Consider the following 143,957-nt stretch of genomic DNA (forward strand, 5'->3'; position numbering starts at 1 on the left):
GCTGAACAAGAAGAGTTCCCAGCTGGTACAGTGGACACATGTGTGACTGCTGTGATTAAAGCATCTTTCTTTCAGCTTAATGAGTGTAGGAACCATAATTAAATGTATTGAATTTTTTGATGATCACTGGGGTTTCATTTGTTTGGTTGCTATGGTGATGTGTAATGGGAGTCACGTGGGTGCTAGCGGTGACATTAAGAGGGCGTTGTCAGTCTGTCATTCACTGGTTTTGATTTTGACAGAGAGGAGGGCTGGGTAGGCTAGTTTTTGTTGACCGCTGCACAACATGTTTCGTCTTGTTACATTAGAGCCTGTGACGTTGTAAGAGTCCAAATCTCGAGATGACATTACTCTGTAAACACGTTAATAAACAAGCAAACAATTCCACCTCTCGCATTATTGCTAAAGTTGACAGCGCGTCAGGCAAATAGGCGGGCTCCATCCCCGGGCTCTAGCGACTGTGGAAGTCGCTACAATGAGTGAACCGTCAGCTCGTTCAAACACACGTTAAAGTCCGTTTGGCTCAACACCACCGAACAGAGGCAGCAATATAACATAGCTAACATTAACAGTGCAGTGAATCCTGCTGGTGCCGTGATATTCAGGACTGCAAACCGAGCAGCATCACTGACTTTCAGCCTGTTGTGTTTGTGGATATATGACTGACTTTAATTATCCACAAAATCATCGGATTCTCTGTAAGATTAAGGTCGACTATCTAACGGCGTATAAAGTAAAGACTTTAAAACAAAGTAAACGCTGAAAGTACAAACATCGCTAATGTCTTATAACTTTGCCGGCATGTGGCCAACAGTAATGTTTTAATGTTCCACGTTATTAAACATTTGCACATAAATAAGTGACATAATATTCAGAACTTACTTTTGAAAGTTTACTCTTTGGCCGCTCTGCTTCCACTTCGTTGAAGTGTCTCCCAGTCCCAGTGCACTTGTTAGCATGTTTTGGTCAACTGGTCCGTCCGGTTATTGTCTCCCCAGAAACATTTCAGTTGTGTTTTTTCCTATTTCCGTTGTGTTGTGTGTGCTTTTGCAGCGCTTTTCTTTTTGCAGCGCTTTTCTTTTTGCAGCGCTTTTCTTTTTGCAAGTGTTTTTCTTTTTGCAGCATTTTTCTTTTTGCAAGTGTTTTTTGTTTTTGCAGCATTTTTCTTTTTGCAGCATTTTTCTTTTTGCAGCATTTTTCTTTTTGCAAGTGTTTTCTGAAGTTGCAGTCCGTTTGGCCTCTCAGGGCCACCGTAGGGTATGGCCGTAAGCGAAAGCAAAGCTCAGAAACAGCATTTTTATACATGCTGTAGCGACACACGCACACGTTTTCTCTTCTGTAGAGAAGTTAAAGTCTCCAAACGACAAAAATGTTTGAATTACAAAACACACGGTTCTATAATAATCTAACAAATGTTATTATGGAGATGTTACTGTGGGAAAAGCATTTTTGCAGCTCAGTGTTGAAGCTGCAGTTAACAACGAATAGCTGCATGCTTTCGCTGTAACATATAAAGCTTGGCACAATAACATATATCAAACTGTGAGACATTTGCCACCTATAAAATGCCCTTTATATAGCAAAACTCTCGCTTACGGCCATACCACCCTGAACACGCCCGATCTCGTCTGATCTCGGAAGCTAAGCAGGGTCGGGCCTGGTCAGTACTTGGATGGGAGACCGCCTGGGAATACCAGGTGCTGTAAGCTTTTGCACTTCCACACACAAACTGCAGAGGGCGCTGCTGCTCATGTTTATGCTCAAAGGCATGAAAAGTTAGATTTCTGGGTAATAAAATCTTTTTTCTATCTTTTTAACATGAGAATATTATATTTCCATCTTGTCTTAAACAGTAATCAGATTAATGATGAGACAAAAGTAGAACAAGGAAAGAATAGGCCATGTATCTCACGTTTAAGCAAAATTGATGATTTTCTGAAAAATCTCACACAGATAAACATTTACAGGAAATTACTTTTCCTTCAAAACAAACATCAAAGAGTCTGTGGTTTTCTTTATTGATTGTACTTGAGTAGAAGCTGTAAAGGAACATTTCTATTATTCTCATTTAAAGTGTTTAAGTTCTTAAGCATATGCTTAGTTCTGACACTATAATAGACTGTTCAGTGGAAGTTTCTAAACTAGATGAACTTATTTCAGCCCCAGTAGTTGGAGAAGACAACTCCCTATTGCATGAATAATATACCACTGAAATTTACAAAACAGCTTTCACAAACAAGTTTGAATTTATTTTGGATTTTCTCAAATGCACACAGTGCCAAAAGCACACACAGTCAAATCTTTTCATATGAGGCGCTGAAGGTTCTGCACCTCATAACTCAACGAGCCCTATTAACTTCTCATTAGTGATCATGGCTGACTACAAGTGTTAGTTTCTCTTCGAAGCGTAAAAAGGATTCACTTAAAAGCACTTGTTGAATTGACCAATATTTAGAACAACAGAAAGTCCAAGGAACTCACCGTAAACCATTTTAAGCCATTTTTATACACTTACAGATTTGGTTCAAACAATCGTTTGTAATTACAAGTTGTTTTAATATGTTACCACTTTGCAAAGGACTGGAAGAAGACCAAAGAGTCCCCCTTAGATCAGAGGGAATTTCTTATTACTGTGAACTGAGGATCCCAACCACTTCTGGAAAGACAGCTTTATGGGCAGACTTGACAATGACTGAGCTATATGGCCACAATGACAACAGTATGTTTGTTGTATCAAAGGTGATCCTTTGAAATCTGAGAACACTGTACCAGATGTTAAGCATGGTGGTGGTAGGATCATGCTCCGGGGCTGATTTGCTGGATGGAATAATAAAGAAGGAGGACTAGTAAAGTGAGTTTACAATCAACCATTGAAACTGATCATCAGAGATAGAAAACTTCTATTCAGTGCTTCTCCAAATCCTCATCCTCGACTTATTAGTAAAAGAAAACAAATTTCATAATATAATATGTTCTGATGACATTCAGTTGGATCTGATTTACACATCGGGTCGTGTTTTCGTAGCGTAAACGCTGGGCGTCCTCTCAGAGCCTACGCTCTATCTGCTATTCGTGAACAGAGATACGCAAGTTTCTCCGTGACTGCAGCTGTCAGTCAAAGCTGTTATGATGACGTTTCACCAAAATTTAACATCACCGCGGTAGGAATTAGAATCAAACTTATGGGAAAGGAGACCCCTTGGACATCAATCAGCGTGATGAGAACTATTGAAAACAAAAGAAAGAATCTTTGGAAAGAGAGAAGAGGCAGTCGTTCCATATATCGGTTGTTAAGCTTAACGTGGGAATGCTTTACAAACATTCAGAGATGAACTTACACACTTGCTTTACTTCTCTCTGGGATAACTTTCTCGAAGATGAAATGCCGGTTTGGTAGCGAGGCTCCAACTGCTCAACCAGACCGCCGACAGGTCTCGCACGCCACAGCCACTCTATCACGTGACACATACTGCTCCAACGTGTTACGGTTATGAGCTGAGTTATGCCGTGTCGCAAGTTTTGTGAGATGCTTTCGTGATATTTAATGGATCGGATTACATTTTTTATTTCTCTCTGATATCTGATCCAGTAATTTACGTCAGTATCGGACCGATACGTAATATCAGATCGGTTCATCTCTAATTAATAAACTAATACAAGTAACCACTGGTTGCACTGATGTGATTAGACTCTTGTGAGTCATCAATCTCTCAAATGTCCTTCTCTCTCCTCCAGGGAAACATCTTACCGACCAGAGCTGCAAGCCACTTCCTCCAAATATGATGAAGATGTGAGATTTTCAGCAACAGGGACGCTTTCCCGAGTTTCAGGAAATGATTTGTGGTTAAAGTAGCAGGACTGTCGAGCACATTTTTATATTTCAAGGTGCCGTTTTTTTAAAAAGGAAAATATGACAGCCAAAAACAACAACAACAAAAAAACTCCATAACATACAAACTTCAGTATGAATACTAAGATGAGAGGACAGGGATGAGGTAAAGCTTGCTCATTGGTCCAGTGTTGGCCGTATGCCACATACATGATCTGCTGAGACGGTCATTCAGGCTCCATGCAGATGAACTCAACACTTCCTTTGCTTTGTACCCTGTGCAAGTCTGTCAGATCGGTGCATTTATATGAATATGACACAGTGTTTTATCTTTTTCTGTAAACTATAAACCAAAACTGTGTTTCTGTTTTTTATAATTATATCAAATTCAACATGTCACATCTTGTTGTTGTTTTTCTCTAACTTACTTCATGTCTCCATGTTATACTCTGCAATATTAATGTGATTTGTTCATTTAATCTATTATTGACAGTGAGGTGCTGCTTTAGGTTTTATAGTAGTTACTGTCAAAAGGAAATATTCCTTAAATATTCCTTGATTAGCATCTAGGAAATGATCAGCGAGGCGCTTTTGTGCTTCAGGGAAAGCAGGAGGAGACTAGAGACTACAGGAAGGAGTAGTGACAGTTTTAACGCCCTCTGCAGTTTGTGTGTGGAAGTGCAAAAGCTTACAGCACCTGGTATTCCCAGGCGGTCTCCCATCCAAGTACTGACCAGGCCCGACCCTGCTTAGCTTCCAAGATCAGACGAGATCGGCCGTGTTCAGGGTGGTATGGCCGTAAGCGAGAGCAAAGCTCAGAAACAGCATTTTTAAACATGCTGTAGCGACACACGCGCACGTTTTCTCTTCTATATAGAAGTTAAAGTCTCCAAACGACAAAAACGTTTGAATTACAAAACACACGGTTCTATAATGATCTAACAAATGTTATTATGGAGATGTTACTGTGGGAAAAGCATTTTTGCAGCTCAGTGTTGAAGCTGCAGTTAACAACGAATAGCTGCATGCTTTCGCTGTAACATATGGAATTCAACACAATACTATATTTGAAAGTGTGTGACATTTGCCAAGTATAAAAGGTGTTTTCTAGCGGGCTTCCCTCGCTTACGGCCATACCACCCTGAACACGCCCGATCTTGTCTGATCTCGGAAGCTAAGCAGGGTCGGGCCTGGTCAGTACTTGGATGGGAGACCGCCTGGGAATACCAGGTGCTGTAAGCTTTTGCACTTCCACACACAAACTGCAGAGGGCGCTGCTGCTCATGTTTATGCTCAAAGGCATGAAAAGTTAGATTTCTGGGTAATAAAATATTTTTTCTATCTTTTTAACATGAGAATATTATATTTCCATTTTGTCTTCCACAGTAATCAGATTAATGATGAGACAAAAGTAGAACAAGGAAAGAATAGGCCATGTATCTCACGTTTAAACAAAATTGATGTTTTCTGAAAAATCTCACACAGATAAACATTTACAGGAAATTACTTTTCCTTCAAAACAAACATCAAAGAGTCTGTGGTTTTCTTTATTGATTGTACTTGAGTAGAAGTTGTAAAGGAAAATTTCTATTATTCTCATTTAAGGTGTTTTTGTTCTTAAGCATATGCTTAGTTTCTCTTCGAAGCGTAAAAAGGATTAGCTTAAAAGCACTTGTTGGATTGACCAATATTTAGAACAACAGAAAGTCCAAGGAACTCACCGTAAACCATTTAAGCCATTTTTATGCACTTACAGATTCGGTTCAAACAATCGTTTGTAATTACAAGTTGTTTTAATGTGTTACCACTTTGCCAAGGACTGGAAGAAGACCAAAGAGTCCCCCTTAGATCAGAGGGCCAGAGGTTGCACATAACATTGACTTCTTCTCAGCAGCTGCCCCCAAAATTGCTCTAGATGAACGATTTACGATTGATGCCAGCTGTGCGTTGCCATGTAAATAGTTTGCATTTCATGTGTACCTGCACATGTACTTGCTAAGTACATGTGAACAGATCTTGAATAAAAAAAACAAAACAAAACATACTTTTAATTTCTGTTTTATTGAAACCACTTTACAGAAAGTACAATTATTTACAATGAACTGTACATGCAACACAGCAGTTTTATGAATATTCAACAAGAGCAAGTTTCATTTGGCCCTGGTTTGACAACCACAGTGGGGCACATGTTCACCAAAACAAAGCACACCTTAACATTCCTATCAAGCAGTGTTGTGTCTTCACCCTCACATGATATGAGTAACTCCTGTCCACAGCCTCCGTGACATGGTGATTTTGTTGTTGGTCTTCTGTCAGATCTTCATCTATCCGGTCGTTAAGTGATGACGTGACGAATCCTACTTCCGGGCCTAAAGTAGTCTGCGTTTAATATGGCTTTTGTGTTGTTAACATGTTTAATATTATGTATTTTCTTCTATTTAATCTCAAAAAGCTCCTAAAACAGTCAGTGATCACTGTTGATCTCCCTCGGCTTTTATTACCGCTAATTATTTATTTAAGCTCAGTTTTTAAAACCTTAGGATGTAACTACAGCCCATGCAGCAGTATGTGAATAACTAACTTCGTATTGTGGATGGATTATCTCAGTCGTTCTCCTGGCTGAAGTTTGGTCCTTTTACAGCATCCTGCCATGCGATTACATTTGTTCCTGACCACCGAGAACACTCATGTTAACTTTTATCGAGTGGGAAAAAAGTTAGCTTGTTTATATTATGCTCACATAGCTGTGTCGCTAGCGGTCACGTAGCACATCATATACCAGCTAGCCAAACTTCAGTAACCCTACAAACGTCACTGCTGTTTAGTTTTCTGTCTTCATTTATGTTGGAAGTGATAACAGAGCTGTACGTTTTAATTTGTTTCCAAAACCCCACAGTCAGGACATGCTATATTGTATTTAGATAGAAGCTAGCGAGCTAACTTCCTGCTAACTTCTAACTCCGTTAAATAAATAAATTCCGTTTTCATGGATGCCTGGATGTTAAACTCAATTGTTACACCTGGTAGAGCAGAACGCTGATCATTTTATTAAAGATGAAAGAATTTAGACAGTTTTTCAACTCTCAGTAATGCCATAGTGATCGTTTGATATATGGACCTGCAGCGGAGTTTAGGCCCAGAACGGCTAGTGACGTCAGACTTAACGACGGGATTACTTCTGCACGGGGCACACCTTCAGACTCTGCAGCTGCATAACGAAAGCCTGTAAGATAAAATTAGTGTGTACACATAAGGTAAATGTATACCAGTATTCCAGGTGCGTGATTCATCTGAAAGTTATGTGCAGATTAGCGTACAATGAGCGCAATTTTGTATGTTTTTGGGTGCTATTTTTCGCTTTCGTTGCACTCGCCTTGTCCGAGTCTCACCGTTGCAATCCAAGCCTGACGTCTTCGTTTAGTAATATCGGATACATGAGATCCCTCCCGTTGCCTCCAGGAGAGGAAACGATGAAATGAGAGCCCATTTTCCAGCTTCTTGCCTTCCCTATTGTGTGATCTAACGTTGCAACCGACAACACAGTACGTACAACCATAGCTGACGTTTCCGTGTGCTTTGTTTGGCCTACTGGCATGGTGGGAGGGGGCGTGGCTCCAAAGCCCTGATGTCTGGCTCCGCCTCTGCTCAGTCGGCTAGTGCCTGATAGTGATGTGTGATACCACTGATTTCCTTTACCAAGTAATACCAAGTAATATTCAGGGTGGTATCGACGATACTGATCCGATACCGATACTTTGTACAAAAACTTATTTTATTTATTGTATCTCAAATTATAGCATCATAATGATTACAGGACATCAGATTACTTGTTCTTATCACTTAATAATGCAGAGTTCATCTTATAGAAATAAAAAAACTGAAGTTGTGCGCTATTTGAACACCTTGCCTGCCTGCAGCACTAAAGGACTCCGTGAGAGAGTAAATTAAATTTAACTTTATTAATCCCTCGGGAGGGTTCCTCCGGGGTTTTCACACAGCTGAATAAACAGAAAATGATTAAACAAAGTGTGAGACGGTCGAGAGTTTACGTCAGCGCCCGGTTATATTTTAGATAGCAAGGAGCAGACGGCAGTTTCACTCCACCGAGGGAGCTCGTGACGTATACCCGGCTTTCTTTAGACCGCGAAGGCCGGGTCCTCAGGTGGAAGCAGCCTCTGAATTTGGACACTCCCGCTGTTTCCGGGCCGGCCAATAATAATGGTGACATTTAATGTATTTTATCCGATAAATAAACCCTGTAAAATGTATTTACCCCCCACAGCCCTTTTCAATGTGGCCACAACACCTCACTCTTGGAGCACTTTTTTGCCACATGTATCGCAAACCACGTCTCAGCTGTTTGTGGAGGTAAAATACGTCCGCACATGACTCCAATTACGCTCAGCCATTGTTGTGAGTGCGCACGCCCGTGGCTGCGAGACATTTATACAGCCTTCCTTCCTTCCTAGTTCCTTTGAATGTAGACAATCCGAATGTTATAGTTTCTTTCCACTGTGTTCCTGTTAATGATAAACTACAAATTTACTCTAAATTACTAAAATATCAATATTTTAATGTGAGAATCGATTCTAGAACATAAATGATTGGTATCAGAGGAATCGATATTTCAGGATCGATCCGCACATCACTAGTGCCTGAGCTCGGATCATAGCGAAATTAGGGGGAATTTAGGACTGTGCGCTATGTGCTTCAAATATTGTGTGTCGTTTTCGTTTTATACAGTTGTCAGTCAGGCATCTAACTATGAAACAAATTACACTCCAAAAGACCCCGGGCTTCTGAAACAACAACCCGGGCTTAAGCCCAGTAAGCCACCTCCCGCTCCGCTGATGTCGTGAACACAGCAGAACTGAGGCAAGTGAACTAAGAGGTTATTTATTATTAATGACTGAACAGGGACGGCCAGTTTTCTCCCTAATATTATAATGCTAATGTATATCAGAGAGCTGTTAATAGAATTTAAAGCACATTAAAAACAAAAATGTATCTTTGTGGGAGTCATTTCAAATTAAGAGACATGGCCATCATTAACATCACAGGGTGCTTGTGCATAGAAACACATCAACAATCAACAGAAAGGTAACCACGTCTTTGCGTGCTAGCTCCTTGGAGGGAGCCCAAGGGGGGTCTTCTTTAATAGTGGCTCAGATTTGGGATCTATTTGGCAAGGCGCAAATAGATCTTTTTGCTTCCAGGATAAATACTCACTGCCCCCTGTTCTTCTCCATAATCGACCACGATGCACCCTTGGGCTTGGACGCACTAGCGCACCAATGGCCAGACGTGCTCCTGTATGCATTTCCCCCAGTGGAAATGATATCTCCAGTTCTAGAGAGAGTGCGTTGGCAGTTCCTCTCTCTGATTCTAGTGGACCCTTGGTGGCCCACAAGGCCGTGGTATGCAGAGATAATCAGCCTGCTAGCAGCGGGTCCTTGGCAGCTTCCTCTCCGCAGGGACTTCCTCTCTCAGGCGGGAGGAGAAGTGGTTCACCTGGATCTGTGGCACCTTCATGATTACCTGCTGAGAGGTTAAACTTGATTGCTAAGGGTTTGCCACCTAGTGTGATAGCGACAATTCAGAGCGCTAGGGCCTCATCTACTAGAGGCTTGTACGCTTACAAATGGCAAGCCTTCGAGCAATGGTGCCAGGACTGCCACACTCTCCCATTTCAGTGCTCTATTGTGGATATGTCTGTGAAGGTTCTCAGTCATCCAGGTCATCGTAGTCAAGAAGCTTCTTCAGTTCTGAAGAACCTCTCCGGATGAGAGGTGAAACATCTTCAAGCAATCTAAAGAAGTCCAGACGCTTTTCTTCCCAAGCTTCTTAGACCTCTATTGTGGATGTTTTGACAGGAGCTGTGGGAAAAGGGCCTTTCATCTACGACAATTAAGATTTATTTAGCAGCTATATCTGCTTGTCATATTAGCTTTGACGGGGTGACACCAGGTGCAAATTCCCTTGCCTTACGTTTTCTGAAAGGGGTTCGCCGGCTGAGACCTGTGCTTAAGTCCAGTGTCCTTGCTTGGGACTTGTCTTTGGTGCTGGAGGCCCTTTGTAGCCCCCCGTTTGAACCCAATGAGTCTGTGGATATGAAATTTCTTTCATATAAGACTGCATTACTTCTCGCTTTGGCTTCGGTAAAGCGAGTGGGTGACCTTCATGCGCTGTCTGTGCATCCGTCCTGCACACAGTTCTCTCCTGATGGCCACAAGGTCGTATTACATCCAGATGCTGCCTATTTTCCCAAGATCATGCCGGTATCTTATAGCTCAATGGAGTTTGAGTTGCTGAGCTTTTTCTCCCCTCCTTTTGCATCTGAGGAGCAGAGAAGTGATGTGTTGGTCGCGAACAAAATGGCTCTTAGAGCCGGATCTTTGACGTGAACGACGCGAGCCGGCTCCTTATCGCGAGCTGTGTTTTTTTTTTCTTTCTCTCACCCTCTCTCCCACTTTTTTCCCGCTTCACTCCGCACGCGAGCCTTGTGCTTTGCGCTGGGCAGAGGGGGGAGGGGCGGTAGTTACACTCTCAGTAGCACAGGAACAGAGCGGGAGGGAGAGAGAGAGAAAGAGAGCCAGAGACAACAACTTCACATTAGAAAGGTATAGTAATCATCCACAACTATATTCAGTTGTGGATGATAAAGGATTCAGAAAGTTTATTCATGCAGGCCCATATGACAGAGAATATGCATGTTCTTTTTGTTTTCATATTTTAATTTATATTTAATTGTGTTGTGGTTTGCAGTGTTTTGTGTTGTTTCACTTTAAATTAGTTTAAAAGAAAAAAGCTGAAAATTTAAACAGTTAAAAATTGAAATGTGAATAGTTGATTTTTGTATAAATTATTTATTTATTATATTTTATGTGGAGTGAATAAATAAAAGTATATTTACGGTGACCCCTACAGACAAAGTACGTACAAAAGACAACAGAAGTGCTCCAGGATGCTAGGGGGCAGTGTTGAGCTTTTGTTACCTCGTGGCTACACAAGCCAGCAAGTACCAACGACCAGATTTGGTGTGTGGTAGTAACAGGTAAATGAACTTTTTTTTTAAATTATTTGAATATATATGAGTGCTTGTGTATAAATACACAAACAATACACATATGCTTTCAATTGTGTAATTTAAGTGATTTAGGTAGCTCTGTTTTGGAAGTTCAGTTCATGCTAGCAATGTGTTTTGGAATTTGTACATGTTTTGTCTCTAGGGGCCACCACATATATTTATATATAAATAAATATAAATAAAACGCTTTTTTTTACATTAGTAATTCCTTTTGTGTATAATTTTATATTATTCTTAATAATAAATTAATTAAAACAACAAAACAACCTGAAGAGCCGGCTCACTGAAAAGAGCCGGCTCTTTTCAGTGAGCCGAACCGAAAGAGCCGGATCTCTAAAAAGAGACGGAAATCCCATCACTATAGCAGAGGAGGATGCATTCTCTTTGTCCAGTGCGTGTGCTACGCACCTACATTGAGCGCACTCAGAATGTGCGTTTATATGACCAGCTGTTTGTCTGCTTCGCTAATCCAAACAGAGGCTGTCCCTCTGGATTATAGAAGCTATCTCACTGCATACGGCACCAAAGGTCTTGCTTTGCCCCACGGGGTGAGAACTCATTCAACCAGGGAGATTTTTAAATGTTTTCTTTTTACCAACCAGCTCCTCTTTGATAGCTGCCGCGTCCATCTTGTGCTGCCTGCAGGTGAAGTGATGGGGGAGGGGGAGTTGTGTTCAGTGAAGGAGAAAGGCGAGGCCAAGTAACGTTGCGTAGAGACAAAAGTGTATGAAAGAGAAGCAAAATTGGGGCTCCACAAGTATAATTATAATGTAACATAGACAATATTGATGTAAACGATATTGTCACATATATATCGATATATTTAAAAGCTCGATATATATCGCCCAGCCCTACTGCTGAAAGTTCTTTGTTAGTTGTCTCTGCTTATTCCCACACATGGAGCAGATAGAAATCCAATGCAGTCCAGATGAACTCCAGCACTAACTCAGACCTCAGCACTAAGACAAAATCTGTAGCCCCTCTCTTCATCAATGATTTTAAAACCAGCGAGTGTTTGTGGTTTTACAAGAGCTTTGTTTTAAGTATAAAAAATTCTCTGGAGCAGCAACTTGTTTTTTTGTAGATTATTTATTGAATGCTGAAAGACAAGTGATGTCTGTGATCTGAGAGAACAGGATGAACAGCCAGTTAGAAAAAATGTCAGAATGTAATGTTTACTTATGCAAGTGAGACAAGAAAGTCAAAAGTTGTTTCCATAACTCTTGTGATTGTGATATTTTTCCACATTCACTTACAAACAATTCTTCCATATTTCCTTAATAATAATATTCCCATTATTATTTATGCAAACTTTACAAAGTCTTAAGAATTCCAAATCTGAAGAAATCCAAAGCAACATCATGAAACAATGATAGAAAGATCACAGTGAGTACAGAGCAGCTCTCAAATCAACAGCAGCATTCGAAGTGTACAGGTTGAAGAACACCGTCGATTTTCACACATGCAATTTCAATATGCTTCTTTATCATTTCACCTTTGTAGTTTTTTTTGTCATGTTGCAGTTTGCAGTACAAAAGCTCCATCTCTTCAGAGCTTCTATAAAGATTGTCATTTTTATAAACACGTTGTTTTCCTGTACAAATAGCTTTAACTTTGTCAAAAGTGCTAAAGATGAAGGTGTTTCTTTCTTTATCTTTACCATTAACATCTTTGATCTTCCTCTTGCGTATTAGTTTATCACATGACTCTTCTGTTTCGATGATATGCTGGTTTTTGAAGTTGTCAACACGTTCGTCATCACTTTCTTGTGCTGATCTGCTAGAAGAAACGAACGACATTTTTGTGTCTGGTTCGATGATACGCTGGTTTTTGACCTTCTTAACATGTTCGTAATCCACACAGAGCACAGTGACAGAGAGCACCACCAGCAAGAAAATGGAGAGCTTCATATTTCTATTTTGAAGACAAAAAAAGAACACTGACAAGAGTAAGTAAAGTAGTCGGTTTGTTTGTTTATTTCTGAAACGTTTTACCATTTGAACATGCTCACACATTAAAACACATTTAAAATACACATTTAATACGACAAACTGGATGATCCCAGTTGGATGAACCAAAACAACAACTGGTAAAGATGTATTAGTTTTACCTCTTTCTTCAGTTAGCAGAGTGATTTGTTGTGCAGTGCAGTGTTTGGTGGGAGTCGGCTCTCTGACGCAGGGATCAATGAAGATCTTCAGGGAAGGAAATTCTCTGAAATGTCAGATTAATTGCTATAAGTTAATAAACTAAATGGGTGAATGAACAGCAGCTGCATGTAAGATCAGTTTGAATGAAGATGAATATTTGTTTAAACAGATATTATGTAAAGTTGACTGTATATGATACATGCAAGTAAAATATGAAAAATAGGCATGTTAGGAAAGTAAAAAGTCAACATGCATCTAAAAGCTGACATGTTTTTTTTGGAACAAACGAAGTGAAGCAGCCAAATACTTGTGAGCAATTAGGAGGATCAGCCCACCTGCTGCACCTGAACCAGTTGACTAGCACTCTAATTTCTTAGCTCCAGGTTTTACTTCCACTGCATCATTCTATCTGATGTGTTTCTGCCATGTCTGCCACATCTATTGGAGCTCACAATAGAAACGTCAAACATTTAGGTGTTGAGGTCAGTTGGCCTGTTTACAATGTTGACAACAGCAAATAGAACTTTTTTAAAACTTTGTTTTTCTCTACTTGTGTTACAAAATATTACAAGATAACATATTATATTCATTATAATTATAATTTAAGTTTAAATAAAGTTTTAATTTCTTTATATTTTTTATTATATTAGTAATGAGGTTTGTTTAGCTTTGCACCAAAATAGATTGTAGAAATAGGCTTTAAAATGCACTCAAGTACATTTTAGAGATTTTATTTTCCTCACTTTTGAGTAAAGAAGTTGAATCAGTTTAATCTCAAAGTTTACTACACTAATTTTAACCCAAGCACATGTACTTGTACTTAAATGATAAAAAATATGTTGTTTTTTTTTTTTTTTTTTTACCACATCTGCACTCATGAGAAATTATACAAACTAACATCTTTTTAAATATAAACATTGTTTTAAATACTCGGATGAAAAAGTTAATCGTGACCTGAAGTTTTATTACACTCAAGTAAAAGATTATGCAAAAGTAAAGAGACATAAAATCAAAGTTAAAATATAACAAGTCTAAAGACCGACCTGTGTCGAGCTGAGGATCACTCAAAAAGGACCATTAAAGAAAGCCAAGGGACAAAAGTAAAAAAGATCAGTGATTTTCATGTCAGCCCTTTTTATACTTCACAACTGCCTTAGCCATAAATAGATTCAGCGCACATAGCAGCAGCTTAGCAACCACATTTCCTGTCAGCTTCGTGTCTTTGAGCCCATATATGGCATATATACATCAACATGCAGCGCTACACAAACATGACTGCAAAAAAATAACTTAAAGCAACTTAAACAATTTATAAGCAGTTTGTCTGCATGGCCAAATATGTAAAGATATTAGTCTCTGTCTGTGTACAGTTTTACACATGTTTGGTTTAATACTTAATAGCAAAAGCTCGTGAATTTTTAATTAATGCACCAAACATAATAAATATAACATGAAGTTGATTAATAAAAATGTTCCTTGTAATTATGTTAAAAAGTGCTCTGATGTTTTTGGAGATGTTGCAAGCTCAGCTAACAGTCAGCTGACAGAGTGTACCGAGCTCACAGCTCCAGTGTTCCAGCTAAAATGTTAACCAGTTAGATTTGTGTGTTCCACATGTTGCATTTAAGAGTTTTGTGACATTTAGCGTGTTTGGAGTCTATAGTTAGTGTGTAGTGTAGTTGTTGTTTTGTTTTGTTTGTCAGTTATACTGATGAATGTTACAGTTGCACAGTTGGGGTGTGTTTGGCAAGAATCTGGCGATACAATATGTATCACAATACAGGGGAGACGATACGATATACCGCGATACTAAAAGCCAGATGATATTTGTGTTTGTGTTAATTGTAGGAAAACTCGCAGTAAACAGTCTAAACTCTTAAATGTTTGACATGAGCAATCTCAACTAAAATAGAGGGATACAGTTGACTAGAGAAAACAAGTTATTTGGATGTGTTACCACTTTGCCAAGGTCTGCAAGAAGACCCGAAGTGTCCCCCTTAAGCTGTGCATATACTGTGCGATTTTTTTCAGTCGCGTTATTCAGCTCCTGCTCAACCCTGTATGATTGAATCGAAGGGGTTAGAACAGGGTTGGGCAACTCCAGGCCTCAAGGGCCGGTGTCCCTGCAGGTTTTAGATGTGTCCTTGAACCAACACAGCTGATTTAAATGGATAAATTAGCTCCTCAACATGTCCTGAAGTTCTCCAGAGGCCTGGTAACGAACTAATCATGTGATTCAGGTGTGTTGACCCAAGGTGAGATCTAAAACCTGCAGGACACCGGCCCTCGTGGACTGAGATTGCCCACCCCTGGGTTAGAAGGTCGTAGGTCACGATGCATGGTCTCACAATATGTGGCCCGATGCTCTGATGCGACCTGAGTGCTCACACTGTGCGTCTATAACGTGAAGCTTATAACACAAAATCTGTCTCTCCCTCTCTATCTTTAACACACACACACACACACCACCATCAACTTTGCAAACTTGCTAATGAAAAACATTGACCAGACAGCTGCAATTGAGCAGCAGTGTCCATCCAACTCTTTTCACGATTGTTGCAGTCGTGATAATTTTGTGAGGCCACATCGAAAAGGCTCGGATGAGCTTCCCAACGTTCTACAAGTTGGGCTTCCATCGCTTGTGTCCAGATCACACACTGCACTGCCATGCTACTTCGTCTTTTTCATTTCCATTTCTGTGTTTGTGCGTGCAGTGTGACAGGTTGTGTTAAACTGGCTCGTGGCACCGCTTCAACGGTGCGATACCCTCACGAGGGGCGACCAGAATTTCTAACAGGTTTGAAATTCTGGCCGCAATTATATGATTGCTGATCGGGAGCTGGTCATGAGGTGTTACTTGCTTCTCGTTACCCCAACCTACATGATGCATGACACACGACTAAGGTGAAACTTGGGCCGATTCCCAAAACGGTTGCACGACTGAAAATTCATCTTAAATTGGGCCAAAAAATTTGTTTTTACTGTGAACTGAGAGGATCCCAACCACAAAAAAACAATTTGCTTCTGGAAAGAAAGCTTTCTGGGCAGACTAGACTATGAGCTATATGGCCACAATGACAACAGTATGTTTGATGTATTAAAGATGATCCTTTAAAATCTGAGAACACTGCACCAGATGTTAAGCATGGTGGTGGAAGGATCATGCTCCGGGGCCAATTTGCTACCAGTGGTACTGATCAATTGCACAAAATGGATGGAAGAATGAAGGAGGAGGACTACTAAAGTGAGTTTACAATCCATGATTGCAACTGACCTTCAGAGATAGAAAACTTCTATATTCAATGTTTCTCCAAATCCTCATCCTCGACTTATTAGTAAAAGAAAACAAATTTCATTATATAATATGTTCTGATGACATTCAGTTGGATCTGATTTACACATCAGAGGTTTGGTCAAGTAAATGAACATTAAAGAAAGAGCAGAAAACACTGCATGAGAAAATATTCAATACGTGACTTTCAGCAAAGCCATGCTGTCACACTGTGGCTAGACTGAGGGTTTGTCAACCGTCAGATGACACTGCATCAGAGAATTTTTGCTAACCACTTTGTTCTTTTCATGACCACAACTCAACACCTTGTGAGTGTTTGCAGCCTGGTAATGCACCGTGTCCCGAAACTGTGAACAACTGAATCTGTTCTGAGAGCAGAAGAAACTTCTATGAATGCAATAACTCTAGATGTTATCATGCTAACTAGATACGTGATAATGCAATCTTTGTGTACCAAATGCCACACGCTGATATATATTTTTTTCCCAATAGGAAAAGGGAGTCATGTTTTATTTTAAAGTTTTGTTGTTTTTTTGTTTTTTTTTCTTGCATCCTTATTTCTTCCTGGTCACAGTCCACACCTTAACCTAAAATTCAGTGCAGGGAACTTGAGAGAGCTGTACTGAAATAAATACCACAAACCTCAATGATCTGAAGAAACAATGTAAAGAAGAGTGAGCCAAACGTCTTTGTGAAACACTGATAGTCATACAGAAACAATTTGGTGATGCTATTGCTGCTGAAAGGTGGCTCTATAAATGACTGAATCATGGAGTGTTCTTAGTTTTTCAGAGTATGCTATAGATTCCTATGAAAACACACTTTTCCACATGACTGTATGTTTGTTTGTTTTCTTGTGACTGTGCTATGAGGATTAAGCTATGATTTTCTTAACAGTGCAGTAGCAGCTTGAGAATGTTGCCTGATTAACAGGAAGTTTTAAAAGACCTGATCAAATGTCATACAGGAAATTGTTGTCAGTTAGCTCAGTGTAGGTTTCCCCAACCTGTGTTTGAATTCAGACTTTACATGTTGTCCGGTTTCAGCCAAGGGAACTGAAAAGTGTGCTGAGGATAAATGATCAATTAGGCAGATGTAAATGAGCAACAGCTACAGGCTGGAGGCTCTGACATCACATCTGATGGAGACCCTGGAGAGCTGGTCTTCGGCCCCAGGTGAGCTCACTGCTGAACCCCTTTCAGTTCACCTACTACACCAACATTAGGGTAGATGATGCTGTCATCCACCTCTGACATCAATCCCTCGCCTGGAAAGTGTTTGGGGCTCTATGACAATCATGTCCTTTGATCTATCCAGTGCTTTCAACACCATTATACCGACAATCCCGAAGGACCAGCTGGATTACACAGGTGTGGACCATCACCACATGGATCCTGGTGAGTCTTACCAACCACCCTCAGTACACAAGTGCCCATAATTATGTGTCTGAATGGGAATTTTGCAGTATAGGTACGTCACAGGGAACAGTTCTGACTCCATTTCTATTCACAATATGACTTCTCCTACACTTTTGATAAATGATTCCTGCAAAAGTTCTCTGATCATTCAGTAATTACTGGTAAATGGGGACGACAGGAAGTACAGAAGACTGACTGAGGACTTTGATGACTGGTGCCAGCAGCTCCGCCTCCAGATTAGCACTGGGAAAACCAAGAAGCTGGTAGGACAAACATTCTCCACCTAAGAAAAGTGAACAGGGAATAAACATTAAGATTGAAGCAGAAGCAGTGTGTTCATCTGACCAATAACCAGTAGCAGACACATCTCTACATCAACTGTTCAGAGGAGACTGTGTGAATCAGGCCTTTAAGGCCAAATAGCTAAGAAAACACTACTATGGAAGATCAACAAGCAGAAGAGATTTGTTTCGACCAAGAAACACAAGGAATGGACATTAGACCGGTAGACATCCATGCTTTGGTCTGATGGGTCCAAATTTGAGATCTTTGATTCCACCTGCCATGTCTTTGACTGATACAGAGAAGGTGAACTGATGGTCTCTACATGCATGGTTCCCACCATGAAGCATGGAGGGGGAGGTGTGATGGTGTGGGGGTGCTTTGCTGGTGACACTGTTGTGGATTTATTCAAAACTGAAGGCACACTGAACCAGCATGGCTACCACAGCATCCTGCAGCGACATGCCATCCCAACCAGTTTGCGTTTAGTTGGACCACCATCTTTTTTTTTTTTCAACAGGACAATGACCCCAAAGACACCGCCAGGCTGTGTAGGAGCTATCTGACCAAGAAGGAGAGTGATGGAGTGCTGAGGCAGATGGCCCGGCCTCCACAGTCCCCTGACCTAAACCATATCGAGATGGTTTGGGATGAGATGGACCACAGAGTGAAAGCAATAGAGTCAGCAAGTGCTCAGCACCTCTGGGAACTCCATCAAGACTCTTGGAAAACCATTTCAGGTGACCTCATGAAGATCAAGAGTGTGCAAAGCAATAATCACAACAAAGGGTGGCTGTTTTTAACATTTTGGTTTGCTACATCGTTCCATATATGTGTCATTCATAGTTCTGATCCCTTCAGTGAGAGTCTACAATGTAAATAGTCACAAAAAATGAAGCACAGTTTTGTCTTAACCAGGTAACTTTAGGGTTAGCTCTGGGTTTTATGTCCTACAAAGATGATTTGCTTTTTACTGGGCTATATTGCCAAGGTAACTTGTGCTTTAGACCCAATCTGTCCCAGACTGGAGTCATATCTGAATTCTCTTTTTATATTCTGTCTTTACTCTTAAACTTTGCACCATTCCACCGAATGAAGCACAGACTGCATCTGGAGACAAACTAAAGTGATTCTACGTCTCTTCTGTTAGTCTGTGAGAGAGTAAGCTTTAACATTTGAATGTGTCCAATCTGACGTTTCAGAGCTTTAATGTGTAGCAACTGCCTTATAAATAATTAACTCAATTTAAACTGTTTAATCATCTCTATGTGCTAAATGCTCATTTTAATGCAGCGTTAATCTCATTGTTTTAACAGTGCTGCATTTTACATTGTCTCTGATTGGAGCAGGCGGCACTCATCATGTTGTGTGGAAGAAGACTTCAGCTGAACAACAACAGTTCAGTTCAGTTCATTTTTATTTCAAACATTTCAAACATGAGCCTTCACAATCATTACAATATATTATTCCATTATTTGTTTGAAAAGGAGTAGGTAGAAGTATTTACTTATTTGTCCCTCAAGTTTTACCTCTCATTCATTTAAATTTTTTTTTTAGTCTTAAATTAAACAAACAACATATGAAACAAAAGTAAAGCAAAACAAAACAAAACATACATAAATCAAAAACAAGAAATTAGCAAGCCCCAGCACAGTATAGTTTCTTTCATATGAAAAATACAGAAGGTGTATATTTGCAGATACACAAATTATGGAAAAACAAACAAACAACCAAAACAAAACAAAACCCCCAAAAAAGAACCACAACACCATTACCAGTAACATTACCGTCCTGGGTTAACCCCGTTTTCTTCATTGTTATACTTATTTAAAATCAGGTTTTTATATTTTACTTTAAACTGTTTTATGTTTTTACTGTCTTTTATTTCTTCTGTTAGACTGTTCCATAATTTAACTCCTGCAATTGAGACAGACATCGTTCTTAAAGTTGTTCTAGCACTTTGTATTTTTAAATTCCATTTCCCTCTTAAGTTATACCCACCTTCTCTTTCTATGAACAATTTACAGATTTCTTTTGGAAGCAATTTATTTCTTACTTTATACATTATTTGCGCTGTTTTAAGCTTCACCAAGTCTTGGAATTTAATAGCTTTCATTTTGACAAAGAGTGCAAACACATGACATATTACACCCAAGTTAACAAAAACTAAGCCAAATGCATTTTCGGTATTTTAAAAAAAATATTCTGATTGTTTACCTATTTTTAGACACATTTGTTTTATTTACATAAAAATAATTTCAAGTAGCTGCCTGCAAATATGCCTCTTTACCATTAAGCCAGGTGTGAATGACAACCTGCAGCTTGTTGAATTCTCCCAGTTCTTTGAATCTTTGGGCTGAAGGAAGGACAATACTCGGTGTATAAATGCTCAATCAACAATCCTTTATTTCCATACAATTTTCACACAATGAGCATAAAAACCATCATGATGGGGAGAGGTGCATGAGAGGGTCACAGCAAGTCTCAAAATGGCGATGTGTTACACAGCTTTTTATACTTTCCTCTGGCCCCCACCTGGTCGTAAACCTAAACATTCACACTCTCTTATCTGTCGTGGCGCCTAAGTTATGACCTCGGGCTCCCTGTCTTTCTACCTCCTACAAGGGTGGGGGCACAGAATGTTGTCTGCTTTTGCTATTACTGGACCAAGGTCCTTCGCACGCAACCTTCTCAGAAAATGATTTAAGCAGTCTGCTGTTGTGGTCATTGGTGTCACATTAGGTTTTGAACCACAAACAGAGAAGTTTCTTAGAACTGCTGGGCTAGTGATGTAGGTATTGATGTAAATGATAGCTTAAGGCGGCGCTACAGCAATGTATAAAAACTGAAGCTTCCAGAGCCAAATGTTATTTGTTCTTCTGTGACTGAGGTGAACTATAACCTGCTCAGGTAGAATTTAATAACAGCGAGTCTGAACTGCACTTGACTTGATCTCTGCTCATCTCCAGGCTTCACTTCTCATTCGGTAAGAACTCGTTGGCTTTTGCATACTTCCAAGAAAGAAACTCACTCTGCTGCCACACTTATACTCACATTCACTATCCAGACATGGGCTTCAAAACATGCTGGCATCATCTGGGTTCTGTGAGGATGCAAATAATGCATAAGTATTGCAATTACTGCATGTCGAGACAGAGGCCTGTCTTCATTGATTCATTTTCAAATCAAGTTTAACTTTAATTCCACTTTCAGGGCATTTGATTCACTGAAGTCATCTTCACCACCTGCTCTTCCAGACGACGGACTCGTGCCTGAACACCTGCAGTTAACTAACTGACCACTGATCAGTGAGGTCAAAAATAAAGTATATATCCTCATTTGAAAAAGTGTGAATTCAATCTTGATAAATTTCTAATATATAATTACATTTAGCAAAAGTGTTGTCTATTTATGACCAAATCTATTATAAATATCAGTGCTAACACAGCTCTGACATGTATGAAGATAATATTTTGCTGTGACAGCTTAGACACAGGTACTATTACCTAACTGCAGTCAGCCATTTACCTATGTACGGTTCAATGTGTGGTTGTAAGTAGAGAACTCTTAATGCCTTTAGGTCCACATCATAAATTCATCTATAAAAAAACCCAAACAAATACCAACAACAACATAAACAAACAAACAAAAAAACCTACCAAGGTTATTTAAAAGGCTTTAAATAAAAAAAAACACTCCACTCCAAACTTTTATCAAGTAACCAGAAACCTTTTTGATGATTTTCATGTTTTGTAAAAGCTAAAGTGATAAACAACATATGAACCTTTATGAGGCATATTTTATTTATTTATTGCTAAGATTATACCAAGTTCTGATCAGCAAACTTTATCTATCATGGCTTTGTGAAAAGTCAACTGGTTTAACCTGGTGATTGTTTGGCACATAATACCCATAATAATGTCTGCATGTGAGCATTTGTATGTAAATAATTAAGTATTGCCTTTAATAAATGCAGTAATATTGTTAAAAATTTCGACAATATTATTGTTCAAAAAGTTGTTTCCTGCAGTAAGTAGAAGCAGAAGTAGATGCACACACCGTTTTCAAGAGTAGGTAGCGGGACTGAAGTACATATGACAATATTAGACTAAAGGTGTGTTTCACAGACACAGACACTAACCTGCGGTCTTTACAGTGAAGATGCACAAACATCAACCCGACTGGAACATCACAGTATGATCTGTAAATATATGATCTGTATTTGTCTTAGCTTCATAGTTACACTGTTTGAACTCAAATATTAAACCAAACAGGGGTAATTACCTGTCCAGCAGAGCTGTGTGTAGCCGTCAGTTAGAAAAATAATCAGGTCCTGATCTCCTCTCAAAAGTCGCTCTGCTGACTCTTGTTTTATTTCCAGCTCAGGTTAACTTTGCTTCTGTCGTTTCCTTTCTTGCATGTTCTGCATCTTCTGCTCAAGTCAGCCACCTCCGGCGGACATGCAGAGGGGGGTCTGCGCTGCGTGTGCACCTCGGGTGTGCAGAAGCATGCTTTCGCTTTTCAGGGTGTTTCAGTTTCAAAATAGAAGTTTTGAGAGCTGCGAAAAATTACGTGATGGTCGTAAATCAGTGAAAAGTGGCTCTTAAAATGTAGGAAGCAAGAGAGAAGAGAAAAACGGAGTCGTGCATTTGGTCTCAGTATGTGACTTTAAAGGGTGAACCGAACATGTTTACATATTTTGTCTGGCCAAGAGATGGTCATAAGAAAACGTACTCACATCTCTTGGTTTACAGATTTTAGGCCACTCCTCTTTACAGAAGTGTGCAAGAATTCTGGTTTGGTTATAGGGGATCAAATACTTAGTTCAATCAATAACATGCAAATCAATTAAAAACCTTCATGTAATGTTTTTTTGTCCTGGATTTTGGTTGTTCTCCATTAAACTCAAACTACCATACATTTTAGAGACTGTTCACTTCTTTGTAAGGGAGCAAAATTACAAATTAAGCAGGAGATCAAATGATTATTTCGACCAGTGACAATATTTTTGCTGCTTTAAATTCTTAATCTGGAAAATGTTCCTGTATTTCTTTCTCCAGGAAACAATGAGGATCCTGTTTGCCTGTTTGCTGCTTGTGCTGCTCTTTGCCACTGGACGCTCAAAACTAGCTAATCGCCAACTCAAATGGCCGCAGCAAGAAACCCGTTATGAAGAGTTTATACGAAAACATGTAGATGCTAATATGAGTGTGGGAAAATGTGATACAGAAATGAAAAAAAAGGGGATCTACGATGTTAACCACGGTTGTAAGGACACAAACACGTTCATCATTAGTAATAACAAACAGGTCAAAGCCATTTGTAATGGTCAAGGATCACCTTATAATACTATCTTTACAAAGAGTAAAGCAAAGTTTAGTATTGTTATATGTAAACTAAAGAATAGAGCCAGGAAACCAAATTGTCAGTATAATAATGGCACACTTCACAGTAACGTGAGTGTTGTAGTCCGATGTGAAGGAAGGTTACCTGTGCACTATGAAAAGGACATACAGACTTTTGAATCCAATAATGCAACTACAGGAAACATGGACTCTACTTCTGTACCCACAAATATAAATTTCTGAGATAACAAAAGAGCAACATTTAGCATCAGCTCTAACTAGAAGTGACTGGAAACATCTTCCATATCATAAGTTTTTACTTGAGCCTATCTTTTAAGTGCATACATGTTTTGCAAGTGTTCAACTTGTATTTCCACTCATATTGTATGAAAAACAGTTAAACGATTTTTACTACAAATGCAGGTAGAAAAAAACTATTAAATGTTACTGATAAGAAAAAAAACAAAGGAGTAAAAAAACATGTAATTTTGTTATTTGGTTCTTTTATCATCGATACTGATATATTAATAGCAATGACTGCAGAATACAGATGTACAGTTATGTATTAAAATAATGTGAAAGGTGATTTTGGTAACTCTGGGATCCAGCTTGCTTCTAATAAATGATTTATTGTCTGATCACAGAGTAAATGTGTAAAAAAAATGATCTTTGAACACTTCAAACATCAAGACTCACAAGTTGACCTGTCTTTGCTCAGTGCCCTGTGTGTTTTTATATTTTATATGATTTTTTGTTGTATTGACAAATTGCAGTTTCAATGGTTCTTGTATAATTAGAATCCACTATGTACTTATTTTGTCCTCAATTACAATAAACAAACACAGCACAAAAAAAGCAAACACAATAAAAACTATTTGCTGCTTCTGAACCATTTGTTCTAGTATTTTGTTGCTGATGAATAAAACTCAGGCTCAGGAGGTAGAGCGGGTCGTTTACAAATCAGAAGGTTGCTGCTTCACTTCCTGGCTCCTCCACTCTGTATGTCAGAGTACTGTATGTTCTGCATTACACTCTAAAAATCCTTTAATTTTCTCAAAAATCAATAGTGCGCCTTATGTATGAATTCTGATTGTGGTTACTGACCTCAAACTGATTTTATGTGATACACAGCGCTCAAAAATCTGTCAAAAAATGTTGCACTACGACTTTGGTAAGCTACGATGTCTGGATTGGATGGATTGTCGGAGCATTAGGTTATCGTAGTCATGAGCCTCACAGAGTAATCTGGGTCCAAAACTCGGTCGCTGCAGGTCCCAAAGTCAAACAAACACTGCAGCATCACTGAGAGTTAAAAACTGTCTAAATTCTTTCATCTTTAATAAAATGATCAGCGTTGCTGCTCTACCAGGTGTTACAATTAAGTTTAACATCCAGACATCCATGAAAACGGAATTTATTAAATTTAATGGAGTTAGAAGTTAGCAGGAAGTTAGCTCGCTAGTTTCCACCTAAACATAAGCATTATGTGACTGAGAGATTTCTGAAAAAATTCAAACGTACAGCTCTGCTATCACTTCCAACATAAACAAAGACAGAAAACAAAACACCAGTGACTCTTGGTACTGAAGTTGGGCTAGCTAGTATCAGCACGTTCTCACTCCCAAAGCGTAACATTTTACGCTAGGTGACAAATCGTCAACATATTACGTTTTCGGCTACCCACCACGTTCCTATATGAGAACCGTATGGACTCTATCTACACATGTTCGCTCTTTTTCTTCAAATCGCTTAGAAACACGCTATTTAACGTCATTAAAGTCCTGGTTAAGCTCAGGAAAAAGGTTATGGTTAGGGCTAGGGATAAGGTTAGGTTTAGGGCTGGAATACAGGGCTGGAACGTCTATTACCGCGGGAGCGTCATTGCACTGGATTTCGGCCATAACCCGCCGCGTACCATAAGAACGCCGAAGGTCTCCTTTTGCGTTCCTCAGGAACGCCGCGGGACGTGACAAAACGTCGGCATGTTACGCCTCGGGAGTGAGAACGGGCTGCTGGTATATAATGATGTGCTACCTGATCGCTAGTGACACAACTATGTTAGCATAACATTAGCACAGTGAAGCTGGAGGCTAAATGCTAACTTTTTTCCACTTGATAAAAGTTAACGTGAGGGTTCCCGATGGTTAGGGACAAATGTAATCACATGGCCGGATGCTGTAAACAGACCAAACTTACAATACGAGGATAGTCATTAATATACTGCAACAACATGCGAATAGAGCAGCTGCGAGAGAATTAAACATTAATGAATCATTGGTACGGAAATGGAAGAAGCAAGAAGAATGAGTTAAGTAAAGTTTGACTTATCTGACTGTTTTGTTTCGCTTTATGCACCTTATGGTTCGAAAAATAGAGTATCCTTGAGCAAGAATCACAAATGAAGTGACACTAAATTATTATTTTTTGTTTAAAAACCAGGTGTGATGAATATGAGTACAAATTTGCAGCAAATCCTGTACATACAGCTCCTCATATTCTTAAGAACAGATGATCTGTTTAACTGAACCTTACTTTCAGTAAGTCACTCGGTGTTGCATGTAAATTAAATTCAGACTGCTGACTCATCATCCACGTGCCCTAATCAGGTAACAGTCCAAATGGCTGTTTTGTTGAGTCCCACACATTTGGCGTTTTTATATATGTGTCATATTCTTAATCTGTCGCAGCAGTCACGATGCTGCTTATAAGTTATATTCAGACTGATGAGTCTTCACTGATGTCCCCAAAAGAAGTAAAGCTCCAAATGTTTATGCTGTTGTTTCTTCAGTTATTACGTATAAATGTTTTGAAATGCAGGCATTTGATGTTCCAGTTATGTAGCCTAATGTAATGCAACCATTGCTCTCACTGCCACTGCTGCAGAGATCAGGGTCAAAAACAGTGTGGCCTCCACTCCTGAATGAATGAACCCTTCCTGTATAAACGCAGTCCCTTGAGACGTGACTGCCCCTCAGCATCTGTTTATTGCACCAAAGCAAGTTTGAGAACAAAAAGTATAAATGGCTCTCTGTTGATTGTTGCTGTGTTTCTATGCACAAGCACCCTGTGACATTAATAATGACCATGCCTTTCAATTTGAAATGACTCCCACAAAGTTACATTTTTGTCCTTAATGTGCTTTTAATTCCATTAACAGACTGCTGACTGTAGCTCTCTGATATACATTAGCGTTATAATATTAGTGAGAAAACTGGCCGCCTGTGTTCAGTCATTAATAATAAATAACCTCTTAGTTCACTTCCTTCAGTCCTGCTGTGTGAAAGTTGAAAAAATATGAGGTCTGAATTCAACAACAGGTCACGTGATATGTTTTCTGTTGATCACACCGAACACTGAGCTGCTACCCAATGATTTCTCTAATAGAGTAAAAAGATGTTTTAATGGATCAACACTGTGTTCACAATAATCACAACAGTAATGCAGACTTGTCTGTTGTTTATAAAGAGCTCTGTTAGCTCTTTATACACAGGAAACATGTTTATGTGAGTACTAACGAGGCTGAGCTTCTATGAGCACTGCAGCATCACTATATGACTGAGTTCCTGGAGAACAGGGATGTCACTGACCACTTCTAGATCTCCCCTCTCTCACAGTCAGCTGATGTCAGTTCATGTGGTGATAGCAGAGACTCTCTAATGCACAAATCTTTCTTTTTTTGATCTTTATTGGCACAAAGGACAGGAGTGAAATGATAAAGTGCAAACTGCACCCAGGACAGAAAAATCTGCATTATCGAGCACAAAATGTAAATGCTGGTAATTGATATTTGACGATGATGATGATGAAGAAATCCACCATTCTGTCAAATATCCTTTATAACTGCTGACAGCTACTATTGCATTTATACTCTTACATAACTCCAGTAGTTGGATGTTTATCATCATGTTTTCTAAATGTTGTTTTTGTTACACTCACTAATAAAGATGTCAGGCTTACATTTGCCTGCTGTCTTTGAGTAAATAGTAAACAACCCTCTTCCTATTGAAAAAACAAAAGTTGTATCCAAGATGGCCGACTTCTAAATGGTCACCACCCATCTTGAGGAGTTTGCCCCCTCACATATACTAATGTGCCACAAACAGGACTTTAGTATCACCAACCATTCCCATGTTATTACGGTGTATCCATATAAATGGCCCACCCTGTATAATAGACCTCTCTGTATTGAGTCATAAGTGTTATTAATTTCTGGCTCTCTTCCAAAGCATGTCTTTTATCCCATCTTCCTCTTTTCACCCCACTGGTCAGCTAATAAAAGAAAACAGAGAAAACAACAAAAATCATATGACCCTGTGTGAGAAAGTGCTATGGCAACAGAAATCTTCTATTCACTTACCTTCTCACTGTGTAATCATTATTGCTGGGCAACCGCCCAGGTCGCCCATATCAAAAAGCGCTACTGACCGCAGGTTAACCAACCAACCACTCATCAGTAAGTTTCATAATTTGGAAATTTTTAAAATAGAAGTCACACTCATATAGCTGATATTGTTACCAAGTGCAAGAGGGCTTTGCTGAAAGTTCACTGTGTCTGCGTAATAGTTTTGTGTTAGGACAAATCTGATTTCACTGCAGGTGTAAACTTTGCATGTGACAAATAAAGGCTTGATTGATTGATTGACTGATTGATCGAGAAGAATTTTAATAGTTGCCTGCTTTCTACTCGACCTTAGCTAGGATTGTACTCCCTGATCTGGGAAGGGTAGGAAAAAAGAATTCAGTTAACAAGTGGAAGAGATTAATTAAACCTCCCTCCACTGAGTGAGCAGCGCCCTCTGCAGTCTGTGTGTGGAAGTGCAAAAGCTTACAGCACCTGGTATTCCCAGGCGGTCTCCCATCCAAGTACTGACCAGGCCCGACCCTGCTTAGCTTCCGAGATCAGACGAGATCGGGCGTGTTCAGGGTGGTATGGCCGTAAGGGACAGATGGAACTCATAAAAGGCCTTTTATAGATGATTACAGATTTAGATTTGCTGCATTACAGATAGATTACACCAGGGGTGTCAAACTCATTTTATATTGCGGACCATATACAGCCCACTTTGATCTTAAGCCGTCTGGACCAGTGAAAGTCTCCTTTCTGTCAGTGTCACTTATTTAACAGTTTTTCTACGTGTTAAAGAAAAGCTGTTCTGACAAAGAAAGAAATCTGTCAGTACGATTTTTGGACTTAAATTGTAAGAAATAAATGTGTAAAATCCCAGACAACATTCTGGTAGCTTTTTGCCCAGATTGCCCATTTTCTGTTGTTGTGGTTCTTGTTGTTTTTTAATTGTAGTCATACAAAATGAGATTTCTGTGGTTGAAAGTAAAAAAAACCAAACTTTTTAACAAAGTTACAAAAGATTTACTGGAGACATAGCTAAGTATTTTCAGTGTGCAATAAATCGTGAAAGCTGAAGTTTCTTTGATACTGAAAAGCACAAATTAGGCTTTATTGTCAGATGTCATTTTTTGGGAAAAAAAACAGTGTGGTATTACTTTGTAAAAAGTGTGTTGCTGCCTAATGTAGTTGTATAATCATAATGTTTTATCTATAACATATCAAATGAATGTTAAAAAGTGTAACTGATCATTTACTGCAGGGCAGTGCGACGGAGAACAGTAAACTAAGACCAATAGTTATAGATGATGAATGTTTCCACATCATCTATAAAAAGCCTTTTGAACGTCTCCTCTCTCGCTTACGGCCACACCACCCTGAACACGCCCGATCTCGTCTGATCTCGGAAGCTAAGCAGGGTCGGGCCTGGTCAGTACTTGGATGGGAGACCGCCTGGGAATACCAGGTGCTGTAAGCTTTTGCACTTCCACACACAAACTGCAGAAGGCGCTGCTGCTCACTCACAGAAAACAGAATCAGAAAAAACAGTCATTAAAATGCTTATAAAAATAAGGCATTTCGCTTTTGTGCAAAACTTGATAATCATCTCACTGTATCTACTTTTCTGGTGTGTATTTTCCAGCAGAGGTTTGGCTCTGTGTCATGTGTCTGACATTTTGTGGATGTCAGAGAGCATCATTATTATTTACTAACTTTAGGTTTCAAAACAGGAGGAAGACTGATATTTACTCACAGTAAATATCAGTCTTCCTCCTGTTTTCTATTTTGCAGAGCCTTACTGATGAGCCACAGCTGTTATTTTATTTTCTCCCCCTGATATCTGTAACTTTATCATTTAAACTGTTGATATGGCTCCAAGCAGCCCCATTAACTTTATAATTGACTTTTGTTTCCTCCTTTCTCCTCTCTATTATTTACTGCCGATATATTGTGAGTTTATATCAGTAGCATTTGAGCAAAACCTGGTGAGGACTTAGAAGAGCCTCAACATCCCATTATAATGTTAGTATCGCACAGACAACATAAATTACAACCTAATCCAATCTGAAGACACAATTGAAGCTTCAGACATTCATCTATTGACAGTGAAACACTGCCCTCTGCTGGACTCCAATAAAACAGATCATACTTTAAAATGAGGCAGCATCAACAAGCTGTCTGCAAAAAAAAAAATAGAAGAAAAAAAGAACAAAATTTGCATGAAATACAGAACTTATTGATTCTATGAATCAAAGAAAGCACTCTGTAGTATTCTACAGAAAGAGGAATTTCTCGGCACAGTACTGAGTAACTTGTCAACCATGGAGAAGGCACAGTGTCCACCTAAAGCCCATATTTACAAAAAACAGAGCAAACAGTTTTCTCGCATTGCTCAAGGTGAAGGTAATGCTGTCATTTTCATATGACTTATTATGGGCTTCAATCTCATGGTGAAAAATTAAAAAGTATATACACACATTAAAATCTTTTAATATGAAGTTGTACAATGTCTTAAATTGATATGGCTAATGCCTGTTAACTTCTCATCAGTGATCATGGATGGAATAATGAAAGAGGAGAACTACTAAAGTGAGTTTACAATCCAACATAGAAACTGACCCCCTGAGAGGGAAAACTTGTATATTCAATGATACTCCAAATCCTCATTCTCAACTTATTACCAAAAGAAAAAAAATGTTATTATATGTTCTGATAACATTCAGTTGGATCTGATTTACACATCAGAGGATTGTTCAAGTAAATGTATTCAAGTAGAGTGAAATAAAGAGCAGAAAACACTTCATGAGAAGTAATGCAAAACGTGACTTTCAGCAAAGCCGTGCTGTCACACTGTGGCTAGACTGAGGGTTTGTCAACAGTCTGATGACACTGCATCAGAGACTTGTGTTTAAACACTTTGTTCTTTTCATGACCACAATTCAACACCTTGTGAGTGTTTGCAGCCTGGTAATGCACCGTGTCCCAAAACTGTGAACAACTGAATCTGTTCTGAGAGCAGAAGAAACTTCTACAATTGCAATAACTCTAGATGTTAACACACTAACTACACATGTTATAATGTAACACTTTGTGTCATGTAAAACTCTGAAGTCAAGGTTATAAATGGTTATAAACTTTTAAGTTTACCTTCATATATTTCACTTTAAAAAAACTGCTCATCTTGCCCTGTTTGGTGTCATTCTTTCCAGCACAACAGCACATATAAGAATTTACAGTTATTTCATTTTGACTGCATTAACACTTAAAATCTCACAAAACGAAAAAAAGATCTAAGCAGGAATGTTTTTTTATCTGTAAAAAAACAACTTTTAATCAATCAATTTTAATGTGAAACAAAAAATATAAATTGTATATTTCAAAACTATGTTTAAGTTGCTCCTGCTTTGTAACTGGACTTGGAGTATACACAGACAACAAACTAGACTGGGTTAAAAACACCACGGTCCTCTACAGGAAGGGCCAGAGTCGTCTCTATTTTCTGAGGCAGCTGAGTTCCTTCAACATCTGTCAGACAATGCTCAGGATTTTTTAAGAGTCTGTTGTGGCCAGTGCCATCCTCTATGCTGTTGCATGCTGGGGCAGCAGGTTGAGGGACACAGGTGCCACCGGACTCAATAAACTGATCCGCAAGGCCAGTAATGAGTGGGGATGGAGATGGACTCATTTAGGGTGTCTGAGAGGCAGATGTTGTCCAAAATAAGGAGCACATTCAGTGAGAGACTGAGATTACCAAAATGCACCACTGAACAACACAGGAAATTATTCCTGTCTGTGGCCATCTCCCTGTACAATCTAATACACAGTACACAGTGCAATAGTTATACCCTTTCAACGTTATTGTTAAATGTCAATCATATATATTTCACCTCTGTAATATTCTTGATATTTATAATTGAGCAATTTATATTAGTGCTATGTCTTATATTTGTAAACGCTGTAATATATTGTATTATTTAATTAGTTTAATCTGTTACTGTTATTGTCTTGGAGAATCTGTAACCCACGTAATTTCCTTAGGGATGATTAAAGTAATCTGATTCTGATTATTCACTTTAAATATGAATATCACACCAGACAGCTCATATTATTCAGAAAGCACCTTTATTGCTTCAGTGCAAATTAGAAGGTAAGTAGCAGCCAGATGCTGCTAATCCACTGCATTTGAATAATTGCTCATCAGCATATGTGAGCAGCTCTATAAAAGCATGAGTTTTGTCAGTTTGCTGGTCTGGAGTATTCAGGTGTTTGTTAACACAATGTCATAATCTTCCCAGGAATGGATGTCCCAGAAAATTCACCCCAGGGTCAAACTGTGCAGTGGTCCAAGAGCTACATACCAGACTCTACAAACCTCTGTTAGCATGTTAAATGTTAAAGTACATGACAGTCAAGTTATAAAAGAGTTGAATAAGTGTGGCTTGTTTGGAAGGGTTGCAAGGAGAAAGTCTCTTCTCTCTAAAAACAGCATGACGGCATGGCTGCAAGTTTGTTAGCAAAGTTGCAAAGCATACTGCACGAACGCCTCATACCATCTGTCAGCACAGTGGTTAAGGGGTGAAGACTTGAGCTTGTTTTGCAACTACAGAACCTGGGCCCCTTGCAGTCATTGAGTTTTCTATGAACTCCCCTGTATACCAAGTACTCTAGAGTCAAAAGTGAGTTTGGGTCATGATCCCAAGCACATCAGCAAAGCTACAACAGAATTACTGAAAAAAAGAATCAAGTTGTTGTAATGGCCCGGTCACAGTCCACACCTCAACCTGAAAAACAGTGCTGGGAACTTAAGAGAGCTGTACATAAACAAATACCACAAACCTCAATGAACTGACGAAACAATGTAAAGAAACGTCAGCCAAAAGTCCTGCACAACCGTGTGACAGACTAAGAGTCATACAGAAACAATTTGGTGACACTACTGCTGCTAAAAGGTGGCTCTACAAGCTACTCACTCATGTACTACTACATACTACTTTTCAGAGTACTCTATAGATTCCTATGAAAACACTCTTTTCCACATGACTGTATGTCAGATAAAACAGATCTGATCTGTGAAGAGGATTCTGAGAAGAGAAAACATCTGGGGACCTGTACCGAAAAGTTAATTTTGTTCATCAGGACGTAGCGTCTTCAGTAGGAGGAACGCTCTGTCACTCATCCAAGTGACTTCTTCAGTCTCAGCTCAGTGCAGGTTTCCCCAACCTGTGTTTGAATTCAGACTTTACATGTTGTCCAGTTTCAGGCAAGAGAACATAAACACACTTTTCAAAGTGTGCTGAGGATAAATGATCAATTAGGCAGATCTAAATGAACAACAGCTACAGGCCGATGGATCTGACATCACACCTGATGGAGACCCTGGACGGCTGGTCCTTGCTCATCTTCGGCCCCAGGTGAGCTCAGTTCGCCTATCAGCCCAACATTGGGGGAGATGATGCTGTCATCCAGCTCCTACATCAATCCCTTGCTCACCCGGAAAGTATGTGGAGCACTGTGAGAATCATGTGCTTTGATTTCTCCAATGCTTTCAACACGATTATACCCACAATCCTGAAGGACAAGGTGGATTACACAGGTGTGGACCATCACCTCACCACACGGATCCTGGACTATCTATCTCTACAGTACATAAATACCCAAAATTATGCGTCTTAACCCTCTGGGTTTGTTCAAAATCACTACCCTTTCAGCTTGTTCGTGGCCTGTCATTTTTATTATTTTTTTGTCTTTTTGCCATTTTTTCTGCATTAAGCTTTTAATCAACTTCAGTTCTTTTCATAAATATAAAATAATTATTACTTTTTAAACTTTTAACCCTTTAAACACCAGTTGGTTTGTCCACTGCACTAGCTGGAAGACAACCTCAAATCTCGCAATTTTCTATAATTGCATTGCTACTGAAATTTCTTGTATTATTAATAGTAGAGTCTGGGGCATGTAATTGATTCACATCAACATTGATTATAATGCATTGTTATTTTTGTGCAGGGAGAGCAAAAACATAAAAACTCCCTCTCAGCTTGTTCGTGGCCAAAAATGGCCACCCCCTGTTTACATTTACAAAATGCTATAAAATTCATATATATTAAGAAAAATTTCTAAATAATACATGCAAATTTTAACCATGATGGAGGTTAGATGTATAGAAATAATTAAAAGTATCAATGAGTTTTATGCATCTTTGTTTTTTTGTGCAGTGACAGAAAAACAAAAAAACTCCCTCTCAGCTTGTTCGTGGCCAAAAATGGCCACCCCCTGTTTACGTTTACAAAATGCTATAAAATTAATATATATTAAAACATTTTTCTACTTCCATTGACTTCATTTTTGAAATTAGCACCGGTCCTAGCACCAAAATATAATTCAAATTCAGAAATTATACCCTTTGAATACCAGTCAGATCATGTATTATTACTACACTTTTGGGGGAAAATAGCAATAAAGTTCACATTTTTTAGCATATTAATGATGATCTTTTTAAATCATCATTGCAGGTCAGTACCAGTAACGGTAACAATGATTTATTTTTACTTTATTTTATTATTTTATTTGGGGGGGGGAGTGAATGGCCAAAAAGAAAATCACACATGGTGTGTTAGTGACCAGAAAGGCAATTTAATGACCAAATAACCACTAAAATGATCAAAATTTATATTCCAGTCTGTGCTTCTGTGTGCATCCTCATTAGCAGCAAGATGTGCTAACCACATTAGGCTGGTTTTTGTAGGCACACTTTCTACACCTGATGCAAGGGGCTGCTGTTCCAATCCTGGAGGTGCGCCTTTTGCACCTTCTTCTCATTTTGTTGGTGGGGTGTGGGTCACACTCTGGTTCAGACTACTGTATCTTGAGATCAATGGCAGAAGTGGCTTAGAATCAGGGACAAGGGTGTCTTGCAGTTGTTGAGGTCACCAGCATGTGCCCCAGCTCTTCATTTGTAGGTTGTAGAGGACTCCCCCACTTCAGTGAAGTTGTTTCTGGCAGGACAAAGACATCGTATCCCAAGACATCCAGGAGATTGGAGAAAAGAGCCATCAGCGATCCGTTAGTTTTCCTTCTACAACTCGAGGTGCCAACATCCTCTCTAAGTTATCCAAGCAACATTTGTGCCTATTGTAGTCCAGGATTGCTTCTTGCTTTCACGCATCCTTTATTCCCCATCACTGACTGCTGGTTCCTTGTGTGTTGATGTCAAAAGAAGCACATTCCTCTGTTGCTTTGGCATGTGGGATATCGCCGTGGTAGTTTTGGTGAAGCCAAGGACAGACAACAAAATCTTTCACTGCTGCAACTGGAGGAGCTGGGGAGAAAGTTCTGGGTTGTTTCCCCTGTGCCAGTTTTCATCTGAGGGGTTCCTCTGCCAAGGTGACCGAATGGAAAGTCGTTGTCCTCGGAGCTCCTCCGTCAGTTGGAGTCTGAACCCCTTTCCCTTTTTAACTTCCTGATACTTCCAGTGTTGTTATCCAACATGCTATGTATTGCTTTATCCTGGTGTAGGCTAACATCTCCAATCCTCACACCTCAACATCAGTGGTGATGCAGTCAGCCTCTTTGGAGATTGTCCCCTCATTTTCTGGAGAGGAAGTTTCTTCATCTTGGGCAGATGTCTTTTCTTCAAGGGCAGAGGACTGCTGCTGTCCTTGCTCTCTGACCAGATCATATAGGCAGTGCTTGAAGCAGTGATGACTTTATTGCCATATTGCCTGAATAAATGATCTGGAGGCTCTTAGGCTTACTTACAGCAGTAGCACCGTCTGCACCTGCATAAACTCCAGGACACGTTTACAAACACTGTTAGTTGTTTTTTGAGCTGCAGCTGCAGCTGCAGGTTTGAACTCTGCAAAATGGCCTGTGATTGGGTTTCGGGTTTTTTTTAGAGTTAATATTTTGGGTGTGGTATCTCTTTATGAAAAATAGAAGAGTAAAAGTGCTTTTAGCATGTGCTTCAAAGCTAAGTTTGACTGGGAACCTCAAAGCTCAATAGCCTGCATCCACAGAAATTCACTGCAGCCTATGTAATGTTTGATGCGTCATTATTTATTCCAGTCTATCTTGCAAATACATGTTTGTGCTGCAATGTCATGCACAAACACAAACTATTAGATCCTTAAGATCAAACCTATGTCAAAATTGTTTCATTATTTTGGTCCATTGGAGTGTGGTAAGCCATCAAAGGCCGCTACTAGAAACTCGGAATATTACATGATTGGCCCAGAAATAACAGAGCAGCTGTATCTGCTACAGAGATTCAATTATTTTGGGGCAGCAAGATCTCCACTGAGGACAGAAAAAAAACTGAGCAGACTGATCTTGTAGACCTGTGTTATGGTTGAGGCAGCAGAAGTATAAAGTGACTGGAAAAATGGTGGCTAAGCTGTCATTGCTCTTGCATACCACCTCCCACTGTGTCTTTATGTTTTTCTGCGTGTCACAAATGGGTAGGTGAGAGTGAGTGAGCAAAGAATTTGTGTTTGTGGGCCTTGCTGTGGCTTGGCCCTGGACACACTCCAGCACTCCTGGCTGGACGCTTCTCCCCACCTTCTGGATGCCAGGTGGTTCTTGGGCACCGGGGACCATGTTCTCGACTTGTACCAGGATGGTTGGCCTCTATTGCATGTTTGTTTTTGTCTTGCAGGTGCAGCAGTTGGCAATACATTGTGCATTTTTCAATCCTTTTATTCAACCCTCACCTCCACTTGTTTCTTTTTTTTCTCTTGCCTGAAATAACACAAATAGAAATGAATACATAAACAGATTACAGATTAACATGAACAAAAGGAGACTATAGACATTCTATGTCACTGTTGTTATGGAAGTTTTAACAATAACTTACAACACACCCAGTGAGCTTGATTTGAAGTGTGTTTAATAAACACATTGCAATGTGGAGAGAAACATCCCAGCCAAAACTCTTACATGTTGGCCAAACTCATGGGGGGGGGAGGGGGGGGGGGCTATACCATGAGCCCCATCCTGAAACTCTTCTCCCTCACAGTTTGTTTTCTGCTTGGCCGTCACCTAAAGATTTAGATCCCTGATAAGCAGAAGGTGTCTCACTATCTGTTTAACGTCTCCTATGAACTTACAATGGCCTCACATTGTGCGCATATATGTGTGATAGAGCATAAGGCCCGTTTGTAATGCACATGCATACAACTAAGTGAGAAAGTGATCTTACTTACTACCAATGTGATATGATTAAAATATCACATCTGATTTAAAAAAAAAAAAAAATCACATAAAATATCACATATGACTTAAATAATACATAAGAAAAGAAATCTGCCACCACAATGTTTCGCAAAAGCAAAATGTGTCGGGCGCCACAGTGCATTCAGATCACAATTCTGATTGCAAAGGCTGGCAGAAAGGTCAGGATATTAAAAATAAAACAAAAAACATATTACACAGTACCATTATTTACTTACAAAAACTAAGCCAAAATGCAGTTTCTGTACTTGTCTTTTCACAAATATCCATATTTTATTAATTTATTTTTGATACATTTGGTTTATTGAATTGAAAAAAATAGTTGCAAAATAGCTGCAATTGCAAATGCTGTTGTGGTCACTGGTCCTCACATCATGTTTGCAGCATGTTTTCTGAACCACAAACAGAGCAGTGCTAAAGTTTCTTGGAACTGGTGGGCTAGTGATGTAGACACTGATGCTAGTGATTATTTAAGGTGGGGCTGCTGAAATGTTTAAAAGCTGAAGTCCCCAAAGTGTTATTTGTTGCTCTGTGACACAAATGAGCTCCAACCTGCTCAGGTAGAATTTAAAAACAGCTGAGCTGCACTAGATCTGGTCTCTGCTCATCTTGACTCCTCGTTTGGTAAGAACTTTTTATTTGCATATTTAAAATTTTTTTTATAGACAACATGCTTATTTTGAATAACTCGATCTCCTGCCACACTTATACTCACATTCACTAACCAGATATGGGCTTCAAAACATGCATCATGTGGGTTCCGTGACCATGAATATTGTGCATAAGAAATGTGCATGCACAGGCAGAGGACTATCTTTTTTTTTAATTTATGCTCAAATAATGTTCAATTTTAATTCCCCTTTAGAGCATTTCATTTACTGAAGACATCTTCACCACCTGCTGTTCCAGACGACTGACTCGTGCCTGAACTCCTGCAGGTTAATCAACCAACCACTGATCAGTAAAGCAAAAAGTACGGTAAGTGTCCTCAGTTGGAAAAGTTTGCTTAAAAGTTTCATAACTTTCTAATATAAATAATTATATTTAACAAGAATGTTGTCATGACTGAGTGCAATGACCGTTTCCCTCTGTAAGGTTCAATGTGTGGATGCAAGTAGAGAAGTTGCCTTTAGATACACCTCATGAACTCTTCAACTGAGAGTTAAAAAAACATCAAATTTATTTAAATGACTTTACATAAAAACTTCTGTCATATGGTAAATGGCCTGTATTTGTATAGCGCTTTTACTAGTCCCCCCTAGGGACCCCAAAGCACTTTACACACCCAGTCATCCACACACTGGTGGAGGCAGCTACAGTTGTAGCCACAGCTGCCCTGGGGCAGACTGACAGAAGCGAGGCTGCCATATCGCGCCATCGGCCCTTCTGGCCATCACCAGTAGGCGGTGGGTAAAGTGTCTTGCCCAAGGACACAACGACCGAGACTGTCCGAGCCAGGGCTCGAACCGGCAACCTTCCGATTACAAGGCGAACTCCCAACTCTTGAGAAACGATCGCCCCAAATGAACTGCTATGCAGGCATATTCAAATATTTCTACGATTATAAGGTCTTACCAGCAAACTCCACAATATTATTTGTGTCTTTGTGAAAAAAGTCAAGTTTAATCTTGTGAATGTAACTTTAAAAAAAATAAAATAAATTAGGTAACGCAGCCCCTTCATAATGTCTACATGCTACCAAATGTTTGTAAATGAAAAAAAAGTAATACTTTTAAAAATTACACAATATTATTGTTCTACATGTCCTCCGTGCCTCTCCTAAAAGTTTCAAAATATTTACTGAAGTAAAAATTAGACTGGTTTTGATATTGAATTTTTGGAAGCTGTTATATTGATATTGATTTTTTTTTATTTTTTTATTTTATATTATTTTATTTTATCATTTAATGATTTTAAAAGTCATCATTAAAAGGAATAAGAAAGTAATGACATATGTTTTTAGTTAGTTTCATTTAAGTAAAGTGAAGTAAGTAAGTAAAACTTTATTTATGTAGCACCTTTCAAGATAAAAATCACAAAGTGCTCCACAGAAGCTAAAACCTAAAAATAAAAATCAGCCAAAAGCAAGTTTAAAACTTTAATTATTATTTTTTAAATGATCCTTGGCGCATATTTTCCTTTCAGGCACTCTCCAATAACCTGAGGTCTTTACAGTGAGGACACACAAACATCAACCTGGAACATAACTGTATGAAAATATATGATCCGTATTCGTCTTAGCTTCATAGTTACACTGTTTAAAATAGAATATTAAACAAAACAGCGGTAATTACCTGTCCAGCAGAGATTCGCTAGCTCTTGTTTCATTTCAAGCTCAGTTAAATTCTTTCTTTCTGCTTTTCCTCATCAGCGATCTTCCGTCTTTCCTTTTCGACTTGTCTCTCAGTCCGCGCTTCCTGCTCAAGTAAGTCAGCCCCCTCCTCTGGCGCGCATGCTCTGCAGCGCATACCCGACAGGGTCTGCGCAGCACGTGCACCACAGATGTGGAGAAGTACTGATCAGTGCTCCAGTTTCAAAATAATCGCTTCCAGAAAGCGAAACATGCTCCTTTTCAGACTAAAATATCAACGTTTCAAACCATATTCCAGGGTTTTTAGTTCGCCATTTATGAGGTTTAACAAGAAAATAAAAGACAAATCTGAATGTTTGAAAATGTTTTGGAAAAATTCTGTAAAGAATGGATCAGAAATACTAAAATTATCCTTTTACTTAAATTTAGTTGCTTTAGTCATTTGTTACATAAGTTAAACAAACTTTTGTGGGTTTCTATATAAGTCAATAAAGAAACAACAAGTAATTAAAATGAAAAGTAAACAGACTTAGAGGTTCTGGGAGCGTGGAGTTCAGTTTGCAAATTTATCTAATGCAAAAAACATCTATGAATAAAACTTTGTTGGCCAGCAGCTTTTCAAAAGACAAAAAAGAAAAAACATGGTCATAAAAAGAAGCTATTATCTGGGGGGAAATAATCATTTGATCACTTGTTCACTTATATTAAATGATCAGTCTCTAATTTTTATTTTGATGTAATGAGACAGAATATCAACCAAAATTGAATAAAAAATGTATTTGCTAAAATAAATGAATTGATTTATATTTCACTGAGTGAAGTAAGTATTTGATCTCAAACACAACTTAGTACTTGGTGGAGAAACCCTTATTGCCTAGCACTGCGGTAATATGTTTCTTGTAGTTGGTCACTGGGTTTGCTCACATCTCAGGAGGGATTTTTTTCCACTCCTCCTTCCACAAACTCTCTAAATTCTTTCGATTTCTTTGCTGCTGTTTGGTAACTTTAAGCTTCAGCTCCCTCCACAGATTTTCTTCAGGACTGAGGTTTGGAGACTGCCTTAGCCCCACTCCATGTCCTTGTGCTTCTTCTTTAGCAACACCTTTGTTGCATCAGTGGTATGTTTTAGGCCACTGTCATGCTGGAAGACCCATCGATGACACATCTTCAGTCTTCTGCCTGAGAGAAAGTGGTTCTTGTCCAAGATTTTGCAGTACATGGCTCCATCTACTGGCCGCCTCAATGTGGCGAAGTCGTCTTGTATCCTTGGCAGAAAAACAGCCCCACAGTATAATGTTTCTACTTCTGTGCTTGACAGTGGGGATGGTGTTCTGTGGGTTACACTCAGCATTTCTCTTCCTCCAAACACAGTGGGCTCAGTTCATGCCACAAAGTTTTTGATTTCAAATGACCACAGCATTTCCCCCCAAACCTTCTCTCAATCATTTAGATGTTTACTGGCAAACTTAAGACTGGCCTGTAGTTTTGGGCTGATCCAACACCTTTCTCATGATTATCCTCACCCCATGAGCCAAGATATTACATGGAGCTAGATAAGAGGTCTTTGGTCTTGACCATGACTTTTCTTGTCCCCGAGGTCCCTTGCCCGAGTAGACCTCAGTAACTGATCCTTTTACACTTCTTCAATCTTGCCCATGGTGGTGGAGATGGAGTTGGAATGGAAGAATTTGGTACTGTGGACAGGTGTGCTTTATACACATAATAAACTGAGATTGGGAGTATCTGTAATGGACTGATTGATTGATTGTAATCCAGTCTGTGGGAACCAGAACTCTTGTTGGGTTGTCGAGGATCAAAAACTTACTTCACTCAATTATATGCAAATCAGTGAAAAGAAATCATGTATTGTGTTTTTTTTTCTGTTGGTGTTCTTGTCTCTCTCCAGTAAAATAAAACATCCACAAAAATTAGAGACTGTTTATTTCTTTATAAGGGAACAAATTTACAAATTCAGCAGGGGATCAAATACTTACTTCTGCCACTACAGTGATGACGCTTTTGTTGCATTAATTTCTTGATCTGGAAAATGTTCCTGTTTTTCTCTCTCCAGGAAACAATGAGGATCATGTTTACCTGTTTGCTGCTTGTGCTGCCCTTTGTTACTGGACTCTCAAAACCAGCCAATCTTCAACCCAACCGAATTGAGAAGCGACTGAATGAAACAAATTATGAAAAGTTTAGACGACAGCATGTAGATGCCAAGATGAGCGTGAAAAAATGTGATACAGAAATGAAAAAAAAGAAAATATATGCTGATCGAAACAAATGTAAGGATGTTAACACATTCATCCTCAGTGATTACAAACAGGTCAAAGCCATTTGTAATGGTCAAGGAAGATATGATCAGAAGAATGGCACGACAAAGAGTGTAGCAAAGTTTCGCATTGTTAGATGTGACCTAAAGAACAATGGAGCCAGGAAACCCAAATGTCAGTATAAAGGCAAACTTCTCACTAACAGAATAGTTGTGGTCAAATGTGAAGGAAAGTTACCTGTGCACTATTATGGTGATGAAATGACCTTTGAATCCAATAATGCAACTATAGGAAAAATCCCCATGCGCTCTACTTCTGTACCCACAAATATACATTTCTGAGATAACAAAAGAGCAACATTTATCATCAGCTCTAACTAAACGTCGCTGGAAACGTCTTCTTCATTATAAGTTTTTATTTGAGTGTGTCTTAGCAATAAGTATATACATTTTTTAACATGTGATCAACCTCTATTTCTTCACACGTTACATGAAATAACATAAAACTATTATTTCCTTCTGATTAGGGAATTTTATATTCATCCCACCAATACCGACGTATTAATTGTACTGACTGTAGGATGCTGTGTAGAAATAATCTCTTAGATCCAGCTTGCTTCTAATAAAATATTTTTTATCTGATCACAGAATAAGCATATAATAAATGTCACTTTTTGGTGTTTGTTGGTTTTTATATATTTATTTTTTAACATTTGGAGCATCACCAGTTACAAGACTCACAAGCTGACAAGTTCTTATTCAGCGCCCTGTCTCTTGTTTCTTTTGTTTTTAATGTCATCCAATTTTTTTGTTTTCATTTTGGCATGCGATTCATTTCTAAGACTTTTCTAAATGTCCAAAAGACAAAAGTCTAAACGTCGTTGCCATAACGGAGGGGGCTTGAGCATTTGCCCCTTTCCTCTTGGACGTCCCAAGAGCCCTGTTCTTGAGACATGACTATTTTTTAATCTGTGTACATGTGCTGTCTGTGCCCCTCAACAATAACATTTAACTATTAATCCCAATTTTGCTAAATAAAAGGATCTGGCTTCCACTAGTCACATGATGCCCATTAACTAATTCTCGACTTTGACAGCAGAGGGCATTGGTTACGAGATCACAAAGAACATGCACATTTTTTGCCGCCTGGGTGGTGCGGAGCTGTAAGCGAAACACACAAAGTAATTGGGAGATGCAGACTGGTGCAACAAAAACCAGTAAGTAGGTGTAGAGCGTACACTGTAGTCTATAGCAGCGGTCCCCAACCCCCGGGCCACGGACCGGTACCAGGCCTTGAGTCGTTTGGTACCGGGTCAAGAGAGTTGAGGCTCATACCGCACAGAAAAAATAAATAACTTACATTATTTCCGTTTTATTTATTATCCGACTCTGAACAGTGTTTTATTTTGAAAAAGACTGAATTCTCCCAGTCTTGGGGTCTTTTGGAGTGTAATTTTTTCATAGTTAGATGCCTGGCTGACAACTGTATAAAACAAAAACCACTCACAATATTCGAAGCACATAGTGCACACTGTGGGAATTTACGACTGTGAGTAAATCCCCCCTAATATTGGTATGATCCGAGCTCAGGCACTGAGCGAGGGGGCGGGGCAGCTGCTGCCTACGAGTGCGCTGTTGGAGAAGCGCAGCCAGGCAAACAGGAGAACTGTAGTTGACCAGGTACTAAAGCAAATCATTCGTACTGTACAAATAATGTAAATATGACGGTGAATCACGAAAGATTGATATCAAACTGATCACTTGACCTATATTACGTTACTTGCTCTTCAAGTGAATCAACAAAAGGTGAAATGAAAAGCCGAACAACAACTATGCTGTTTCTTTAGAGTCTTAGCTTACATGTTTATTTCATATTTTCAGTTGTTTCCCTCCGCGGCTAAATAAATCGGTTTCAGTAATGCACAAGAATGGACATACGGGGCTTCTTTCAAAGAAAAAACTCTGGTAGATGTTATTTTATATATTATGCTTTGTATGTTGTTCAGTATATTTCTGTGCAAAACAAGAGGAATTTCACACAGCAGTATATTCACAGTTGAAACCAGATATTTACATACACTTTATGGAAAACACAATAACGTTTTTTTACTGTACAACATCAATTTAGAGTAAACTTGTTTGGTTTTGCATAAATAAATATTGAAATATCTTTTGAATTAGTTAAATGTCAGAATAAAGAGAGAGAGAGCTGTCTATTTTTATCACTTTCATCAAATGTAGGAGTACATATACACTAAGTTTATTGTTAATTAATAAGAAAACTGCAGAGGTTTCCATTCTGAGCTGAAGAAGCTTCTGATAGATTAGTAGAGTCCATGTGAGTAAATTGGTGGCACAGCTGTGGATGCATATAAGGCAAAACACAGAGCCTGTTTCTTTGAAATGGGAAAATCAAGAGATATCAACCAAAACACCAGAAAAAGAATTGTGGAGCTCCATAAGTGTGGCTCAATTTTGAATACAATTTGGTGCCATTTGCAATTAAGAAATACAGACAATTTCTCTCTTTACTCTTAAAGTTAACAAATATGTTTTTTATATTTATCAATCTAAAAAAAATAAACATTTAGTCTGATTTGATGTTACAATTAAAAAAGTGTTTGTGTTTTTAAAGAGTTTGTAAATATCTGGTTTCAACTGTATATTTGATGATGTTGGTGTTTGGCTTGATTGTCAGCACAAAGAGGGAGAGAGAGGCACAGAGAAGCACAAGCAGCAGCGCCCTCTGCAGTTTGTGTGTGGAAGTGCAAAAGCTTACAGCACCTGGTATTCCCAGGCGGTCTCCCATCCAAGTACTGACCAGGCCCGACCCTGCTTAGCTTCCGAGATCAGACGAGATCGGGCGTGTTCAGGGTGGTGTGGCCGTAAGCGAAGTCATTGTCCAGAAACGGCCTTTTTATACATGCTGTAGCGACACATACACGCTTACGTTTTTGTTTTCTATATTTAAGTTAAAATGTCCAAACGACAAAAATGTTTGACTTCCAAATCGACCTAACACACTGTGTGCTCTCTGTCACTTTAACACTGTGCTGTAATCAACGAACATGTCTTCTTATCGTGATGTTACCGCGGGAAAAGCATTTTTGCAGCTCAATGTTGAAGCTGCAGTTAATAACGAAGGTTTGCATGTTGTCGCTGTAACATATGAAGTTTAGCACAATAATAGATATCAAACTGTGTGACATTTGCCACCGATAAAAGGTATTTTTTACAGCTTTGCTTTCGCTTACGGCCATACCACCCTGAACACGCCCGATCTCGTCTGATCTCGGAAGCTAAGCAGGGTCGGGCCTGGTCAGTACTTGGATGGGAGACCGCCTGGGAATACCAGGTGCTGTAAGCTTTTGCACTTCCACACACAAACTGCAGAGGGCGCTGCTGCTTGTGCTTAGAGGCAAGAGAAGTTAACATTTATGGGTGATAAAATCCTTTTTCTATCTTTTTAACATGAGAATATCAGTTTTCCATCTTGTGTTCCAGAGTAATCGGACAAAAGACAAACGTAGAACAAGGAAAAAAGAGGCCAAGTGTCTCGCCTATAAAACAAAATTACTGTTTTCTGAATAGTCTCGCACAGATAAACATTTGCAGGGAATACCTTTTCCTTCAAAACAAACGTCACAGACTGTGTTTTTCTTTACTGATTGTATTTGAGTAGAAACTCAGATTAAAATGGCATCAGTGCTCATAAAATGATTTAAATGTAAAAGTAGGTGTAGTGGATCACTTTGCGTAGATCTAGATAAAAGTGCAGTAAGCTAAGACTACAGTGGTCATTGAGCAGCTGTTCCTATAATGTGAATCTGGGATAAAGGCACAGATTATTTGTTTGCCTTTGTTTCTTGGTTATTTCTTTCTTATCCAAATGGAAAAAGAGAGCATAAAAGTACTGTTTACAAGAAGCTTATCTATCTCATTGTGCCCACTATCATAAAATCTTGGTTGACTGAGCACTGAGCCATCTACCACTCAAAATTGAACCTGTGTGGGACAACAACAAAGTCCAGTATACTAAGTTTCAGTAATGTGCAGTTTTTTCTGTGGAAGATGTAAATCACAGTCAAATATTTTTCATACGAGGTGAAGGTTCTGCAGTGTTCTGTCAGTGCGCCCCAGGGCAGCTGTGGCTACAATGTAGCTTGCCATTACCAGTGTGTGAATGGGTGGATGACTGAATGTAGTGTAAAGCGCTTTGGGGTCCTTAGGGACTGAGTAAAGTGCTGTACAAATACAGGCCATTTACCATTTAACTCAACAAGCCCTATTAACTTCTTATCAGTGATCATGACAAGTGTTAGTTTCTCTTTGCAGCATAAAAAGGATTATCTTAAAAGCACTTGTTGGATTGACCAATATTTAGAACAACGGAAAGTCCAAGGAACTCACTGTAAACCATTTTAAGCCATTTTTATACACTTACAGATTTGTTTCAAACAATCGTTTGTAATTACAAGTTGCTTTAATATGTTACCACTTTGCCAAGGACTGGAAGAAGACCAAAGAGTCCCCCTTAGATCAGAGGGAATTTGTTATTACTGTGAACTGAGGATCCCAACCACAAAAAAACAATTTACTTCTGGAAAGACAGCTTTATGGGCAGACTAGACTATGACTGAGCTATATGGCCACAATGACAACAGTATGTTTGGTGTATCAAAGGTGATCCTTTGAAATCTGAGAACACGGTGCCAGATGTTAAGCCTGGTGGTGGTAGGATCATGCTCCAGTGCAATGGATCAGTGGCACTGATCCATTGCACAAATTGATGGAATAATGAAGGAGGAGTTTACAATTCATAATTGAAACTGACCTTCAGAGATAGAAAACCTCTATATTCAATGTTACTCCAAATGTTCATCCTCGACTTATTAGTAAAAAACAAAAACAAATTCATTATATAATATGTTCTGATGACATTCATCAGAGGGTTGGTCAAGTAAATGAACATGACATTAAGAGCAGAAAACACTGCAAGAGAAGTAATGCAAAACATGACTTTCCGTGAAGCCGTGCTGTCACACTGTGGCTAGACTGAGGGTTTGTCAAACATCTGATGACACTGCATCACAGAATTATCATTAACCACTTTTCTCTTTTTATGACCACAACTCAGCACCTTATGAGTGTTTGCAGCTTGGTAATGCACCGTGTGCCAAAACTGTGAACAACTGAATCTGTTCTGAGAGCAGAAGAAACTTCTACAATTGCAATAACTCTAGATGTTATCACACTAACTACACATGTTATAATATGGTGTTACAAAGTGTTACATTATATATAATGTAACACTTTGTGTCATGTAAAACTCTGAAATCAAGCCTATAAATGGCCGTTTTTGATTACTTTTGAGTTTAACTTTATATATTTCACTTTTAGAAACTGCTTATTTCGCCTTGTTTGGTGTCATTATTTTCAGCACACCAGCACATATAAGAATATACAGTTATTATTTCAATTTGGCTGCGTTTTTGACACTCAAAAAACACAAACAAAAAAACATAAAAGGCTAGACTACACACTCCAAAAATGCCACAAATCTCTCAAATCTCAAAACTCGCTGTTGATGTCGCTGTTTGGCCTTCACTTTAACAACTTCTCCTTTTCCTCAGCAGCCATATAGTTTTGTGATTGGCCGTCATGCTGCATTTTCCCCCAATACGAAATGGAAATCACGTTTTACTAGCATTTTTTTTTTTCGTTACATCCTTAGAAGATGCAGTTTTTACCGTTTCTTCCAGCACTAAAGGTGATTCTCAAAACTGGTATGTAGTTTGAAGTCTTTCTGACCCAAACTGAAACGAGACTCAGTGAGGGTTACTTCACACAGCTCATGTTGTTCAGAAAGCACTTTTAATGCTTCAATACAAATGAAGAAGATAAATAGCAGCCAGATGCTGCTAATCAACTGCACTTGATTCTTGGTTTACCAGCAAGTGTGAGCATTTCTATGAAAGCATAATTGGCAGTTAACACAGTGTCATAATTTTTCTAGAGATGGACGTCCTAGAAAATTCACCCCAGGGTCAAACTGTGCAATGTTCAGAAAAAGGTCAAAAATCCAAGGTTACACCTCAGACTCTACAGGCCTCAGTTAGCATGTTAAGTCCATGACAGTACAATTTGAAAAAGTTTGAATAAGTGTGGCCCTTGAATAAGGGTTGCAAGGAGAAAGTCTCTTCTCTCTAAAAAGAGCATGACGGCATGAATGCAAATTTGGTAGCAAAGTTGCAAAGCATACCAGCACGAACGCCTCATACAAGCTGTCAGCACAGTGGTGAAGGGGTGATGACTTGAGCTTGTTTTGCAGCTACAGAACCTGGGCCCCTTGCACCATCGAATTTTCACTGAACTCCCTTGTATACTAAGTACTCTAGAGTCAAAAGTGAGTTTGGGTCAAGCAGCAGGGCAAAGATCCCAAGCACATCAGCAAAGCTGCAACAAAATGGCTAAAAAAAAAAAGAGACAAGAATCAAGGTTTTGCAATGGCCCGGTCACAGTCCAGACCTCAACCTAAAATTCAGTGCTGGGAACTTGAGAGAGCTGTACATAAACAAATACCACAAACCTCAATGATCTGACAAAGCCATGTAAAGAAGAGTGAGTCAAATATCCTGAGCAACCTTGTGACAGACTGATAGTCATACAGAAACAATTTGGTAACATTATTGCTGCTAAATGTAGCTCTATAAGTTACTAAATCAGTGTTCTTATTTTTTACTAGTACTCTATAGATTCCTCAGAAAACACTCTTTTCCACATGACTGTATGTTTGTTTGTTTTCTTCTGACTGTGCTATGAGGATTAAGTTAAGATTTTCTTAACAGTGCAGCAGCAGCTGGAGAATGCTGCTTGGCTAACAGGAAGTTCTAAAAGACCTGATCAAATGTCTTACTGGAAATATTTGGTAAGTTAAACAGCAAACAATATAAATGAGAATATTGTTGAGACAGCAAAAGTTGAACTGAAAGGTGGTTTATTGTGTTTATTCTGGCGGTTTTACTGCTTTATTTTTATTTGACTCTCACAAAAAGCTCTGCTGTACATCTGTGAAGACAAATATATACACAAGAGAATTTTATACCTTATAGCTCACAAGTAAAACAGACATGATGTGTGAATACAGAGCAGAGGAAAAATTGGGGGGACCTGTGCCAAACAGTTAATTCTGTTCACCTGGACGTAGCGTTTTCAGTGGGAGAAGTGCTCCGTCACTCATCCTGCACTGAGTCAGATTTTGCTACATGATTGCTAAATGATTCCTGCAAACGTTCTGTGATGATTCAGAAAATATTGGTAAATGGGGATGACAGGAAGAACAGATCTGGAGACAAACTAAAGTGATTCCATGTCTCTTTTGAGTAAGCTTTGATGTTTGAACATATCCAATTAGAAGTTTCAGGGCTCTAATTGTGCTATGTGCTAAATGCTCATTTTTATGCAGCATTAATCTCATTGTTTTAATAGTGCTACATTTGACCTTGTCTCTGATTGGAGCACTCACAGGGATCATGTTGTGTGGAAGAAGAGTTCAGCTGAACAACACATGACATATTACACCGAGTTAACAAAAACTAAGCCAAATGCAGTTTTAAACAAAAAAAAAAAATCATTATTCTGGGTGTTTACCTAATTTTATTTTTAGACACATTTTATTTATTTATTTATTTAAAAGTAATATTTTACAGAAAAGTTTTACGGAAAAATGCCTCTTTATTCTCTTCTATTGTAAAGCCAGGTATGCACGACAACCTGCAGCTGCATGCTGTTGTGGTCATTGGTGTCACATTAGGTTCTGAACCACAAACAGAGAAGTTTCTTAGAACTGCTGGGCTAGTGATGTAGGTATTGATGCAAATGGCTGCTTAAGGTGGTGCCACAACAGTGTATACAAACTGAAGCTCCCAGAGCCAAATGTTATTTGTTCTTCTGTGAGTGAGGTGAACTATAACCTGCTCAGGTAGAATTTAATAACAGCGAGTCTGAACTGCACTTGACTTGATCTCTGCTCATCTCCAGGTTTCACTTCTCATTCAGTAAGAACTTGGTTTTTATATATTACATTTTTAAAGACAACAGACTTTTGCATACTTCCAAGAAAGAGGGTGAACTCACTCTCCTGCCACACTTATACTCACATTCACATACTCATCTCCAGATATTGGCTTCAAAACATGCTGGCATCATCTGGGTTCTGTGAGGATGCATATCATACATAAGTAATGCAAGTACTGCATGTCAGGATGGAGGCCTGTCTTTACTGATTTATGTTCAAATAAAGTTTAACTTTAATTCCACCTTCAGGGCATTTCAGTCACTGAAGTCATCTTCACCACCTGCTCTTCCAGACGACGGACTCGTGCCTGAACACCTGCAGTTAACCAACCAACCACTGATCAGTAAAGCAAAAAATGGTATATGTTCTCATTTGGAAAAATTCAAATTACAAGTTTTATAAATTTCTAATATAATAATTACATTTAGCAAAAATGTTGTCTCTTTGTGATCACATCTATTATCAATATCAGTGCTTACACAGCTGTGACATGTATGAAGATAATATTTTTTGTGACAGCTGTTACCTAACTGCATTCAGCCACCTATAATCCTGTGTATGGTTCAACTCTTGAACTACCAAAAAACTCACCAAGGTTATTTAAAAGGCTTATTCTCAGGAGGATTAATTTCCACTTGTTTACATAAACTTGTTTTCTTTTTTGCAACCAATTAAATAACAAAATGCAAAAATCATAACAATAAAATAACTTCCAAACATCCTATATCAAAACAGACCAACTGAAGTAGATGCGCACATCGTTTTCAAGAGTAGGTAGCGGGATCAAAGTGCAGATGGCATAACGGTGTCAATATTAGACTGAAGGGGGGCTTCACATTTTCAGACACGCTCCAGTAACCTGCAGTCTTTACAGTGAGGACACACAAACATTAACCCGACTGGAACATCACTGTATGAAAATATATGATCTGTATTTGTCTTAGCTTCAAACACTGTTTAAAATCAAATATTAAACCGAACAGCGGTAATTACCTGTTCTGCAGAGCTGTGTGTAGCCATCAGTTAGAAAAATCAACAGGTCCTGTTCCCCTGTGAAAAGTCGCTCTGCTGACTCTTCAAGCTCAGGTTAACTCTGTCTGCTTCTGTTGTCTGTTAACATAATATCTTTGACAAATTTCAGTCTGGCCTTCATAGAGCTCATTCTACTGAAACAGCCCTTCTTAGAGTTTCCAATGACATTCTGATGCAAAACGATGCAGGAAAGTGTTCTGTACTCCTAATGTTGGACCTCACGTCAGCCTTTGACACCGTTGACCATTACATTTTGCTTGAAAGGCTGAAATACTGGGTTGGTGTATCTGGGTCTGCCTTAGAGTGGTCCTCCTCGTATCTCTATGAACGATACTTTTCTGTGGCGGTCTCTAAGTACAGGTCATCTTCCACGTCCCTGTCCTATGGTGTGCCACAAGGTTCTGTGCTGTTTTTAATATATCTACTTCCTCTCCAGCATATTTTGAGCCCCTTTGAGGACATTCGCTACCACTGCTACGCAGACGACATCCAGCTATATATATCTTTTAAACCTGAAGATGTTTCTAAGCTGCAGATTCTAAATGTGTGGACACGTCTGTGTGTGAGTTATTCAGGTTCAGTAAGAAGGTAATATGTCTGCAGAATTTGTAATTCTTATGAAGATATTGCTTGTACAATAAATAAAATCCCTTTAACTCCTTCTTTTGGAGAGTGTCTTTATATATTTAGTCATCTTGGGGCAATCCTTTATTTAGTAGTAACCCTAGTCGGGGATATATATCAGAGTTTACTTTCAGATATGAGCATTGTGTTTCCTGTGGATAAATGAATTATTTATTTATTTATTTATTTTTTGAAAGACTGGCTCATGTAAAATATCTGAAAGTATGGCAAAGCTCTCCTGTTACACTTTATGGACACCTGAGCTTCACCATGAGGGCCTGTCTTTATTCACTTTATTCACTGAAATCCAGTTTTATAATGAATTCACAGTAATCACTGACACCTTCAGAGCATTACATTAAAGACATCTTCTACACCTACTCTTCCAGACGACCGACACATACTTCAACCACTGCAGGTTAACCAGCCACTCATCAGTAAAGCAAAAACTAAATGTAAATGTCCTCATGTGGAAAAGACTGAAACACAACTCCCATATTTCACTAATGTAACAGATCCATTTAGGTAGAGTGAGAACACTAGGCTGGATGTGTTTTAATGCAGGAACATTCATCATGTCTTAAGTTCAACAAATCATTTACATTTACATTTAATATGTGAGCTGGATGGTTACACGATACAATATGATTGTCAACAATACCTGCAATGAACGCTGGTTTGAGGGCGGAGTCAAGGAGGCCATTTACATGAAAAGGGAAAGACCATCTCTGAATCAAGGAGGGGGCCTAAGGGTACATCTTTCACCATCTTACAATGCTGTGATTGTAGCCATTCTCCAATTCTCTGTGAATGGTACTCAAGACCATTGATCAGTGGTTGTTGATTAGTGGTCATGAGAATTTGCATAATCATGATTAAGGAACTGACCTCCCAGCCCATTGTTCCTTCAGTCGGCTGGTTTCTCTGACTGAAAACGCTACGTCCAGAAGAACAGAATCAACTTTTGGAGATTTACTTCCCTGGATGATTGAGCACGCATCAAGACCTTTTAATCAGGCCAACAAATATCTTGTACTCAATTTTAGCAGCAGCCATTGTGACTGATGATGAAACTTGTGTAAAAGTGCGAAGCTGTAAAAAAGTAATTATAAAAAAAACATTTTGTAGCTGAATGTTACTGGATAGCTGTTTCATCTGTAACACATCAAAATAACCTGCTAAGGTTTAATAGGCTATAAGGAACACACTCACTTCCTGAGCCCTGGGCAATAAGAGACGTTTTGTGTTTTATAATTTATTGATATGTTTGATCCTTTCTGACCTACGAAGCAGCCATTAGAGCACCATGTCCACTCTAATAGTTCTGTAGTTTGATGCTTGAGTCGTTGCAGACTTGTTGAACTCCCTCACCTGTCAAAGCAGCGTCTTTGTTATTTGAGTCCAGCAGATGGCAGTGTTTCACTGTCATATGACAGCTGTCTGAAGCTTCAACTGGATTATTCGTTTAAATTAGATCGTTTTATAGAAATAGTTTGTGTTTGCTAGGTTTGCTATGCAACAGTGGGGAGGAAAAACTCCTTTTTAACAGGAATATCTAGACATGAGTGATTATTGCAGTGGGGCACTATCTGTGCTATCTATAAGAAATATTAGGAACAACAAAACTCTGAGGATCAGGGCTCCATTTAACTCCAGTGTTCAGTGGCATTTTAAGAGAGTGAATACCGAGGCTAAATGTGTTTGTAAAGCAAAAGCACTTTGTTAGCCTTTACAGAACAAAGCTATGGATCAATGTGCAGTGAAGAAAAATCGAGGTGGCCAGTCTGTCCTTTCCTAACCAATCACAGAGCTCCTTACATTGTTGCGCTGGAGAATAACTAAATATAATATAAATATAATATAAAGATTATATTGAAAATAATCTTTTGTAGAGTCACTACTTAGTGGGCAGAGGACAGTTATCACTTTGCTGGATGCTTTAAAGTCACATGTTCTTTATTTGCTGTATGCAGATTAACAGGATATTAACAGATTAACAGCTTTCATTAGACTTCATATGATAATCAACAGTGAAGTGTTTCTCTTGTCAGTGTTTATTCTTGCTCATTGAATGATCTCTGTTCAGATAATATGCTGCACTCATCTCATGTTTCTTTAAATCACTTGTCCAGCTGTCAAACTCTGAAAGAGTTACAGTTTCACCACTGAGCACTTTAAATGGTTATTCTTTTATTTAAAAGCACTTATTCTAGCTGCATCATCAATACGACAAAAACAGTGACTTCAACATTAGTTTATCAAAATATATTTACACCCCTCATGTCAACATTACACCTCCAAAAGGGAGAAATAATCAGAATAAGGGGTAATCATTGTCTTGATAATAATGACCATGAAAATGAAACTAGGCCTACCTTTAGTTCAGCACACTCAGTGTTACATAAAGACATGCGAACATCCCATCATCCATTCTGGAGCCTACTTTTTAAAAGAGCGAGCTGTTTATTCTGGCTGAGTAGCAAACAGAACCAACCATGAAAACCTAAACTGGGAAAACACTCGGAAACCTTGAACACTGGGAACATGGAGACACAGGGGGTAGGTGAACAGACACTCTGACAAAGGACAGAGGAAAACAGAGACAATATATACACTGAGGGGTGATCAGGGAAGTGGACAAACATGGGAACACAGACTAGGATTATCAAAATAAGACAAGAAGTAACACAGACACCCTTTTCGGTGACAAAAAAGAGAAAATATCCAGTGAAAGGCAGTTCTCTCGGAAAAACTGCCTTATTGATGTCAACGGTCAGAGAAGAATGTCTGATAGGAAGGCAACCGTAGCTCATACAAGCATTTGTTGCAGCCAAAGAATGCAGAAGAGCATTTTGGTCAGCTAAGAACAGGAAATTGAAGCTACAGTTCTACACACTTGACGATTGGAAAAATGTTGCCTGGTCTGATGAGCCTTGATTTCTGCTCTGACATGCAAATGATCAAGTCAGAATTTGGCATAAATAGCATGAAAGGATGGATCCATGCTGCCTACAATGTAGCTGCCATCACCAGTGTGTGAATGTGTGTGTGAATGGGTGAATGACTGAATGTAGTGTAAAGCTCTTTGGGGTCCTTGGGGACTAAGTAAAGCGCTGTACAAATACAGGCCATTTACCGTGTGTGTGTTTATGCTCAAGTGTATGAATAAATTAGTCAGTTTTAAACAGTTGCAATTTAAACAGTAGAAGAGTGGCACTATATTTATATATTTATAAAGAATTTCAAACAACAATTAATTGATGCTCAAAGCAGGTTTATTTAATTAATATCCAGATTATTTCCAATTAGTTCCGAATTCATTCAGCAGCAAATCACATCACCAGTCACTTCAAGGCTGTATGTATTATTGTAAGGTAGACCCTACAATAATACATACAGAGAACCCAACAATCATATGACCCCCTATGAGCAAGCACTTTGGCGACAGTGGGAAGGAAAAACTCCCTTTTTACAGGAAGAAACCTCCAGCAGAACCAGGCTCAGGTGGGGGCGGCCATCTGCTGCGACCGGTTGGGGTGAGAGAAGGAAGACGTTTGTTGTAGGTCTGATTGAAGGACTGATGTGATGGTAAGTTGTCTGCTGCTCCGCTTTGAATATTGAGAGATTAGTTGATGGATTTCAAGCCAAATTGTGCCCAAGTTTAAGAACATATTCATTGGTTGTTTTTGTTGATGTTATTGTTTTGGGCTTTTTTTCCACAAGAATTTCTAGCTCCCCTAGAATTCTGGCCACCCAAACGATGATTGCTACTGAGAGAGCACAAGGTTTTGTCCCCCTGTGTTATTCATATCGGTGCAGGGGGTTCTCCTTGAGAGGCCAGGGTCAAAAAAGGGATGCTTCAGAACCTCCGAGGGTGTTATGCGCTGATTTGTATCCAAGGCCAACATTTGTTTGATTAGCCTTACAAATAATGGTTGGCCATTTTCAGGTCCTCGCCTAACCTTCAGTAGTCGTTCAAGGTCATCGAGACGCTTAAGTTTTATCAATCGAGTTTCCTTTGATTGATAATCTGTCTCGTATTGAAATTGTTCTTGGGTCTTAAATGTCCAGCGCTGTTCGTTGTAGTTATCCTCGATGAAATAGCAATCAGTGTACAAGCCAGACTTTAGAAGATGATCTGGTAGCTGACCCTGAGTTTCAATTATGAACTTCAAAACATCATAATCGTCTTCCCCAGGATAGAGAGGCACCCCTGTAGCAAGCTCCACAGCTACCAGCCCCAGAGACCACATGTCAATTGCTTCATCATATGGAGTGCCAAGCATAATCTCAGGTGCACAATAACCAACCGTCCCCACACGGTTACCAGGAATCAGTGCAGAAGCAGGAAATGCGAGTCCAAAGTCTATAAGTTTGACTTTGATGGGAGACTCATGGCACTTTACAACCATTATGTTTCCAGGTTTGAGGTCAGCATGCACTATTCCCACAGAACCCAGGTGGAACAGAGCATTTGCGAGCTGATGCAAAATTGGCCTGATTTCTCTCATTGGGAGACCCTGGTTATTCCGGTCCCCTATGTAGTCCCACAGGCTTTGGTCGAGGAGTTCAAAATTTAAGCAAATGCGCTCTCTATCGAGGAAATAGCCGTTCCATTCGACAATGTTGCACCTGTCTGGATCCAAGCGTCGTAGCTGCTCCAGGATGAAAATTTCCAGTTTTGCCTGTAGCAGAATTTCAGGGTCACTTTTGTTGACTTTAATAGCCACAGTTTGGTTGTTTTTTGTATCACGACATCTGGTTACCAATCCAAAGCCTCCTTCTCCGAGGAAGGCCTCTACAACGTGGTGATCTCCCAAAATGGTCCCTTCCGTTATTTCAAGATCATCTTCAGAGGAAGATGGGTTGGCTGAGGTGTTGATGTGTCCTTTTTGAGGAAATTCAACTGAGTTTTGGAAACTGCAGTTGAATTTTTGCGATCCATGACTTTTCCAGCTTGAAGGCTGCTGAGAGAGCACAAGGTTTTGTCCCCATGTGCTATTCATGTCAGTGCAGGGGTCTCTCCCTGAGAGGCCAGGGTCAAAAAAGGGATGCTTCAGAACCTCCGAGGGTGTTATGCGCTGATTTGCATCCAAGGCCAACATTTGTTTGATTAGCCTTACAAATAATGGTTGGCCATTTTCAGGTCCTCGCCTAACCTTCAGTAGTTGTTCGAGGTCATCGAGACGCTTAAGTTTTATCAATCGAGTTTCCTTTGATTGATAATCTGTCTCGTATTGAAATTGTTCTTGGGTCTTAAATGTCCAGCGCTGTTCGTTGTAGTTATCCTCGATGAAATAGCAGTCAGTGTACAAGCCAGACTCTAGAAGATGATCTGGTAGCTGACCCTGAGTTTCAATTATGAACTTCAAAACATCATAATCGTCTTCCCCAGGATAGAGAGGCACCCCTGTAGCAAGCTCCACAGCTACCAGCCCCAGAGACCACATGTCAATTGCTTCATCATATGGAGTGCCAAGCATAATCTCAGGTGCACAATAACCAATTGTCCCCACACGGTTACCAGGAATCAGTGCAGAAGCAGGAAATGCGAGTCCAAAGTCTATAAGTTTGACTTTGACGGGAGACTCACTGCAGTTCACAACCATTATGTTTCCAGGTTTGAGGTCAGCATGCACTATTCCCACAGAACCCAGGTGGAACAGAGCATTTGCGAGCTGATGCAAAATTGGCCTGATTTCTCTCATTGGGAGACCTTGGTTATTCCGGTCCCCTATGTAGTCCCACAGGCTTTGGTCGAGGAGTTCAAAATTTAAGCAAATGCGCTCTCCATCGAGGAAATAGCCGTTCCATTCGACAATGTTGCACCTGTGTGGATCCAAGCGTCGTAGCTGCTCCAGGATGAAAATTTCCAGTTTTGCCTGTAGCAGAATTTCAGGGTCGCTCTTGTTGACTTTAATAGCCACAGTTTGGTTGTTTTTTGTATCACGACATCTGGTTACCAATCCAAAGCCTCCTTCTCCGAGGAAGGCCTCTACAACGTGGTGATCTCCCAAAATGGTCCCTTGCGTTATTTCAAGATCATCTTCAGAGGAAGATGGGGTGGCTGAGGTGTTGATGTGTCCTTTTTGAGGAAATTCAACTGAGTTTTGGAAACTGCAGTTGAATTTTTGCGATCCATGACTTTTCCAGCTTGAAGGCTGCTGAGAGAGCACAAGGTTTTGTCCCCGTGTGCTATTCATGTCAGTGCAGGGGTCTCTCCCTGAGAGGCCAGGGTCAAAAAAGGGATGCTTCAGAATCTCCGAGGGTGTTATGCGCTGATTTGCATCCAAGGCCAACATTTGTTTGATTAGCCTTACAAATAATGGTTGGCCATTTTCCGGTCCTCGCCTAACCTCCAGTAGTTGTTCGAGGTCATCGAGACGCTTAAGTTTTATCAATCGAGTTTCCTTTGACTGATAATCTGTCTCGTATTGAAATTGTTCTTGGGTCTTAAATGTCCAGCGCTGTTCGTTGTAGTTATCCTCGATGAAATAGCAATCAGTGTACAAGCCAGACTTTAGAAGATGATCTGGTAGCTGACCCTGAGTTTCAATTATGAACTTCAAAACATCATAATCGTCTTCCCCAGGATAGAGAGGCACCCCTGTAGCAAGCTCAACAGCTACCAGCCCCAGAGACCACATGTCAATTGCTTCATCATATGGAGTGCCAAGCATAATCTCAGGTGCACAATAACCAATTGTCCCCACAGCACCACCAGCAATCACTGCAGAAGCAGGACATGCGATGCCAAAGTCTATAAGTTTGACTTTGACGGGAGACTCACTGCGGTTCACAACCATGATATTGACAGGTTTGAGGTCAGCATGCACTATTCCCACAGAACCCAGGTGGAACAGAGCATTTGCGAGCTGATGCAAAATTGGCCTGATTTCTCTCATTGGGAGACCCTGGTTATTCCGGTCCCCTATGTAGTCTGACAGGCTTTGGTCGAGGAGTTCAAAATTCAAGCAAATGCGCTCTCCATCGAGGAAATAGCCGTTCCATTCGACAATGTTGCACCTGTCTGGATCCAAGCGTCTTAGCTGCTCCAGGATGAAAATTTCCAGTTTTGCCTGTAGCAGAATTTCAGGGTCGCTCTTGTTGACTTTAATAGCCACAGTTTGGTTGTTTTTTGTATCGCGACATTTGGTTACAACACCAAAGTTTCCTTCTCCAAGGAAAGCCTCCACCACGTGGTGATCTCCCAAAATGGTCCCTTTAGATATTTCAAGCTCATCTGAGCCGAAGGATGGGTTGGCTGACATGGTGTAATGTGTCTGTTTGTGCTGTGAATTGGTGAGAAACAAAACTGAACTTGTTTTGGTTTCTCCTGTAAATTGCTCTCAAAACTTCTCGAAAGGGTTTTAGTTGCTGCAGGTCAATGTCCGTTAAGCATAAAGTAACATAGGTGAGCGCTCCTATTTAAGGGGTTTGGGATCAAAGCAAAGTTACCACGTCAGAAAAGATCAAAGCAAAGTTATCACGTAACAAGGGATCGAAGCGTTCTAATATGTGCGCATGCGCACACACGTGTTTGTTTGTGTAATATTGTTCACTCTAAATTTGATCCTAATCAATTTAATATCACTCAATAAAAGAAAATGTTAGTTTTGGAAAATTTTAAAATGACAAAACTGACAGTTAAAACATTTTTTGTTCGTGTATTTGTATTTTTTTCGGTTTTTTTTTTTTTTTTTTTTTGCATACCATGTCAAGCTTTTCTGTATATAGTCATGTCGTAGATTTCGGAGCAAACAAGAAATTCAATTGGATTTTAATATTGCAGTGCTTGGATTTCGGATTTGGTGCTTAAAACTTCTTGAAACTGTAACCGTATTTCATTCACCACAAATAACTATCTGATTGAATAGTTTTCTTATCAGATAGAGAAATAAAATGAGTCGAAAAGTCTAAAAGCAACATTTCTCTGCCTGTGCTGCCTTGTACCTCTGCACGTTAGTCTGTTTCAATGTGTGACCCCCCCACCCACTCCCTGATCAGTCGGGGGTGAGCGCACTAACGTGCCTGGAGGCCGTTTTAATGAGTGTTTGGTGGAAAACGAAAAATACAAGAAGGAGTCTGCAAGAAGGATTTGTACGTTTTCACAACAGGGGAGTTTGCGTAAGTCCTAGTAAATAATTTTCTCGGGTGTGTACGTTACACATGTTATTTTTTAAAATTGGTATTATTATTTTGCTAGCTAGCAAACTCGCGAGATAAAGGATTGAAGTGCACTCAGTGCGATACAATACGGTGCCGCTATTCTAACAGTTAGTTATTGCAGGGTAACTTCTAGAATATGCTGTGAATTTAACTAAGATTACACAGCAGTAGCAGTAATACGAGTTACTTCCCTCGAGTGAAAGCTTTAAACGTTAGCCCGGTGCTTAACTAGCCAACGTCAAGCTTTCTGATTGAAGGCTAAAAGCAGCGTTGTCACCAAGGAAACAGAATATTGATTCTATTTTTGTGTGTTGCTGCAGCTTTTTCAAGTATTAACCCGGTGTCTTTGGGAACACCTTAGGGGGAAATAACGGTAATATGACTGAACCATATGGGAACAAAGAATAGGCACTTTTTTGTGCTACCGAAGTTTCCTCGCTTTCATTCAAAATCTGTTTATCATTAAACAATTTAAACATAATGTCTTCAAGCTCACATTGAGGCCTGTGGGACACTATCAGCCACTGAGACAGTAGACAAGTGACTATTTCACACTTTAAGGCTGCCTGTTTATTTAAGTGAGATGAACAGTACATTATAACTGTACATAATAATATCAATGATGATAGATTAAATAAATAGGTTTTTGAAAGACGCTTGTGCATTTTTAAAGTGTTTAATTGATCTGAGTATTTCATCTGTTCAAAGCCTTTCCCAGTCAGTGCTGTTCTCTATGCCTGTCTTACTCTACATGATGTTATTAGCACAAACACTTTAAAGGTGATAATTAGGTCTACAACAATAACACAGACTGCAATGTAGTTAAGCGTCTTACAGTTAGTTTTGAATGAATAAACTTAAAAAAACAACACAAGCAAAGATCTGTCTCCTCCTATTTTTTGTGTCACATAAGAAAGAAGCATCAATATCTGATGAAAAACGTATTAATTTGGCCTTTCACATGGTCTTACTCAGGTGATGCGAAGTGAAATATGCATCCTTTTTATGGTAATGTGCTGGAAAAGTTTGAAAATGGACATTAAACGTGCTTACAAAGTGCTTGAATTTGACCCTGAAAGGTGTATGAACCCAGAAAAAGTCACACTTGGAGTAAAAACCTCTCATAGCAAGTTAATCATATTAAATTGATTTGATGCTTTCAGCACAAAATTTAGCCACACAGTCAGGACAGCGTCTGATTTACCTTCATCGGTAAACGTGTTTATGCAGTACATAGTAACAGTGTGGCTGAGTCCTCTGGTTCAAATCAGTTCCACTACATTTGGAGATGTAAGTCTTAACCTTTCACATGCATCGGGAAGGAAAATACAACCAACATTTAAATGTCTTTAATCCGATTTCTTTTAAGTGTCTTAATGAGCTGCTGCATGTGAAAGTTAGCAACTGTTGATTTTACTGGCAACAGTTACTCAGTGTTAGCTCATTACTCTTTACTTGTTGAAACAAATCTTGTCTGTTGTTGGTTAATCTGATTCCTGAGCGCTTGTGTTTGTGCCAAAGACGTTGTTTTTTTAAAATGATGAAGCAGCTCCGCTCTCTATAGTATTTATTTGTTGGAGGGAATGTGTTTTGATCATCCTCATGTTCGTTTCCAACATGATATTCTTATTCTTGGACTCTACTAGAGTAGCTTTGCATGCTTCTTCATCTTAAACAAAGCTCCTCTTTTTCTCCTCTGCCTGAAAAACAGGGGTTTTGGCTTTTTTGCCTTTAAGCTAACTTTACTCTTATTGGTTGATATTAAAAAGACTTGCTATTAATGATCAAGGCTTTTTTAATATCATGGATTGGGTGTTCTTTTTATTCACGCTTTTTTCTCGGGTCTATGATGGATATTTTTGCATAAATTAAGATCTGATTACAAATATTAGTCTCACATGTTGCATTAATTTAATTCAAAAGTGAGTCAGGTAGGTGTTAAGTAGAAATACAGCAGAATAGTGAAATTAATCTTGTATTTATCGATTTATCGTCTAATCTTGATCACATGTTCAGCGCTCATAAAAAATATATTTGGAAAACAAAAATATTTGTGCTTATTATTTAGTTTATTTATTACAGAGGAAAAAAACATGACACTCTTCCTCACCACTTCCATTCAACCTTTTTCCTCAGGACTCATTTTAAGCTGCGTACAGAAGGATTCAATCAGTCTGCAGAACACACACATGCATCTGCTTCAGTGGCAATGAATGAAAATATCTGGCTGTGTTATTATGCATACTGAAATAGGAAAATAAAGTAAGATGAATGAGTTGAGCGCTCTGAGCTGGATGTCTTTCTGAAGTACAACTCTCCTGCCTCTGAGCTGTGAAATGTCTTTACTTGCTCAAATTTAATCTCGTAAAAGTCGATCATAAAACTTATGAAAGCGTGTCTAACTTTCTGGGATCTAACTCATTTTAGATATTTGTTTCTATGTGCTGCGTGTGTTATTTGTTATTCAGATGTGAAGTTTAAAAAAGGTTTAGCTGAGTCTTCATTTAATAAATGTTATTTCTGGGGTTTTGTTTTGCTTGCTAGTCGTCGATACTGTGACGGTGTGTCACTGCACAGATCCTCCAGGGAAAATGTTTTTGTTTTTTCACATTTTGACTGTTGTGATTCATTATTTCTACCTTTCAGTCTTTCCCGTTTCATTATCCAACACACACATTATTCTCTCCCACTGCGCTCCGACTTTTTAATTCTTTGAAAAAAAATTTAATCTTCACAGTAATGCCAAAGTGCAGCGATACATTATGAAGTGCACAGAAAGAGTCTGGATTTCCATTTCTCATACAGTACCGAGCAAAAGTCTTATTTTTTTCATGTTTTGCCAGGTCAGTCTGTGTTAACGGTGTTATTAACTGCATTCTTTAACTAAAGAAGTGAGAACAAATGATGTGGGGTTTTGTTTTTTTGCAGTAGGCTGCAAGTAAATGTGTAAAGATACAATTTAAAATTGGTTCTTTGTTAAGTTTTCTGGTCCTTTCCGTGACTTAGGTGTCTGTTTATGTTTGAATGTTTCAGAGATTAGTGTGAAAGGTCTTAACAGACAAAAACTGGTCAAATACAAGCCCTGGATTAAAAATCAGAAACGCTTTAAAAAGCCTGGAGAGCTATTCCTTAATACATACAGGGAATTACAGGGAGGTCCGGATCCCTGGAAGCAAATGAGGGATGGCTCAAGACTTTTGCACAGTGCTGTACATGTCATGCTCCCTGTTTTATAGCTCAGCTCAAACTGACACGCACTCACTAACTGCTTCTCATTTTCTCCACAGTCAACTTTGACCACTTCCAGATACTGCGGGCCATCGGGAAAGGAAGCTTTGGAAAGGTAATGCGGCCTCCATTTTTCATGCGACTTGTTTATTGTTTGCCCTTAATTACCCACCACAGTCGTCATCTCTAAAGAATCAGTGCAAGCGAAGCGAAATGTGCTGGAATTACACTTTAGTTCTCGTGTGCTGCTGTTATTTAATAACATTTATAAATGCAGCTTATGTAATTATTTCTATAAAGTCAGTTAGAGGAGAGCCGATTTATATTTCATCTCACTCAATCTAGGTGGGAATTTTGACTCCACGTCTCAATTTAATTACAGAGCAGCACAATTCTGCACTATTCACAATTCAATTAAATCAGGTTTGGTTATCCTAATTTATAGCTGTCTTTATATTAAGGATTAAAATAAAATTCACAAGAGAAAGGTGTTGCTGTGTGTGGTTGGGAAGAGAAGGGAGAAGCTAGAATGAAGCACAAACAGAGGGAGGTGTTTACCTCTTGCTGTAGCGCTGTGAAACATGATCTGTATATTGCAGCTTGTGTAGGTGCTCCAAGAAAATGCGTTAATCCGCATGCAGCACTGTAGATGTGCACGTATGCACTCGCGAAAGACAGAGGATGCTTGTGTTGCTGAGCTTGTTCTTGCACAGCGGGGAGATGTGAGGTAGGTTGGGGCTACCTCATAACTCCCCGCTGTGAGGCTGCCAGATGGGAAAAAGAGGAAACCGCCTCCTTCTCCTGAAACACTCATTTTCCTTTGCTCACTTTTCATCTTTACAATCTCAGCACTTGGATGTGTATCTTCTTGCAGTGGGCATCTCAGTTTCATTCTTATTTATAAGAGCTCCTCTTTGTGTTATCTAGTTTGTACCTGAAAAGTCAAATTTATGCCTGAGTACACGAGTACAAATAAAAGAAGTACCACGTACTTTAATGGGTCAGTTTGGATCCAGACCTGAATTAGAGATAATGTTGGGCTGTTTTAGGTCTGAGCCACTAACCTGACGAAAACGCAACACAACTGCTGCTAAGTGCGTGTTGTTTAAAACAGATAGTTGGAGAGATAGGTCAGTGCTTTTAAAGGTTTACCAGGTGCCAAATCAGATGTGAAATGTAGGACTGTGCAAAAGTTTGAGCCACACCTTAATTTTAACATATAACTTGCTGGGTAATGGGAAACGGGTGGAACAGTTTAAATTTGAAAAGTGTACATGAAAATACAGTATAAAAGGCAAAAACAGAGTTGATATAATGAGCTAATGAGCTTGAGCATCTTTATCTTCAGCACACCCTGAACTCTCTTAGGCACATTTCTTTGGAATTCCTTTAAGTAGTCTTCAGGAATACTTCTCCGGGCTTCTTTAAGGACATTCAGAGCTCTTCTTTCGATATTAGCTGCCTTTTTGTTCCATTCTCTGCCGAGATGATCCCACACGGCTCAGGTCAGTCCATGAATGATGGTGTTTCGATGTGTTTAGTAAGCTGCTGCCAATCAGACACTTTCCAGATGGTATTGCATGGTGCATCAAAGTCTGGTGGTACTTTTCATAATTCCATCAATTTTGATGAAATCCCCAACACCCTGGCTGAAATGCAGACCCAAACTATGACAGAGCTGTACAGTAGTGTATAGGTGGTTGTAGACATATTACCAGCAATTTGAACCAGAAATGTCAAATTTTGGTTCATCAATCCATAAGACCTGCTGCCACTGATTTTCAGTCCAGTTCTTGTGTAATTTGGCATCCCTCAGCCTTTTCTCCCTGTTCCCTTCCTTAATAATGGCTTCTTGACAGCCACCCTTCACTGACACCATGAGATGCAGTTTTGGTGAACACTAGATGGATCAACTGAAGGACCAAGTGCATCTTTCAGGTCCTGTGTCAGGTGTTTGCTGAATTTTTTTTTACATGACTTTCAGGTACTGTTCCTCCACTGTAGATAGATTTTTCAGCCTGTCCCCTTTTTTCTGTCTGTTACTTTTCCAATCCAAAGAAATCAGAGGAAATGGTGTGTTTCTGTGACAGGTTGCTAGTAACAAAGTACCTAAAGATAAAATTTAAAATTGGTTCTTTGCTAAGTTGTGTGTTTTGTATTGTATTTGAAAAAAAAAAAGTTCTCTCTTCCTCTTATGTTTAATATAACCACACTACAGACGGACAAGCGCTTGTTTTTATGCGTTGTCGTTAGCAACAACGACGGTAAAACCACCGGTGTCCGCTTGTTTATCTTCCACATAAACCTTTCATAATAAAGCTCAAGATCCTGTTGAGACTTTTCAAAATAAACGTAATCACGTAAAAGAGTATGCAGAGTGTTTACGGATGAAAAGCAAAAAAGAGCCGTCAGGTGCTAAAAAATAAAGCTTAGACTCAAACGTTAGAACAGGCTTTTCCCCGCAGCACGCCGTGTAATAAATACTCACAAAGAAAACGGCGGCCGTTACAACTTATGGCTAAAAATGTATCGTTTCATACACGCCCAGCTGGAAACACTTTACGCAAGTCGAGCTGCCCGAGATTCACAGAATTTACAGAAAATGTAAAATTTTTGTGATTTATATCGTTATCGGACGATAGATGTCTTATATCGGGATATGAGATTTTGGTCATATCGCACAGCCCTATGATCAGGTACAAGGACTGGACTGAAAATGGGTGAAAAAGCAGTCAATGTCCAAAGAAAAACTTTAAATGACCTTCAGAAAGTCTAAAGAAAGGAAGAAGAAGAACATCTGGCTCAGTACAGAACCGAGGAGAGGCTCAAGACTTATTCACAGATAATCAATCAAATTAATCAAGCTTCATCTCTAAGCAGCCTCCTGGCTGTAAGAGCGTCTCGTTTTTGTCTCATTAACTGTCTGGTGGCGCTCACAGTAGTTTGCTGTGACGGGGTCCTCGAGGACTAATGTTACAGGGAAATCATTAGGAAAGGGCTTTAGACTGAGCTTTACTGAAATCTCAGTTTTCCCCCTATCAGAGTGCCCGTTTTTATTATGTTATTACTGTGTTTTTCGGAAAATAAGGCACTCTAAAAATCAGTCCTTTGGTGTTTCTGGAAATCGACAGTACTCCTTATAATCCGGTTCACCTTATGTCTCTACCAGCTTTGCACATCTACAGACTGAAATCTTTGCCCATTCTTCTTTGCAAAACAGCTCCAGCTCAGTCAGATTAGATGGACAGCGTTTGTGAACAGCAGTTTTCAGATCTTGCCACAGATTCTCGATTGGATTTAGATCTGGACTTTGACTGGGCCATTCTAACACATGGATATGTTTTGTTTTAAACCATCCCATTGTTGCCCTGGCTTCATCTTTAGGGTCGTTGTCCTGCTGGAAGGTGAACCTCCGCCCCAGTCTCAAGTCTTTTGCAGACTCCAAGAGGTTTTCTTCCTGTATTTGGCTCCATCCATCTTCCCATCAACTCTGACCAGCTTCCCTGTCCCTGCTGAAGAGAAGCACCCCCAGAGCATGATGCTGCCACCACCATATTTGACAGTGGGGATGGTGTGTTCAGAGTGATGTGCAGTGTTAGTTTTCCGCCACACATAGCGTTTTGCATTTTGGCCAAAAAGTTCCATTTTGGTCTCATCTGACCAGAGCACCTTCTTCCACATGTTTGCTGTGTCCCCCACATGGCTACTATGAAGCAGAACGCTGTCTTATCCAGCTAACATCAAGGGTCAAGTTATCCTTTGAACCTAATCTGCTCCACAGCAAATCATGTTCCAAATGTGAGAAATGAGATCAACAGGTACAAAATCATCCAAATACAGATACCAAATACTTATTTTCCACCCTGATTTACGAATAAATTCTTTACAAATCCTACCATGTGAATTCATGGATTTTTTTTTTCACATTCTGTCTCTCACAGTTGAAGTGTACCTCTGGTGCAAATTACTGACCTCTGTCATCATTTTAAGTGGGGGAACTTGCACAATCGGTGGCTGACTAAATACTTTTTTGCCCCACTGTATATATATGTATTATATATATATATTTCCCACACCACCCTGAACACGCCCGATCTCGTCTGATCTCGGAAGCTAAGCAGGGTCGGGCCTGGTCAGTACTTGGATGGGAGACCGCCTGGGAATACCAGGTGCTGTAAGCTTTTGCACTTCCACACACAAACTGCAGAGGGCGCTGCTGCTCATGTTTATGCTCACAGGCATGAAAAGTTAGATAAAATCTTTTTTTTATCTTTTTAACATGAGAATATTATATTTCCATCTTGTCTTCCACAGTAATCAGATTAATGATGAGACAAAAGTAGAACAAGGAAAGAATAGGCCGTGTATCTCACGTTTAAACAAAATTGATGTTTTCTGAAAAATCTCACACAGATAAACATTTACAGGAAATTACTTTTCCTTCAAAACAAACATCAAAGAGTCTGTGGTTTTCTTTATTGATTGTACTTGAGTAGAAGCTGTAAAGGAAAATTTCTATTATTCTCATTTAAAGTGTTTAAGTTCTTAAGCACATGCTTAGTTCTGACACTATAATAGACTGTTCAGTGGAAGTTTCTAAACTAGATGAACTTATTTCAGCCCCAGTAGTTGGAGAAGACAACTCCCTATTGCATGAATAATATACCACTGAAATTTATAAAACAGCTTTCAAAAAGAAGTTTGAATTTATTTTGGATTTTCTCAAATGCACACAGTGCCAAAAGCATACACACAGTCAAATCTTTTCATATGAGGTGCTGAAGTTTCTGCACCTCATAACTCAACAAGCCCTATTAACTTCTCATTAGTGATCATGGCTGACTACAAGTGTTAGTTTCTCTTCGCAGCGTAAAAAGGATTAGCTTAAAAGCACTTGTTGGATTGACCAATATTTAGAACAGAAAGTCCAAGGAACTCACCGTAAACCATTTAAGCCATTTTTATTACAGATTCGTTTCAAACAATCGTTTGTAATTACAAGTTGTTTTAATATGTTACCACTTTGCCAAGGATTGGAAGAAGACCAAAGAGTCCCCCTTAGATCAGAGGGAATTTCTTATTACTGTGAACTGAGGATCCCAACCACTTCTGGAAAGACAGCTTTATGGGCAGACTTGACAATGACTGAGCTATATGGCCACAATGACAACAGTATGTTTGGTGTATCAAAGGTGATTCTTTGAAATCTGAGAACACTGTACCAGATGTTAAGCCTGGTGGTGGTAGGATCATGCTCCGGGGCTGATTTGCTGGATGGAATATTAAAGAAGGAGGACTAGTAAAGTGAGTTTACAATCAACCATTGAAACTGATCATCAGTGATAGAAAACTTCTATATTCAATGTTTCTCCAAATCCTCATCCTCGACTTATTAGTAAAAGAAAACAAATTTCATAATATAATATGTTCTGATGACATTCAGTTAGCTTGTGGGGATAGGTTAATTGGATAATCCAAATTGTCACTAGGTGTGAATGTGCGAATGAATGTGAGTGTGAATGGTTGTCTGTCCCTGTGTGTTAGCCCTGCGACAGACTGGCGACCTGTCAAGGGTGTACCCTGCCTCTCGCCCTATGACAGCTGGGATAGGCTCCAGCACCCCCCGCGACCCTGAAAAAGGATAAGCGGAAGCGAATGGATGGATGGACATTCAGTTGGATCTGATTTACACATCGGGTCGTGTTTTCGTAGCGTAAACGCTGGGCGTCCTCTCAGAGCCTACGCTCTATCTGCTATTCGCGAACAGAGATACGCAAGTTTCTCCGTGACTGCAGCTGTCAGTCAAAGCTGTTATGATGACGTTTCACCCCAATTTAACATCACCGCGGTAGGAATTAGAATCAAACTTATGGGAAAGGAGACCCCTTGGACATCAATCAGCGTGATGAGAACTATTGAAAACAAAAGAAAGAATCTTTGGAAAGAGAGAAGAGGCAGTCGTTCCATATATCGGTTGTTAAGCTTAACGTGGGAATGCTTTACAAATATTCAGAGATGAACTTACACACTTGCTTTACTTCTCTCTGGGATAACTTTCTCGGAGATGAAATGCCGGTTTGGTAGCGAGGCTCCAACTGCTCAACCAGACCGCCGACAGATCTCGCACGCCACAGCCACTCTATCACGTGACGCATACTGCTCCAACGTGCAAAGGTTATGAGCTGAGTTACGCCGTGTCGCAAGTTTTGAGAGATGCTTTCGTGATATTTAATGGATCGGATTACATTTTTTATTTCTCTCTGATATCTGATCCAGTAATTTACGTCAGTATCGGACCGATACGTAATATCAGATCGGTTCATCTCTAATTAATAAACTAATATAAGTAACCACTGGTTGCACTGATGTGATTAGACTCTTGTGAGTCATCAATCTCTCAAATGTCCTTCTCTCTCCTCCAGGGAAACATCTTACCGACCAGAGCTGCAAGCCACTTCCTCCAAATATGATGAAGATGTGAGATTTTCAGCAACAGGGACGCTTTCCTGAGTTTCAGGAAATGATTTGTGGTTAAAGTAGCAGGACTGTCGAGCACATTTTTATATTTCAAGGTGCTGTTTTTTTAAAAAGGAAAATATGACAGCCAAAAACAACAACAACCCCCCCAAAACTCCACAACATGCAAACTTCAGTATGAATACTAAGATGAGAGGACAGGGATGCGGTAAAGCTTGCTCATTGGTCCAGTATTGGCCGTATGCCACATACATGATCTGCTGAGACGGTCATTCAGGCTCCATGCAGATGAACTCAACACTTCCTTTGCTTTGTACCCTGTGCAAGTCTGTCAGATCGGTGCATTTATATGAATATGACGCAGTGTTTTATCTTTTTCTGTAAACTATAAACCAAAACTGTTTCTGTTTTTTATAATTATATTAAATTCTTGTTTTTATTTTTTTCTCTAACTTACTTCATGTCTCCATGTTATACTCTGCAATAGTAATGTGATTTGTTCATTTAATCTATTATTGACAGTGAGGTGCTGCTTTAGGTTTTATAGTAGTTACTGTCAAAAGGAAACATAACTTAAATATTCCTTGATTAGCATCTAGGAAATGATCAGCGAGGCGCTTTTGTGCTTCAAGGAAAGCAGGAGGAAACTAGAGACTACAGGAAGGAGTAGTGACAGTTTTAGCGCCGTCTGCAGTTTGTGTGTGGAAGTGCAAAAGCTTACAGCACCTGGTATTCCCAGGCGGTCTCCCATCGAAGTACTGACCAGGCCCGACCCTGCTTAGCTTCCGAGATCAGACGAGATCGGGCGTGTTCAGGGTGGTATGGCCGTAAGCGAAAGCAGAGCTCAGAAACAGCATTTTTATACATGCTGTAGCGACACACGCACACGTTTTCTCTTCTATATAGAAGTTAAAGTCTCCAAACGACAAAAACGTTTGAATTACAAAACACACGGTTCTATAATAATCTAACGTGTGTTATTATGGAGATGTTATTGTGGGAAAAGTATTTTTGCAGCTCAGTGTTGAAGCTACCGTTAACAACGAATAGCTGCATGCTTTCGCTGTAACATATGGAATTTAACACAATACTATATTTGAAACTGTGTGACATTTGCCAAGTATAAAAGGTGTTTTCTAGGGGGCTTCCCTCGCTTACGGCCATACCACCCTGAACACGCCCGATCTCGTCTGATCTCGGAAGCTAAGCAGGGTTGGGCCTGGTCAGTACTTGGATGGGAGACCGCCTGGGAATACCAGGTGCTGTAAGCTTTTGCACTTCCACACACAAACTGCAGAGGGCGCTGCTGCTCATGTTTATGCTCAAAGGCATGAAAAGTTAGATTTCTGGGTAATAAAATATTTTTTCTATCTTTTTAACATGAGAATATTATATTTCCATCTTGTCTTCCACAGTAATCAGATTAATAATGAGACAAAAGTAGAACAAGGAAAGAATAGGCCATGTATCTCACGTTTAAACAAAATTGATGTTTTCTGAAAAATCTCACACAGATAAACATTTACAGGAAATTACTTTTTCTTCAAAACAAACATCAAAGAGTCTGTGGTTTTCTTTATTGATTGTACTTGAGTAGAAGCTGTAAAGGAAAATTTCTATTATTCTCATTTAAGGTGTTTTTGTTCTTAAGCATATGCTTAGTTTCTCTTCGAAGCGTAAAAAGGATTAGCTTAAAAGCACTTGTTGGATTGACCAATATTTAGAACAACAGAAAGTCCAAGGAACTCACTGTAAACCATTTTAAGCCATTTTTATACACTTACAGATTCGGTTCAAACAATCGTTTGTAATTACAAGTTGTTTTAATGTGTTACCACTTGGCCAAGGACTGGAAGAAGACCAAAGAGTCCCCCTTAGATCAGAGGGCCAGAGGTTGCACATAACATTGACTTCTCCTCAGCAGCTGCCCCCAAAATTGCTCTAGATGAACGATTCACGATTGATGCCAGCTGTGCGTTGCCATGTAAATAGTTTGCATTTCATGTGTACTTGTACTTGCTCACTCACATGTACTTGCTAAGTACATGTGAACAGATCTTGAATAAAAAAACAAAACAAAACATACTTTTAATTTCTGTTTTATTGAAACCACTTTACAGAAAGTACAATTATTTACAATGAACTGTACATGCAACACAGCAGTTTTATGAATATTCAACAAGAGCAAGTTTCATTTGGCCCTGGTTTGACAACCACAGTGGGGCACATGTTCACCAAAACACAGCACACCTTAACATTCCTATCAAGCAGTGTTGTGTCTTCACCCTCACATGATATGAGTAACTCCTGTCCACAGCCTCCGTGACATGGTGATTTTGTTGTTGGTCTTCTGTCAGATCTTCATCTATCCGGTCGTTAAGTGATCACGTGACGAATCCTACTTCCGGGCCTAAAGTAGTCTGCGTTTAATATGGCTTTTGTGTTGTTAACATGTTTAATGTTTTGTATTTTCTTCTATTTAATCTCAAAAAGCTCCTAAAACAGTCAGTGATCACTGTTGACCTCCCTCAGCTTTTATTACCGCTAATTATTTATTTAAGCTCAGTTTTTAAAACCTTAGGATGTAACTACAGCCCAGCCCATGCAGCAGTATGTGAATAACTAACCTCGTATTGTGGATGGATTATCTCAGTTGTTCTCCTGGCTGAAGTTTGGTCCTTTTACAGTATCCTGCCATGCGATTACATTTGTTCCTGACCACCGAGAACACTCACATTAACTTTTATCGAGTGGGAAAAAAGTTAGCTTGTTTATATTATGCTAACATAGCTGTGTCGCTAGCGGTCACGTAGCACATCATATACCAGCTAGCCAAACTTCAGTAACCCTACAAACGTCACTGCTGTTTAGTTTTCTGTCTTCATTTATGTTGGAAGTGATAACAGAGCTGTACGTTTTAATTTGTTTCCAAAACCCCGCAGTCAGGACATGCTATATTGTATTTAGATAGAAGCTAGCGAGCTAACTTCCTGCTAACTTCTAACTCCGTTAAATAAATAAATTCCGTTTTCATGGATGCCTGGATGTTAAACTCAATTGTTACACCTGGTAGAGCAGAACGCTGATCATTTTATTAAAGATGAAAGAATTTAGACAGTTTTTCAACTCTCAGTAATGCCATAGTGATCGTTTGATATATGGACCTGCAGCGGAGTTTAGGCCCAGAACGGCTAGTGACGTCAGACTTAACGACGGGATTACTTCTGCACGGGGCACACCTTCAGACTCTGCAGCTGCATAACGAAAGCCTGTAAGATAAAATTAGTGTATACACATAAGGTAAATGTATACCAGTATTCCAGGTGCGTGATTCATCTGAAAGTTATGTGCAGATTAGCGTACAATGAGCGCAATTTTGTATGTTTTTGGGTGCTATTTTTCGCTTTCGTTGCACTCGCCTTGTCCGAGTCTCACCGTTGCAATCCAAGCCTGACGTCTTCGTTTAGTAATATCGGATACATGAGATCCCTCCCGTTGCCTCCAGGAGAGGAAACGATGAAATGAGAGCCCATTTTCCAGCTTCTTGCCTTCCCTATTGTGTGATCTAACGTTGCAACCGACAACACAGTACCTACAACCATAGCTGACGTTTCCGTGTGCTTTGTTTGGCCTACTGGCATGGTGGGAGGGGGCGTGGCTCCAAAGCCCTGATGTCTGGCTCCGCCTCTGCTCAGCTAGTGCCTGATAGTGATGTGTGATACCACTGATTTCCTTTACCAAGTAATACCAAGTAATATTCAGGGTGGTATCGACGATACTGATCCGATACCGATACTTTGTACAAAAACTTATTTTATTTATTGTATCTCAAATTATAGCATCATAATGATTACAGGACATCAGATTACTTGTTCTTATCACTTAATAATGCAGAGTTCATCTTATAGAAATAAAAAAACTGAAGTTGTGCGCTATTTGAACACCTTGCCTGCCTGCAGCACTAAAGGACTCCGTGAGAGAGTAAATTAAATTTAACTTTATTAATCCCTCGGGAGGGTTCCTCCGGGGTTTTCACACAGCTGAATAAACAGAAAATGATTAAACAAAGTGTGAGACGGTCGAGAGTTTACGTCAGCGCCCGGTTATATTTTAGATAGCAAGGAGCAGACGGCAGTTTCACTCCACCGAGGGAGCTCGTGACGTATACCCGGCTTTCTTTAGACCGCGAAGGCCGGGTCCTCAGGTGGAAGCAGCCTCTGAATTTGGACACTCCCGCTGTTTCCGGGCCGGCCAATAATAATGGTGACATTTAATGTATTTTATCCGATAAATAAACCCTGTAAAATGTATTTACCCCCCACAGCCCTTTTCAATGTGGCCACAACACCTCACTCTTGGAGCACTTTTTTGCCACATGTATCGCAAACCACATCTCAGCTGTTTGTGGAGGTAAAATACGTCCGCACATGACTCCAATTACGCTCAGCCATTGTTGTGAGTGCGCACGCCAGTGGCTGCGAGACATTTATACAGCCTTCCTTCCTTCCTAGTTCCTTTGAATGTAGACAATCCGAATGTTATAGTTTCTTTCCACTGCGTTCCTGTTAATGATAAACTACAAATTTACTCTAAATTACTAAAATATCGATATTTTAGTGTGAGAATCGATTCTAGAACATAAATGATTGGTATCAGAGGAATCGATATTTCAGGATCGATCCGCACATCACTAGTGCCTGAGCTCGGATCATAGCGAAATTAGGGGGAATTTAGGACTGTGCGCTATGTGCTTCGAATATTGTGTGTCGTTTTTGTTTTACACAGTTGTCAGTCAGGCATCTAACTATGAAACAAATTACACTCCAAAAGACCCCGGGCTTCTGAAACAACAACCCGGGCTTAAGCCCAGTAAGCCACCTCCCGCTCCGCTGATGTCGTGAACACAGCAGACCTGAGGCAAGTGAACTAAGAGGTTATTTATTATTAATGACTGAACAGGGACGGCCAGTTTTCTCCCTAATATTATAATGCTAATGTATATCAGAGAGCTGTTAATAGAATTTAAAGCACATTAAAAACAAAAATGTATCTTTGTGGGAGTCATTTCAAATTAAGAGACATGGCCATCATTAACATCACAGGGTGCTTGTGCATAGAAACACATCAACAATCAACAGAAAGGTAACCACGTCTTTGCGTGCTAGCTCCTTGGAGGGAGCCCAAGGGGGGTCTTCTTTAATAGTGGCTCAGATTTGGGATCTATTTGGCAAGGCGCAAATAGATCTTTTTGCTTCCAGGATAAATACTCACTGCCCCCTGTTCTTCTCCATAATCGACCACGATGCACCCTTGGGCTTGGACGCACTAGCGCACCAATGGCCAGACGTGCTCCTGTATGCATTTCCCCCAGTGGAAATGATATCTCCAGTTCTAGAGAGAGTGCGTTGGCAGTTCCTCTCTCTGATTCTAGTGGACCCTTGGTGGCCCACAAGGCCGTGGTATGCAGAGACAATCAGCCTGCTAGCAGCGGGTCCTTGGCAGCTTCCTCTCCGCAGGGACTTCCTCTCTCAGGCGGGAGGAGAAGTGGTTCACCTGGATCTGTGGCACCTTCATGATTACCTGCTGAGAGGTTAAACTTGATTGCTAAGGGTTTGCCACCTAGTGTGATAGCGACAATTCAGAGCGCTAGGGCCTCATCTACTAGAGGCTTGTACACTTACAAATGGCGAGCCTTCGAGCAATGGTGCCAGGACTGCCACACTCTCCCATTTCAGTGCTCTATTGTGGATATGTCTGTGAAGGTTCTCAGTCATCCAGGTCATCGTAGTCAAGAAGCTTCTTCAGTTCTGAAGAACCTCTCCGGATGAGAGGTGAAACATCTTCAAGCAATCTAAAGAAGTCCAGACGCTTTTCTTTCCAAGCTTCTTAGACCTCTATTGTGGATGTTTTGACAGGAGCTGTGGGAAAAGGGCCTTTCATCTACGACAATTAAGATTTATTTAGCAGCTATATCTGCTTGTCATATTAGCTTTGACGGGGTGACACCAGGTGCAAATTCCCTTGCCATACGTTTTCTGAAAGGGGTTCGCCGGCTGAGACCTGTGCTTAAGTCCAGTGTCCTTGCTTGGGACTTGTCTTTGGTGCTGGAGGCCCTTTGTAGCCCCCCGTTTGAACCCATTGAGTCTGTGGATATGAAATTTCTTTCATATAAGACTGCATTACTTCTCGCTTTGGCTTCGGTAAAGCGAGTGGGTGACCTTCATGCGCTGTCTGTGCATCCGTCCTGCACACAGTTCTCTCCTGATGGCCACAAGGTCGTATTACATCCAGATGCTGCCTATTTTCCCAAGATCATGCCGGTATCTTATAGCTCAATGGAGTTTGAGTTGCTGAGCTTTTTCTCCCCTCCTTTTGCATCTGAGGAGCAGAGAAGTGATGTGTTGGTCGCGAACAAAATGGCTCTTAGAGCCGGATCTTTGACGTGAACGACGCGAGCCGGCTCCTTATCGCAAGCTGTGTTTTTTTTTTTCTTTCTCTCACCCTCTCTCCCACTTTCTTCCCGCTTCACTCCGCACGCGAGCCTTGTGCTTTGCGCTGGGCAGAGGGGGGAGGGGCGGTAGTTACACTCTCAGTAGCACAGGAACAGAGCGGGAGGGAGAGAGAGAGAAAGAGAGCCAGAGACAACAACTTCACATTAGAAAGGTATAGTAATCATCCACAACTATTTTCAGTTGTGGATGATAAAGGATTCAGAAAGTTTATTCATGCAGGCCCATATGACAGAGAATATGCATGTTCTTTTTGTTTTCATATTTTAATTTATATTTAATTGTGTTGTGGTTTGCAGTGTTTTGTGTTGTTTCACTTTAAATTAGTTTAAAAGAAAAAAGCTGAAAATTTAAACAGTTAAAAATTGAAATGTGAATAGTTGATTTTTGTATAAATTATTTATTTATTATATTTTATGTGGAGTGAATAAATAAAAGTATATTTACGGTGACCCCTACAGACAAAGTACGTACAAAAGACAACAGAAGTGCTCCAGGATGCTAGGGGGCAGTGTTGAGCTTTTGTTACCTCGTGGCTACACAAGCCAGCAAGTACCAACGACCAGATTTGGTGTGTGGTAATAACAAGTAAATGAACTTTTTTTTTTAATTATTTGAATATATATGAGTGCTTGTGTATAAATACACAAACAATACACATATGCTTTCAATTGTGTAATTTAGGTGATTTAGGTAGCTCTGTTTTGGAAGTTCAGTTCATGCTAGCAATGTGTTTTGGAATTTGTAAGTAAAATAGTCGGTTTGTTTGTTTATTTCTGAAACGTTTTACCATTTGAACATGCTCACACATTAAAACACATTTAAAATACACATTTAATATGACAAACTGGATGATCCCAGTTGGATGAACCAAAACAACAACTGGTAAAGATGTATTACTTTTACCTCTTTCTTCAGTTAGCAGAGTGATTTGTTGTGCAGTGCAGTGTTTGGTGGGAGTCGGCTCTCTGACGCAGGGATCAATGAAGATCTTCAGGGAAGGAAATTCTCTGAAATGTCAGATTAATTGCTATAAGTTAATAAACTAAATGGGTGAATGAACAGCAGCTGCATGTAAGATCAGTTTGAATGAAGATGAATATTTGTTTAAACAGATATTATGTAAAGTTGACTGTATATGATACATGCAAGTAAAATATGAAAAATAGGCATGTTAGGAAAGTAAAAAGTCAACATGCATCTAAAAGCTGACATGTTTTTTTTTGGAACAAACGAAGTGAAGCAGCCAAATACTTGTGAGCAATTAGGAGGATCAGCCCACCTGCTGCACCTGAACCAGTTGACTAGCACTCTAATTTCTTAGCTCCAGGTTTTACTTCCACTGCATCATTCTATCTGATGTGTTTCTGCCATGTCTGCCACATCTATTGGAGCTCACAATAGAAACGTCAAACATTTAGGTGTTGAGGTCAGTTGGCCTGTTTACAATGTTGACAACAGCAAATAGAACTTTTTTAAAACTTTGTTTTTCTCTACTTGTGTTACAAAAGATAACATATTATATTCATTATAATTATAATTTAAGTTTAAATAAAGTTTTAATTTCTTTATATTTTTTATTATATTAGTAATGAGGTTTGTTTAGCTTTGCACCAAAATAGATTGTAGAAATAGGCTTTAAAATGCACTCAAGTACATTTTAGAGATTTTATTTTCCTCACTTTTGAGTAAAGAAGTTGAATCAGTTTAATCTCAAAGTTTACTACACTAATTTTAACCCAAGCACATGTACTTGTACTTAAATGATAAAAATATGGGTTTTTTTTTTTTTTTTTTACCATATCTGCACTCATGAGAAATTGGACAAACTAACATCTTTTTAAATATAAACATTGTTTTAAATACTCGGATGAAAAAGTTAATCGTGACCTGAAGTTTTATTACACTCAAGTAAAAGATTATGCAAAAGTAAAGAGACATAAAATCAAAGTTAAAATATAACAAGTCTAAAGACTGACCTGTGTCGAGCTGAGGATCACTCAAAAAGGACCATGAAAGAAAGCCAAGGGACAAGAGTAAAAAAGATCAGTGATTTCCATGTCAGCCCTTTTTATACTTCACAACTGCCTTAGCCATATATAGATTCAGCGCACATAGCAGCAGCTTAGCAACCACATTTCCTGTCAACTTCGTGTCTTTGAGCCCACATATGGCATATATACATCAACATGCAGCGCTACACAAACATGACTGCAAAACAACAATTTATAAGCAGTTTGTCTGCATGGCCAAATATGTAAAGATATGAGTCTCTGTCTGTGTACAGTTTTACACATGTTTGGTTTAATACTTAATAGCAAAAGCTCGTGAATTTTTAATTAATGCACGAAACATAATAAATATTACATAAAGTTGATTAATAAAAATGTTCCTTGTAATTATGTTACTTTAATTTTACAGGAAATGTGTATTACCCTTTTTTTGTGTGAATGTAGTGGCGTAAAGTTCACATCTGGTCAGCTGGTCAAAATAGAACATGTTTGCAAAAGTGCTCTGATGTTTTTGGAGATGTTGCAAGCTCAGCTAACAGTCAGCTGACAGAGTGTACCGAGCTCACAGCTCCAGTGTTCCAGCTAAAATGTTTTTTATGTTAACCAGTTAGATTTGTGTGTTCCACATGTTGCATTTAAGAGTTTTGTGACATTTAGCGTGTTTGGAGTCTATAGTTAGTGTGTAGTGTAGTTGTTGTTTTGTTTGTCAGTTATACTGATGAATGTCACAGTTGCTCAAAAAAGCCACCAAAGGCAGACTGCAGTGTAAATGTTAGGCGTGTGTTTGGCAATAATCTGGCGATACAATATGTATCACAATACAGGGGAGACGATACAATATATTGCGATACTAAAAGCCAGATGATATTTGTGTTTGTGTTAATTGTAGGAAAACTCGCAGTAAACAGTCTAAACTCTTAAATGTTTGACATGAGCTATCTCAACTAAAATAGAGGGATACAGTTGACTAGAGAAAAAAGTTATTTGGATGTGTTACCATTTGGCCACGGTCTGCAAGAAGACCCGAAGTGTCCCCCTTAAGCTGTGCATATACTGTGTGATTTTTTTTCAGTCGCGTTATTCAGCTCCTGCTCAACCCTGTATGATTGAATCGAAGGGGTTAGAACAGGGGTGGGCAACTCCAGGCCTCGAGGGCCGGTGTCCCTGCAGGTTTTAGATGTGTCCTTGAACCAACACAGCTGATTTAAATGGATAAATTAGCTCCTCAACATGTCCTGCAGTTCTCCAGAGGCCTGGTAACGAACTAATCATGTGATTCAGGTGTGTTGACCCAAGGTGAGATCTAAAACCTGCAGGACACCGGCCCTCGTGGACTGAGATTGCCCACCCCTGGGTTAGAAGGTCGTAGGTCACGATGCATGGTCTCACAATATGTGGCCCGATGCTCTGATGCGACCTGAGTGCTCACACTGTGCGTCCACAACGTGAAGCTTATAACACAAAATCTGTCTCTCCCTCTCTATCTTTAACACACACACACACACCACCATCAACTTTGCAAACTTGCTAATGAAAAACATTGACCAGACAGCTGCAATTGAGCAGCAGTGTCCATCCAACTCTTTTCACGATTGTTGCGGTCGTGATAATTTTGTGAGGCCACATTGAAAAGGCTCGGATGAGCTTCCCAACGTTCTACAAGTTGGGCTTCCATCGCTTGTGTCCAGATCACACACTGCACTGCCATGCTACTTCGTCTTTTTCATTTCCATTTCTGTGTTTGTGCGTGCAGTGTGACAGGTTGTGTTAAACCGGCTCGTGGCACCGCTTCAACGGTGCGATACCCTCACGAGGGGCGACCAGAATTTCTAACAGGTTTGAAATTCTGGCCGCAACCATATGATTGCTGATCGGGAGCTGGTCATGAGGTGTTACTTGCATGTAATTTTGTTATTTGGTTCTTTTATCATCGATACTGATATATTAATAGCAATGACTGCAGAATACAGATGTACAGTTATGTATTAAAATAATGTGAAAGGTGATTTTGGTAACTCTGGGATCCAGCTTGCTTCTAATAAATGATTTCTTGTCTGATCACAGAGTAAATGTGTAAAAAAATGTTCTTTGAACACTTCAAACATCAAGACTCACAAGTTGACCTGTCTTTGCTCAGTGCCCTGTGTGTTTTTATATTTTATATGATTTTTTGTTGTATTGACAAATTGCAGTTTCAATGGTTCTTGTATAATTAGAATCCACTATGTACTTATTTTGTCCTCAATTACAATAAACAAACACAGCACAAAAAAAGCAAACACAATAAAAACTATTTGCTGCTTCTGAACCATTTGTTTTAGTATTTTGTTGCTGATGAATAAAACTCAGGCTCAGGAGGTAGAGCGGGTCGTTTACAAATCAGAAGGTTGCTGCTTCACTTCCTGGCTCCTCCACTCTGTATGTCAGAGTACTGTATGTTCTGCATTACACTCTAAAAATCCTTTAATTTTCTCAAAAATCAATAGTGCGCCTTATGTATGAATTCTGATTGTGGTTACTGACCTCAAACTGATTTTATGTGATACACAGTGCTCAAAAATCTGTCAAAAAATGTTGCACTACGACTTTGGTAAGCTACGACGTCTGGATTGGATGGATTGTCGGAGCATTAGGTTATCGTAGTCATGAGCCTCACAGAGTAATCTGGGTCCAAAACTCGGTCGCTGCAGGTCCCAAAGTCAAACAAACACTGCAGCATCACTGAGAGTTAAAAACTGTCTAAATTCTTTCATCTTTAATAAAATGATCAGCGTTGCTGCTCTACCAGGTGTTACAATTAAGTTTAACATCCAGACATCCATGAAAACGGAATTTATTAAATTTAATGGAGTTAGAAGTTAGCAGGAAGTTAGCTCGCTAGTTTCCACCTAAACATAAGCATTATGTGACTGAGAGATTTCTGAAAAAATTCAAACGTACAGCTCTGCTATCACTTCCAACATAAACGAAGACAGAAAACAAAACACCAGTGACTCTTGGTACTGAAGTTGGGCTAGCTAGTATCAGCACGTTCTCACTCCCAAAGCGTAACATTTTACGCTAGGTGACAAATCGTCAACATATTACGTTTTCGGCTACCCACCACGTTCCTATATGAGAACCGTATGGACTCTATCTACACATGTTCGCTCTTTTTCTTCAAATCGCTTAGAAACACGCTATTTAACGTCATTAAAGTCCTGGTTAAGCTCAGGAAAAAGGTTATGGTTAGGGCTAGGGATAAGGTTAGGTTTAGGGCTGGAATACAGGGCTGGAACGTCTATTACCGCGGGAGCGTCATTGCACTGGATTTCGGCCATAACCCGCCGCGTACCATAAGAACGCCGAAGGTCTCCTTTTGCGTTCCTCAGGAACGCCGCGGGACGTGACAAAACGTCGGCATGTTACGCCTCGGGAGTGAGAACGGGCTGCTGGTATATAATGATGTGCTACCTGATCGCTAGTGACACAACTATGTTAGCATAACATTAGCACAGTGAAGCTGGAGGCTAAATGCTAACTTTTTTCCACTTGATAAAAGTTAACGTGAGGGTTCCCGATGGTTAGGGACAAATGTAATCACATGGCCGGATGCTGTAAACAGACCAAACTTACAATACGAGGATAGTCATTAATATACTGCAACAACATGCGAATAGAGCAGCTGCGAGAGAATTAAACATTAATGAATCATTGGTACGGAAATGGAAGAAGCAAGAAGAATGAGTTAAGTAAAGTTTGACTTATCTGACTGTTTTGTTTCGCTTTATGCACCTTATGGTTCGAAAAATAGAGTATCCTTGAGCAAGAATCACAAATGAAGTGACACTAAATTATTATTTTTTGTTTAAAAACCAGGTGTGATGAATATGAGTACAAATCTGCAGCAAATCCTGTACATACAGCTCCTCATATTCTTAAGAACAGATGATCTGTTTAACTGAACCTTACTTTCAGTAAGTCACTCGGTGTTGCATGTAAATTAAATTCAGACTGCTGACTCATCATCCACGTGCCCTAATCAGGTAACAGTCCAAATGGCTGTTTTGTTGAGTCCCACATATTGGGCACATTTATATATGTGTCATATTCTTAATCTGTTGCAGCAGTCACGATGCTGCTTATAAGTTATATTCAGACTGATGAGTCTTCACTGATGTCCCCAAAAGAAGTAAAGCTCCAAATGTTTATGCTGTTGTTTCTTCAGTTATTACTTATAAATGTTTTGAAATGCAGGCATTTGATGTTCCAGTTATGTAGCCTAATGTAATGCAACCATTGCTCTCACTGCCACTGCTGCAGAGATCAGGTTCAAAAACAGTGTGGCCTCCACTCCTGAATGAATGAACCCTTCCTGTATAAACGCAGTCCCTCGAGACGTGACTGCCCCTCAGCGTCTGTTTATTGCACCAAAGCAAGTTTGAGAACAAAAAGTATAAATGGCTCTCTGTTGATTGTTGCTGTGTTTCTATGCACAAGCACCCTGTGACATTAATAATGACCATGCCTTTCAATTTGAAATGACTCCCACAAAGTTACATTTTTGTCCTTAATGTGCTTTTAATTCCATTAACAGACTGCTGTCTGTAGCTCTCTGATATACATTAGCGTTATAATATTAGTGAGAAAACTGGCCGTCTCTGTTCAGTCATTAATAATAAATAACCTCTTAGTTCACTTCCTTCAGTCCTGCTGTGTGAAAGTTGAAAAAATATGAGGTCTGAATTCAACAACAGGTCACGTGATATGTTTTCTGTTGATCACACCGAACACCGAGCTGCTACCCAATGATTTCTCTAATAGAGTAAAAAGATGTTTTAATGGATCAACACTGTGTTCACAATAATCACAACAGTAATGCAGACTTGGCTCTTAAAGAGCTCTGTTAGCTCTTTATACACAGGAAACATGTTTATGTGAGTACTAATGAGGCTGAGCTTCTATGAGCACTGCAGCATCACTATATGACTGAGTTCCTGGAGAACAGGGATGTCACTGACCACTTCTAGATCTCCCCTCTCTCACAGTCAGCTGATGTCAGTTCATGTGGTGATAGCAGAGACTCTCTAATGCACAAATCTTTCTTTTTTTGATCTTTATTGGCACAAAGGACAGGAGTGAAATGGTAAAGTGCAAACTGCACCCAGGACAGAAAAATCTGCATTATCGAGCACAAAATGTAAATGCTGGTAATTGATATTTGATGATGATGATGATGAAGAAATCCACCATTCTGTCAAATATCCTTTATAACTGCTGACAGCTACTATTACATTTATACTCTTACATAACTCCAGTAGTTGGATGTTTATCATCATGTTTTCTAAATGTTGTTTTTGTTACACTCACTAATAAAGATGTCAGGCTTACATTTGCCTGCTGTCTTTGAGTAAATAGTAAATAGCCCTCTTCCTATTGAAAAAACAAAAGTTGTATCCAAGATGGCCGACTTCTAAATGGTCACCACCCATCTTGAGGAGTTTGCCCCCTCACATATACTAATGTGCCACAAACAGGACTTTAATATCACCAACCCTTCCCATGTTATTACGGTGTATCCATATAAATGGCCCACCCTGTATAATAGACCTCTCTGTATTGAGTCATAAGTGTTATTAATTTCTGGCTCTCTTCCAAAGCATGTCTTTTATCCCATCTTCCTCTTTTCACCCCACTGGTCAGCTAATAAAAGAAAACAGAGAAAACAACAAAAATCATATGACCCTGTGTGAGAAAGTGCTATGGCAACAGAAATCTTCTATTCACTTACCTTCTCACTGTGTAATCATTATTGCTGGGCAACCGCCCAGGTCGCCCATATCAAAAAGCGCTACTGACCGCAGGTTAACCAACCAACCACTCATCAGTAAGTTTCATAATTTGGAAATGTTTAAAATAGAAGTCACACTCATATAGATGATATTGTTACCAAGTGCAAGAGGGCTTTGCTGAAAGTTCACTGTGTCTGTGTAATAGTTTTGTGTTAGGACAAACCAAATCAAAGCAAACATCTTGTGCCCAGCATATCCACTATCCAAACCATCTCAGCCTTGTTTCTCCAACTCTGTTTTCAAAATGCTCTAAGGTGTCCCTCTGATGTATTCATTTCTAATCTTGTCCACTCACTCCTATGAAACTCTTAGTTGCTTCATCTCCAGCTCAGTTTCATGAACCTTGAATGCATACATATGTGGAATTTATACATATGTAGAAAATATGTAAATAAATGCAGAATTAACAGAAAACAAGACAGAAATTAATAATAAAAAGGTTAAATAAAGTTCAAATAAAATAATGAAACGATTTCTTAAGTTAGCTCAGAAAACAGCAACATTACAACGAAATATGGGAAAATTAAAGATGATAACACAATAATGCAGAAAAAAATGTTTATGGTCACAGATCAGTGATAATAGATCAGTCACTCCCTCAGACTCAAGATGTGATCGATCATACCTTTATCGTCTGAGAATGTGGTTTTCTTCACCACAGAAGCAAAAAGGTGAAGGAAAGAGATGGCAGCATCTGTACAAAACAAGTGAATATTAGCACAGTAGGCGCCTTCGAACGCTAATCTCCAAGGTCAGACGGCGGGTCTGGGCCCAGCGCTGGATGAATAGCTGCAGGACAGGATGGCTGATGGTGTGATGTGGAGATGTATTTGCTCTCTGTGTAGGGGAGTTGTTTTCGATTTCTGTTCTCATGCTGACCTCCCACAAGGAGCCCAGTATGAGTAGACGTTTGATGTTTGGTCGAGGGGAATCTGATTTCACTGCAGGTGTAAACTTTGCATGTGACAAATAAAGGCTTGATTGATTGATTGACTGATTGATCGAGAAGAATTTTAATAGTTGCCTGCATTCTACTCGACCTTAGCTAGGATTGTACTCCCTGATCTGGGAAGGGTAGGAAAAAAGAATTCAGTTAACAAGTGGAAGAGATTAATTAAACCTGCCTCCACTGAGTGAGCAGCGCCCTCTGCAGTTTGTGTGTTGAAGTGCAAAAGCTTACAGCACCTGGTATTCCCAGGCGGTCTCCCATCCAAGTACTGACCAGGCCCGACCCTGCTTAGCTTCCGAGATCAGACGAGATCGGGCGTGTTCAGGGTGGTATGGCCGTAAGCGAGGGACTGAGTGCATAAAAGGCCTGTTATAGATGATTACAGATTTAGATTTGCTGCATTACAGATAGATTACACCAGGGGTGTCGAACTCATTTTATATTGCGGACCATATACAGCCCACTTTGATCTTAAGCCGTCTGGACCAGTGAAAGTCTCCTTTCTGTCAGTGGCACTTATTTAACAGTTTTTCTACGTGTTAAAGAAAAGCTGTTCTGACAAAGAAAGAAATCTGTCAGTAAGATTTTTGGACTTAAATTGTAAGAAATAAATGTGTAAAATCCCAGACAACATTCTGGTAGCTTTTTGCCCAGATTGCCCATTTTCTGTTGTTGTGGTTCTTGTTGTTTTTTAATTGTAGTCATACAAAATGAGATTTCTGTGGTTGAAAGTAAAAAAAACAACAAACTTTTCTGTTTACACAAAGTTACAAAAGATTTACTGGAGACATAGCTAAGAATTTTCAGTGTGCAATAAATTGTGAAAGCCGAAGTTTCTTTGATACTGAAAAGCACAAATTAGGCTTTATTGTCAGATGTCATTTTTTGGGAAAAAAACAGTGTGGTATTACTTTGTAAAAAGTGTGTTGCTGCCTAATGTAGTTGTATAATCATAATGTTTTATCTATAACATATCAAATTAATGTTAAAAAGTGTAACTGATCATTTACTGCAGGGCAGTGTGACGGAGAACAGTCATCTAAGACCAATAGTTATAGATGATGAATGTTTCCACATCATCTATAAAAAGCCTTTTGAACATCTCCTCTCTCGCTTACGGCCATACCACCCTGAACACGCCCGATCTCGTCTGATCTCGGAAGCTAAGCAGGGTCGGGCCTGGTCAGTACTTGGATGGGAGACCGCCTGGGAATACCAGGTGCTGTAAGCTTTTGCACTTCCACACACAAACTGCAGAAGGCGCTGCTGCTCACTCACAGAAAACAGAATCAGAAAAAACAGTCATTAAAATGCTTATAAAAATAAGGCATTTCGCTTTTGTGCAAAACTTGATAATCATCTCACTGTATCTACTTTTCTGGTGTGTATTTTCCAGCAGAGGTTTGGCTCTGTGTCATGTGTCTGACATTTTGTGGATGTCAGAGAGCATCATTATTATTTACTAACTTTAGGTTTCAAAACAGGAGGAAGACTGATATTTACTCACAGTAAATATCAGTCTTCCTCCTGTTTTCTATTTTGCAGAGCCTTACTGATGAGCCACAGCTGTTATTTTATTTTCTCCCCCTGATATCTGTAACTTTATCATTTAAACTGTTGATATGGCTCCAAGCAGCCCCATTAACTTTATAATTGACTTTTGTTTCCTCCTTTCTCCTCTCTATTATTTACTGCCAATATATTGTGAGTTTATATCAGTAGCATTTGAGCAAAACCTGGTGAGGACTTAGAAGAGCCTCAACATCCCATTATAATGTTAGTATCGCACAGACAACATAAATTACAACCTAATCCAATCTGAAGACACAATTGAAGCTTCAGACATTCATCTATTGACAGTGAAACACTGCCCTCTGCTGGACTCCAATAAAACAGATCATACTTTAAAATGAGGCAGCATCAACAAGCTGTCTGCAAAAAAAAAAATAGAAGAAAAAAAGAACAAAATTTGCATGAAATACAGAACGTATTGATTCTATGAATCAAAGAAAGCACTCTGTAGTATTCTACAGAAAGAGGAATTTCTCGGCACAGTACTGAGTAACTTGTCAACCATGGAGAAGGCACAGTGTCCACCTAAAGCCCATATTTACAAAAAACAGAGCAAACAATTTTCTCGCATTGCTCAAGGTGAAGGTAATGCTTCACCTTTTCATTTTCATATGACTTATTATGGGCTTCAATCTCATGGTGAAAAATTAAAAAGTATATACACACATTAAAATCTTTTAATATGAAGTTGTACAATGTCTTAAATTGATATGGCTAATGCCTGTTAACTTCTCATCAGTGATCATGGATGGAATAATGAAAGAGAACTACTAAAGTGAGTTTACAATCCAACATAGAAACTGACCCCCTGAGAGGGAAAACTTGTATATTCAATGATACTCCAAATCCTCATTCTCAACTTATTACCAAAAGAAAAAAAATGTTATTATATGTTCTGATAACATTCAGTTGGATCTGATTTACACATCAGAGGATTGTTCAAGTAAATGTATTCAAGTAGAGTGAAATAAAGAGCAGAAAACACTTCATGAGAAGCAATGCAAAACGTGACTTTCAGCAAAGCCGTGCTGTCACACTGTGGCTAGACTGAGGGTTTGTCAACAGTCTGATGACACTGCATCAGAGACTTGTCTTTAACCACTTTGTTCTTTTCATGACCACAACTCAACACCTTGTGAGTGTTTGCAGCCTGGTAATGCACCGTGTCCCAAAACTGTGAACAACTGAATCTGTTCTGAGAGCAGAAGAAACTTCTACAATTGCAATAACTCTAGATGTTAACACACTAACTACACATGTTATAATGTAACACTTTGTGTCATGTAAAACTCTGAAGTCAAGGTTATAAATGGTTATAAACTTTTAAGTTTACCTTCATATATTTCACTTTAAAAAAACTGCTCATCTTGCCCTGTTTGATGTCATTCTTTCCAGCACAACAGCACATATAAGAATTTACAGTTATTTCATTTTGACTGCATTAACACTTAAAATCTCACAAAACGAAAAAAAAAAAAAAAATCTAAGCAGGAGTGTTTTTTTATCTGTAAAAAAACAACTTTTAACCAATCAATTTTAATGTGAAACAAAAAATATAAATTGTATATTTCAAAACTATGTTTAAGTTGCTCCTGCTTTGTAACTGGACTTGGAGTATACACAGACAACAAACTAGACTGGGTTAAAAACACCACGGTCCTCTACAGGAAGGGCCAGAGTCGTCTCTATTTTCTGAGGCAGCCGAGTCTGTTGTGGCCAGTGCCATCCTCTATGCTGTTGCATGCTGGGGCAGCAGGTTGACGGTCAAAGGTGCCAACAGACTCAATAAACTGATCCGCAAGGCCAGTAATGAGTGGGGATGGACTCATTTAGGGTGTCTGAGAGGCAGATGTTGTCCAAAATAAGGAGCACATTCAGTGAGAGACTGAGATTACCAAAATGCACCACTGAACAACACAGGAAATCAATCCTGCCCTTGGCCATCTCCCTGTACAATCTAATACACAGTACACAGTGCAATAGTTATACCCTTTCAAGGTTATTGTTAAATGTCAATCATATATATTTCACCTCTGTAATATTCTTGATATTTATAATTGAGCAATTTATATTAGTGCTATGTCTTATATTTGTAAACACTGTAATATATTGTTTTATTTAATTAGTTTAATCTGTTACTGTTATTGTCTTGGAGAATCTGTAACCCACGTAATTTCCTTAGGGATGATTAAAGTAATCTGATCCTGATTATTCACTTTAAATATGAATATCACACCAGACAGCTCATATTATTCAGAAAGCACCTTTATTGCTTCAGTGCAAATTAGAAGGTAAGTAGCAGCCAGATGCTGCTAATCCACTGCATTTGAATAATTGCTCATCAGCATATGTGAGCAGCTCTATAAAAGCATGAGTTTTGTCAGTTTGCTGGTCTGGAGTATTTAGGTGTTTGTTAACACAATGTCATAATCTTCCCAGGAACGGATGTCCCAGAAAATTCACCCCAGGGTCAAACTGTGCAGTGGTCCAAGAGCTACATACCAGACTCTACAAACCTCTGTTAGCATGTTAAATGTTAAAGTACATGACAGTCAAGTTATAAAAGGGTTGAATAAGTGCGGCTTGTTTGGAAGGGTTGCAAGGAGAAAGTCTCTTCTCTCTAAAAACAGCATGACAGCATGGCTGCAAGTTTGGTAGCAAAGTTGCAAAGCATACCAGCACGAACGCCTCATACCATCTGTCAGCACAGTGGTTAAGGGGTGATGAGCTTGTTTTTCAGCTACAGAACCTGGGCCCCTTGCAGTCATTGAGATTTCCATCAACTCCCTTGTATACCAAGTACTCTAGAGTCAAAACTGAGTTTTGGTAATGCAGCAGGACAAAGATCCCAAGCACATCAGCAGAGCTACAACAGAATCAAGGTGTTGCAATGGCCCGGTCACAGTCCACACCTCAACCTGAAAAACCGTGCTGGGAACTTAAGAGAGCCTTAGATAAACAAATACCACAAACCTCAATGAACTGATGAAACAATGTAAAGAAACGTCAGCCAAAAGTCCTGCACAACCGTGTGACAGACTAAGAGTCATACAGAAACAATTTGGTGACACTACTGCTGCTAAAAGGTGGCTCTACAAGCTACTCACTCATGGAGTGTGCCTAGTTTTTCAGAGTAGTCTATAGATTCCTATGAAAACACTCTTTTCCACATGACTGTATGTCAGATAAAACAGATCTGATCTGTGAAGAGGATTCTGAGAAGAGAAAACATCTGGAGACCTGTCCCAAGAAGTAATTCTGTTCATCAGGACGTAGCGTTTTCAGTGGGAGAAACACTTCATCACTCATCCGAGTGACTTCTTCAGTCTCAGCTCAGTGCAGGTTTCCCCAACCTGTGTTTGAATTCAGATTTTACATATTGTCCAGTTTCAGGCAAGGGAACTGAAAAATGTGCTGAGGATAAATGATCAATTAGGCAGATGTAAATGAACAACAGCTACAGGCTGGAGGCTCTGACATCACATCTGATGGAGACCCTGGACGGCTGCTCCTTGCTCATCTTCGGCCCCAGGTGAGCTCAGTCCAATTCACCTATCAGCCCAACATTGGGGGAGATGACACTGTCATCCAGCTCCTACATCAATCCCTTGCTCACCTGGAAAGTGTGTTGAGCACTGTGAGAATCACGTGCTTTGATTTCTCCAGTGCTTTCAACACGATTATACCCACAATCCTGAAGGACAGGCTGGATTACACAGGTGTGGACCATCACCACATGGATCCTGGTGAGTCTTACCAACCACCCTCATTACATAAGGAATTATGTGTCTGAATGGGTAGTCTGCAGTATAGGCACCCCACAGTCCTGACTCCATGTCTCTCTGTGTCACTAGTGGGTGGGTGAGAGTGAGTGAGCGAATAACTTGTGTTTGTGTATGCATGGCAGTCAGCATTCCTGGCTGGACGCTTCTCCCCATCTTCTGGATGCCGGGTGGTTCTTGGGCAGCTGGGACCCTGTTCTCGACTCGTACCAGGATTCCTGGCATCTAGTTAGGTCGACTGCCCGTTACCTCTGGTCCTCTGGGATTCTCACTCTTTAGCTGTAGGCACCTCATCTGGGGCCTCCCTCCTTCTCCTGCTGGGATGGGCATAGATCAGGCGTGTCGAACTCCAGGCCTCGAGGGCCGGTGTCCTGCAGGTTTTAGAACTCACCCTGTTTAAACTCACCTGAATCAAATGATTAGTTCATTACCAGGCTTCTGGAAAACTTCATGACATGTTGAGGAGGATATTTAGCCATTTATTCAGCTGTGTTGGAACAAGGACACATCTAAAATCGGCAGGACACCGGCCCTCGAGGCCTGGAGTTCGACACCTGTGCCTTAGATCTTTGATACTCCTGGATGCTGTGAATGGCGCTGTTGTCCTGTCTCTATCTCTGTCTCCAGGCTTCTGGGGGGCATTGCTGCAGCTTCCCATCCTCATCAATGCAGCAGCTGGTGATACATTGTGCATTTCTCTACCCCCCACCTCCACTTTATTCTTTTTTTTCTCTTGCCTGTCTTGCCTTAGATATCGTCATACAATGCCACATATAATGTAATAACTGAAATAACACAAATACAAATTAATAATAAATAGATAACACATTCACGTGATCAAGAGGAGCCTATAGAGATTCTATGTAACTGTTCCTGCAAAAGCAAAATGTGTCAGGCACCACAATGCATTCAGATCACAATTCTGAATTCAAAAGCTGTCAGACTAGACAGGATATCAAAAATAAAAACCTGCCACCACATGCAGGTCAACCTGAAGGCACAGAGCAGCTCTTACAATGACACACTGCTGCAACAACAGCATTCAGGGGACAAATTTCAGAGGTCTTATCTTCCAGCTGCTGTCAGACTCAACTAAGACAATAGAGTCTTAGTGCACACCTTAAAACTATGTATATACAACATCAGCTGAATAACAGCATATGACATATTACCTATAACACTGTGTCATTATTTCACAGTGTTATATGTAATTATCTCTGTAGTTTTTTGGGGTTTTTTTAGTTTTTTTTTTTTTTTTTTTTTACAAATGTCATTATTTTATTAATTTACTTATTTTTTGACACATTTGGTTTATTGAATTGAAAAAATAGCTGCAATTGTTGAAATGTGAGCTATGAAAGACGACCTCCTTCTGCATACTTTTGTGGTCACTGGTCCTCACATCATGTTTGCAGCATGTTCTGAACCACAAACAGAGCAGTGCTAAAGTTTCTCGGAACTGGTGAGCTAGTGGTGCAGATATTGATGCTAGTGATTATTAAAGGTGGTGCTACTGAAACGTTTAAGAACTGAAGCCTCCAGAACCAAGTGTTATTTGTCTGTGACACAAATGAGCTCCAACCAGCTCAGGTAGAATTTAATAACAGCTGAGCTGCACTAGACCTGGTCTCTGCTCTTCTTGACTCCTCGTTTGGTAGGATTGAACCTTTTATTTGTATATTTAAAATCTTTTATAGACAACAGGCTTATTTTGAATAACTCGATCTCCTGTTACTTACACTCACAATCCCTATCCAGATATGTGCTTCAAAACATGCAGACATCATCTGGGTTCTGTGACCATGCATATCTTGCATAGGAAATGTCCATACACAGGCACAGACCTATCTTTTTATTTATGTTCAAAGAAAGTTTATCTTAATTTCACCTTTAGAGCATTTCATTTACTGAGGACATCTTCACCACCTGCTGTTCCAGACGACTGACTCGTGCCTGAACTCGTGCAGATTAATCAACCAACCACTGATCAGTAAAGCAAAAAGTAAAAGTAAGTGTCCTCAGTTGAAAAGGTTTGCTTATAAGTTTCATAACTTTATAATATAACAATAACATTTAGCAAGAATGTTGTCATGACTGAGTGCAATGACCGTTTCCCTCTGTAAGGTTCAATGTGTGGATGCAAGTAGAGAAGTTGCTTTTAGATACACCTCATGAACTCTTCAACTGAGACTCAAAAATCAATGTCTTTTAATGTTAATGTTCAATCTTGTGAATGTAACTTTAAAAAAATATTTATTAGGTAAAGCAGCCCCTTCATAATATCTACATGCTACCAAATGTATGTAAATGATTACAATTTCCTGTTCTCAAAAAATACAGTAATACTTCAAATAAGTTGCATATATTATTGTTCAACATGTCCTCCAGTGCCTCTTTGATAACTTTCAAAATATTTACTGAAAAAAAATTAGACTGGTTCTGATATTGAATTTTTGGAAGCTGTTATATTGATATTGATTTATTTATTTTATCATTTAATGATTTAAAATTCTGCATTAAAGGAATAAGAAAGAAATGACAGATGTTTTTAGTTAAATGTAATTATTATTTTTAATGATGGTTGGCGTTTACTAGATGCACCTCAGAGCACCAGGAATTCCTTACTTTGAACAAACATTGCCAAACATTGAACCGTAAATGACGATGTAGATACGCAAATCATTTTCAAGAGCAGCGGGACCGGAATGCAGATGGTGGTTAATATTAGACTGAAGGGGTTCTTCACAGACATATTATCCTTTCAGACACTCTCCAATAACCTGCTGTCTTTACAGTGAGGACACACAAACATCAACCTGGAACATAACTGTATGAAAATATATGATCCGTATTCGTCTTAGCTTCATAGTTACACTGTTTAAAATAGAATATTAAAGCATACAGGGGTAATTACCTGTCCAGCAGAGATTCGCTAGTTCTTGTTTCATATCAAGTTCAGTTAAATTCTTTTTGTCTGCTTTTCCTCATCAGCGCTCTTCTGTCTTTTTCTTCTGTCTCTCCGCGCTTTCTGCTTAAGTCAGCCCCCTCCTCTGGTGCGCATGCTCTGCAGCGCATGCCCGACGCGGTCTCCGCAGCGCGTGCACTACAGGCGCTGAGAAGCATTAATTAGTGTTGCAATTTCAGAATAAAAGCTGCCAGAAAGCGAAACATGCTGCTTTTCATACTTTTTTCAGACTATTCCAGGGTTTTAAATTCACCATTTATGAGGTTTCAGCAAGAGTTAAAAGCTAGGGAATAAAAATAGGTTTTTAATCTGGACTTAAAAACTGGCACTGATGTAGCTTGTCTAATATGAGAGGAAGGTTATTCCAAAGCATCAGAGTGGCAACAAAGAACACTCTGTCTCCTCTAAGTTTCAGCTGTGACTTAGGGACTGGAAGCAACAGTTGCTCAGCTGACCGAAGCGAACGAATGGGGGCATGGGGCTTCAACAAATCATCAAATTTTCTAGAGTAGATAGCGGGCCAAAATTAATATTTGAACTGAGGGGGTGCTTCGCAGACATATTTTCAGGCACTCTCCAATAACCTGCAGTCTTTACGGTGAGGACACACAAACATTAACCCGACTGGAACATGAAAATATATGACCTGTATTTGTGTTCGCTTCGTAGTTACACTGTTTAAAACAAGATATTAAACCAAACTGCGGTAATTACCTGTCCAGCAGAGAGCTCAGGTAAATTCTTTCTGTCTGCTTTGCTTTACCAGAGATCGTCTGTCTTTTCCTTTCGACTTGTCTCTCCGCGCTTTCTGCTCAAGTCAGCCCCCTCCTCTGCCGCGCATGTCCGACAGGGTCTGCGCAGCGCGTGCACCACAGGTGTGGAGAAGTACTGATTAGTGTTGCAGTTTCAAAATAAAAGCTGCCAAAAAGCGAAACATGCTGCCTTCAATGTTTCAAACCATATTCCAGGGTTTTTAGTTCACCATGTATAATGTTAAAACAAGAAAATAAAAGATAGATCTGAACGTTTGAAAACGTTTTGGAAAAATTCCATAAAAAATAGATGAAAAACACTGAAATTATCCTTTTATTTATGTTGATCCATTAAGTTGGTTCATTTTTTGTTACATAAGTTGTTTTTAAAGTTAAACTTGTGTGGGTTTCTATATAAGTCAATAAAAAACAACAACAAGCCATTAAATGCCATTAATGAAAAGTAAACTCTGCCAAAGAAACTGAGAGATGGGACACATGGGGTTCAGTTTGCAAATTTATCTGAAACAATAAACATCTATGAATAAAAGTTTTCTGGTCAGCAGCTTGTAAGAAAGACAAAAAAAGTAAAAAGATGGTCATGAAAAGAAGCTACCATCTGTCACATGGTTCTGTGTATTTACATTGCATACCATGGGGAAATAATCATTTGATCCCCTGTTGACAACACCTTCTCACGATCATCATCACCCCATGAGGCAAGATCTTGCATGCAGCAAGATAAGAGGTCTTCGGTCTTGACTATGGTGGCACAAGACTGTAGATTTGTATTGTCCCTGTAGACCTCAGTAACAAATCCTTTGACACCTCTGCAGTCTTCCCCATGGTGGTGTAGAAGTTGGAATGGAAGAGACTGATACTGTAGAGGTGTGCTTTTTACACAGAATAAACTGAGATCAAGATTGTCTTTAAATGGCTAATTTATTAAGTGCAATCCAATCTGTGGGAGCCAGAATTCTGGCTTGGTCATAGGGGATCAAGTACTTAGTTCAATCAATGACGTGCAAATCAGTTAGTATGTTTATGTGATGTGTTGTTTTCTGGATTTGGTTGATATTCTGTCTCTGCATTAAAATGAAACTACCATAAATATTAGAGACTGTTCATTCCTTTGTAATGGAGCAAAATTACAAATTCAGCAGAAGATTAAATAATTAATCCACTTCGACAATGACAAGATATTTTTTCTGCTCCAAATTCTTAATTTGGAAAATGTTCCTGTTTTTCTTTCTCCAGGAAACAATGAGGATCCTGTTTGCCTGTTTGCCGCTTATGGTGCTCTTTGCCACTGGACTCTCAAAACCAGCCAATCTTCAACCCAAACCAATTGAGAAGCGTCAGAATGAAACCCCTTATGAAAAGTTTAAACGACAGCATGTAGATGCCAAGATGACTGCGAAAAAATGTGATGCAGAAATAAAAAACAAGCAGATCTACAATGTTGACAACACTTGTAAGGACACAAACACGTTCATCCTTAGTGATTATGAAAAGGTCAAAGCCATTTGTAATGGTCATGGGTCACCTCATAAGAATACTTGCTTGACAGAGAGTAAAGCAAAGTTCAGTATTGTTAAATGTGAACTAAAGAATAATGGAGGCAGGAAACCCAACTGTCAGTATAAAGGCAAACTTCTCACTAACAGAATTGTTGTAGTGCAATGTGGAGGATTACCTGTGCACTATGAGAAGGACATAGTGACCTTTGAATCCAATAACGCAACTATAGGAAAAATCCCCATGGACTCTACCTCTGTACCCACAAATATACATGTCTGAGAAAACAAAAGAGCAACATTTATCATCAGCTCTAACCAAAAGTCGCTGGAAACATCTTGTTCGTTACAAGTTTTCACTCGAGCCTGTCTTATCAGTAACTGTTACATTTAACATGTGACCAGCTTCACACATTTCATTAAATAATATAAAACTATTTTAAAACTATATTCAAACCACCAATACTGATATATTAACTGTACCGACTGTAGGATGCTGTGTAGAAATAATATCTTCAATCAAACTTGCTTCTAATAAAATATTTTTATTTGATTTGTTTATTGACATTTTTTTTTCTTCAATTTTTACCATCACCAGTCACAGGACTCCTAAGGTGAAATGTTCATATTCAGCACCCTGCCTCTCAGATGTTTTTTGTTTTTAATGTTATTACATTTTATTGCTTTTTTCTTTCATTTTATGCCAACATTTGATTTCTAAGATGAGCTTTAAAGCATCAGAATTATAGCAAAAGTCTAAATATCGTTGCTATCACTCCTGCTGCAAAGATCAGGGTCAAACATTGTTGGGCTTCCTTCTGTGTACACACCTGCATGAAGGAGTGTTAGGGCCACATTAAGAAAACCAATATTACTGATTACTTGGAGAATAAAGTCAAAATTATTATTATTATTCAAGAATAAAGTTGTAATTCAATTTAGAGAAACATGTTGAAATGTGGAGATTGCTATTGTTGTTTCAAGACAAACTACCACATTTGCTTTACTGCCTGCAAAATGCCTTGTTTACATGACTTAATGAAATAAACTGATCGCACGTCTTGTGATACACCAAAAATCCTGTGTGTTGAAATCGGATGTAACCATTGATAATCATGCAGCTGTTCATTTTCTGTCTCACCAGATGCAGTGAAGTATGATTTCACTAACTCAGAGGGTGTAGCAACTGTAGCAGTTTGTCTTGAAACAACAAATGTAATCTCAACATTTCATTTTTCCCCCAAAATAGATTTTCTACTTTAATGTTGAAATTTCTACTTTATTAAACACTGTCTCACAGACAGACTGTAGCTTGGAGACAAATGAGATGAGCGGAACATCTGCCGGAATATACAATCACAAAAGAAAAGTGAATTCACAAAGGGAACACACACACACACACACACACACACACACACACACACACACACACATTGCAGAGAGAGCTGCAGTCTCCAACAAGATTTAAATTATGGCAACTTTTAGTGGAAATAGCTGACTGCAGCATCACGATGGCACTAATGTAAAGGGTTGATTGACATGGATTGACAGCAACATCTGCAATTAAAGTACCCAGTGCAGCACCAAAGTGCTGTACAGTAAATAAGTAAAAAAAAACAAAATAGTAGAATAAAACAAAACAGAATAAAATAAAACACATAGTAAAGATTAAAGCAGCCCTATATTTAAAAAAACAAGACAGAACAGCATATAATCAACTAAAACAACTAACATAAAAATAAACTAAAACTAACATCTTACAAGGTGTCAAAGGTCAGGGTGAAGAGATGGGTTTTCAGGAGTGATTTAAAAACAGGCTGAGAAGAGGCCTGTCTAATCTCTACAGGCAGATCGTTCCACAGTTTGGGAAATGCTGCAGCAAAAGCACGATGTCCTCTAAGTTTACGCTCAGTCCTGGGTACATTCAGGAACAGCTGACCAGCTGACCTGAGAGAGCGGCTGGACGTATAAGGCTGTAGCAGCTCAGAGAGATAAGATGGGGCTAGGCCATGGAGGGCTTTAAAAGCAAATAAAAGAATTTTAAAATGAATGTGATGTGGTTTTTTTCCTGTAATTCTCTGTTAACTATGAACCAAAACTGTTTGATTGTTTTTTATAATTAGATTAAATTCCACTTGGCACATGTTGTTTGTTTGTTTTTTCTCTAACTTACTATGTCTCCATCTTATTCTCTCCCTAGTAAATGTGTTTTGTCCGTTTAATCAGTTATTGACAGTAAGGTGCTGTTTTAGGTTTTATGGCTGTTACTGTCAAAAGGAAATATTCCCTATGAGAGGTCTGTAATTAGCGCCTGGGAAATGGTCAGCGAGGCGCTTTTGTGCTTAAAAGAAAGCAGGAAGAAACTAGAAAGAGCAGGAAGGAGTAGTGACAGTTTTAGCGCCCTCTGCAGTTTGTGTGTGGAAGTGCAAAAGCTTACAGCACCTGGTATTCCCAGGCGGTCTCCCATCCAAGTACTGACCAGGCCCGACCCTGCTTAGCTTCCAAGATCAGACGAGATCGGGCGTGTTCAGGGTGGTGTGGCCGTAAGCGAAAGATTACCTGTCAAAAAGACCTTTTATCGGTGGCAAATGTCACACAGTTTGATATATATTATTGTGCTAAACGTCATATGTTACAGCGACAACATGCAAACCTTGGTTATTAACTGCAGCTTCAACATTGAGCTGCAAAAATGATTTTCTCGCAGTAACATCTCCACAATAACACATGTTCGTTGATTACAGCACAGTGTAAAAGTGACAGAGAGCACACAGTGTGTTCGGACGATTTGGAAGTCCAACATTTTTGCGGTTTGGAGATTTTAACTTAAATATAGAAAACAAAAAACGTAAGCGTGTATGTGTCGTTACAGCATGTATAAAAAGGCTGTTTCTGAGGTGTCCTTTCGCTTAACAGCGAGTCTGAACTGCACTTGACTTGATCTCTGCTCATCTCCAGGCTTCTCATTCGGTAAGAACTCGTTGGCTTTTGCATACTTCCAAGAAAGAGGGCGAACTCACTCTCCTGCCACACTTATACTCACATGCACATATACTCATATCCAGACATTGGCTTAAAAAACATGCTGGCATCATCTGGGTTCTGTGAGAATGCATATCATACATAAGTAATGCAAGTACTGCATGTCAGGATGGAGGCCTGTCTTTACTGATTTATGTTCAAATAAAGTTTAACGTTAATTCCACCTTCAGGGCATTTCAGTCGCTGAAGTCATCTTCACCACCTGCTCTTCCAGACGACTGACTTGTGCCTGAACACCTGCAGTTAACCAACCAACCACTGATCAGTAAAGCAAAAATAGTATATGTTCTCATTTGGAAAAATTCGAATTAGAAGTTTTATAAATTTCTAATATAATAATTACATTTAGCAAAAATGTTTTCTCTTTGTGATCCCATCTATTATCAATATCAGTGCTTACACAGCTGTGACATGTATGAGATTACCTAACTGCATTCAGCCACCTATGATCCTGTGTATGGTTCAACTCTTGAACAACCAAAAAACCCACCAAGGTTATTTAAAAGGCTTATTCTCAGGAGGATTAATTTCCACTTGTTTACATAAACTTGTTTTCTTTTTTGCAACCAATTAAATAACAAAATGCAAAAATCATAACAATAAAATAACTTCCAAACATCCTATATCAAAAAAGACCAACTTTTATCCTGGGCTGCATAAATTTGAATAAAACCTTTGCTACATATATGTTTATATTAATAAATTAATAAAGTAAAATTGTTATTATTAGTGGTAAATGATTTGTGTGTTTGTTGGATGCACCTCAGAGCAACAGGAAACATGTTGAACCGTAAATAGTGAAGTAGATGCGCACATCGTTTTCAAGAGTAGGTAGCGGGATCAAAGTGCAGATGGCATAACGGTGTCAATATTAGACTGAAGGGTCACATTTTCAGACACGCTCCAGTAACCTGCAGTCTTTACAGTGAGGACACACAAACATTAACCCGACTGGAACATCACTGTATGAAAATATATGATCTGTATTTGTCTTAGCTTCAAACACTGTTTAAAATCAAATATTAAACCGAACAGCGGTAATTACCTGTTCTGCAGAGCTGTGTGTAGCCATCAGTTAGAAAAATCAACAGGTCCTGTTCCCCTGTGAAAAGTCGCTCTGCTGACTCTTCAAGCTCAGGTTAACTCTGTCTGCTTCTGTTGTCTGTTAACATAATATCTTTGACAAATTTCAGTCTGGCCTTCATAGAGCTCATTCTACTGAAACAGCCCTTCTTAGAGTTTCCAATGACATTCTGATGCAAAACGATGCAGGAAAGTGTTCTGTACTCCTAATGTTGGACCTCACGTCAGCCTTTGACACCGTTGACCATTACATTTTGCTTGAAAGGCTGAAATACTGGGTTGGTGTATCTGGGTCTGCCTTAGAGTGGTCCTCCTCGTATCTCTATGAACGATACTTTTCTGTGGCGGTCTCTAAGTACAGGTCATCTTCCACGTCCCTGTCCTATGGTGTGCCACAAGGTTCTGTGCTGTTTTTAATATATCTACTTCCTCTCCAGCATATTTTGAGCCCCTTTGAGGACATTCGCTACCACTGCTACGCAGACGACATCCAGCTATATATATCTTTTAAACCTGAAGATGTTTCTAAGCTGCAGATTCTAAATGTGTGGACACGTCTGTGTGTGAGTTATTCAGGTTCAGTAAGAAGGTAATATGTCTGCAGAATTTGTAATTCTTATGAAGATATTGCTTGTACAATAAATAAAATCCCTTTAACTTCTTCTTTTGGAGAGTGTCTTTATATATTTAGTCATCTTGGGGCAATCCTTTATTTAGTAGTAACCCTAGTCGGGGATATATATCAGAGTTTACTTTCAGATATGAGCATTGTGTTTCCTGTGGATAAATGAATTATTTATTTATTTATTTATTTTTTGAAAGACTGGCTCATGTAAAATATCTGAAAGTATGGCAAAGCTCTCCTGTTACACTTTATGGACACCTGAGCTTCACCATGAGGGCCTGTCTTTATTCACTTTATTCACTGAAATCCAGTTTTATAATGAATTCACAGTAATCACTGACACCTTCAGAGCATTACATTAAAGACATCTTCTACACCTACTCTTCCAGACGACCGACACATACTTCAACCACTGCAGGTTAACCAGCCACTCATCAGTAAAGCAAAAACTAAATGTAAATGTCCTCATGTGGAAAAGACTGAAACACAACTCCCATATGTCACTAATGTAACAGATCCATTTAGGTAGAGTGAGAACACTAGGCTGGATGTGTTTTAATGCAGGAACATTCATCATGTCTTAAGTTCAACAAATCATTTACATTTACATTTAATATGTGAGCTGGATGGTTACACGATACAATATGATTGTCAACAATACCTGCAATGAACGCTGGTTTGAGGGCGGAGTCAAGGAGGCCATTTACATGAAAAGGGAAAGACCATCTCTGAATCAAGGAGGGGGCCTAAGGGTACATCTTTCACCATCTTACAATGCTGTGATTGTAGCCATTCTCCAATTCTCTGTGAATGGTACTCAAGACCATTGATCAGTGGTTGTTGATTAGTGGTCATGAGAATTTGCATAATCATGATTAAGGAACTGACCTCCCAGCCCATTGTTCCTTCAGTCGGCTGGTTTCTCTGACTGAAAACGCTACGTCCAGAAGAACAGAATCAACTTTTGGAGATTTACTTCCCTGGATGATTGAGCACGCATCAAGACCTTTTAATCAGGCCAACAAATATCTTGTACTCAATTTTAGCAGCAGCCATTGTGACTGATGATGAAACTTGTGTAAAAGTGCGAAGCTGTAAAAAAGTAATTATAAAAAAAAACATTTTGTAGCTGAATGTTACTGGATAGCTGTTTCATCTGTAACACATCAAAATAACCTGCTAAGGTTTAATAGGCTATAAGGAACACACTCACTTCCTGAGCCCTGGGCAATAAGAGACGTTTTTTGTTTTATAATTTATTGATATGTTTGATCCTTTCTGACCTACGAAGCAGCCATTAGAGCACCATGTCCACTCTAATAGTTCTGTAGTTTGATGCTTGAGTCGTTGCAGACTTGTTGAAACTCCCTCACCTGTCAAGGCAGCGTCTTTGTTATTTGAGTCCAGCAGATGGCAGTGTTTCACTGTCATATGACGGCTGTCTGAAGCTTCAACTGGATTATTCGTTTAAATTAGATTGTTTTATAGAATAGTTTGTGTTTGCTAGGTTTGCTATGCAACAGTGGGGAGGAAAAACTCCTTTTTAACAGGACTATCTAGACATGAGTGATTATTGCAGTGGGGCACTATCTGTGCTATTTAAAAGAAATATTAGGAACAATAAAACTCTGAGGATCAGGGCTCCATTTAACTCCAGCGTCCAGTGGCATTTTAAGAGAGTGAATACCGAGGCTAAATGTGTTTGTAAAGCAAAAGCACTTTGTTAGCCTTTACAGAGCAAAGCTATGGATCAATGTGCAGTGAAGAAAAATCGAGGTGGCCAGTCTGTCCTTTCCTAACCAATCACAGAGCTCCTTACATTGTTGCGCTGGAGAATAACTAAATATAATATAAATATAATATAAAGATTATATTGAAAATAATCTTTTGTAGAGTCACTACTTAGTGGGCAGAGGACAGTTATCACTTTGCTGGATGCTTTAAAGTCACATGTTCTTTATTTGCTGTATGCAGATTAACAGGATATTAACAGATTAACAGCTTTCATTAGACTTCATATGATAATCAACAGTGAAGTGTTTCTCTTGTCAGTGTTTATTCTTGCTCATTGAATGATCTCTGTTCAGATAATATGCTGCACTCATCTCATGTTTCTTTAAATCACTTGTCCAGCTGTCAAACTCTGAAAGAGTTACAGTTTCACCACTGAGCACTTTAAATGGTTATTCTTTTATTTAAAAGCACTTATTCTAGCTGCATCATCAATACGACAAAAACAGTGACTTCAACATTAGTTTATCAAAATATATTTACACCCCTCATGTCAACATTACACCTCCAAAAGGGAGAAATAATCAGAATAAGGGGTAATCTTTGTCTTGATAATAATGACCATGAAAATGAAACTAGGCCTACCTTTAGTTCAGCACACTCAGTGTTACATAAAGACATGCGAACATCCCATCATCCATTCTGGACCCTACTTTTTAAAAGAGCGAGCTGTTTATTCTGGCTGAGTAGCAAACAGAACCAACCATGAAAACCTAAACTGGGAAAACACTCGGAAACCTTGAACACTGGGAACATGGAGACACAGGGGGTAGGTGAACAGACACTCTGACAAAGGACAGAGGAAAACAGAGACAATATATACACTGAGGGGTGATCAGGGAAGTGGACAAACATGGGAACACAGACTAGGATTATCAAAATAAGACAAGAAGTAACACAGACACCCTTTTCGGTGACAAAAAAGAGAAAATATCCAGTGAAAGGCAGTTCTCTCGGAAAAACTGCCTTATTGATGTCAACGGTCAGAGAAAAATGTCTGATAGGAAGGCAACCGTAGCTCATACAAGCATTTGTTGCAGCCAAAGAATGCAGAAGAGCATTTTGGTCAGCTAAGAGCAGGAAATTGAAGCTACAGTTCTGCACACTTGACGATTGGAAAAATGTTGCCTGGTCTGATGAGTCTTGATTTCTGCTCTGACATGCAAATGTTCAAGTCAGAATTTGGCATAAATAGCATGAAAGGATGGATCCATGCTGCCTACACTGTAGCTGCCATCACCAGTGTGTGAATGTGTGTGTGAATGGGTGAATGACTGAATGTAGTGTAAAGCTCTTTGGGGTCCTTGGGGACTAAGTAAAGCGCTGTACAAATACAGGCCATTTACCGTGTGTGTGTTTATGCTCAAGTGTATGAATAAATTAGTCAGTTTTAAACAGTTGCAATTTAAACAGTAGAAGAGTGGCACTATATTTATATATTTATAAAGAATTTCAAACAACAATTAATTGATGCTCAAAGCAGGTTTATTTAATTAATATCCAGATTATTTCCAATTAGTTCCGAATTCATTCAGCAGCAAATCACATCACCAGTCACTTCAAGGCTGTATGTATTATTGTAAGGTAGACCCTACAATAATACATACAGAGAACCCAACAATCATATGACCCCCTATGAGCAAGCACTTTGGCGACAGTGGGAAGGAAAAACTCCCTTTTTACAGGAAGAAACCTCCAGCAGAACCAGGCTCAGGTGGGGGCGGCCATCTGCTGCGACCGGTTGGGGTGAGAGAAGGAAGACGTTTGTTGTAGGTCTGATTGAAGGACTGATGTGATGGTAAGTTGTCTGCTGCTCCGCTTTGAATATTGAGAGATTAGTTGATGGATTTCAAGCCAAATTGTGCCCAAGTTTAAGAACATATTCATTGGTTGTTTTTGTTGATGTTATTGTTTTGGGCTTTTTTTCCACAAGAATTTCTAGCTCCCCTAGAATTCTGGCCACCCAAACGATGATTGCTACTGAGAGAGCACAAGGTTTTGTCCCCCTGTGTTATTCATATCGGTGCAGGGGGCTCTCCCTGAGAGGCCAGGGTCGAAAAAGGGATGCTTCAGAACCTCCGAGGGTGTTATGCGCTGATTTGCATCCAAGGCCAACATTTGTTTGATTAGCCTTACAAATAATGGTTGGCCATTTTCAGGTCCTCGCCTAACCTTCAGTAGTCGTTCAAGGTCATCGAGACGCTTAAGTTTTATCAATCGAGTTTCCTTTGATTGATAATCTGTCTCGTATTGAAATTGTTCTTGGGTCTTAAATGTCCAGCGCTGTTCGTTGTAGTTATCCTCGATGAAATAGCAATCAGTGTACAAGCCAGACTTTAGAAGATGATCTGGTAGCTGACCCTGAGTTTCAATTATGAACTTCAAAACATCATAATCGTCTTCCCCAGGATAGAGAGGCACCCCTGTAGCAAGCTCCACGGCTACCAGCCCCAGAGACCACATGTCAATTGCTTCATCATATGGAGTGCCAAGCATAATCTCAGGTGCACAATAACCAACCGTCCCCACACGGTTACCAGGAATCAGTGCAGAAGCAGGAAATGCGAGTCCAAAGTCTATAAGTTTGACTTTGATGGGAGACTCATGGCACTTTACAACCATTATGTTTCCAGGTTTGAGGTCAGCATGCACTATTCCCACAGAACCCAGGTGGAACAGAGCATTTGCGAGCTGATGCAAAATTGGCCTGATTTCTCTCATTGGGAGACCCTGGTTATTCCGGTCCCCTATGTAGTCCCACAGGCTTTGGTCGAGGAGTTCAAAATTTAAGCAAATGTGCTCTCTATCGAGGAAATAGCCGTTCCATTCGACAATGTTGCACCTGTCTGGATCCAAGCGTCGTAGCTGCTCCAGGATGAAAATTTCCAGTTTTGCCTGTAGCAGAATTTCAGGGTCACTTTTGTTGACTTTAATAGCCACAGTTTGGTTGTTTTTTGTATCACGACATCTGGTTACCAATCCAAAGCCTCCTTCTCCGAGGAAGGCCTCTACAACGTGGTGATCTCCCAAAATGGTCCCTTCCATTATTTCAAGATCATCTTCAGAGGAAGATGGGTTGGCTGAGGTGTTGATGTGTCCTTTTTGAGGAAATTCAACTGAGTTTTGGAAACTGCAGTTGAATTTTTGCGATCCATGACTTTTCCAGCTTGAAGGCTGCTGAGAGAGCACAAGGTTTTGTCCCCGTGTGCTATTCATGTCAGTGCAGGGGTCTCTCCCTGAGAGGCCAGGGTCAAAAAAGGGATGCTTCAGAACCTCCGAGGGTGTTATGCGCTGATTTGCATCCAAGGCCAACATTTGTTTGATTAGCCTTACAAATAATGGTTGGCCATTTTCAGGTCCTCGCCTAACCTTCAGTAGTTGTTCGAGGTCATCGAGACGCTTAAGTTTTATCAATCGAGTTTCCTTTGATTGATAATCTGTCTCGTATTGAAATTGTTCTTGGGTCTTAAATGTCCAGCGCTGTTCGTTGTAGTTATCCTCGATGAAATAGCAGTCAGTGTACAAGCCAGACTCTAGAAGATGATCTGGTAGCTGACCCTGAGTTTCAATTATGAACTTCAAAACATCATAATCGTCTTCCCCAGGATAGAGAGGCACCCCTGTAGCAAGCTCCACAGCTACCAGCCCCAGAGACCACATGTCAATTGCTTCATCATATGGAGTGCCAAGCATAATCTCAGGTGCACAATAACCAACCGTCCCCACACGGTTACCAGGAATCAGTGCAGAAGCAGGAAATGCGAGTCCAAAGTCTATAAGTTTGACTTTGACGGGAGACTCACTGCAGTTCACAACCATTATGTTTCCAGGTTTGAGGTCAGCATGCACTATTCCCACAGAACCCAGGTGGAACAGAGCATTTGCGAGCTGATGCAAAATTGGCCTGATTTCTCTCATTGGGAGACCCTGGTTATTCCGGTCCCCTATGTAGTCCCACAGGCTTTGGTCGAGGAGTTCAAAATTTAAGCAAATGCGCTCTCCATCGAGGAAATAGCCGTTCCATTCGACAATGTTGCACCTGTCTGGATCCAAGCGTCGTAGCTGCTCCAGGATGAAAATTTCCAGTTTTGCATGTAGCAGAATTTCAGGGTCGCTCTTGTTGACTTTAATAGCCACAGTTTGGTTGTTTTTTGTATCACGACATCTGGTTACCAATCCAAAGCCTCCTTCTCCGAGGAAGGCCTCTACAACGTGGTGATCTCCCAAAATGGTCCCTTCCGTTATTTCAAGATCATCTTCAGAGGAAGATGGGGTGGCTGAGGTGTTGATGTGTCCTTTTTGAGGAAATTCAACTGAGTTTTGGAAACTGCAGTTGAATTTTTGCGATCCATGACTTTTCCAGCTTGAAGGCTGCTGAGAGAGCACAAGGTTTTGTCCCCGTGTGCTATTCATGTCAGTGCAGGGGTCTCTCCCTGAGAGGCCAGGGTCAAAAAAGGGATGCTTCAGAATCTCCGAGGGTGTTATGCGCTGATTTGCATCCAAGGCCAACATTTGTTTGATTAGCCTTACAAATAATGGTTGGCCATTTTCCGGTCCTCGCCTAACCTCCAGTAGTTGTTCGAGGTCATCGAGACGCTTAAGTTTTATCAATCGAGTTTCCTTTGATTGATAATCTGTCTCGTATTGAAATTGTTCTTGGGTCTTAAATGTCCAGCGCTGTTCGTTGTAGTTATCCTCGATGAAATAGCAATCAGTGTACAAGCCAGACTTTAGAAGATGATCTGGTAGCTGACCCTGAGTTTCAATTATGAACTTCAAAACATCATAATCGTCTTCCCCAGGATAGAGAGGCACCCCTGTAGCAAGCTCAACAGCTACCAGCCCCAGAGACCACATGTCAATTGCTTCATCATATGGAGTGCCAAGCATAATCTCAGGTGCACAATAACCAATTGTCCCCACAGCACCACCAGCAATCACTGCAGAAGCAGGACATGCGATGCCAAAGTCTATAAGTTTGACTTTGACGGGAGACTCACTGCGGTTCACAACCATGATATTGACAGGTTTGAGGTCAGCATGCACTATTCCCACAGAACCCAGGTGGAACAGAGCATTTGCGAGCTGATGCAAAATTGGCCTGATTTCTCTCATTGGGAGACCTTGGTTATTCCGGTCCCCTATGTAATCTGACAGGCTTTGGTCGAGGAGTTCAAAATTTAAGCAAATGCGCTCTCCATCAAGGAAATAGCCGTTCCATTCGACAATGTTGCACCTGTCTGGATCCAAGCGTCTTAGCTGCTCCAGGATGAAAATTTCCAGTTTTGCCTGTAGCAGAATTTCAGGGTCGCTCTTGTTGACTTTAATAGCCACAGTTTGGTTGTTTTTTGTATCGCGACATTTGGTTACAACACCAAAGTTTCCTTCTCCAAGGAAAGCCTCCACCACGTGGTGATCTCCCAAAATGGTCCCTTTAGATATTTCAAGCTCATCTGAGCCGAAGGATGGGTTGGCTGACATGGTGTAATGTGTCTGTTTGTGCTGTGAATTGGTGAGAAACAAAACTGAACTTGTTTTGGTTTCTCCTGTAAATTGCTCTCAAAACTTCTCGAAAGGGTTTTAGTTGCTGCAGGTCAATGTCCGTTAAGCATAAAGTAACATAGGTGAGCGCTCCTATTTAAGGGGTTTGGGATCAAAGCAAAGTTACCACGTCAGAAAAGATCAAAGCAAAGTTATCACGTAACAAGGGATCGAAGCGTTCTAATATGTGCGCATGCGCACACACGTGTTTGTTTGTGTAATATTGTTCACTCTAAATTTGATCCTAATCAATTTAATATCACTCAATAAAAGAAAATGTTAGTTTTGGAAAATTTTAAAATGACAAAACTGACAGTTAAAACATTTTTTGTTCGTGTATTTGTATTTTTTTCGTTTTTTTTTTTTTTTTTTTGCATACCATGTCAAGCTTTTCTGTATATAGTCATGTCGTAGATTTCGGAGCAAACAAGAAATTCAATTGGATTTTAATATTGCAGTGCTTGGATTTCGGATTTGGTGCTTAAAACTTCTTGAAACTGTAACCGTATTTCATTCACCACAAATAACTATCTGATTGAATAGTTTTCTTATCAGATAGAGAAATAAAATGAGTCGAAAAGTCTAAAAGCAACATTTCTCTGCCTGTGCTGCCTTGTACCTCTGCACGTTAGTCTGTTTCAATGTGTGACCCCCCCACCCACTCCCTGATCAGTCGGGGGTGAGCGCACTAACGTGCCTGGAGGCCGTTTTAATGAGTGTTTGGTGGAAAACGAAAAATACAAGAAGGAGTCTGCAAGAAGGATTTGTACGTTTTCACAACAGGGGAGTTTGCGTAAGTCCTAGTAAATAATTTTCTCGAGTGTGTACGTTACACATGTTATTTTTTAAAATTGGTATTATTATTTTGCTAGCTACTAAACTCGCGAGATAAAGGATTGAAGTGATACAATACGGTGCCGCTATTCTAACAGTTAGTTATTGCAGGGTAACTTCTAGAATATGCTGTGAATTTAACTAAGATTACACAGCAGTAGCAGTAATACGAGTTACTTCCCTCGAGTGAAAGCTTTAAACGTTAGCCCGATGCTTAACTAGCCAACGTCAAGCTTTCTGATTGAAGGCTAAAAGCAGCGTTGTCACCAAGGAAACAGAATATTGATGATATTTTTGTGTGTTGCTGCAGCTTTTTCAAGTATTAACCTGGTGTCTTTGGGAACACCTTAGGGGGAAATAACGGTAATATGACTGAACCATATGGGAACAAAGAATAGGCACTTTTTTGTGCTACCGAAGTTTCCTCGCTTTCATTCAAAATCTGTTTATCATTAAACAATTTAAACATAATGTCTTCAAGCTCACATTGAGGCCTGTGGGGCACTATCAGCCACTGAGACAGTAGACAAGTGACTATTTCACACTTTAAGGCTGCCTGTTTATTTAAGTGAGATGAACAGTACATTATAACTGTACATAATAATATCAATGATGATAGATTAAATAAATAGGTTTTTGAAAGACGCTTGTGCATTTTTAAAGTGTTTAATTGATCTGAGTATTTCATCTGTTCAAAGCCTCTCCCAGTCAGTGCTGTTCTCTATGCCTGTCTTACTCTACATGATGTTATTAGCACAAACACTTTAAAGGTGATAATTAGGTCTACAACAATAACACAGACTGCAATGTAGTTAAGCGTCTTGCAGTTAGTTTTGAATGAATGAACTTAAAAAAACAACACAAGCAAAGATCTGTCTCCTATTTTTTGTGTCACATAAGAAAGAAGCATCAATATCTGATGAAAAACGTATTAATTTGGCCTTTCACATGGTCTTACTCAGGTGATGCGAAGTGAAATATGTATCCTTTTTATGGTAATGTGCTGGAAAAGTTTGAAAATGGACATTAAACGTGCTTACAAAGTGCTTGAATTTGACCCTGAAAGGTGTATGAACCCAGAAAAAGTCACACTTGGAGTAAAAACCTCTCATAGCAAGTTAATCATATTAAATTGATTTGATGCTTTCAGCACAAAATGCAGCCACACAGTCAGGACAGTGTCTGATTTACCTTCATCAGTAAACATGTGTATGCTGTACATAGTAACAGTGTGGCTGAGTCCTCTGGTTCAAATCAGTTCCACTACATTTGGAGATGTAAGTCTTAACCTTTCACATGCATCGGGAAGGAAAATACAACCAACATTTAAATGTCTTTAATCCGATTTCTTTTAAGTGTCTTAATGAGCTGCTGCATGTGAAAGTTAGCAACTGTTGATTTTACTGGCAACAGTTACTCAGTGTTAGCTCATTACTCTTTACTTGTTGAAACAAATCTTGTCTGTTGTTGGTTAATCTGATTCCTGAGCGCTTGTGTTTGTGCCAAAGACGTTGTTTTTTTAAAATGATGAAGCAGCTCCGCTCTCTATAGTATTTATTTGTTGGAGGGAATGTGTTTTGATCATCCTCATGTTCGTTTCCAACATGATATTCTTATTCTTGGACTCTACTAGAGTAGCTTTGCATGCTTCTTTATCTTAAACAAAGCTCCTCTTTTTCTCCTCTGCCTGGAAAAACAGGGGTTTTGGCTTTTTTGCCTTTAAGCTAATTTTACTCTTATTGGTTGATATTTAAAAGACTTGCTATTAATGATCAAGGCTTTTTTAATATCATGGATTGGGTGTTCTTTTTATTCATTTTATTCATTTTTCTCGGGTCTATGATGGATATTTTTGCATAAATTAAGATCTGATTACAAATATTAGTCTCACATGTTGCATTAATTTAATTCAAAAGTGAGTCAGGTAGGTGTTAAGTAGAAATACAGCAGAATAGTGAAAGTAATCTTGTATTTATCGTCTAATCTTGATCACATGTTCAGCGCTCATAAAAAATATATTTGGAAAACAAAAATATTTGTGCTTATTATTTAGTTTATTTATTACAGAGGAAAAAAACATGACACTCTTCCTCACCACTTCCATTCAACCTTTTTCCTCAGGACTCATTTTAAGCTGCATACAGAAGGATTCAGTCTGCAGAACACACACATGCATCTGCTTCAGTGGCAATGAATGAAAACATCTGGCTGTGTTCTTATGCATACTGAAATAGGAAAATAAAGTAAGATGAATGAGTTCAGCGCTCTGAGCTGGATGTCTTTCTGAAGTACAACTCTCCTGCCTCTGAGCTTCAGGTGAAATGTCTTTACTTGCTCAAATTCAATCTCGTAAAAGTCGATCATAAAAGTTATGAAAGCTTGTCTAACTTTCTGGGATCTAACTCATTTTAGATATTTGTTTCTATGTGCTGCGTGTGTTATTTGTTATTCAGATGTGAAGTTTAAAAAAGGTTTAGCTGAGTCTTCATTTAATAAATGTTATTTCTGGGGTTTTGTTTTGCTTGCTAATCGTCGATACTGTGACGGTGTGTCACTGCACAGATCCTCCAGGGAAAAAGATTTTGTTTTTTCACATTTTGACTGTTGTGATTCATTATTTCCATCTTTCAGTCCTTCCCGTTTCATTATCTAACACACACATTATTCTCTCCCACTGCGCTCCGACTTTTTAATTCTTTGAAAAAAACATTTAATATTCACAGTAATGCCAAAGTGCAGCGATACATTATGAAGTGCACAGAAAGAGTCTGGATTTCCATTTCTCATACAGTACCGAGCAAAAGTCTTATTTTTTTCATGTTTTGCCAGGTCAGTCTGTGTTAACGGTGTTATTAACTGCATTCTTTAACTAAAGAAGTGAGAACAAATGATGTGGGGTTTTGTTTTTTTGCAGTAGGCTGCAAGTAAATGTGTAAAGATACAATTTAAAATTGGTTCTTTGTTAAGTTTTCTGGTCCTTTCCATGATTTAGGTGTCTGTTTATGTTTGAATGTTTCAGAGATTAGTGTGAAGGGTCTTAACAGACAAAAACTGGTCAAATACAAGCCCTGGATTGAAAATCAGAAACACTTTAAAAAGCCTGGAGAGCTATTCCTTAATACCACTTTAAAGATTACAGGGAAGTCCGGATCCCTGGAAGCAAATGAGGGATGGCTCAAGACTTTTGCACAGTGCTGTACATGTCATGTTCCCTGTTTTATAGCTCAGCTCAAACTGACACGTTCTCACTAACTGCTTCTCATTTTCTCCACAGTAAACTTTGACCACTTCCAGATACTGCGGGCCATCGGGAAAGGAAGCTTTGGAAAGGTAATGCGGCCTCCATTTTTCATGCGACTTGTTTATTGTTTGCCCTTAATTACCCACCACAGTCGTCATCTCTAAAGAATCAGTGCAAGCGAAGCGAAATGTGCTGGGATTACACTTTAGTTCTCGTGTGCTGCTGTTATTTAATAACAGTTATAAATGCAGCTTATGTAATTATTTCTGTGCTGCATTTTGTGAAACCAAATTACCCACAGCAAGGCTCGCAAAATTTCAAAATCTCTGGTAGCCCTTCGGGCAGGCATTCTTCAGTTTTTGGTAGCCCAAAAAAAATTTAAGTAGCCCGAATAAAAAAATAATTTTTTTTTACGTTTTGTTTCCTTTAATGTATAATATTGTAAAGTATAATATTGTAACGGAAACAAAAATTAATCAAAAAAATTGTTAAAATACAAATCACAACAACTGTATAAAAATTAAAACCATCAACTCAAATACTTGGTTCTAATTGAACAGAAATTTCTATGAACTTGTAAGAACTGTGTAGAACATGAATCAGTTTGTGTCAGATCCTGAATCTGAAATTTTTACTGAAGTCACAGGTAAGAAGTAAGTGGAACCAAGATCTAGGCCATTTGCTTTTTGAAGTTTGCAAAGACTGCTAAATTCTGCCAATGGTAGTTCACTCTTTGCAATATAGCACGCTGTTCTAAACAGCTTTTTCAGGAGTTCTTGTTGTGCTTGGTTTATTTGTAGTATGTTTTTTTGCAATTGGTGTTTGTTCTGGGAAAGATACTGCAGACTGGGCAATAATGCATTTCTTGCATTTCTCATGGGTTCTGATGGGGTCTTTCTTAAAATGACTGGTCCCAGTAACAAAGGCGCTTGTCGACTTAGAAATCAAATGAAACTCACAACACACCTGGCAGAACATCATGATATTTAGCTCGTCATATTCCAGCCACAGAAATTCTTTTGTCCATGAAACCAAAAAAGCTGCGCTTTCTTTTTGCCTCATAGTCTGATTTGTCCAACATGTTCTCACTCCCAAAGCGTAACATTTTAGGCTAGGTGACAAATCGTCAACATATTATGTTTTCGGCTACCCACCACATTCCTAAATGACGACCTCGGAAAAATGAGGAAATGTGAGAACCGTATGGACTCAATCTACACATGTTCGCTCTTTTCCTTCAAATAGCTTAGAAACACGCTATTTAACATCATTTAAGTCCTGTTTAAGGTGAGGAAAAAGGTTATGGTTAGGGCTAGGGATAAGGTTAGGTTTAGGGCTGTAATACAGGGCTGGAACGTTGATTACCGCGGGAGCGAAAGTCTCCTTTCGCGTTCCTAAGGAACGCCGCCGGACGTGACAAAACGTTGCCATGTTACGCCTCGGGAGTGAGAACAGGCTCGATTTGTCATATCTTTTCCGTTTTGTGATCGGCTTTTCTTTGGCTGCCCCTTCTTCACCCTGACCTGTCTTATTTGGCTCTGCAGAACTAAAATACCAGCGTAAATCCTGCTGCTTTTACACACGTACTTACATAATGATCAGCGATTCTTTGCGCACTCAACCTCTGACATGTTTAAGCTTGCTGAGAGAGATTTCACTTGTCGCGTTTGAATAGTAAGCTAATGAGTGATAAGACGATGTCAGAGGAATTGGTGCGCAATTAATCGTCACTCACCAATCAGTGCTGCCGCTCTCTATACACCGTTCGCGCGATCGCAAAATGAAAATGAAAGCAAAAAGCAAGCGCAAATTCAAACGCGATTTCAATATGTCACATATTGACAGTGGCTCATCGATGCCAATGACATAATTACTCAGCTACATTGGCGAAAGAATGCAAAAGCACTGACATATATTTTCCTATGATAGCCCGACGGGCAGGGCTGAGTTAGATTTTGGTAGCCCGACTGGAAAAATCGCTAGCCCCGGGACGTCGGGCTAGCGATTTTGCGAGCCCTGCACAGTTCTTTTCAACCTTGTCACAGGTGCCAATATCACCGCTGGTGGCCATTGTTGATAAAACGGTCATTTTGGATTAACTTGTGGGGCATTTTCTTTCACCTCTTGCTGAAGAATTCCTTTGTGTACACATTGAACGTCTGGATGAGACTTCAGTAATGAATTCAGGACTGTGTGTGTGTGTGTGAGATACACAATTGGGGCTCCAGAGATCGGAATAGTTTACCTTCATTTTAAATATCACTGCCCTGTGCACATTGTCAGCTTTAAAATTCAAACTTAAAGAGTTTGTAAGTAAACTGGCTGAGATGAGACACAGACGATGCACCAGGTCCTCGTCTGAGTGCTGGCTCTCAGCTGTGCTGTATCTCTTCCGCAGCCATGCACACACAGACACTGTGCTACACTTACACAGTGAGACAGATGCTCACAGAGACGTCCAGATACATTTTGTCCTTGCTGGAGGTCATCTTGTGTGTGTTTTTTTTTGGCCCACTGTGGCCTCACACCGAGCTCCTGCTGTTTTTTGAACACTAGATGGACCAACTGAAGGACCAAGTGCATCTTTCAGGTCCTGTGTCAGGTGTCTGCTGATTTTTTTTTGACATGACTTTGAGGTACTGTTCCTCCACTGTAGATAGATTTTTCAGCCTGTCCCCTTTTTTTCTGTCTGTTACTTTTCCAATCCAAAGAAATCAGAGGAAATGGTGTGTTTCTGTGACAGGTTGCTAGTAACAAAGTACCTAAAGATAAAATTTAAAAATGGTTCTTTGCTAAGTTGTGTGTTTTGTATTGTATTTGACAACTCTGGTTTGTCCCTTGAGTTAGGTTAAGTGGTTTAACCCCCCCAAAAAAACCAACCCAAAAACACAAAAATATCGCTCTGAAAATGATCAGGTAGGACTGTTCGATATAACGATATATATCGGATATAAAATAAATATAAATAATAATATAAAATGTTGGACAATCTTTTTATTTTTGTTTTATTACCAGTTGGTAGTAATCATTTCATATGGGGATTTAAATGGATGTATAACAAAACAAAACAAAGGATAAAAGAATATATAAAAGTATATTTAATGAAGCTGATTGAACAACAGTGCAATATGTCATGATGACAGTGTTTACACTTTAGGCAGGAAGTCTGACCCTCAGATTCCAGGTCTGCCTTCTAGTATATAAAACAATCATCTTTCTTGTGGGGAAGGAGCCGGAGTTAGAGCAGGAAGTTACACCATATTGAGATTGTTGGGCTAGCCTCAATGCCAGTGTTGGGCTCTCCAGTTTCCTTGAAGGAGGTTTGTGTCACGGTTCTGGGTGTTTCTGACCCAGCTTTTTGAGTTCTTGTGTTTTTATATTATGGTTTATGTTTTGAGTCCTTAGTTGTACTGTGTTTGTTATTTCCCTAGTTATGGTTATCATAGGTTTATTTCTTAGTTCTTGTAATATGGCTTCACTGTGTTCCATGTTGTGTCTACTGTGCCTTTCTGTCCCATGTTTCAGGTTCCTATGTTCTGTCTCCCCAGTTGCTGTTAAGTTTACATGTCTAGAGTTCAGTCAGTGTGTTTCCTGTTTTACTTTGAAGGTCCGTGTCTCATGTCAGTGTTTCTAGTTTTGCTTCCCTTGTCTCGTCCAGCCTGATTACTCCCAGCTGTGCTCTCCTGTGTCTCATTCCCTTGTTATCCCTCTGTGTATTTAAGTCCTGTGTTTCTCTCTGTCAGTGTCGTGATCTCCCTCATGGCTGTGTTTCCCTGTGTGTCAGTTTATCCATGTCCCAGTTTAGTTTTGTTATATTTTTTGTGCCATTCTGCAATGAAGCAGCTTTTTCAGTTTAATTCCTGCGTGGTGAGTTTTGCGTTTGGGTCCTTCTCCTGCCTGCACACAGCTGAAACATGACAGTTTGACTTCGTGCCATTGTTGGCTGGACTCTGTGCTCATTGATATCCCAGTATCAGTGAGTTAAGACACCATGCATTTATTTTCTGTGTGGCACACAACAAGAAAACAAGCCGAGAGAGAACATATCAGCCTCCAATGACAGTTTATTAAAAGGTTTATTGGAGGTTATTTGTTGTGTTATTGAACCTCTGTGCTAATGAAAGTGTGTCCTTAATAAACGTACTCCATAAGAAAGTGTGTTCACAAGTGCACAGAACACATTAGGGCACAGGTCAATGATTGATTTTACAATTGTATTGTCAGATCTATGGACACTCTCGGATACTTGGATACTCAGATGATTAGAGGAGCAGAGATGATCAGCTGATCAGGATTTGGTGGTGAGTTGGATCAGGTCGTATAGTGAAGGTGCAGAGGCTCAGATCTGTGACATTGTTAAGTCCCAGCTTAGTGTCCATATTTAGATGTAACAGTGCTATATAGAAACTTTACCTGATAACTTGGATGAGTAATGTTTTCATCTCAGGCATGTAAATTTCATTTGTGAATATATTTTTAATACTTGTACAACAGATTTTTTTTTGAGTGTTAAATAGAAAATATATGCTGAAACTGAAGTGATGGGTAGCACTCTTCAGTTCACCCCTGCTCTCGAAACAATGTAGGTGGTCCAATGAACATATTTACATTTTTTCATTTGCTTTTGCTGTTTCACTTGCAAAATATTTCCAGTGTGACATTTGATCAGGTCTTGTAAACCTTGTTAACCAAGCAGTCACTCCCAGGCTGCTGTACTGATCACCGGATCTTAACTTAATTGTCACAGTGCACTCAGAACAAAACAGCCATGCAGAGATATGAGTCACAGTGACATTAACACTGATGAAGACAGTCGTCGTTAGAACCAGCAAACTGAATGAACTAAAAAAAGATAATCTAAATTCAACTGGTCTAAAATATCAGGTTAGGTCCATATTTTTGAAGTAGAAGCTTTTACTGGTTTTACTTAATAAAAAGAAATAATTAGGAATTGTGTTGGAATTTGTCCAGTTTAACATTTTAATCATGTTCAGTGCTTTGTCCTGTCAGTAAACACAGATTCTTTATTTGCACTGAATGGGACAGCATATATTTTCACTGCTTTTGGCATAATGACAATAAAAGATAAATAAAAGATAGTTTCAAAGTCTGACCTGCAAAGCCCGTCCACTCAGTGTCCTCCTCAGTCATGCTGGTTGCTTGATTGCTGTAGACGTGCTAAACTACTGTGACCCGATTAATTGAACTGAGCTCACACTGCAATAACTAATCAGTGATGTGGTAGTTTAAGTACTTCATTACCAAATTGTATAAATGAAGTACATCAGAAGATGTTGGGGAAGAAGGACTTTACCGGGTGGGCCTGGACCCCCGAGGCCTGTCCCTGTGCCGACCTCGTCTAATAGATTTATAAGATAGAGCTCATCAAAAGACTAAGATATGAATATAAACATGATATTTGTCAGTTTAATTTAATGTTAAGTTGAACTGGAGTTAACCAGAAACCTTTACTCTTCCAACTCCTCTACTTTGTCCAACAGTTAGCTTAGCTTAGCCTAGCTTCCTCCTGCATGGAGGAGCAGTTTTCTTCATGTTTGTTGTTCTTGCGTGTAAAAGCAGTCATCTTGCATCACTTCTGATTGGTGAGCATGACTAGTACACAATAAAGAGACCTTCAGTTTTAACACTATTTCAAACCTGGATCAGACACTTTGCAAAACATGGAGGCTAATTGCAGTTTTTGCAAATTGCTAATTGTATGGTTTCAAATTGCAATTTTGATTTTAAGTCGACTAATTGTTCAGACTTGCTCTGGGGCCTGTCTGAAGTATTAAATTGACATATATTTGTCTCCACACCTACGTAGGAGAACTTTTTTGTAAGTGTGAAATGGAAAATAGAAGAAGTAGAGATGTGGGTGTTCCTATTTACATATTTTTATTTTCTGTTTCTTTAGCCAAACATGTTATTTGATCAGAGCACCTGCCTGTACACCTGCTGTTAACCGAGCAGTTATTTTCTAGCTGCTACACTGATCACAAAATCATGACATATGAATGACAGGAAGTGTCCAGTGTCACGTACCGATATTAATGACAACAATGATGGGTCAAAGCAACATACGATGAACATTTATTACAATATCATGATGAATGTAATGCAGTGGGATAACTTCTGCAGTTATTATGTTAGTGATGATGCCTCTTTGCTTTTCATTTATTCACAGCTTTGTGGTGTACGATGGAGTGTCAGGGCCACATTAAGATGATAACCTGCCACGGCTGCTGTACTTCTACAACACGACTTGTGTCGATGATTTAGTGAAGCAAACTGATCAGCTGTCTTATTGTGTCTTTTGTGTGTTTGGTTTTGTTTTCAATGAACTGAAAACCCTCTTTAATGCACGAGGGTGTGACCATCCACATCCTCTCATCTGTCCAGTGTCAGCCACTCATTTTGTGCAAATGGTCAAGTCTTCCAAGTGTGCGTGCTTTTCCTTCTGACCAGATGCAGCTTTTTGCACCATAACTTTATTGTCCTGATACTGATCATCACACCGTGTATGTGCGCTAAAACAGCAATCATTTCACTGCTCAGGTTACAAAATGTCATAAGATGCTGCGTGGCTGTACAAGATAGATTTTGGTTAGCAACAACTCTCTGAGGCCTCAACTATGAAGCAGAAGGCTGTCTTATCCGGCTAACATCAAGGGTCAAGTTATCCTTTGAACCTAATCTGCTCCAGAGCAATTTATGTTCCAAATGTGAGATCAACAGGTACAAAATCACCACCTACTAACCAGTAAGACCAAAAAGAACAAAATAAATAAAATCCCCGATCCTGGAAGATCCCTCAGACCGCTGTGTGCAGAGAGTAGGAGGGTGTAAAATTTTTTGGCAGAGTTTGACGTCTTTGTCTTTCCATGATTAGCAACAATAATGAATATAGATTCTCTACAACAACTTTACTGTTTTGGAAGTATTAATATATTATCCTAAAGCAGGACACCTGCACTGTAATTAATGACCTCACATCACATGTTTAAATTACGCTTTTACATTTAACCTTTTAATCAGACCAACAAGAAGCTCATACTCAATTTTAGCTGCAGTCATTGTGACACTGATGATAAAACTTGTGTAAAATTGCAAAACTGTAAAAAGAAATTTAAAAAAAAATTATTTTAAAAAAAGCATTTTTGTAGCTCAATGTTGAAACTACAGTTAACTTCACTGGTTGGATGTAACACTTCAAAATAACATACTAAAGTTTAATAGGCTATAAGGAACACACTCTGAGCCCTGGGCAGTGTTGTGCTAATAAGAGAAAGTTTGTGTGTGCAGTGAACCAGTAAGTTTTGTATTTCATAATTTATTGATTTTCTATTATCCTTTCTGACCTACGTTAATGAAGCCATTAGAGCACCATGTCCGCTCTAATAGTTCTGTAGTTTGATGCTTGAGTCGTTGCAGACTTGTTGAAACTCCCTCACCTGTCAAAGCAGCGTCTTTGTTATTTGAGTCCAGCAGATGGCAGTGTTTCACTGTCATATGACGACTGTCTGAAGCTTCAACTGGATTATTCGTTTAAATTAGATCGTTTTACAGAAATAGTTTGTGTTTGCCATTGTTGCTATGCAACAGTGGGGAGGAAAAACTCCCTTTTAACAGGAATATCTAGACGAGTGATTATTGCAGTGGGGCACTAACTGTGCTATCTATAAGAAATGTTAGGAACAACAAAACTGAGGATCAGGGCTCCATTTAACTCCAGCGTCCAGTGGCATTTTAAGAGAGTGAATACCGAGGCTAAATGTGTTTGTAAAGCAAAAGCACTTTGTTAGCCTTTACAGAGCAAAGCTATGGATCAATGTGCAGTGAAGAAAAATCGAGGTGGCCAGTCTGTCCTTTCCTAACCAATCACAGAGCTCCTTACATTGCACCATGTTTCTAATTTGCATTTTACTGATATTGCTGGGCTGCTGTCAATCATGTTGTCTTTATATTAAAACAGAGCATTGACCTTTAACCTGTTTAATTCATACTGAGTATTTAAAAAAATGTATTGTCATAATAAATTCTGCCTCACTGAAACACCATTTTGCATTAGCACCTGACTTGTCACTGATGATATCACTGCATGAGCAGCTTTTAGGGCAAAAGGGGAAGCTACATTTAAAAGCTTTACTATCGGGAGTTTTTGTATCCCTCCCATCTGCTCATAGCAGATGGCTAACCCTTCCCTGAGCCTGTATCTGCTGGAGGTTTCTTCCTGTTAAAAGCGTGTTCTTTCTTCCCACTGTCACCAAGTTGTAGAGGTTGTGTATTTATGTTGTACTCACTGGCCTGCATAATGCAGGGTGAATACTTATTTTGCTGTAATATTATCTTAGAAAAACCTGGTTGACAAAAATTTACACATTATAGAAATATAAAGCTAACATGGCCACCACTTCTGCTACTTTTACCACAAATAATTTCCTGAAGCACAGTAAGTCTCTCTGTTACCGACTGTTAGAAACCCAGCTCATATTTGGAGACAGTGGCTTGTAGCCTCCTAAAGGAGAGAGAAGGACATTTGTTTTTCCCCGTGTGTCAGTTCCCCTCCGTCTGTCTTTTATGCGCTCGCTGTCTCTCACTTATTTTTGTTGTGAAATGTATGAATTTGTAACCGTGTTAAGAAATGACATCAACTGAATGCAAGCAAAACTTCCAACAACAGTCAAGTATTGCTTCACTGTAAACCTGCAACCTCTGAACAAAGATCCACAAAGTTCCTTTTCCAGGACGTCTTTTTAATTCAGGAAGTCTTCAGTTCTCATGTCTTGAATTTTCTTTTATTATAGTTATTAAAATGTACTGAAGATCGACCGATGAGCTAAAAGTCAAAGCAGAAGAGAGGACTTCTAGCTTTTTGCTTTGTCTTGCCTTGTTTTAACGCTGTGAAAGCGCAGTGCAGAAAGAAAAACTGTAAACCTTGTAGTGAAACAAGCAGCAGGTTTTACAGTTATTTACTGTTAATTATACAGTGACTCTGCTGTAATTCTATTGTAAAGTGCATTTTTATAGCAACTCATAACTCAGATGTTTTTCTTTACTTTTGTGGGGTTTTGTTTGTTTGTTTGTTTCCAGTATAGGTTTTCGAAGAGAAGGGGAGGGATGTGGTTGTTAAACTGTTGCTTTGTGGAGCGGTGACACTGATGACTAGGACGGTGTTGTAAAAGGTGTAGCATAAAAAGAAGTCACAGAGGAATCCGTGTCCTTTTTCTTTCTGTTGCCTCCACAGGTCTGTTCTTTCTGCATGACCCTCAGCTGCACACAGGTCAGTCTTTGGACTCGTCATTTTGATTTTCTATAATGTTTTGCTTGAGCATGTCCTGCTTTTCTGTAATGTTATTTCTACCGTTTTAGCAGTTCTTCTTGAGGGAAAGAGAAAGATCTAAAATCGTATACGTTATATATGTTAAATAACATGTGTAGTGCTCACATGTAATGCAGATGTTAGCTTTGATCTAACTTCCAATAAATCCTGATTGGATGTTGTTAGCGTTAGCACTTGTGTTTGCTTCTACACGTTAATAGGAGATGCCCACATAACCAGGCTCTGCATAATGAATTCACTGTTACCATTTACCAGCGTCAGAGAATTTCACTCAGCAAAGACGTCTTTACCAACTGGTGCTGCAGACGAGCGCCTCCTGATTGAACAACTGGAACCAACCACTCATAAGTCAAGGAAAAAATGAAGGTAATCTTTAAAAATGGTGTTACAAATGCTGGGTAAAACAGAAGAAGATGTTTCTAATTAAATGCTAACATTTATGAGATGAGGTTTATTCTACTGCGTAATTGCGCAGCATTAACTAAACATTTCCAATAACGTTTTTTACTGGAACTCAACAAGCTCTTAAACACAGATTTGGGAAAGTTGATCATGTCCTGAGATTTCTAGTGTAATTCTGTGTTTTTCTTCCTCAGGGAATCACGAGGGTTCAGTGTTCCTGCTTGCTGCTGCTTCTGCTCTCTGCTGCTGTGCTCGCACAAACCTTTGAGTTCAAAAAGGAACACATCCTTCCAGAGGAATTTAGAATCTTGTAACTCAGTTACTAATTCTTCTGAAGAAGTAACTAGTAAATATAATTAATTACTTTTTCAAAGTAACTTGCCCAACACTGCCCCTAACCTGTTGGGCCTGCTCCCTTCTAGCTTTTAAGCCCAGCAAGCAGCACTGGATTACCTACTGAATTGTTGCTTAGTTACATTGCTTTTGTCTTTTTTCCACTAGATGACGAGAAGATGAGCAAAAGTGTGGTGCAGTTCACAGTCAAGTGTTATTTAATTCTACTTGAACAAGTTATAATTCACATCTGTCAGAGAGGAACAAATAACACTCGGCTGTGGGCACTTTTTTTACAATTCAACAGCTCCACCTCAAACTGTCATTTCATCAATGTCTACGTCACTGGTGCACAAGTTCTAAGAAACTTTGCCACTTCTGTTTTCATGTTTCAAAAATATACTGCAAGTGTGAGGACAAAGAACAACAACAGCATGCAGATGCAGTCTGTTATTCATAGCTGGCTTTACAGGAAAAAAAGGTGTTTGCAGAGTAAAGAGAACTAAGTGTTTGGTATTATTGTCATGCTGAAAAATCAAGCTGTTAGCAGTCACATGCTTTCCAGATGGAGCAGCAAAATCTGATAGATGGAAATATGATCACAGAAAAGTACTATTTTGACCAGGTCTACAAGACCACAGGCTGGAGTTCAGCCCCAAACCATGACAGAGCCCCCAGCTTGCTTTGCAGATGTCAGTAGACACTCACTGTTTACTTTACCTCCTGTGTGCATACTGATGACGCTTTCAACCAGAAACATTAAATGCGAATTCATCTGAAGAACAGTTGCTCAAGACCAGTATAAAAATAACATGCTTTACAAGAAATTCTGGCAGCTTAGAATCAAAATATAAAGCAATCACGTGCGTTTTTTTTAATCTCTGTAATTCTGCTTGTGTTTTTCTTACTTATATCCCTTATATGATCTTAGAGTAGAGAAGTGAGGGTTTAAGCTGTTGCCATGTGTAACTGCTTAGTCATTGGTCTTGTATGATAATGCGGAGCATGTGTTCAGACTTAGGCATCAATGACATACAGTTGTTTCCTTTTTTGGTCTTTTCTTTTGATGTGATCATTAGATGTAATAAAACTCAAGTCGTTCTTAGAGGCTTGGGCAGATGGCCTCAGATGACTACAGAACACTGTGGTATACAATAGTTCAATAGTTAATGTCGTGTTGGAAAACAGCTTGAAAGTAATAATTCAACTAGCATTGCTGCTTCAATTCTTATTTGAATTCTTTAATTGTTAATAAAGCAAAAAGAAATGAAATCAAAAAGACATGCAGGGCACTAAACAGGAACATACCAGCTTACGAGTCCTGTGACTCCTGACGCTTCAACTGTTCCAACATTTCTTACACTTATTTTGAGATCAAATAATAAATCATTTAAACAGCATAAAAGAAGCAAGCTGAATCTGAAAGGCATCAAAAATCACATTTCAAATTATTTGAATTATTTTACATGATAAGCAAACAAATAGAAGTTTTTAAAGTCATTTTCATTGAATATGTGTGAAAATAGAAGTTGATCACATTGAAAAAATGTATACTTTTAAACATTTCTAAAGGCTTTCAGATAGATCTGATGAGGAATGTAACTCCTTTTTGAATATCTTTTCTTCCCAACATTTTTTTTTTGGCAAAATACAAACAAAAAACTTTCAATTTGAATGTTTTTTCCATTTCTTAAAAAGCACGCTTGTAATGCACAGGGTAACCTCCCTGACAGCTGACTTCTATACGTTTTTTAAATTGATGCTTGCCGTTGTATTTACAGGGAGGTGTCTTTTCTGTCTTACTCGTTAGTTCACAGTCAATAATTTCAAACTGTGACTTACTGCGCACATCACCATCTGTCATATCATTACAAATAGATTTGACTGTTTCGTTATCGCTAAGAATGAACGTATTCTTCTCCTTACATTTTTTCTTCGTGTCTAAGATATTCCTAGTCTTTATTTCACTATCACACTGGTCCTCAGTCATCCTGTCATTTATGTGCTGTGTTTTAAACAGTTCGTAAAGACGTTTAGTCTTCTCTTCTGGTTGTGGTTCAGCATCCTTTTTGTTTTGTTTTGAACCGTTGGTTGCTTTTGAAGGTGTGGCAATGAGCAGCACAAGCATCAAACAGGCAAACAGGATCCTCATTATTTCCTGCAGAAGAGAGAACATATAACATATTTTTCAATTTAAGCATTTATTTATTTATTTTTATTATTTTATTGCTACATTTACATTCTAACAGTTGTGCTTTGGTGGTTTTGAAGTTGTTGTTTTTTTGCATATTATACTTTGTGTTAAAATTATACCTATCATACTTAATTGTATAGTGTTTTATTTGTATTGGTTCTACGTATTAGAACAGTACTATTCTTGTGCTTGTTGTCAGGCAGAGGGAGGGAGAGGATCAGGACCTGATCATTATTTTGCCTACACGTATCTCTGTTGTACTAATTACCCCATTTGTTTTAATATTTTAATAATAACAGATGTTATTGTAAAGCTGAGATGAATGCTAATATCAGATTTTTAAGACTTGATGAGAGGCAGTAATATCAGCACTTCTTACCTGTGGCACATGTGAATTACTGACTTTCTGACTGAGTGTGAGACAATGAAAATTCAGTCTAAATGACAGGAATTTCTTACACATATGCAGAAGCACCCTTTTAAAATCTAATTTATAACAGTGTCTAAGAAATATAATATTTTATTGTCTTGATCTGATCTGTTCAGATTTGATATATACCAGTTTTTAAATTGTGTTGATAATTCAATTCAATTCAATTTTATTTATATAGCGCCAAATCACAACAGCAGTCGCCTGTTGTGAGCTCTGTGCTCATAAAGAAGGATCGTTTCATTAAGAAAAACCAGGAGGTCTTGTTAATGTCTTGTTGTGGCACTCAACATCAGTTTGATTTTGAGGTTTCACATACAAACTGAAGGCTTGAAATGTTTACATTACCCAATAAAACAATCCCAAGAACAACACAGATTGACAAGAAATTTAACTCTCTTTAATGTACATCAGGGATGTCATACTTGGTTGATATTGTGGGCCGTATACAGCTGGCTTTGATCTTAAGTGGGCCCGATCAGTGAAAACCCCATTTTCTGTCAGAGTAAAGAAGTTGAGCTACACATTTAAACTGCGAGATATCGTAATATCAGAAAAATACATTTCAGCAGTGTGTCTCTGATTTTCCACATGACAAAGAAATGCGGCCAAAGGAAATGAAAGAAACGTCAGCATGACTCTTTGGGTTTCAATTGTAAAAAGTTGATAGTCTGATAGTTTATTGCCCAGACTGTCTTGTAATTATAAAATTCATCATATAAAAATTTAATTCATTTTTTTGAGGACCAATTGTTAAAAAAAGTATCATATACAATAGTGTTTTTGTGTTATGTAACTGTTTATCTATTGCTAAATAACTTTGGTGTTATCTGAATGGCCGTGGGGTCGGTCTTTATCACCAAGACAACCTTAAAATACATTTGAAATTTTGCAAAGCTATTCAGTGGGCCAAATTTGAGTCTTTTCTGGGCTGACTGTGGCCCCAGGCCTTGACATCCCTGATATAAATGCTCTGCTGCTCTGAAAGGACTGGTATTTCTTTACATATGTTTTGGATAAGCATGTAGTAACAAAGACATACTGCACCTCTCTGAAAAAAGTAAAACAGATCCCACCTTCTGCATTAAAAGACATCCAGGACAGCATTCTCGCTCTTGTTGCATGCATCTATTAGATGTGTCATTTGTGGCACTTGTAAGTAAAATTTTCCCATGTTAGGACTTTTACCTTATTGTTTGCTTTACTGGGGAGAGGTTGGTTAGTTAACCTGCAGTGGTTCAGGCACGAGCTGGTTGTCTGCAACACCAGGTGGAGCAGATGTCTTCACTAAATGAAATTCACTGAAGCTGGTGAATGGTTACAGGGAATTCGTTATAAAAGTGGATGGGCAACATCAGTCTAAATGAAAATGTAATCCTTGAGCATCAATAAACACAGGCCTTACCAAATGTGGAGTGAAGACTTGAGATGAGCAGAGGTCACGTCTAGTGTAGCTCAGACACGAAGCAGTGTATAGTTCACTTCTGTCACAGAATCATACTTGTCTCTGGGTGCTTCTGTTTTTATATGTTTGACTATCACCTATTATTAGAATGTGAATTTGCATTAACACCCTCTTACGTCACTAATGTAAGTTCTAAGAAATGTCAACCCATCTGTTTGTGGTTCATAAACACAATGCAAATGTGAGAACAAAACCGGAACACTATACAGATGCAGTTTGGTAAAGCGTTATGTTTCTGCATATTTGCAAGTCAGACTGACAGTGTTGTTTGTCTTCTATAAACAAACCAAATTTATCTAGAATTTCATTGCATTTATGTTTTAGTTCCAAATATTAAATAATCCAGTTGTTGGATTGATGCCATTCTATGGTTCTGTCCTCCTGTAGTGGCTCATCTCCTGGCATCTCCTCCACACACCTCAGGCTGTAATCATGTGCTCTAGATCAGATATTTAAGGTTGTTGCAATTTTACACTGAGGAGCATGATTCTGCAGTTTAATGCAGATCGATGAACCTCTGCCCATCTTTACTTTGGCAAAAATTCTACCTCACTAAGATGTTCCAATCATGTTACTGAGCTGTTGTTAACAAACCCGTTTAGTTGCATCTTCAAAACAATTTAACATTTTCTATGAAATAGTAAAATGTCTGAGATCAAAGTTTTCTGTGTCTGCATGATCTGCTAATCATTGCATGGTTTTTAGTTACATCAGCTTTCCAGATGTTTTGGACTTTGTGGGCTTGTAAATTAATTACAAGGTACAATTTGTGGTTATCATTTAGTTGTCTGTGTGTTTTTTGATTTTTTAATTTTGTGTTTTGTGTATTAATAATTAATGCCTGAACAAATATGTCTAAAATCATAGGCAGGCAGACACAGAAAATGATGAACGGATGTTGTTAGCAGAAGAAAAAGTAGTTGTAGGAAATAACTGCATTTCCTTTGTTTGCAGTCACATTTGTCAGACTTTGCTCATGTGGTTCCTATTTGTTCCCTTAAATGGCCAAAGAGTAGAAATGAAGCTTTTGCAATGTGCACTGATGTCATACAAGACCAGAGGGGTGTACTATTAATTAGGATTAATGTCTTAGCCAGCTATGTCAAGTTTAAGGTCTGAATTTCCTGTTTAATGAAGGTGAGTTTTGTCCTGACATAACTTGGCTGTTCTGCAACATGTTATCAATTCCATGTTGACTAATGCCTTTATATGAATCAGAGAAATGAAGCTTATGTGTAAGTTCAGCAAGGAAGCTCTTTATTCATTCACTGTTTGCTTTATTATTGAAACAAATAATAAATATATTCGAGTGCTCTGTGTTGTGTTGCCTAGTAAGTTTTCTCTAAAATAACTCATGCATTTAAAAAATCAATAAATCTGCACTTTTGCCACCTTAGAAGCATCCTGTCTCAGAGTAAGGTTACAACATTAGTTCATGCATTTTACTTCTAAGCTGCAATGTAGTAATATGTTTTCATTACGTTGTCCTAAAAACTCCCTGAAAAGCCTTCAAAAACTCACCAGTAAGAGCCGTTACGGCCCTAGCAGGGCCTCCTCCTGAAATTGCCCTGGAGTGGGTGTGGTCTGTCTGTCTCTGCTGCCCAGGTGCCTTCCGTTTGGTACAGCTGACTCCATCAGCAGATTGAGGAGCTTAAGGCCAGGGAAAGGTGAGCTCTAGACCAGAGAGCCTTGCGGTGTTGCAGCCGGTGAGCTGTGTGTGCATCTGCTTTATTACTCCTTCTCTGTGGAGAGGAATGCATTTGGTGACGAACATTTTGTTTTGCTTACTTTCCAGGGCTTTGACCAGCTGCTGAGTTTTGTTGTGTTTTCAGATCCCTAACCTGTTGGGCCTGCTCCCATTCTAGCTTTGAAGCACAGCAAGCAGCACTGGATCAGCTACTGAATTATTGCTTAGTTACATTGCTTTTGTCTTTGCTTTTGTCCACTAGATGACGAGAAGATGAGCAAAAGTGTGGTGCAGTTCACAGTCAAGTGTTATTTAATTCTACTTGAACAAGTTATAATTCACATCTGTCAGAGAGGAACAAATAACACTCGGCTGTGGGCACTTTTTTTTTTACAATTCAACAGCTCCACCTCAAACTCTCATTTCATCAATGTCTACATCACTGGTGCACAAGTTCTAAGAAACTTTGCCACTTCTGTTTTCATGTTTCAAAAATATACTGCAAGTGTGAGGACAAAGAACAACAACAGCGTGCAGATGCAGTCTGCTATTCATAGCTGGCTTTACAGGGAAAAAAGGTGTTTGCAGAGTAAAGAGAACTAAGTGTTTGGTATTATTGTCATGCTGAAAAATCAAGCTGTTAGCAGTCACATGCTTTCCAGATGGAGCAGCCAAATCTGATAGATGGAAATATGATCACAGAAAAGTACTATTTTGTCCAGGTCTACAAGACCACTGGCTGGAGTTCAGCCCCAAACCATGACAGAGCCCCCATCTTGTTTTGCAAATTGGCATTCATCATGCCATAAGACCTGTTACCACTGATTTTAGTGATTTTCCCTTCTTTAAGAATGGCTCTTTGACAGACACCTTTCCACTTTCTGATGATGCTTCAGTAACTAGTAAATTGATGACAGATGCATCTCTTAGGTTCTGGGTCAGTGGACTGGAGCCTATCCCAGCTGTCATAGGGCGAGAGGCAGGATACACCCTTGACAGGTCGCCAGCCTGTCACAGGGCTGCCATGAATAGCATCAACTGCTATATCTCCACATGCATCTTCCATAGCTTGGGAAATAGGTATATGTGTGTGTGGATTTTGGTCATACACTTTCCAACTTCTGGCAGAAAAAAGATTCCTTATAATAGGATTTAGGAATGGAGAATATGGAGGGAGAGAAACTAAAATGTGTGGGTGGACAGTGAACCAGTTACGGACTCTGAAAAACACATAACGTAATACAGACTTGGAGTGGTCACTATTGTGAAGAATAATCAGAGTACGATTACAGTACTGTAATTTATACAGTGATGAGAGTATGGGACTTACTTGCACATAGTTGTATTGCAATTATTTTACTCTTTCTGAATTACGTTCAAATTGCACTCTGTAGAGCTGGTTTGTCCTCAGATTATTTCTGTGCAAGACACGGTCCAGTGTTGATAAGTTGACCCTATCAATGTACCCTATGTTACCCTATATCAATATAACCAATAACCCTATCTCCTGTTCAGGAGACATTCCCCACCACCTTGTGTTGGTAAGCTTTCAGCTCTGCAATACAAATAGTCAGTGTTGGGAAGGTTACTTTTAAAATGTATTCCATTACAGATTACAGAATACATGCCCCGAAATGTATTCTGTAACGTATTCCGTTACGTTACTCAATGAGAGTAACGTATTCTGAATACTTTGGATTACTTAATATATTATCATGCTGTTTACAACTACATGAATGTACTATTGCTGTGATTTATTACTGTTACTGAAGGTCCGCGGCTCCGAACCGTAGTAAAGGGACCTCTGGCTAATACGTCGGGTTCTGTGTCGGGCTCATAGCCGAAAACTAGCTTTACTTTGTTGTCTGGGTCAACTTTGCTAGCGAGAGACAGAGAGAGGCGTTGAAAGGCTGCTGCAACGGAACTTATTGTTTTTGGAGGAAAACACGAACACGGTGTACAGTCGAGTCTTAATAGCTTACTTACAACTGGGCTCGTCAGGCTCTCTTCTTGGCTGCAGTGGTTATTATTATATTTACATGCTTCCAGCTCCCGTTTTTGCTCGATGACAGCTCGTACTTTTCCTTTTTCTCCCTCCCTCGCTCACAGACACAGGCTGTGTCCCATTTCAGGGTCTGCACGCTTGAAGTACGCGCACTACGCCTACTACGTACGGTGCGTACTATAAGTACGAGAAGTGCGGAAGTTAAAGGCTTGTGAAATGGGATGGTATATGCTTCGTCGCGCTGTTCAGGTTGCCTAGCAACCATGATACTAACCGCGAGACACGTTACATACAGCTTTGTTTGACAGAAATGAAGGAGAAAATTGTTTTGTTGGTCATTCATTTTTGTCATGACATCACTTTGATTAGTTGAGTATCTGAGGCTGAGACCACAGGACTGTAAAACATGATAGCTGGGCTTCACTTCTGTATTGAACAGTCATTTAAGATTAGCTAGTAAATAATAATTAGTTAGTGTTGTTCATGAGACTAAAGTCATCGCCTTTGGAGCAGAGGATCGCAAGTTCGATTCCTGCCTGGGGCGTCTGTGTCCAGTAAGGGTCCTAAGGCTAGACCCCCTATGCTAAGCGAGCCTACCGCAGACATGAGCGAGACAGATAAATATGAAGGCATGCCGGCTCGGACGTCGCCCGGATCAACAAGGTCCGCGTCAGGTGTTGAGGAACCAGGGCACCCTGACGAGAAGTGGGCTACTGGAACAAGAAGGCATCGGTGGGCAAGAGACGAAAACAGGGCGTTGTTGGAATGCTACTACGCAAGTAACCCCGGCGGAAGGGGCTACATGAATAGGATGAGGGACCTATGGATTCTTCGATACCCAACATCCACAATGACGGCGAAACAACTAGTAGCTCAGTGTTCCAACATTCGAAAGAAGGGACTGCTCTCACAGCTAGAGATTGACGAGGTACAACATAAATGCTACGGCAAGGAGGAGTCAGGACGCCAGGTCAGGGGGCGATATCATCACCCCCACCCGAGATTGGGTACATAGCCCCAAGTGCGACAGGAGAAGGATCATTGAGTGCGAGAGGAACTGACCTGAAAGATAGGATCATGGCCAAGCTTGAAACCTGGACCCCCCGTAGCCGGTTACCAAGATTACGTGAAGTACCCTCAGAAGGTCTGCTAGAGGATGTTAATGCAGCACTACGGACGATACCTACAGCCACGATTACCGACACTAACAAGCTGATCTACAATACGGCAGCAGTGATCAGTGAGATGCTTGGCTACAAGTTGAACAGCCACAAGGGGCAGTACCCTCCATGGAGAAGGAGGCTAGAGGGCAAGATCAAAGAAGCACGGAGGGAGGTGAGCCAACTAACGGAGTTGCAGAAAGGTGCGACAAAGAAGGTGCATAAGAAATACAGCAAGCTGTCCATACCTGAGGCCTTGGAAACTGCCAAGCAAAGACTCACAGCCTTGGCCAGCCGCTTGAGGAGGTACACCAGAGAGATAGAAGGCAGGAGAATAAACCAGCTGTTCTCCACAGAACCAGCAAAGGTGTACTCTCAGTGGCAAGGGAACAATAATAAGAGAACAGCACCACCAAGGCTGGAGACGGAGCAATACTGGAAGAGCATATGGGAGAAGGACGCAACCCGGCAATGCTCAGTGGCTAGTGGATCTGAGGGCAGACCATAGCGACCTCCCTGAACAGGGTCCAGTAACCATCACAGTGGCAGATATCCAAGAAAGGGTCTCCAGTATGAAGAGTTGGACAGCACCAGGGCCCGACATGGTTCACGCCTACTGGCTGAAGAAGCTGACTGCACTCCACGAGCGTCTGGCAGCACAAATGAACCAGCTGCTAGTTGATGAGAGACACCCGGAATGGCTAACTGAAGGTCGGACGGTCCTGATCCCCAAGGACCCCAAGAAGGGACCAGTCCCCTCCAACTACCGACCAATAACCTGCCTCAGTACTACATGGAAGCTCCTGTCAGGCATCATATCGGCTAAGATGAACAGGCACATGGGTCAATACATGAGCGGGACACAGAAAGGAATTGGCAAGAATACCAGAGGCGCAAAACACCAGCTACTGGTAGACAGAACAGTCAGCCGAGACTGCAAGACCAGACTAACCAACCTGTGCACTGCCTGGATTGATTACAAGAAGGCCTATGACTCAATGCCCCACAGCTGGATACTGGAATGCCTAGAATTGTACAAGATCAATGGGACCCTAAGAGCCTTCATCAGGAACTCAATGGGGATGTGGCGTACAACACTAGAGGCCAACTCCAAGCCCATAGCACGAGTCACCATCAAGTGCGGGATCTACCAGGGAGATGCTCTGTCCCCACTGCTGTTCTGCATAGGCCTGAACCCCCTCAGTGAGATCATTAACAAGACTGGCTACGGATACGACTACGGAACGGAGCAGTTGTCAGCCACCTCCTGTACATGGATGACATCAAGTTGTATGCCAAGAGTGAACGAGACATCGATTCACTGATCCACACTACCAGGCTATACAGCAATGACATTGGAATGTCGTTCGGGCTGGAGAAGTGTAGTCGGATGGTAACAAAGAGAGGGAAGGTAGTCAGAACTGAGGGGATTGAACTACCAGAAGGCAACATTGCAGACATAGAGGACAGTTACAAGTACCTGGGGATCCCGCAGGCAAATGGGAACCATGAAGAGGCCGCTAGGAAAGCTGCAACCACCAAGTACCTGCAGAGGGTCAGGCAAGTCCTGAGGAGTCAGTTGAACGGTAAGAACAAGATCCGGGCCATCAACACGTACGCCCTGCCCGTGATCAGGTACCCTGCTGGGGTAATAGGCTGGCCAAAGGAGGAGATAGAAGCCACTGACATAAAGACAAGAAAGCTCCTTACCATGCATGGAGGGTTTCACCCCAAGTCCAGCACCCTGAGGCTGTACGCTAAGCGGAAGGAAGGGGGTCGGGGACTGGTGAGTGTCAGCACCACAGTCCAGGATGAGACAACGAACATCCAAGAATACATCACGAAGATGGCCCCAACTGACAGCATGCTCAGTGAATACCTCAGGCAGCAGAAACCCAAGAAAGAGGAGGGAGACGAGGAACCATCATGGAAGGACAGGCCCCTGCACGGTATGTACCACCGGCAGATAGAGGAGGTGGCTGATATCCAGAAATCCTACCAGTGGCTGGACAAAGCTGGACTGAAAGATAGCACAGAGGCACTAATCATGGCAGCACAAGAACAAGCTCTGAGTACAAGATCCATAGAGGCTGGGGTCTATCACACCAGGCAAGACCCCAGGTGCAGGCTGTGTAAAGATGCCCCAGAGACAATCCAGCACATAACAGCAGGGTGCAAGATGCTAGCAGGCAAGGCATACATGGAACGCCATAACCAAGTGGCCGGCATAGTGTACAGGAACATCTGTGCCGAGTATAACCTGGAAGTCCCGAGGTCAAAATGGGAAATGCCCCCAAGGGTGGTGGAGAATGACCGAGCTAAGATCCTGTGGGACTTCCAGATACAGACGGACAAAATGGTGGTGGCTAACCAACCGGACATAGTGGTAGTAGACAAACAGAAGAAGACGGCCGTAGTGATCGATGTAGCGGTTCCGAATGACAGCAATATCAGGAAGAAGGAACACGAGAAGCTGGAGAAATACCAAGGGCTCAGAGAAGAGCTCGAGAGGATGTGGAGGGTGAAGGTATCGGTGGTCCCCGTGGTAATCGGAGCACTAGGTGCGGTGACTCCCAAGCTAGGCGAGTGGCTCCAGCAGATCCCGGGAATAACATCGGAGATCTCTGTCCAGAAGAGCGCAGTCCTGGGAACAGCTAAGATACTGCGCAGGACCCTCAAGCTCCCAGGCCTCTGGTAGAGGACCCGAGCTTGAAGGATAAACCGCCCGCAGGGGCGTGCTGGGTGTTTTTTTTTTTTTTTATATAATCTATATCACTGACTTTCAGCTTGTTGTGTTTGTGGATATATGACTGACTTTAATTATCCATAAAATCATCAGATTCTCTGTAAGATTAAGGTCGACTATATGTATATTTAGAAGTAGAGGCTTTAAAACCAAGTTAATGCTGTAAGTACAAACATCACCAGTGTCACATAACTTTGCCGACATGTGGCCAACAGCAATGTTTTAATGTTCTTCGTTATTAAACATTCGCACATGAATAAGTGACGTCATATTCAGTACTTACTTTTGACAGTTCACTCTTCGGCCGCTCCCTTCTGCTGTATTTTGCGGCAAAATTATCCACACCCACCGCCGCGCTATGAATTGTGGGATATATGGGACCACGAAGCGTGCACCGGACCACGCTTGATATTTGGGGAAATCGACGGCACATTTGGAGTATGTATTTCAAGTACACTTCAAATTGGGACAGCCGTCGTCGCGTGGCGGTGACGTAACCGCACTTAAAATGCGTACTTCAAGCGTGCAGACCCTGAAATGGGACACAGCGACATAAAGTGTATGGCAGTCCATTCTCCCTGCAGCACGGACTACACTGCCCATGATGCTACATTCTTTAGAGCTATACCTGTAGCATTCTGCCTATTAGCTTAGCACAACAACAACAAAAAGGCCTCTCTCACCCAGGAAACACGCAGAGAGAGAGTGTCACCCTGTAACCATGGCGACCGTAACGCTGCCACCTGGAACAACAGAACGTAGCTGTCAAACAAAACCCAAACAGTCCTGACCCGCCACAATATGAAACAGGGAAGTACCGCCGTGTAATCCATTTATTTCAACAAAGTAACTGTATTCTAAATACCACCTTTTTCAACGGTAACTGTAACGGAATACAGTTACTCATATTTTGTATTTTAAATACGTAACGGCGGTACATGTATTCCGTTACTCCCCAACACTGCAAATAGTATAGTGTAAAATACTGTGAATAGGCCTACAATGTAGAAATACGAAAGAGGAAACATTTTCCAAGCATGTGACACAAACTTAACAGTATTTTCAGTCTCCAGAACAGTCCACAGACAATACTGTGCTACAGTAATCTACACATTGAGTACAGTGAGATTTCTTACCTATTCTCATTTCAGAAAGTGATGATGGATGCTACTGCTCAAATTTGGCTGTACTCTTTGCCCAGCCTCCCTCATTGTTAGACCATGATTGACCACATGGTCAACCAAAATTGCTGTGATCTCATCTGAGATTACATTCCTTGGCCTTCGTCGTCCTCATCGTCTGCATCCTCCTCCTCTTACTCTCACTCCTCTGGCTCTGCCTCTTTTTTCAACATCGGCATCCATTGACCAAAAACAGAGGAGCTCACCTGCTGCCCTTTTATTTTAAAGCCCTGTGGTTTTAATTGAAATTATGTGTGAAAGGTGTTCACCCATGTAATGAGTTAGTATGCAAAGTTTACAATTTTGAATGGCAGTGTGTTTTTTGTGCAAAGAAGAAATTTTCTTGTTTTGTCTGGGGGTTTCACATTCCTGTGGCGGCCCGTTGCTCAGATTTAAAGTTTAATTTTTCACTGTATAAAGACGTTTTCTTCCCACGGAGCGTGTGCAGTGGATGCTAATGTTTTTGTCACTTTTCACAGAATAAAACTTAAAGTTACATAAGTACATCCACGCTTTAATGGCTGCATGGTCATACTCTCTCCCGCACTCCATAATATCCATTGTTGATTTACACACGTCTGTTGCTTTGTCATGAGACACTCTCACAAACCAAATTACAACAGTTTAGTAACACAGTGTGCTTGGGGGAAAGTAACAGTAACCTAATTACTTTTTTTGCAATAGTAATCCTTACATTAGTCATTACTTGAAAAAAGTAATCGAATTACAGTAACACATTACTTGTAGCGCATTACTGCCCATCTCTGGTGTCTAAGTACCTGAACAGGAGGTTGAGCTGGTGAGGGATGAAGGTTGTAGTGGTGGTTGCTGATTGCTGTGATGACAGAGGACATGGTGGTTGGACTGACCTTTGAAACAACACTCCTGAGCTTCCAGAACTAAAGGGCAATGGCCGGACTGGCTCACTTGAGCCTCCAGCTGGCGTTGAGTAGTGGCGTGGCAGAGCTTCCAAAAGGATGGATGGTCTGTCTTCGTTATACATGTGATGCTTCAGTTTTCAATCATTCATTCATTCATTCATTTACATGTCTTTCCATATGGAGCATCTGCAGTGTTGGGGAGTAACGGAATACATGTACCGCCGTTACGTATTTAAAATACAAAATATGAGTAACTGTATTCCGTTACAGTTACAGTTTAAAAAGGTGGTATTTAGAATACAGTTACTTTGTTGAAATAAATGGATTACACGGCGGTACTTCCCTGTTTCATATTGTGGCGGGTCAGGACTGTTTGGGTTTTGTTTGACAGCTACGTTCTGTTGTTCCAGGCGTCAGCGTTACTGTTGCCATGGTTACGGGGTGCCGCTCTCTCTCTCTCTGCGTGTTTCCTGGGTGAGAGAGGCCTCTTTGTTGTTGTTGTGCTAAGCTAATAGGCAGAATGCTACAGGTATAGCTCTAAAGAATGTAGCATCATAGGCAGTGTAGTCCGTGCTGCAGGGAGAATGGACTGCCATACACTTTATGTGTCTGTGAGCGAGGGAGGGAGAAAAAGGAAAAATACGAGCTGTCATCGAGCAGAAACGGGAGCTGGAAGCATGTAAATATAATAATAACCACTGCAGCCAAGAAGAGAGCCTGACGAGCCCAGCTGTAAGTAAGCTATTAAGACTCGACTGTACACCGTGTTCGTGTTTTCCTCTGAAACAATAAGTTCTGTTGGAGCAGCCTTTCAACGCCTCTCTCTGTCTCTGCTAGCAAAGTTGACCCAGACAACAAAGTAAAGCTAGTTTTCAGCTACGAGCCCGACACGAACCCACCGTATTAGCCAGAGGTCCCTTTACTACGGTTCGGAGCCGCAGACCTTCAGTAACAGTAATAAATCACAGCAATAGTACATTCATGTAGTTGTAAACAGCATGATAATATATTAAGTAATCCAAAGTATTCCGTTACGTTACTCTCATTGAGTAACGTAACGGAATACGTTACAGAATACATTTTGGGGCATGTATTCTGTAATCTGTAATGGAATACATTTTAAAAGTAACCTTCCCAACACTGAGCATCTGTTGCAGTAAAAGTTTATGGAAATAATTTCTCAATCTCTATTGAATACAATCTCTTTATAGCTTCAGAGACAAATCTCTCATATTTATGACCTCTTTTTAACCATTTTTTTATTATTACGAGTAAACTTTTTCTTGTTTCAGCCACAACACAAATCAGATTACACGGAACACAGCTTACCTTTGGAAAAGACAATTAAAAGAGGAAATAAATGCATAAACGTGCAGTCTGCCATGCTGTAAAGGGAGACACGCGGTATTCATATACGCACACTCGTAGCGTGAGGTTTTGCGTGTGTACGTGTGTTTGGTCATGTCTCAGTGCGCTAGTACAGCCCCATCAAGGTTCTACTGGGTTTTCATTGCAAGGCAGTGTGAGCTGCTGTGTAAATCTCTGTTGATACAGACTGATTTTCCCCCCATGGGTTTAATATTTGTTAACTTTTAAATGCTAAACTGTGGCTTTATATTTCAGCAGGAGGAGCCACTCCAGTTATTTTTTATACTGCTATGTTTAATTTTAGTTCCTGGAAGTTGCAAATTGTCCTTAGACACCAGCAGAGATGGGCAGTAACGCGTAATCCGATTACTTTTTTCAAGTAACGAGTAAAGTAAGGGATTACTATTGCAAAAACGGTAATTAGATTACCGTTACTTTCCCGTAGGAACGCTGCGTTACTGCGTTACTAAAACCGTGATTTTCTTGCGAGAATGTCTCATGACAGTGACGTAAGCGAGTGTGACGTTCGTGACAACAGCTGTGTGCAGATCAACAATGGATCATATATCGAGTGCGGGAGAGAGTATGAGCGTGCAGCGTTTAAAGCGTGGAAGTACTGACCTTACTTTGAGTTTGATTCCGTAAAAAGTGACAAAAACATTAGTGTCCGCTGTGCGTGGGAAGAAAACTTCTTTTTACAGCGAAAAAAACCCCTAAACTTCCAAGCAAGCACCGAGTAGCTACGACATAATGAGAAACTCACAGAGAAACTGCGGTATCCTTCCACTGACCGCTGCGGCACACCTGCACCAGGATAAACCTCCGCCTACCCTACTCCTGCTTTACAGGTGAAAATAGAGCAAAAGGACCGCTAGTCTTTGACTTTATTTATTTTCTGCTGTGTTTTACTTGCATCTGAAAGAGTGAGTGTAAGCACAAAAAAAAAAAAAAAAAAAAAAATATATATATATATATATATATATATATATATATATATATATTATGTGCTGGAATGTGCAGAAAATAGGTTTAAATGTTAAACTAATTTATTCCAGTCAGAGAATGGTGCATATAATTAAATTTTTGCTTGATGCATAAAGTTAAAAGATTAAAACGAATAAAACAAGTTTTAAAAAAGAGACTTTTCCATTTGATTACATTTTGTATGATGGATTATGTAGAAAAAGTAGAATTGGGCTGAAAGATCTATCACTTTATCACCTATTCAGGTTGTAAATCGTGTTTTTAAAAAGTAACTAAGTAATTAATTACTTTTGAAAATAAGTAATCAGTAAAGTAATGGGATTACTTTTTTGGGGAAGTAATCAGTAATTAATTACTGATTACTTTTTTCAAGTAACTTGACCAACACTGGACACCAGTGATTACTAAACACCGGGAAGTGTTCAGTAGTCAATGGCGAAGCGCTGTTCATTGGTGAGAACTGTCGGCACTAACTTTATTTTTATTTTGCAACACCTTCTTGTTTTCGTCCCTCAATGCTTGCGCTCGTTTCTGAGCTGCTAATCTACGCTGTTCTTGGCAGGTAATTACTGAAAGGAACTCTGACTGCGTCTTTTTAAATAAACGCACTGTTAGTAGATAATTTAAAGGTAACGCCCACTAGTGAATATTTATAAATGAATCATCATGCTAATTTGCTCTCCAGAGTTTAGTCGCTAAGCTTACAGAGACAGACGTCAAAAAGTGATTTCCGATGTTTACGGGTGTTTTTAATAGTTAATGTCTTTACTTATATAGGCAAATAGACTTTAGTGAATAGGATTTACAAAGAGGTTATATATAAAATGCAAAACTACCTGTTTTTCAAGTATCTTTATGACTCTGTGTTATTGTACCAAAATTATAAGCAATCCAGTCCTTTTTAGATATTTAAAAATATTTTTACAGAACTGTTGTTATATTTGTTGTCTGCTGACCTTTTGGCCAGATCACATTAAAAAAGACATTTTTAATGTCAACAAGATTTTTTTTTAACCGGATAAATAAAGGATATAAAAAGTAACATTGCAAAAAACTGACTGCAGCTTCTAACTTGTAACAGGAATGTCGTGGCTCAAGATGACTTGATATCATTTATGAGGGATAGATCTGATATATTTCACATGTTATAAGGCAACAAATTATTTACAGCAGTTTAAATACAGGCAATCACTTTTTGGCAAAATACTGGAAATCAGTTTTGGCAGACAATCACTTTTAGGCACAACAGGTTCCTAAATCTACTCGTGAGATATCACGATGGCAGCTTTGATCACTAATTTTGTTTTTACTCGTTTTATTCTATGAAATACTTTTGACGTGACTACTGAATTTCAACCAGTTAAGCTCACTGATGTATTTTACTTTCTGTCTTAGGACGACAAAAACAGACGTACCGGCGTGCCACAGCCCCACGTCTCTGCACACACTGACTCCATCATCTCTGTCTTTGTTAGTTCATCAGTTCAGTTTTCCTGGCACGAATTTGCAGGGCTGAACAATAACAGCACGAGTTTAGATTCTGTGGCCACTGCGGTTAATCTGCCATCATTTAGATTATATGACAACAACCTTCAAATCTGAAGTCTCAGAAATCTGCTTCATGTACAAGTTCCTCCAATAATCAGGGCTAATATCATCAAATCGTACATAAACAGACTTTTACATGTTAAATATTTCTCAAATATGGGGAAAAAAACAATATAAAATACTATATTAATAACAAAATAACTTAAAAAAACAGCTACAAATTGCTTGAAACATTTGCAATAAAAAATACAAAGCAGCTTTATTGTCAGTACATGAGGACACAGTTACAGCGACGTTGGAGTGGTCAAAAGACGACAGAGATATGAAGTGGAAATATTGTATACAAATATTAAATAGAAGAAAAAACAAAGTTATAAAAAACGTTAATAATTGAAATCTGCAACAATATTCACATAAAGTGTAAAATACAGAGTTAACTGTTTAATAGGTAAAGTTTAGGTCTTGCAGTCAAACAATGATCCCAAACACAGCAGCAAATCTACAGCAGAATAGCTGAAAATCAAGATCCAGTCAAAGTCCAGACCTCAACCTGACTCTGATGTTGTGGTGGGACATTCAGAGAGCTGTGCATAAATAAATGCCCACAAACCTCAAAGAACTGAAGCAACGTTGTAACGAAGAGTGGGCCAACATTCCTCCACAACAATATGAGAGACTGATAAAGTCAAGCAGAAAACAATCACCTCACATTCGTGCTGCTAGAAGTGTTTCTAGTTATTCACAGGACTGTAGTTTGAATTTAAGGAAATGTGAAAGTGCACTGAAATTAACATAAAGTTATTGCAATTTAAAACAAAAATCAAGAAATCTAAGAGGAACAAACAATGTAAACCACACAAACTCTGTTCCTTATATTCTCCACATAGCAATGCACATAACAGACATAAAATATATGCATTTATCAATAAAAATATACAATTTTTCCATAGTCATAGCCAGGCCCGATTACTGCCAAACCTGTGCTGAATCACTTAAATAGGACCTGTCTGACAAAGTAGAGTAGACCAAAAGATCCTCAAAAACTACACATCATCTGAATTAAATTCAGAAGCAAATAAGAAACAAAGTAACTGAGATCTCTCAGTCTGGAGATGCAACGTCAAGATGAACAGAGTCCAGTTTCTGGCCATCTGTTCACGACCATAAGCTGAAGTGCACTTGATCCAAAGCACACCAACAAGTCCACCTCTAAGCAGCTTAAGTAAAACAAAATAAAGACTTTGGAATGGTTTAGCCAAAGTTCATACATGAATCTGATTGAGGTGCTGAGACCTTAGAAAGGTGGTTCATACTCAAAAACCCTCCAGTGTGGCTGAATTACAACAATTTTGCAAAGATGAGTGGGCAGAAATTCCTCCACCACCTCGTAAAGGACTCATTGCCAGTTATCCCAAACGCTTTATTGCAGTTGTTTCTACTCAGAGTGGCCCAACCAGTTATTAGGTTTAGGGAGCAATCACTTTTTCCACACAGGGCCATAATAATGGCCGCCTTAATAATAAATGCCTTGATTTAAGAACTACTTTTAATGTTTACTTGTGCTATTTTGCAAAAAATTAAATCTCTGCAAAAACATCAAAACTGCTGACCATCTGACCTCAATATGAAATTATTAATCTTTTGACAAAAAACATTTAAATTTGTAAAAATAAAGGAACCATAGAGGAACAAACAATGTGAACCCCACCCATGTTGTTTGCTACATTCTAACATGGCAATCTAAATAACAGTAATGCAAACATATATATTTATCAATAAAAACAGATCGCCTTTTCACTGTTACAAAAGTTAAGTTTATCAATGTTTGTTCAGCTTTCATAATTGTAAGTTTATAAGTACATTTTTTGGTCAAGTCCAACTTCTTTTAATACATGCAACACATTCAGAACATTTGGGACAGAGACAACAAAAGACTGGAAATACTTCTTAAAAATCTGCTGAAACATTTTAAAGCCAGTGGGATTAAATGGGAAGCATAAAAATTATTACTAGACAAAGACCGATTGAATCATGAAGCAAAGAATTAATAACTAAATCACAAGTAGAAAATGTTATGCAGATATTATTGGATAGATTTTGGTGTAGAAGAAAATGACAAGAAATCAAAAATGAAAGTTATCTCGTGTTTTTCTTTAAAGAGTGGCCTACTGCAGAGCAGCAACACTGACAAAGACCATCATCACCAATACTGCAGCTAATACAATGATCCAGGAGGAAACTTGAAAAAGCAGGAAAAATGTGACACTGATCAAAACGAATACATCAGTTATTGATCAAAGAGAAAATGCATACTACCACAATGCATTGTTATTGCATCTCAGTTTCTCACCATCACTGATAATCTGACAGCTGTTGGACCTCAGGAATCGTCACCATCACCTCTCTGTGAGGAGCAGAGAGCACTCGTGCTGCACATCCCACCTGTGTGCTGTGTTTACGTGAACCTGAGAGCACAGCTGTAGTGGTGACAGTGAATGTAGCGTTGGTGTTGGACACACTGACAGTGTTGTACTGTGAGAAGCTGAGGTCTTGTTTTGAGACACTGAGTGTTACAGTGGGAGCAGGTCGACCAGTGGCTGAACAGGAAACAACCCACTCTTCAGTAGAGTTTGAGTCTCTGACATCAACAACAGGTTCATGCAGCTCTGTGAAGGATCAGGAGATATGAAATAAGGAGTATATTGTTAAAGATACATTGACTTCCAACACATGTAACGCATTAAGGTAAAATTTCTTACCATACGGATGAGTGTTACACGATTTATAAACCCCAGTTTGTTAATTATTTGTTCATTATTCATAACTATATACTTAATTATTTTTTAAATTAAGTGTTTTTGGTCAAATGGAATTTCTTTTTGGGTAATTTTTCAACATCTTTTAGCCCTCTTCCAAAATGTTTTAACCTTTCTGTCTCTAACAGTAAAACATCGTTCCTTTATCTTCTGTGTCTGGTGTTTGGTCAGGATTAGCTAGCTTAGCAATAATTTCACATTAAACATCTAAAGTGTGTTACTGTGAGGTGTGTGTTCGTACTGAGTCACAGCTCGAGTTTTCTTGCAGGTGAAGGTGACGGTTTTTCACCTCGTTGTCATTCTTACATAAAAGTGTTTGACCCCTTCAGAAAAAAAAACGAAATTTGGGATTATTTTTTGTTTTGTTCATTGTGTGTATTTGTTTCTACTTTTTCTTTTACTGTGTACAGCACTTTGGTCAACCTGTGTTGTTTTTAGACATGGTTATTTATTGATTGATTGATTGATTGATTGATATTTCTTTGATTAAAATACAGCCTACTCCACATCCTCCAAGTTACAGAGGAGAGGAACCATCTGGGGTGAACTTGTGCACATGGTATTGGCTGTCATGGCCCCTGTGCCTCTCCGGCTCACTCATGTTGGCCACAGGTTTGTTTTGTTTGCTCTCCTGCTTCCCTGGGTGGAGCTCATTGTGGGCTCTCACACTTGGCCCACGCATCTGCGGTGATTTCTACACCTGTTGCTGATCAGGTGGCGTCCCCCTTGCCTATTTAACGCTGCGGCACGGAGTATTCGGCACTGGAACGTTGAACCTCCCATGTTCGTGCTCTCAGCTCTCCTAAGACAAACTCTCTCAGTGTTGTGTGGCGTATTGATCTAATCGGACTCTTTGTGTTTAAATCTCCCTGGAACTGGTGGCGGACCCTGACCTGTGATCCCTGTGTGTGTGTCAACATAAGTGGAAATTGGAGCGAGAGTGGCTGTGGAGAAGCGAGTGTGCGTAAGAAGAGGAGTGGCGGAGTTTGGGCCGAGTGGAGAGTGTGGATTCCTTCCCCTGGAGCCCTGAACTAGTGATGGGATTTCCGGCTCTTTTTAGAGATCCGGCTCTTTCGGCTCGGCTCACTAAAAAGAGCCGGCTCTTTCGGCTCCGAACCGGCTCTTCAGGTTGTTTTGTTGCTTTAATTATTTAATCATTAACAATAATATAAAATTATGCAGAAAAGGAATTACTAATGTAAAAAAAAGTGGTTTTATTTATATATGTTTATATATGGCCCCTAGAGACAAATCACATACAAACTCTAAAGCATATACAAACTCCAAAAAGCACGTACAAACTCCAAAACACATTTCTAGCGTTAACTGAACTTCCAAAACAGAGCTACCTAGATCACTTAAATTACACAATTGAAAGCATGTGTGTATTGTTTGTGTATTTATAGACAAGCACTCATATTTATTCAAATAATTAAAAAAAAAAATTAATTTACCTGTTACAACCACACACCAAATCCGGTTGTTGATACTTCCTGGCTTGTGTAGCCACTAGGTAACAAAAGCTCAACACTGCGCCCTAGCATCCTGGAGCACTTCTGTTGTCTTTTGTACATGATTCTGAGTTTGTACGTGCTTCTGAGTTTTTACGTGTTTTGGAGTTTGTACGTGCTTAGGAGTTTGTACGTGCTTCTGAGTTTTTACGTGTTTTGGAGTTTTTACGTGTGTTGGAGTTTGTACGTGCTTTTTCTCTAAGGGCCACCATAAATATACTTTATTTATTCACTCCACATAAAATGTAATAATTAAATCATATAATACAAAGAACAACTATTTACATTTTAGACTTTTAACTATTTAAATTTTCAGCTTTTTCCTTTTAAATAAATTTAACGTGAAACAACACAAAACACTGCAAACCACAACACAATTAAATATAAATTAAAATATTAAAACAAAAAGAAGATGCACATTCTCTGTCATATGGGCCTGCATGATTTCTGAATCCTTTATCATCTGCAACTGAAAATAGTGGATGATCACTATACCTTTCTAATGTGACGTTGTTGTCCCTCGCTCTCTTTCTCTCTGGCTCTGTTCCTGTGCTACTGCGAGTGTAACTAACGCCCCTCCCCCCTCTGCCCAGCGCAAAGTACAGGCCGCGCGTGCGGAGTTTAGCGGAAAAAAGGGCGAGAGAGAGGGTGAGAGAAAGAAAAAAAAAAAACCTCACGGCTCCCAATA

General features: G+C 39.6%; 2 protein-coding genes, 1 long non-coding RNA gene, 12 other non-coding genes and 1 pseudogene across 15 annotated transcripts; 8 read left to right on the forward strand and 8 right to left on the reverse strand.

Annotated features, from left to right (window-relative positions):
* The first annotated feature begins 1,590 nt into the window (after nt 1-1,590).
* Nucleotides 1,591-1,709, forward strand: LOC148096424 (5S ribosomal RNA). The gene has a single exon (XR_015717269.1). It is a non-coding gene; the product is annotated as a 5S ribosomal RNA (ribosomal RNA).
* Nucleotides 1,710-4,514: 2,805 nt separating this feature from the next.
* Nucleotides 4,515-4,633, reverse strand: LOC148096425 (5S ribosomal RNA). The gene has a single exon (XR_015717320.1). It is a non-coding gene; the product is annotated as a 5S ribosomal RNA (ribosomal RNA).
* Nucleotides 4,634-4,952: 319 nt separating this feature from the next.
* Nucleotides 4,953-5,071, forward strand: LOC148096426 (5S ribosomal RNA). The gene has a single exon (XR_015717306.1). It is a non-coding gene; the product is annotated as a 5S ribosomal RNA (ribosomal RNA).
* Nucleotides 5,072-28,225: 23,154 nt separating this feature from the next.
* On the reverse strand, nt 28,226-28,344 carry LOC148096427 (5S ribosomal RNA). Its single transcript, XR_015717305.1, has one exon. It is a non-coding gene; the product is annotated as a 5S ribosomal RNA (ribosomal RNA).
* A 762-nt stretch (nt 28,345-29,106) lies between these two features.
* Nucleotides 29,107-29,225, forward strand: LOC148096428 (5S ribosomal RNA). Its single transcript, XR_015717296.1, has one exon. It is a non-coding gene; the product is annotated as a 5S ribosomal RNA (ribosomal RNA).
* Nucleotides 29,226-44,334: 15,109 nt separating this feature from the next.
* Nucleotides 44,335-44,453, reverse strand: LOC148096429 (5S ribosomal RNA). The gene has a single exon (XR_015717297.1). It is a non-coding gene; the product is annotated as a 5S ribosomal RNA (ribosomal RNA).
* Nucleotides 44,454-44,810: 357 nt separating this feature from the next.
* On the forward strand, nt 44,811-44,929 carry LOC148096430 (5S ribosomal RNA). Its single transcript, XR_015717270.1, has one exon. It is a non-coding gene; the product is annotated as a 5S ribosomal RNA (ribosomal RNA).
* A 9,623-nt stretch (nt 44,930-54,552) lies between these two features.
* On the reverse strand, nt 54,553-58,950 carry LOC148096431 (uncharacterized). Its single transcript, XM_087836062.1, has one exon. It carries the CDS (start codon nt 58,564-58,566, stop codon nt 55,063-55,065), a length of 3,504 nt encoding a protein of 1,167 aa, XP_087692188.1. The 5' UTR covers nt 58,567-58,950; the 3' UTR covers nt 54,553-55,062.
* Nucleotides 58,951-66,754: 7,804 nt separating this feature from the next.
* On the forward strand, nt 66,755-66,873 carry LOC148096432 (5S ribosomal RNA; annotated as a pseudogene).
* Nucleotides 66,874-69,883: 3,010 nt separating this feature from the next.
* On the reverse strand, nt 69,884-70,002 carry LOC148096433 (5S ribosomal RNA). The gene has a single exon (XR_015717281.1). It is a non-coding gene; the product is annotated as a 5S ribosomal RNA (ribosomal RNA).
* Nucleotides 70,003-70,321: 319 nt separating this feature from the next.
* On the forward strand, nt 70,322-70,440 carry LOC148096434 (5S ribosomal RNA). Its single transcript, XR_015717285.1, has one exon. It is a non-coding gene; the product is annotated as a 5S ribosomal RNA (ribosomal RNA).
* A 14,254-nt stretch (nt 70,441-84,694) lies between these two features.
* On the reverse strand, nt 84,695-84,813 carry LOC148096435 (5S ribosomal RNA). Its single transcript, XR_015717271.1, has one exon. It is a non-coding gene; the product is annotated as a 5S ribosomal RNA (ribosomal RNA).
* A 769-nt stretch (nt 84,814-85,582) lies between these two features.
* LOC118453635 (5S ribosomal RNA) lies at nt 85,583-85,701 on the forward strand. The gene has a single exon (XR_004843382.1). It is a non-coding gene; the product is annotated as a 5S ribosomal RNA (ribosomal RNA).
* An 11,787-nt stretch (nt 85,702-97,488) lies between these two features.
* On the reverse strand, nt 97,489-97,607 carry LOC148096436 (5S ribosomal RNA). Its single transcript, XR_015717317.1, has one exon. It is a non-coding gene; the product is annotated as a 5S ribosomal RNA (ribosomal RNA).
* A 5,459-nt stretch (nt 97,608-103,066) lies between these two features.
* Nucleotides 103,067-107,461, reverse strand: LOC148096437 (uncharacterized). Its single transcript, XM_087836063.1, has one exon. It carries the CDS (start codon nt 107,078-107,080, stop codon nt 103,577-103,579), a length of 3,504 nt encoding a protein of 1,167 aa, XP_087692189.1. The 5' UTR covers nt 107,081-107,461; the 3' UTR covers nt 103,067-103,576.
* Nucleotides 107,462-120,423: 12,962 nt separating this feature from the next.
* LOC102778495 (uncharacterized) lies at nt 120,424-121,513 on the forward strand. Its single transcript, XR_437788.2, has 3 exons — nt 120,424-120,498; nt 120,814-120,924; nt 121,155-121,513. It is a non-coding gene; the product is annotated as an uncharacterized LOC102778495 (long non-coding RNA).
* Nucleotides 121,514-143,957: the final 22,444 nt, after the last annotated feature.

Source organism: Neolamprologus brichardi, chromosome 23 (genome assembly GCF_056152115.1).
Source record: "Neolamprologus brichardi isolate AB-2024 chromosome 23, ASM5615211v1, whole genome shotgun sequence".
NCBI lineage: Eukaryota > Metazoa > Chordata > Actinopteri > Cichliformes > Cichlidae > Neolamprologus > Neolamprologus brichardi.

Bases quoted from the DNA above. Each gene is read 5' to 3' on its own strand.
- LOC148096437 (XM_087836063.1), bottom strand. From the start codon at position 107,080: ATGTCAGCCAACCCATCCTTCGGCTCAGATGAGCTTGAAATATCTAAA.
- LOC148096431 (XM_087836062.1), bottom strand. From the start codon at position 58,566: ATGTCAGCCAACCCATCCTTCGGCTCAGATGAGCTTGAAATATCTAAA.